We start from the raw sequence: 144,179 nt of genomic DNA, 5'->3' as shown, positions 1-144,179 counted from the left end.
GAGGGAGACAGAAAGAAAGAAACACCATGCTATGGTGTCCCTCAAGGTTTTAATTACAATCTCTTTGTCCAACAAGATAACTGCAGTTCTGCTTTGAGAAGGCAGGAAATGAGAAATATAACAAAGATTGTTATAAATCATTCAAGATCTTTTTGATGACCTTTATGGGTTCAGATGAGGCATCTAGACTGACTTTAAATATTCATACTTAATTTGTAGTACAGATGCCTCGGTGGGTAAACCTCTCATCTCCAACTAAAATTGAGATAGCATTACATGTATTTTGAAATTGAAGAGGGGCAGGGAGAAATACCAATATCCCTCAAATGTCTATATTGTAAATTCATGAGACATTGATGGGACTGATAAATTGGAGGTGTTAGTACCTAGAATATTAATCTTCTTTGTTTACCCTATTTGTGTCCTCAATTTCTTTTAGGATGCTCATAACAACCCTGCAAAATAAGTTAAGCAGCAATAATAACCACTGTCCCAAGGGTATTTACTATGTTCATGACTGAGACTGAGTACATAGTTTAACCCTGATCTCATTAAATCTTGAAAATAATTAAGCCATGACATTCAGTGAAGTTAATTTCATACATTACAGCTCTCTTCTGCTGGCTGAGAATTGTAGCCTACATCTATGGAAAAGGGCCAGATCAGTGGTGAAATCCAAATTTATTTTACTACCGGTTCTGTAGGCGTGGCTTGGTGGGCATGATGTGACTTGATGGGCGTGGCTTGGTGAGCATGGCAGGGGAAGGATACTGTAAAATCTCCATTCCCGCCCCACTCCTGGGGAAGGATACTGTAAAATCTCCATTCCCACCCCACTCTGGGGCCAGCCAGAGGTGGTATTTGCGGGTTCTCCGAACTACTCAAAATTTCCCCTACCGGTTCTCCAAATGGTTCAAAATTTCCCCTACTGGTTCTCCAAACTGTTCCCTACTGGTTCTCCAGAACCTGCTGGATTTCACCCCCGGCCCAGACTAAGCAAAGTTGAGTTATACTTTTTAGGTTATAAATCATTTCAGGGACAAGAAACATATTCCTAGAAACTGTGTTCTACAAACTGAAATGTATTTGTTTATAAAATGTGAAGTTGCTCACTCACTGTGATGCTCTTCTGGTGTCAATTCTTAGCCACCAGGAATGGTTAATGCAAACTGAGCTAGGGCTGACATGTAATTATAGAAATCCTAGTCATACATCAAATTAGTTTTAACCAGTTAATAAAATGGCACTTCTGTTTACATTCAGCTCAAAATACGTCCAACTGAACACAGTAGAACCTACATCTTAGTAGACAAAGGATTATGATATAAATCTGCATAAACGGTAGCTTTATTATTTTTAATATGGTGTACATAACATGCTCTAATAGACTTTGCTCTTATAGTTTCTTCTGTAATAACCTGAAGAGGAAATACTGCTTTTATTATGACACTTTCTAGTAGCTTTAAAAAAAAAAAAAGATTTGCATTTATCTTTTATAAGTCAGTGATGTTTTCTGCTTTCAGTGGGAATACTCTAGATATAGTTTGTTTGTGTGTGTGTGTCTTAAAACCAGGCACAAACAGCCTTCTGAAATCCTCTGCCAAATTGGGTGAGGAATTTCTCCAGAGGAAGGAGAAGCCTTCCAACAACTTCTCAAGGACAGATGGTCACAATAGAGCCTCTTCTGAAAAAACCCTCTGGTCATTATGACTTCACCTGGGAATTAAGGGAATATAGGAAGCTACAGAGGCTTCCGGCTATTACTGGTATTTAGATTGCATAATGAAAGATGAGGCATCTATATCTTTTAGTCATCTCATAATATTTTTTTTTAAATACAAGAAAATTACACTCCATGGTTGAGGACTTCTTCAAAACTCTTGTTTCTTTTACATTCTAAATTCTTTTAATTTCTTTTAAATCTCCTCTGAAGATGTTACCTCGCGTGGCAATGAAACGTTCAGAAACCAATCCACAAAACTCAGAGAACAAACCTTCACTCTCATCCTACACTCGAGCTACAGATATTCGCCGCTATTGCAATGATGCAACTATGTTGTTGAGCAAAACCGATCACAGTAGGAGAGTACTGTAGGAGAATACTTATACAGATTCTGGTAAATAATCATTTTTAGCCCAACTCATAATTGGCTATGCTAGCTTGGATTGCAGGAAATAGAAGTTCAGTCACCTGTTCTGCATCCTAATTATAAGGAGCAAACTATACCTTTGTTATAGGTATAATTGGCTATAAGTCCATTTCTGAGCACAATTCAAAGTGCTGCTTATAAGCTATTAATTCCTACATAATTGGAGATACAATTATTTGAAAGACCACATGACCTCCTATGAGAATTCTGACATCTTAAAAACCATGGAAAAGAATTTGGTCTCTGTCCTGCTAACATTAGTGGCATACTTCATAGTAATTGATGCTCCCAAATTCTGCAAACCTCTTCGCCGGAAAATAATGAATTTCATCTTGATAGTCATTTCACTGGCAAGCTTTTGGCTTGTAACCTGACATAGTGGCTGAAGTTGTTTTTCATAGCTGATGCTATTTATTTTACACTGATAATATACATTCCATTACTGTTAAGTGTTTTGTTTTTCAAAACTGGCCCAAAGTTTTAAATAAACAATTGACAAATTCATATTTTACCCTTATTTTCATCTGGTCTCTTGTTTTAGTGGAGAAATGAAACTCAACAAATAAAAGTGTAGGTAGCATCTAACTAGCATTACTTAAAATGTTCATGTGTTCAGATAAGATGTTTCAAAACTTTATTAATCCATCGTTTTACAATGGTTTATTAAAATTAAGTCAAAATAATTCAAAAAATGACATTTCTTTTCCACTTTTTCCCACATAGCCTTTCTTGACTGTGAAAATGTAATTATTTATATTTTTAAATATAAATTGCTAATCTAACAATTCTATTTTTAAGGTACCTTTGCTTAAATAACTTGTATGAGATTTCTACTTGTCAGGTACCCAAACAATAATTTTCTTTATAAGAAAAAAAAAAGGTTAAGATGTAAATTGTCCTGATTTGTCAAAATAAACACCCTTTGATTAAGACAATCCAAGACCAACAACAGGAGACTCCGTAAGCAAGTATTTGGGGATAGGGTGATTAAAAGAGCCTTGGTGGCGCAGCAGACTAAAGTGCTGTTAAGTAACACCAGCTTCAAGGTAGGTAAAATGAGGACCCGGTTTGTGGGGGCAATAAACTGACTTTGTATAAAAAAGAACATCGCTTGGGGGGTGGGGGGGGCCGAAAGCCGTACTAAGCAGGTATATACAAAAGTATGAAGGCTATTGCTTAACGCATTGTAAGCCCTGAATCTCCAGAGAAGGGTGGCATATAAATCGAACCAATAAATAAATAAATAAATAAATAAATAAATAAAATGCTATTTTTCAGGCTGTCTTAGCTAGACCATCTTTTTTTTACACAGAAATAGATGAAGAGTAGTAAGTCTGATGTTTATCTGCAGTTACAATCAGAACAATGTCCCTTGTATTTCAAGAGCTACTAATGCTCACGCAAAAGACCTAGAGTACCCGAGTGTTAACTGTAAGATTAGTATAAGTAGGTCATCTTTCCAGATGAAACATGAACAAATGTGCCTTGATAAACACAGTGATTTATTCATGATTCAGTCTCTGTATTATAAGTGTATGGATATGTGCTAACTATACGTGCTGTCATATAGTTTGGATTTTGTTCCAGAGTTTGTCTTCCAAAGATCTGGCTTCAGGTTCTCTAGGACCCAAGGGACCTAAATTAGATATGAATCTAGTTTAGAGATCATATTGCAGAAGCCAAAGTTATAGATAGGGGAGGAGGAGAACCAGATCCTGAAGGAAGAATCTGAGAGAAAAGCGTGCAATAATGGCTGTGATTTGCACACAGGAATTACATGTTTAAATGTCTATACAGATTCTCACTCATCCAAGTCATGATTGTCCCAAAGGTGCTTTTTGAAGAGGCATCTGGACTTCCTTGTTTTTTTTCTTTGAAGATATTTCACTTCTCATCCAAGAAGCTTCCCTTCCCTTCCCTTCCCTTCCCTTCCCTCCCCTTCCCAGAAGGAGCAAGGGATTGCAAGATTGTTTGGGAAACTGTCATGGAACATTGAAAATGACAGTCATATGATCGCAGTTGACCATGATGGCATGGAGCAGTGAAGCAGCCACAACTTTGCCCAATTTCAATCCCATGGGAATCATGAGTCCCAGATTTTGGATGCTTTCTGTTAAGTTAACACATTTGCGGTTTGCAACATTTCGCCCAATTAAAGGTTGCAAACAATCACACTAGAGTTTTAGTAGTAGTGTATAGATAAGCAAGTGTAGTGCCCTGCAGAATAAATCACGCATCTCTACAAAGATTTACTGACAATCTCTTTGTGTCCTTTTCAATTTCCCCTAACCTCCCACTTTTGCCTATTTAGATCATGTATGCCCACGGGAAGGGATTTATAATAAGTATTAGGAATATTTTTTTTAAATCCTCCAGAAAATATATCAAATTGGTATATGGAACTGGCTGGTTATGGAGAGAATTTTTTTCAAATGCAGACATGAACATTGGGCGTTATCTAACAAAATGAAATTCAGTGAAAAAAGTAAGGTTCTACATTTAGGCAAGAAAAACAAAATGCACAGGTACAGTATATGTGGTACCTCGCTCAATAGTAGTAACTGTGAGAGGGATCTTGGAGTCCTAGTGGACAATTGCTTAAATATGAGCCAGCAGTGTACAGCAGCTGCCAAAAAAGCCAACACAGTTCTAGGCTGCATAAACAGAGGGATAGAATCAAGATCACTTGAAGTGTTAATACCACTTTATAAGGCCTTGGTAAGGCCACACTTGGAGTATTGCATCCATTTTCGGTCGCCACAATGTAAAAAAGATGTGGAGACTCTAGAAAGAGTGCAGAAAAGAGCAACAAAGAAGATTAGGGGATTGGGGGCTAAAACATATGAAGAACAGTTGCTGGAATTGGTTATGTCTCGTTTAATGAAAAGAAGGACTAGGGGAGACATGATAGCAGTGTTCCAATATCTCAGGGGCTGCCACAAAGAAGAGGGTGTCAAGCTATTCTCCAAAGCAAGGACAAGAAGCAATGGGTGGAAACTAATCAAGGAGAGAAGCAATTTAGAACTAAGGAGAAATTTCTTGACAGTTAGAATAATTTATCAGTGGAACAACTTGCCTCCAGAAGTTATGAATGCTCCAATACTGGAAGTTTTTAAGAAGATGTTGGATAACCATTTGTCTGAAGTGCTGAGAAGCCTAAGCAGGGGGTTGGACTAGAAGACCTCCAAGGTCCCTTCCAACTCCCCTATTCTATTCTGTTCTGTTCTGTTCTGTTCTGTTCTGTTCTGTTCTAATATAGCTCTAATGTCTGCAAAATGTATAGATATGTTTTCTGTGTGTATGAGAGAGAGGGAGAGGGAGGGAGAGAGGGAGAGAGAGAGAGAAAGTATTTTAAATGTATAAAATGGCTCAGAGATTTGAAGATTTAAAACTATCCCTTTTTCCCTAACCATTTTACATCTGAAGTTTATTTCAGGTGATTTTCTTGGGAACTTTATTGTTAAAAACTGAGAATGAAAAAGCATTGGCACAATGTGGCTCGGGTTTTTTGGCATTAACAACAAAGAATTTTTTATTCCCTCTGCACAGAGACATGACAAGTGGGAGAGAAACACTGCCAGAGAACTGGTTACTGTGACCTAGTGTGTTTTCCCTCTTCAATCTCCAATTCTACGCCTAACATTTTCAGCTGCTTACCCTTCTAAATCTTACTTCTCCTCTCAGATACAAGACTTTTCTTCTTCTTAGTGCCTGAATTTAAAAAAAAAAAAAAAGCATTGTTGAAGTCAGGCACAGATTGTCAGGTGGCAAAAGTGCAAAGATTAAACAATCTTCTGGAAGTCTGTTCATATATATTTATATTTTTAAAAAATCAATTCTTTTCATCAGCCACAGTTTCCAAACAGACTGTAGAGACTGCAAAGGCTTATTTAATACTATTTTTAAATCTCATTTTCTGCGGTAGGTAATAAAAGTTCCCATTTGCCGGTAAGAAAAAACAGGACTTGTGCTTTGTGATTTTTTCTAAGCGTGCAAGGTCTTCTTACTTTTGCATGTTATTTCATTATGCCAACCCTCCTTGCTTCTATTAGCACATTTGGCATTGTTCCTTCACTAGGGAGCAAAGGAGCAAGATAAAGACTCTTTAACAAACTCCAAGTACTAAATCATACCTATCAAGAATTATGGGGAAAACATTCCCTTTTTTTACAAGATAGCCTAGCACTGTCTTTATCTCTGAGTAGCAGGATTCTCAAAAGTATTTTAGCAGTTTGTTCACACCGCTCTGGCTCAGCTTACATCAGCATTTTTAAAATATAAATTCCTTCTTGCACACAGGTTTATTTCTCTGCTGGTGGAAGGAGGGGGGGAAATCTAATTTTGGATTAAATCTTGGGGCAAAGATGGATGTAATTCCTGGTCTTATTTTGTTCCCTGGCACTTATCTATGAAAAAGCAAATTGAACTATTGACAGACTAAACAGAATGAATATCCTTCCTTCCTTCCTTCCTTCCTTCCTTCCTTCCTTCCTTCCTTCCTTCCTTTTTTCCTTTTTTCCTTCCTTTTTTCCTTTTTTCCTTCCTTCCTTCCTTCCTTCCTTCCTTCCTTCCTTCCTTCCTTCCTTCCTTCCTTCCTTCCTTTTTTCCTTCCTTCCTATATAACAGGGTTCAAGCCATTGCAGAGGAAAAGAATATTGCAGAACTAACCTATACAGGGAATGTGATGAACACATTCTGTAATGGAAAATTTATACTGTGGGGGAAGAAGAACAATTTGTATTACTGAATTCATATAATATGCTAAGCTGTGGCTGGCTGAACAAGCCTCAGTGACTGGAATCAAGCACTACACCAGATCAAAGATGGATAACTTGCATTTTGTAAAGTAAATGTGGACTCCCAGAATAGCAATAGCAACAGCACTTAGACTTATATACCGCTTTACAGTGCTTTTACAGCCCTCTCTAAGTGGTTTACAGAGTCTGCCTATTGCCCCCAGCAATCTGGGTCCTCATTTTACCCACCTCGGAAGGATGGAAGGCTGAGTCAACCTTGAGCCGGTGAGATTTGAACTGCCAAACTGCAGCTAGCAGTCAGCTGAACTAGCCTGCAGTACTGCACTCTAACCATTGCGGTACCTCGGTTCTTCAATTTATCAATTTATGATCCACCTGATCATCTGCTGAGCCTCCAGTGCGTTATATAATTAAGGAGCAAAATCATTACCGTGTAAGCATTTTACCCTCTAACACTTCGTTTTCTTCAATCAGTTTATTCTGGGGATGGGGGTGTTATTTTATTGGTTTGATTTATTGGTTTGATTTATATTTATTTGCAAAACGGTTGCCTAAAACCAAGGCTTAATATATTTATTTCATCTCTTAAAGTCCTCCAAGCCTTAAAATAAGAGTTTGAACATTTTGGGCCCATCTATTAGTTGTATCCTTGAGATGTCCAAAATGCAACTGTGTTCATTAATCGTGCTTTACAAAGTACAATGGCTGGATTGCCACAACATCAAACAAACTTAAAAGTAAAAATGTACCTACAAACAGTAGTTGCTGCCCTACCAGCAGGACGATTTGCTGAATGTAGAGGTAGACGTTGCATTAACATTATGTCCTGTTGCTATCAATAGAGGAACATACTTCATAGAACTGTGCGGCCCTTTAGAACCAAAAGGAAAAAGGTGTGTCAGAGTGCATGTAGGTGCACAGATAGCACCTGTTGGCAAGTCCTTAAACAAAACATGCCTTTTCCCAGGATTATGCTGCAGCCCCATTATCCTGAGAAAAGGTGTGCCTGATTTCAGGCGTTGCCAACAGGTGTTATATTCATGCCTGCGCATGCTCTAGAGAAGCGTTTCTCAACTTTGGCAACGTTAAGATGGGTGGACTTCAACTGGCTTGGGGAATCCATGATCAGTGGGGAAGTCTGAGAGTTAAAGTCAACATATTTTAGTTGCCAAGTTAGACCCAAAGGTGCTTTTTCCGGAGCCAACTGGACTTTCTTGATTTTTTTGGAAGACGTTTCGCTTCTCATCCAAGAAGCTTCTTCAGCTCTGACAGGATAGTGGGGAATGGAAGGATTTATATTGCTTGCAGACAGGAATATGTGTTGTGGCCCATCAGCGGCCTGTGCAGATTGTAGGTGATTCTGACAGCGAGGAGGCTGGTGTGGTGTTGCGACAGCAGCCTGTGCAGCTGGCACCCAAGTCTGACAATGAGGAGGCTGGAGAAAATGTGGTGCCAGAGGCAGGATTCAGCCAGGGCCTTCAGTACCTCCAGCAGCTCCTTTAAGTGAAGAGGACAAAGAGGAGGAGCCTCTTCTCGATGCACGGGCACGCAGAGCAGCCAAAAGGCAGGAATGGCTCCTCAGGAGGAGGTCTCCTCGAGTGTAAGGCTTGGGGCTAATTGGCCACTCCCTTAGCCTATTTAAGGAGGAATGCCGACTGGAGCAAATTGTAGGGAACAACTTTAGTTCGCTCTACTTCGCGTCTGGATTCTCTGCAAATTGCTTCTGGGCTTTTTGCCAACCTTAGTAAGGTTATCTTTGGTTTCCTGTAGGCTATTAAGAAAGTTTATTAACAGCCTTTGTTTTGAAAAAGACTGAGTTATTTTAGTAAATTCAGTTTTGTATAAACTTTGTGTGTGCTGTGTTCTTTGAGATCCGTAGCTGGGGCAGAACAATATGGAAGGAATATAATCCTTCCATTCCCCACTATCCAGTCAGAGCTGAAGAAGCTTCTTGGATGAGAAGCGAAATGTCTTCAAAAGAAAAAACAAGAGAGTCCAGCTGAGAGTCCAGAAAAAGCACCTTTGGGACAACCATGACCTGAATCACTGAGAATCTCTACAGACCTTTTTGCCAAGTTTGAGAAATATTGAACTACACCAAGGAATAGAAGCGTCTAATCCCAAAAGTTTGTGACTGTTTCATTGACTTGTTGAATTGTTGTGGAGGCCAACAATTGGGGAGCTAATAGAACTGACTGAAATCTTTAAAATAAAGGAGGTCCTTTTGCATAAGAGGTCTCTAGTTATAGGTAGTCCTCAACTTACGACCACAATTGAGCCCCAAATTTCTGTTGTTAAGTGAGACATTTGTTAAGTGAGTTTTGCCCCGTTTTACAGTTTGCCACAATTGTTAAGTGAATCGCTACAGTTGATAAGTTAGTAACCTGGTTGTTAAATGAAACTGGTTTCCCCATTGACTTTGCTTGTCAGAAGGTTGCAAAAGGTGATCACATAACCCGGGACTCTGCAACCATCATAAGTATGAAGCAATTGCCAATCATATGAATTTTGATCATGTGATCATGGGGATGCTGCAAACTGTGAACTGTAACTGTAACTGTGAAAAACAGTCCTAAGCCACTTTTTTCAGTGTCATTGTAACTTTAAATTGTCACTAAATGAACTGTTGTAAATCGAGGACTACCTGTTCTATAATTATTGTCTAGTGAATTGTATTATCTTGTCAGTTGAACCATTCCTAGAAAAGCCCAAATCTTCAGACCTTTTTCAACCCAACTTACCACCACATATCTTATCACCTACCTTATCACCACATATCTACCTTATCACCACATAACCATTTGTCTGAAGTGGTGTAGGGTTTCCTGCCTGGGCAGGGGGCTGGACTAGAAGACCTCCAAGGTCCCTTCCAACTCTTGTTATTCTATTCTATATTCCTGTTGTTGTAACCTAACATAGTTCCTACAGCAAACACCAAGGCTGAGCATACTTGATTGTTTCTGAAATATTTTCTACACATTTTTATATTTGAAAGCGAAGGCTTAAGGTTTTGTGAACATAGGATTGTATTACCCACATTTTATAGACAGAAGCCACAATAATGCATCTTTCCTTTCTTTATCTATGGACAATTTGTTCATCTTGTGGCATGCAAACACATCTGAGAAAAATGTCTGCTCTATAAAAGAATGTTAAACGCATTGATGGTAAGCACCATCCAGATTTTCAAAAGCAGATGCTGAGATTGTTGTTTTGAATGAACAGGCAATGGGGGAATCAGAACTGAACACCTGGGATCCCAGCAAACATGGAAGCAATGATAGAAGAAGAGATTGTGTGCATTCAAAGGCAGTCAACAAAGTCCCAGATTTTTTTTTCAAGTCTCTTGCAATAACTAAGAAATAAGTTATATGAAATTTCCTTCCTAACCCCGGAAAGAAAGGAAAATTATACAAAATGAGATATAAATGGCTCAAAAACAACCCCCACAAAAAGGAAAAATGGGAAACATCTACATTGGCCAGGAAAAATCGGTGAAGAGGTATAAAATACTGTAGAGAAAAAAAAACATTTACAGGACATAGAAGGAGGAAAATATAACCAAGCCTACAAGATAATATAGAGGAACTGTGTCAAGTCTACAGTCTAAAATTCAGAATGGGGTGAAGCTTGAGAGATATACTAAAAGAGCACCAAAAGTTATATGGCTGAGTTAGAAATTTTTAAAAAGCCAAAGGATGTAGGAGCTATTGGAAAAAGAAAATAGGGAAGTGGTAACAAATGAATAAGATGCAACTTCTTAACTCTTATGTATTTATCTTCCCTCTGAAGTACAATGAAACCCTAGTGGGCACTGTTTTGTCTCAGGGGAAATAAGGAAACTGAAATTTAGGATGGAAAAGGATAATTTCTGCAAGTTGACTTCATTTCTTCAAAAGTCATCTAACAATTGTTGTACCAAAATTACAGTAACATGGGCAGACTTGATCTCACCTTGGATGATGCTATGAAGATGCTGCTAGCCACTGCTGCAAAATTAACCAGGACAGAGCAAAATTAACCAGAACAGAGTAAAAGAACACTGCTAATTTAAATGAATTTAAGAGTGCAGGGATAGATGGAGTATATTTGAAGATTCTGAAGAAACCAATGTAAGTCATCTCAGAATCATTCTCAGTAACCTTTGAGAACTCCTTGAAGTCTGGAGCTTCAAAATGTGGAAGGAGGACCAGGAAAATAACAGACCTTGACCTCTATACTGGTCAAGACCTTCCAACAGATTATCAAGCAGCATATTGTGAGCATTTAGGTAGGTGTGCTACACTTGAGTCAACATGATTTTATCACAATGGGTCATGCCAGTTTATCCTGGCTACTGAGTTCTGTATCGGGATAAAAGTTAGGAGAAGAGTCTTCAAATATAAAATAATATAAGGACCCAGATTGTTGAAAGCAATATGCTGACTCTGTAAACCACTTAGAGAGGGCTGTAAAGCACTGTGAAGTGGTATATAAGTGCTGCTATTACTATCTGAAGGGCTGTAGCAAAAGAAAGAGAGAGGAAGGAAGGAAGGAAGGAAGGAAGGAAGGAAGGAAGGAAGGAAGGAAGGAAGGAGGAAGGAAGGAAGGAAGGAAGGAAGGGTCAGGACCCCAGTGGGATGAAACTACAAGGAAGAAAGTTCAAGCTAGCCATCAGGAGGAACTTCCAATGGGACAAACAGCCACACAAAATGGTGAGTTCTCTTTTACCAGTCAAAAAGAGACTGGACAACCATCTTTCAGAAATAGTCTGGTCTGGTAGGTCTTACGGAGCAGGGGAGTTGCGTTAGAGTACCTTTAAAGTCACTTCTAACTATGACTCTATGATTTTAAAAAGCTTGGATGGTGCAGTGGTTAGAATGCAGTATTGCAGGCTAACTCTGCCTACAGTCTGGAGTTCAATCCTGATGGGCTCAAGGTTGACTCATCCTTCCATCCTTCCGAGGTCAGTAAAATGAGGATCCAGATTCTTGAACGCAATATGCTGACATTGTAAACCACCCAGAGAGTTCTGTAAAGCACTATGGGGCAGTATATAAGTCTAAGTCCTATTGCTATTAACTAACATTTCTAACCTTGTAAATTATCTTTGCTGCTAATGACAATACACTGCTTTATACATTGCCTTTTGTTCCTTAAATGCCTTATTCTTCCATTCAGAAAGCCTCATTGGCTCCATCCAACCACTTCCTTGGTCTTCCTCCTCCTCTCAAAGAGATCACTCTTATTTTCATAGTTTTGTTTTAGAATTTAATCCTAATTTATTTTCTCTTTCTGACTAAACTAATACTGGCTGCAAATCATTTGGGTTCTCAGCTAACAGCCACTGCATCATTTGCATACAAAAATATCAATCTCTTCAACTTTCCAACCAACATATCTCTACTGTATCTCTATTCTCACAATAAACATTCCTCATACATTTATCCATAAATATATGAAGCAACCCTCCCTTTCTTACTCATTACTCAATGTTGAATTATTACAGTTATTCTTACTCCTTGCTCAATGTTGAACCATTGTAGTTATTCTCATGCTTTACTTCCATCATATACAGCTTGTATTACATTTAGCAAGCCAACTTCAGCTTCATATTCATGCATTGGACTCATTGCAGAATCCACTGGAAGCAGGTGACTAATACATTGCAAGAAATAAATAAAAACGCAAACCATTCATAAATGAGGTGGCGCAGTGGTTAGAGTGCAGTACTGCAGCTACTTCAGCTGACTGCTAGTTCAGCAGATCAGCGGATCAAATCTCACCGGCTCAAGGTTGACTCAGCCTTCCAACCTTCTGAGGTGGGTAAAATGAGGACCCAGATTGTTGGGGGCAATATGCTATTTCATATACTGTCTTTGGTGTAAGCCGCCCAGAGTCCTTGGAGAGTGGGTGGCATAGAAATATGACTAATAAAATAAAAATAAAATAAAATAAATCGGGCTTATTCACTTTGTTGTGGGCTTTTTCTAAATGAACAAATGTAAACAAATTTTATTTCCTACATTCAGACATTTCTTAATAACCTACTGAAGAAAACAAATAGATGAATTAACAGAGGGATAAAATCAAGTTCATGTGAAGTGTTAATACCACTTTGTAATGCCTTGGTAAGACCACACTTAAAATACTAGATCCAGGTTTGATTGCCATGATGTAAAAAAAGATGTGGAGATTGTAGAAAGAGTGCAGAGAAGAGCAACAAAGATGATTAAGGGACTGGAGGCTAAAACATGTGAAGAACGGTTGCTGGAATTGGGTATGCCTAGTTTAATGAAAAAAAGGACTAGGGGTGACATGATAGCAGTGTTCCAATATCTCAGGGGCTGCCACAAAGAAGAGGGAGTCAAGCTATTTTCCAAAGCACCTAAGGGTATGACAAGAAGCAATGGATGGAAACTCATCAAGGAGAGAAGCAACCTAGAACTAACGAGAAATTTCCTGACAGTTAGAACCAGGGGTGAAATCCAGCAGGTTCTGACAGGTTCTGGAGAACCAGTACCGGAAATTTTGAGTAGTTCAGAGAACCAGCAAATACCACATCTGCCTGGCCCCAGAGTGTGATGGGAATGGAGATTTTGCAATATCCTTCCCTCAGGAGTGGGGTGGGATAGGAGATTTTGCAGTATCCTTCCCCTGCCATGCCCACCAAGCCACGCCCATAGAACCGGTAGTAAAAAAAAAAAATGGATTTCATTACTGGTTAGAACAATTAATGAGTGGAACAACTTGCCTCCAGAAGTTGTGAATGCTCCAACACTGGGAGTTTTTAAGAAGAGAATGTACAACCATTTGTCTAAAATGGTATAAGGTTTCCTGCCTAAGCAGGGGTTGGACTAGAAGACCTCTACGGTCCCTTCCAAGTCTGTTATTCTGATCTACATATATGCCCAGCACAGCAGAGATGCCCATTGTATTTCTCAAATGTTCACTGTCACGTCTGCTACTTTTTCCATCAGAATTCTGACAAATGCTTTCTCAGACACATTTAACAAATTAATCCCCCTCTAGGTTCGACATTCACTCTTGCTATCTTTCCCTTTGAAGAGGGGAACAATAACAGCAGGCACAGATGCAGCCGCCGTTCATATTAACCAAGCTTAGTACGTTGCACAAATCTGCCAGGGTTTTTTTTTTTCTTTTTACCTTACCCATGTTTTGTAAACCTAAATATTCAAGATTGTAGAACAGTGGGGTTCAATATCCTTCATAGAAGCCTTTCTTAGGCACATACTACACACACACACACACACATACACACACCCAAACACACACACACATATTTTCTTCTTGGCAGGCATCCCAGCGAATGTCCTAACAGAAACTTTGAACAGTGACAACTGGCTATGAATTATAAACCCAGCAGTCTCCATTCGGAGAGAGTTGAGTCATTTTTCCATTTCATTTTCCACAACTCTTGCCAGAGGGGGAAACCAAAATTCACTGCAAGAAGGTTATTGGATTGGACATTCATTGTGTGCGTGGATGTCCTGTCCAATATTTTACAATGTCTTGGATGCAGATTTCAGAAAGTTATTCGGGTAACTGGTTCTCAGTGCCCATCCACCTTTCAGAAGTATGGTGGCTGCAAGGCCGCAGACATGCTTTGCATGTAGATGACCTGAGGCTCCATAATACACTTAAAATTCATAGTTAACTGGCAGAGCTAAGGCAAGATTATATAAATTGATTGAATAAATAAATAAACAAGCTGATCCTGGCAGGCCACAGACTAATGAAACAGACTAAACAGTCTAGCTGTTTGACTTTGTATCAGCCAGGTTACATGCATATTCTTCAGACTTCTTCCCCGATGACCTACATTCTTAAATGCGGGAATGGATTAATAACAGGAGAGAATTCTATTAAATGGAATAAATAAACCTTGACATCCCCTTGACATGCTACTGCCTAACTGGGATGTGCTATGACTACAGCTCCCACAATCCTGGTTTTTGATTGTGCTACCAAGTGTTAAGGAATTTGCAGAGTAACCCTTGAATAGCAAGGGTGTGTACATGAAAGTGTTTGAGAGTAGGTATGAATAAACACAGTCAACACAGAGATATACTGAGTTGTGTTTACTTTCAGGAAATAGTAAGGCACAGTCCAATGAACAGTCCAGGTCACACACATATAAAGCAGGAGATAGCAAATTGACAGTCCAGGGATAATCCAATAACAAAGTCTTCTTACCAGTCGTCGTAGTCATTCACAATAAACAGTTCTTCTGGATTTGCAAACAGTAGCATACAGAGATATCCAAGAGCAAGAACAGCAAAGAGAAACAATCCATGTTTCTAGCTCCCTCTTAAAGAGATTGGCTACAGAGCTCACCAATCAGGACACAGTATGATGAAATACAGCAGTCTTAAAGCTATATTGATGGTTTATATATTGCCAATCCAACAAGGTAGGTAATACTCATTTCCTAACACCAAGGAATCTAAGGAATGGAATTGGAACACATGCTCCCCAAATACCAGGTTGAGCAAGGCGTATGTAAAAGATACTCCTGAATGAACAGAGCACAGTAAATGATAATATGCCAGAGACACCCTTGTTGATCTTGGAAAGATCAAAGGGATGAACCTGGCTAATTAGTACTTGGGCAGGAAACCACTAGGAAATCCCAGGTCTGTAATGCTAGACTGAGAAGTCAAATAAAACCACCTGGATGGAGACGATCAGAACTCAATTCCCTTTTGTCACGATGTAGAACTCCAAGGGCAAGTTTGCAGCAATGTTTTCAGGAGCCGACAACTCAACTCAGAGGGTCAAACCTTTGTAGAACTCTAGAGTTTAAAGGGACGTGGTGGTTCAGTGGCTAATATGCTGAGCTTGTCAATCAAAAGGTCAGCAGTTCAGCGGTTCAAATCCCTAGTACCGCATAACGAGGTGAGCTCCTGTTACTTGTCCCAGCTTCTGTCAACCTAACAGTTCAAAAACACATAAAAAATGCAAGTAGAAAAATAGGGACCACCTTTGGTGGGAAGGTAACAGCGTTCTGTGCACCTTTGGTGTTTAGTCATGCCGGCCACATGACCACGGAGACGTCTTCAGACAGCACTGGCTCTTTGGCTTTGAAACGGAGATGAGCACCGCCCCCTTGAGTTGGGAACGACTAGCACATATGTGCGAGGGGAACCTTTACCTTTACCTTTACACTTTAAAAGTCAGACGGTCAGAACTGCTATCTTGTTTCTGCATGCCTGACACTTGCAGGAATACAGCAATAGTACTTAGACTTATCCCAAATGTGCTTTTTCAGGAGGCAACTGGACTTTCTTGTTTTTTCTTTGAAGACGTTTCGCTTCTCATCCAAGAAGCTTCTTCAGCTCTGACAGGATAGTGGGGAATGGAAAGATTTAAGGATTTATCCTGCAAGGAATATAAATCCTTCCAAGGACTGGTCAAAAGTGCGAGGACCGGTCAAAAATAACTTTTTCAGCCTTAGTCCATATGCACATAGGGACTATTCAGAGGCTGAAAAAAGTCTTTTCTGACTGGTCCTCACATTTTTGACCAGTCCTCGCACTTATGACCTTCCTCACATTTATGCCCGTTGCGGCATTCTTAACAACTGTGTCAGTCATTTCACCACTACTTGTCTTCACCACAGTGACAAGACAGGGCGCAAAACATAAAATGTGAGTACAGTCGTAAGTGCGAGGACTGGTCAAAAGTGCGAGGACCGGTCAAAAATAACTTTTTCAGCCCTCTGAGTAATCCATATGCACAAAAGGATACAGCAATAGAGAGGGATGAAGGAAGGAGAAGAGAGATGGAAGAAAGAAGGAGAGACAGGGAAGGAAGAGAAGGGAGGAAGGGAAGGGAAATTAGAGTAAGAGTGAGGGTAAGAGAGGGAGGAAGAGAGGAGGAGAAGAAGAGGGGGGGGGAAGAGAAAGTAAGAAGGAAAGAAAAGAGAGAGGTGGTAGGTTTGAGGAGAAAGATTGCTGTACACTAAAAAACATGAAATGGAAGAAAGGCAACCCCAAACAAATATAAAGATATTAAGATAAAGAATGAATTGTTAAACTTTAAAGAATAAAAGAGAATAAATATGAATAAATAGCAGTAATTAGAAACACACATACAAACATACAATGTATTTTCTTTGAACAGAGTATTTGGCCAGTTCACAAATTTAAACAGTGTTTAGTCATTTCAATTAAATTTACAATTTCCATATTTCCTTTTTGCCATATTTATTCCTTATCTATTTTTTTAAAAAAACAATATTACCCTTCATCCTCATCTCTAATCTTAATCAAATTCAATTTTTCCCTTCTATTCTATATTATACCCCTTCTCATTGTCATCTATTTTTATATCCATCCTCACATTGGTTAATTATGTAATATTACAGTTTTTTAATATAAATTCAACATTTTAATATAAATCAATTAGTTATATAACTATCTTTTTGTATATTAATCAATATGAACATGAATATTCCAATTATTTCCATGCAATCCAATTTCTTACAAATCAATTAATTATATTTACCAATAATAATAAACCAAATAATTTCCCCCATATATTCCTCCAAACCACAATTTAACCATTTCTGCTTTCAACACAATATACAATTAATAGTATCTCAATTATTACAATTCCCTATTTAAATAGAGGTTTTTTTCTTTTGTATTTTAAAATTTTGAACTCTCCTCTTTTTCCCTAAAAAGGAACTACCTCTTTAGGGAAAACTACCTTTCCACTAAAGGTAGTTTGCACCTACCTTTTTTGGTGAGGAAAAAGAAAAGAAATCTGCCTGCCTAATTTTCCAACGATGCAGCAAACGTAAAGCAGGCTTTTACTTTCAGTTTCGTTTTTCAGCATAGATAGGGGAAAAAAATCTGCACTCTTTGCAAGCAAGCAGCAGAGCCCTGAGCAAAACAGCTGAGAGCAAATCAGCTGAGAGTCGGGAGGCCAATAGAATCAAGGGGCTAATTAGCCTATGCTGAAGCTCCGCGGGCCAATAAAATTACAAAAAAACACCGAACCATTTGTTAAATTGCTGGCTCGCCCGCCCTTCGCCCACCACTATTTATTGGCAATAAATAATGGTGCGGAGGGGCGGGGCAAGGGGCGGGGTGAGCCAGCAATTTAACAAAGGGTTCGGCCGAACCGCCTAGAACCGGCAGAATCCCACCACTGTCCTTCCCCCAGGAGTGGGGAGGCAATGGGGATTTTGCAGTATCCTTCCCCTGGAGTGGGGTAGGAATGGAGATTTTACAGTATCCTTCCTCTGCCACACCCACCAAGACACACCACACCCACCAAGCCATGTCCACAGAACCAGTAGTAAAAAAAATTGGATTTCACCACTGGCTTAAAGTTGCCAAGGTTGGAGACCCCTGGTTTACAGAATCAGCATATTGCCCCCAAAGATCTGGGTCCTCATTTTACTGACCTCAGAAGGATGGGAGGCTGAGTCATCCTTGAGCCAGTCTGGATCAAACCCCTAGCAGAGGGCAGAGTCAGCCTCCCATACTACATTCTAACCATGGCTCAGGGCCGGGGTATTTACGAGACCGCCTTCTGCCACCAATAGCCTCCCACCGGCCAGTACGCTCCCACAGAGTGGGCCTCCTCAGGGTGCCGTCCGCCAGACAATGTCGGCTGGCGACCCCCAAGGGGAGAGCCTTCTCTGTGGCGGCGCCCACCCTCTGGAACAACCTCCCCCCAGAGATACGTACAATAACAGACCTCCGGATTTTTCGTTGGGCCCTGAAAACCTATTTATTTCAACTAGCTGGGCTGGCTTGAGTCAAATTTTAAACTGATTTTAAATTGGAATTGTTTTAATTATGGCCAAAATATTTAATTATTTTAAACAGTTTTTAGATTTTGTATGTCTTGTTTTTACTTTGGCTGTTCACCGCCCTGAGTCCTATATTGGAGAAGGGCGGTATAGAAATTTAAACAAATAAATAAATAAAAATAACCACTGTGCCACCATGAGTCTTATCTCCTTCAACAACATTCAACGTAGACTTTAAACCAATTTTCTAAGATAATACAAGCTACATGATTGTTTGCACTCTCAACTGGGAAAATACTTGATGTCACAATTTTTTACTTGGAGAAAAGCTTCTGAATTTTTTGCTTGAGACAGAAAAAAAAATTGGGATTTGCTGATTAGACAAGTTTGTTGTTATAGCAATGGCTAATACATCTTAAGTATGCAAAAGTCAAAAGTTGAAGCTGTAATGTTATTTTATTTATTCTACTGTGCCGAAAAGAATCGGAAGCTCGTGTTTTTCTCCCCACCCCCACTTTATCCTACTCTTCTTTCTCCCACCCCCTTTTTCCCATTACCTTCATTTTCATTTCTTTTTTATATTTTGATAAGTTTAATAAAAATTAAATTTAAAGCAAGATTTGATATCACAATTAATGCTTGATTGCTGGGTCGAGAGCAGTGCTTTTAATCTCTCTCCAGTCCCTGTGCACATACCTTTCCAGTGTAATTATCTACACAAAATTTGAATTATAAATAATTATGCAATAAGGGAAACATTAATTACTACAAATGCATTACTATTTAATAAATACAGGAAACTAAGGATCAATGTTCAAAACACAGCTATGATCAAAGTCTGTTTTCAAGTCTTAAGGCTATTGAAAAATTCTAAGGCTGTAAGGCAGCCTATGATGTGGTTTGGATTTCTTTAACCGCATATCACTGATTTGAAAGACAATATTCACTAATTCATATAACACTAAGTCTTTGGTTTCGCTTTGCCTTAGCACAAGTGTCAGCAACCTGTGGTTCTGGAGCCGCATGTGGCTCTTTCATCCCTCTGCTGCGGCTCCCTGTTGCTGGTCGGCTCCACAATTGATAGGGCTTTTGGTTAGGACAGGTAGAGAAAAAAGGATGCCGCGTTAGAAGGAGACTCAATGGAGGGGGAACCAACTTCCAGTCGGCAGAGGAAAAAGGATGCCGCACTAGGAGGAGACTATGATGGGGGAACCGGACTTCCGGTTGGCTCCAGAATTGAATGGGGGCTTTCGGTTAGGACCTTTGTGGCTCTTTGAGTGTTTAAGGTTGCTGACCCCTGCCTTAGCATATACAAGTAGTCCTTGACTTACAACAGTTCATTTAGTGACTGTTCAAAGTTACAAAGGCACTGAAAAAAGTGACTAATGACCGTTTTTCTCCCTTATGACTGTTGCAGCATCCCCATGGTCACGTGATCCAAATTCAGATGCTTGGCAAGAGGTTCATATTTATGATGGTTGCATAATGTGATCCTGTTTTGCAACCTTCTGACCAGCAAAGTCCATGGGGAAGACAGATTCACCTAACAACCGTGTTACTAATTTAACGACTTCAGTGATTCACTTAACAACTGTGGCAAAAAAAATAATGTCGTAAAATGGGGCAAAACTCACTTAACAACTGTCCCCCTTAACAACAGAAACTGAAGTCGAGGACTACCTGTAGTGTGTAAAACTATGATACAAGTAGTCTTCTACTTACAACTATTTATTTAGTGAACGTTCAAATTTACAACAGCACTGGAAAAAGGGATTTACGACTGTTTTTCACATTTACGACCGTTGCATCATCCTTATGGTCACATGATCAAAATTTGGATACTTGGCAACTGGCATGTATTTATGACAGTTGCACTGTTCCCGGGTCATGTGATCACCATTTGTAACCTTCCCACCTAGCTTCTGACAAACAAAGTCATTGGGGGATGCTGGATTCGCTTAACGACCATGTTACTAACTTAACAAATGCAACGATTCGCTTATCAATTCTGGCAAGAAAAGTCGGAAAAAAGGGGGCACACTCACTAAACAAATTTCAAGTTTCACTTAGCAACATAATTTTGGGGCTCAATTGTGGTCGTAACTTGAGGACTACCTGTAATGGGATCTAAGCAAGCTCTGCTAATCGAGTTTGTAATGAGTGTGATCACAAAACTAGCTATTGTTGAGTATAAATCATAGATCTGTTTAAGTGTGATTTGTGAGCCCAAGCATTAAAAAGTGGTCCAGCTACTATTATGATAATGAGAATAAGAGAAGGAAGGAAGTCTCTGTTGCCAATTGTTCTTTTAAAGAATAACCCTTTTAGAAGAACCAAATCTGAACTTGGTAAGCCTCCAAATTATAGATTTCCACAACACCTTTAATCAGCGTGAAAAGATCGCTGGGCCGTTGCTGAGCCAACATAAATCAGATTCACTCTTTCAAGTAATCCCGTTGTAAGTTTTGCATGCAGATAGGGAGGGATCAGTATCAGTAAAAATCAGGATCAAGGTCAGTAAAAATAATTCACCCTTTTCCAGCACATAGTTAAAATAGGGAAGGTGCTACCATCACAGAAATCAAAGAATAACCGAGTTAGAAGGGACCTTGGAGGTCTTCTAGTCCAACCTCATTTGAGCAGGAAACTGTATATCATTTCAGACAAAGGGCTGTCGAGTCTTTTCTTGAAAGCCTCTAGTGAAAGGGCATCCACAACTTCTGAAGGCAAGCTGCTCCACCGATTAATTGTTCTCACTGTTAAGGAAAATTCTCCTTAGTTCTAGGTTCCTTCTCTCCTTCAGTAGTTTCCATCCATTCGTTCTTGTCTTGCCTTCTGGTGAAAAATAGGTTGACACCCCACCTTTGAAAAATAGGTTGATACCCCATCCCCCTTCTTTATAGCAGCCCCTTAGACCAGTGGTTCTCAACCTGTGGGTCGGGACCCCTTTGGGGGTCGAACGACCCTTTCACAGGGGTCGCCTAAGACCATCGGAAAACACATATTTTCAATGGTTTTAGGAATAATTTTATTGTTGGGGGTCACCACAACATGAGGAATTATATTAAAAGGTCGCAGCATTAGAAAGGTTGAGAAACACTGCCTTAGACATTGGAACACTGCTATCATGTAACCCCTAGTCTGGGGTGGGTTCTACTTACCTTTACTATTGGTTTGCAATGGGGCCGTGCGCGTGCACTTCGCTGAAAAATATTTCAGGTTTTGACACTCTCCTTTCATATGCAATTCTGTGCATAAATGCTTAGAAGTAAATATCCCCGAGTTCAGCAGAATGAGCGTAGCATTGCAACCTTCAAAAGAAAAGAAGAGCCTTCCTTTCTCTTTGATGCACCAATATATTAAATGTGTATGTGTGTAGCTTTGAAAGTATGGCTACCTCTGGCCTTCATAAATGATTACAATCCAGAATTCTAACACTACAGCTCTACAGTCTCCTTTTAAAGAACCTAAAAACTTTGATGAATCCATCCAAGCGTCTGTCGCCTACAGCAGTCAGTGTCTCTCCAGGTGAGTCCAGGGAAGAAAGTTTATAAATGGGAGATAAGGACAAGTTTTTTCTTTCACTATTATACTTAAGCACCTACTACTAAGGGCAAGTAATCAGGGGTGGGATTCAGCCGGTTCGAACCGGTTCGAGTGAACCGGTAGCTCCAACAATCAGCTGAGAGCGAACCGGTTCACTCTGACGATCAGCTGAGCCCACCTACCCGCCCCTGTGGAATACCAACCTATATTTCCTTTGTTTGAAGCCCAGCTGATAGGCGCGGTAAAGCGGATTGCTGCACCTCAGCTGTTTTACTCACCGGGGCTGCAGTAGAAGGTAAGTTATAGAACTGTTTTCAAATGCACTGTGTGTGCATGGAGCGCATGTTTGCAGGAGTGTGAAGCACACACTCAACGAACAGGTTGTTTACATCAGTTGAATCCCACCATTGCAAGTAATCATTGGTTCTGGAATTAATTTACGGCTACTGAGCCTAGCAGCCATGGGTTGCTCCATGAATTTCTCAGGTTTCTTTTTAAAACCATATCAATTAGCAACCATAGGGACGTCTGATAGCAGCAAATTGTTTTCGTTATTGATAGTGGAGAATACTGTAGCTCAGGTTTGAAATGAGAGGGGGGGGTCCCTGGTGCTGTCTGAGCTGTCTGTTTTCTTGCAGATGTTTCATTACCCAAAACTAGGTAGTATCATCAGTGTGATGGCATCCCTGATGAGGCTACCTAGTTGGATAATGAAACATCTGCAAGAAAACGATCAAGCTCAGGGACCCCTCAAATTGTTTATGTGTCATGTAAAAAATATGCTTCCTTTTTTAAGTCCTGAATTTTTTTTATCTTGAGTTTTGCTGGATGGTTTTATGTTCTACTATATAGGGATGAGGTGGCTCAGTGGCTAAGATGCTGAGCTTGTCGATCGAAAGGTCAGCAGTTCAGCAGTTCGAATTCCTAGTGCCGCGTAACGGGGTGAGCTCCCGTTACTTGTCCCAGCTTCTGCCAACCTAGCAGTTCGAAATCACGTAAAAAATGCAAGTCGAAAAAATAGGGACCACTTTTGGTGGGAAGGTAACAGCGTTTCATGCGCCTTTGCCGTTTAGTCATGCCGGCCACATGACCACGGAGACAGCTTCGGACAGCGCTGGCTCTTCAGCTTTGAAACGGAGATGAGCATCGTCCCCTAGAGTCAGGAACGACTAGCACATATGTGCGAGGGGAACCTTTACCTTTACCTTATACAGGAGGAAAAGAAATCCTCCTTTCTTACTGATCAGTTGTTCTGTTCCTGCCTTTATATACCTCTGCTATATTAACTGTCTTTGATCCAAATTTAAAAAGTCACTCTTTATTTGTAAAGGAGTTGCTCTATTCCTCCACAAACACACACATCCTCAATAAATTGGGTTGCACTTGGGGTTCTGCAATATACTTTTTCCAGTATGCTGACTAGTAGGACTCCAGAATGGATGTGCTTAAGGTAGGATCCGGGGTGCAAAAATCCAGATGACATGATGCAGCAAAATGTTTTTCCTGCCTCCTAATAGTCATTTTCCCACACAGTTCTAGTAGCTACACACAAAGACACAATACTTTGCCAGTTTTATTTTCACTTCCTTAAAAGATAATTCATTTACCTTAATGCCATACACAATGTTGGCCTTTTTCCTTAGAAAAAAATGATTCAATTAAAAAAATCCAAAGTAATACTAATGCTCTATAATATTGTTTTCATCAAGAAAGAGCTACACAAATAGTTATTAGCCCTTTTACTAAGAAGCACCTTTTGGTGTGTTAAGAATCATATGAGCTGATGTTATCCATATTAATTGGTAACCCCAATTCATTAAACTATTAATAGTTTAAATTTTCAGCTAGCTCTACCTGTTCAGTTGGCACATCACCGACTAAACTGTATTTGCATTTTGGCAGTAAGACACTGTGCAATAAAATAAGCACACACTTACAACATCCTAATACACAATGCGATCCAAAGTATAAAGAAATATTTACGTAAGTAATTTTTGAATTAAAAGTTTTATGAGAAGATAGGGCATTTCACAAAGTATCTGGTTTATTTATTTGGATAGCATTCACTAACCATACTATAACTCTTGCAAACAATAATTATGTTATATGTCACCGCCCAAAAATATTGTCATGTAGCACTTGATAACTGGGTATGTTTTGGCCTAATTTTTTCAACCTTTTGTTCAGTTTCAAATTATAGATTTTAAAGTCCAGTCTGACAGCCTGTTGCTACGAAGGTAGACTGAGTTTGCACGTCACACTAAACCAAACCACTTAGACACATTTTTTTTTTTGAATTAACCACAATTGGCTGGATTTCCAAAGCACCCTGAATCAAAATCAGTGAAATCTCATGTAAGTTTAATGCACTACAACCAATATATCTTCAAAATTGTAAAAGTCATTGATAGAGATGGGTGGCTATAGAAATTAGCTAGATTAGCTAGCTAGATGATAGATAGATAGATAGATAGATAGATAGATAGATAGATAGATAGATAGATAAGACAGACAGACAGACAGACATCTCTAAATGACAGCAAAGAATTACTCCTTTCTCTATCTCTTTGCTGCTATCTGTCTGAGTGGTTGGAGCTGAGATCTGGCAAATCAAAGTGTGGAATCTTCATCTGATATCCTCCCACTCCGTTTCCCCAAATCCTAGATTATGGTGAAACTTAATCTTAGATTAAGGTGAATTCTTCACCTTCTAACTGGGCAGTCCATAGGAGTTGGGTGGCCAATAAATTCAAATAAACAAAAATTAGTAGGATAGAACAGCAGGGTTCTCTTTGCATATCTGGAGGGGAGGATATAAAGACTTCCCATTAGGTGAAAAGACCCCCTTTCATTGTAGTGGGGGGAGAGGGATAAACGAGTCTTTACCAATGAGAAGGATCCGACCAGTAATAAGATTTCCCCAACCCTGATGACTTCTAGGTGTTCGGGGGCTTCAATTTTCATAATCTCCCCAGTCAAGATCCTTTTAACCGATGGTCGTCTGATTTGGTACAGCGGACTATTTAAAGGCTGCTTCTCTTTCCCTCTCTCCCTCCTTTTCTAACAGCATCCTTTCACTTACCAAGTTCGGTCCTGAGGTAAAGCCGGTTGGACCTCACTTATTCTTCATAACTCGGGGACTGGGGTGATTTAGGAACATTTTATTGACCAAAGGGATGGAGAAAAAGAGAGAGAGAGAGAGAGAAAGTGAGTGAGTGAGAGAGAGAGAGAGAGAGAGAGAGAGAAGGGTCCTTTGCTTTCATACATAAAGAAAAGCAGATTGATGCCCATCACCTCCCACCAAGATATCTCCTTCTCTCGGTCCCTCGGAAACCTGGCAGTCTTCGTCTCCCTCCTCTTTTTCTTTCTTTCTTTCTTTCTTTCTTTCTTTCTTTCTTTCTTTCTTTCTTTCTTTCTTTCTTTCTTTCTTTCTTTTTTTTTTGCAAGGATGCTTCTCTCCCTCCCCCTCCCCCCCCATTCCGGCTGGATTTTTTTTTTTTTGATTTTTTTGATTTTTTTTTTTTTTGTGGCCAGACTCCGAGCACCTTTGTCTTTAAGAGGCAGATCCGACAACCCGAGCGGTGGGAGGGGCCAGCAGGCTCTTCTCACCTGCGATTGGGCAGCGGGGGCCGGTCCTTCCCGAGCCTTCTCCCCCCCCCCCGCGCACTTCATCCTCCGCCTCCCCGTCTACCGCGCCTTCCCCAATAGATTCCTTCCCTCCTCCTCCCTCCACCCCCCCCCACCCGCGCGCGCGCTCCCCCCCTCCCTCCCGAAAGGGCAGTTCCAGTCTAGCGTTGACGTCACCCCGTCTGTCTGCTTCAGTCTCCTCTCTCCCTCCCTCCCTCCCTCTCTCTCTCTCTCTCTCTCTCTCTCTGTCTCTCTCTCTCTCTCCCATCTGAAACTGAATCTCCTTGGACTTGAATGAGGAGCAGAGGACGGAGAGGGGGGGCCGGGGGCGGAGGAGGGGGGAGGAGGAGGGAGGAACTCACATCTTGCCTGGGCAAGGCGAGCGCGAGAGAGGGGAGACGGAGAGAGAGAGAGAAACAAAGTCGCAAGTCTGGTCCGCTCCGTGTGCGAACTTCTAGGTCCGGAGGGGGGGGGAAATGGGGGCCGAGCCGCACCTCGCAGAGCTCCAGCCTTCTCTGACCAGCTTCTGATCCGAAGCTAGAGACCCACACATCTCTCCTTCTCCCCCCCCACCCACCCACCCGCCCCGTGAAACTGAGGAGGGTGCTCTCTTTTTTTTTTTATCTTGAGATTTTTCCCCCTCCCTCCTTCCTCCGCAAAGGTCTCTCTCTCTCTCTCTCTCTCTCTCTCTCTCTCTCTCTCTCTCTCTCTCTCTCTCTCTCTCACTCACTCACTCTCTTTTAAAGTCAGTTACATTTGCCTCGGTTTCCTCTCCCATCTCTCAGCCTTCGCCCCCTCCTCCTGCCAGCGCTCCCGTCTTTATGTCGGGCTTCCCGGAGACCTTTTGAGGTCTCGCCGCTCCTTTTGTTTCTCCGGCTGATTTTTAAATGTATAACTTGATGGGTCTCAACAATACCGGCGGACCTAACCAGCCTAATGTCTCCTGTACTTGTAACTGCAAACGGTCTTTGTTTCAGAGTATGGAGATCAGTAAGTACTTCTTCGATTTATTTATTTTTTATTACACTTACGGTTCCTTCTCTCTCTCTCTCTCTCTCTCTCTGCCTTTCCCTCTATCTTTCTCTCCCTCTCTCCCCCTTTCTGCCTTTCCCCTCCTCTCCCTTTCTGCCTCCCCCCCCTCTCTTTCTGCCTTTTCCTCTCTTTCTCTCTCTCTCATTTTTTTTCTCCCTACTTTGGGGAGGGAGGGAGGGGAGGTGGAATTTGGATCTAGACCGTGACCTGCCCGATCGCCTGGCGTGGTTCCGTCCGGTGGGGGAAATGCGATCCAGACTTTCCAAGCGTGTGAAATGCGATCTAGACTTTCCTCTTCTGCAGCTTCGTCCGAGAGGTGGGGGGGGGGGGAGGGTTCCGATCCTGCGGCTTTTAACCCGCAAAGGGAACCCTCCGGCCGAACAGTTTTTTTGTCCTTCTAACCAAGAGTCTGAGACTTGGGTGGTTTAGTTCCATGGCGTTCCCCCTCTTTTACAACCTTCAGCCCCCCCTTTTTTTCCCCCTCTTGTAACCCACTCCTCTTTTCTCCTACTTCTCCCTTCCCTCCATTTCCTCCCCTTCAAAAGTTGCGTTTCTTGCAATCCGGGGCGCTTCATTTCCTCTCTCTCTTTCTCTCTCTCTCTCTCTCTCTCGGATAGCGTCTTCCTCCGGCAGATAGTTGCGTACCGTATCTGCAGTGGGGTCGCTTGCAATCAAAAGCAGGGAAACCGAGTTGGTTTGGAGCGCGCGGGAGAGGGGGAATTTCAGCTCGAATCAAATCCTCCCCGCTTGGTTGTATGTGTCTGTGTGTGTGTGTGTGTTGCCCTTCAGCTTCGCCGGCGGGGCTGCGGGAGACGGATGGCGGAGGGGGGGGGATGGCGGGAGAGACAGAGAGAGAGAGAGAGAGAGGCGAGCGGAGTCCGATTCCATTGATCGGCGCGTTCCGTTCGCTCTCCGGACACTCAAAGGACCGTGGGAACGCGCCGAAGGAAGGCTCTCCCGGTCTGGCTGGCTTGGCTTGGTTGGGCTGCGCGGCTGGGTCTCAGGAGCCGAAAACGAGGTGGGCTGGGGGTGGAGGGGGTGACGCGATCCTCCCCAGTGAGTTTTGATCGCCCCGGGAACTTTTGTTCCCAAGCCCAGACGGTAAAAACAGCCTGTTCGGGCTATTTAAAGCACACGCTGGATTGGAGGTTCCAACCGGCGAGCCGGGGAGATCTCTTCTTCCAAGGCGAGACACCGTCTTTTGGGGTTTTATGGTCGCTGCCTCTGGCGGTTTTGGATTTTTTTCCCCTCCCTTCCTAAATTGCCTTCCTGCAATCTGCTTGCTCTTCCTGAACTTTGCAGATCGGAGTCCCTTTCCCCTCCAGACCCTTCCCTTCCAGCTGTCCTAAACCGTTTTGTATTAATAACTCTTTCAACCTTCCCAGATATTTATATACAACTCCCGCTCTTCTTTTACAATTATGTCGTGCTTTGCTTTAATGGAAAGAGAAGCCCTTGATTTTATTATTATTATTATTATTATTATTATTATTATTATTATTATTATTATTATTATTATTATTATTATTATTATTAGTTCCTGAAGCTTTAGATTGAATAGGTGACAATTCTATGGAGGTGATCGGTGAAGCCTCCTTGGCTAAAGGCAGTATATCTTTGGTGCCCAAAGATGTACTGCCTTTAGAATAGGGCTGTGAGTTTGTGAGTTGTAGCTGAGCAGGGTTGGGAACAGAGGACTAAGCTTGGCTGATGGTGAGTTTTGAAGGTCTGATCCAATAGGACTTTTTGTGAAGCTTTGCTGGGCTCTGTCACAGTTCTGGCTCCAGAGTTGTGGAGAAAGATACTGACAAGCCAGCCCATCGTGACATGACAGAATAATTGTTTAGCCATTAAGGCATCTCACCAAGGAGTCTGGCGTATGTGTTGAGAATGCAAACTGTTATGTCCGGCAAACCAGAATTTGTGACTATAAATAGTAATCACTCTGTCTGAGAAGTAGATTACAGCTCTGTCTAGCCTGTGGAAAGACTAAGTCAGACAAAGTTAGTCCCCCCTCCCACTCCCCGCCCGGTGTGTCTGTGCCCATAAAGATAGCTAAGCAAATATATTGTCACAGAGGTCCTGATATTTAAAGGAATAACCTCAATTCTCTTTCCTGCCCACATTTGCATTTTATTCTGTTCTGTGGTCATAACAGATCTTTGCTACGGTTCCAAAAGAAAAAAATAATTGAAAAAAGGGGGCAGGGGGAATTGGATCAGAGAAGAGCCTTTTAAACATTTGCTGTTCTGGTGATGGAGAAATTGTTTCAATTTTTAAGGCTTTCCCTCCTATCCATAACTTAGACCTGAGCTGTTGATTACAGTGAGACTTCCTATTTAGTTGGCATGTCTGACTTTGCTTGATAAGCAGAAAACTGTCCTCCAGTTCTTCCTTCCTAGCCTGTAATATTATGGACAAAAATTGCCATTCCCTGCCATTTTTAAATTATCCAACACAGTAAGGCATTGGGGAAATGCCCAGAACTGGAATATTTAAAATACTGCATCGTTGTGATGAATTTGGCTGATTGCCTCTTCTCTCCTTTTTTTCTGGTAAAGGATCTGCTGTTTAAACTCAATCGATGCAAAAAATACACGCAGTACATGGCCATACCCTCCTTATTTATGAGCCTGCCAGTTGCCCTTGATGTATCTACTACATCACAGATTCCCAGACACAGCAGGCTAATAATTATTGTGGAACAGTGTCGTCTTCTCCCCTCTGTCAGAGATGTTAGGGTACAATTATTTCTTCCTTAAAATCAGCTAATTAAAAATCAATGTCCATGGAAAATGTGATTCCTCTAAATATTGCAATGATTAAAATGGATGTTTCTCCCCTTTGCTGCTAGATAGATAGAGTGTCCCCTTTTTGTTGGCTGCAGGTCTTTGACTGTTTACCTACCCAGAGATTCCCAACACCCGACAATATTTTCTTTGCTAATAAAAATACGTATGGAGCTTCTGTCTGCTATGTATTATACCGCCAAATGTTTGCCTCCCTTTTTTTCCAAGGCTTGTCTATATATTTTTCTTTTCCTTTCAAATTCATCACCTTTATTTTCAGTTCCTTCCTCTCAGCTAATCAGCTGTAATGATGTTTTGGCTGACACAAGGCAGTCTCGTTAATTTAGTTGTCTGCTCTTCCAAATAGACTTCATTTCTCACTCCTGATGAAGTGATACTCAGGGGATTTCGACCTGCAAGGTTAGCATTAAGACGAACAACATTCAATATGTAATATACATATAAAATGCATGCATTCTTTAGCTGTCAAGGCAGGCAGGAGTAAAATGGAAGAAGGACTCATTTTTGCAAGCTGATTTTGACATAGTCTTCTTTTTAAAAAAATGCTTTTGAACAAATAAATTTGCCTGAATCTGTTGCAGCTTCTAGATCTATTAATTAGAGTTGGGGAATATGTGCGCTTGTGCTTATGTGTGTTTGTGTGCATTATATTTGAGGTTATTGTAAAATCTACTCCACATGTTGTTGAGGTTTTTTGTTTGTTTGTTTGTTTTTTTGAGAGCAAAACCCATTTCAAATTTCTGGAATCTATTTTCCAAAATTTGCCGTCAAAATGAAAAATGCCCTGAAACAATTTCCCATTGTCTGGGGCCATTCAAATATGTTGAACTATAATGCTTCTTGTAACTTTCCACCTGGGAGGGCTGATTGATATGAATTGTACTCCAAGACATAAGATAGGAATCAGATTTAGAAAGCCTGCATTAAAACACTTTTCACTGCCCAGGTTACAATAAAAGTCACCGTGGAACTACTCCATATTAAATAGGTTCTAATGAATATCACTGGAGTGCTTCACTCTCTGTATACGGATTAATACCCAAATATCAATTCCAGACATAATATGCAAATTAGAATGTACATGACTGTCATCATAATGTTGCACCATAAATATCAAAGCTGAACATGAGTGGCCGTGTCTTATGGCGTTGTTCTCCCTCTGTAACTGAGAAATGAACTTAATTTTTTTAGTTGATAGGTACTGCAAGGTGGGAATAAGAATATCCCAAAATATCAGTCCACCTTCAACCTTCCATTGAAGGACAAAATCTTCTAATAACAGACAGCAGGTGTTTCTTACTGGGAACCATTTGTCCTTTTTTCAATTTTTTGCTTGGAACTTGAATTAGGTTTACAGGATCCTCTCTTAATGTTGGCAGCTAATATGGAAAACTGTTGGAAGTTTGTTTAAGATTGACTTTGGGCAAGAGCACAATACAGTATTATGTGTATTAAGTCTAATGAAAAGCTTTGGATGTTGCATGTTTAGTCTCAGTAGTATTGGCTGCAACTCAAAAGAAATTTAACCGGAAGTAAGTTTCATTAAACTCATTTCTGATTTACCAGATATGCCTATACTTGCTTTGGGTCCAGGCACTAAATCACTGCCTTGTAATTTAAGATGACCCCTATTTGAAATGTTAAGAATTATTTGAAATAAACCCTCCTTAAAATGTTGACCTTGGTGTTTCGGTCTTTATGGTTGAAATAGTAAGCTGATATGGCACTTTTTAAAATATGCAATGAGCTTTAAAGTCTTTTCTTTGTTCTGTTTGATGTTTCAATTTATTTTTTATACTGATTTTCCCCTAGCTTAATTAATTTAGAATTACTTCCACAATAATTCTATCAATAATTGCTAAGGTTATTAAAATAATTGTTCTACCTTTAACAGTGGCAAAAGGTCACTTTAAAGCCACTTATGATTTGTTCAATAAAATGATCTAATGGCTTCAGCAAGTGGCAGGATTGGCTGACCTCATCTGAGCTATGAAGCTAAGCAGAGTTAGGCCTGGCTATTCATTGGATGGGATACTGCCAGAGACCATTCCATCCTGGAAGAAGACAATGGCCATGTTCTTCCATACAGTCCTCATATTGTGGCCAAGGAAAATGGATGGACACATTGATGCAGTCAACCTCTGTTGAAAATGAGACTTTACAATCTAATAGTGGCATTCACAAAATACACTAAACCCAAGTGAGCAAAACATAGTTGCTATGTTGAGATAAATACAGTCCCCGAATTATGGTGCAAGATGACAAATCTGATTCCCACAATATTCTATGATAATGGCAAGTTTCTCACAGCATGTTGTAGCATGAACTGTCCAATCCTTTTCACCACCTGGTCTGTTGTATGAACACAGTTAATATATGTTAAGGGATCATTGAGCCACATCAGCATCATACATATATACATACATAAATACACACACACACACATACATACATACTGTGTTTCCCCGAAAATAAGACCCTGTCTTATATTTTTTTGAACCCCGAAATAAGCGCTTGGCCTTATTTTCAGGGAGATCTTATTTTGGGGCACATGGAGCAAGACGGGGCTCCTCTTGCCATCTTACCTGATGGTTCCAGCTCTGTCTCCCTAACCCTAACCAGAAGAAATGGCGGGGACCAGCTGCACATGCGGTTAAATAATTTTGGGGAGGGCTTATTTTTGGGGAGGGCTTTTTTGGGGGGGCTTATTTCCAAGGGGGCTAATTTTAGAGCATGTACTCAAAAGCCTAATTGGGCTTATTATCAGGGATGTCTTATTTTCAGGGAAACAGGGTACATACATACATACATACATTGAGAGAGGGAGGGAGGGAGAGATAAAGAGAGAGGGAGAGAAACGGGTGGGGAGAGAGACAGGTAGGTGGCACAAATATAGACATGGACACATAGAGAAAGAAGTGGAAATCTCTTTCAGTTTTTGCTGAAATCCTGACTTCAAATCTGGAAGTCAGTGGGGGGGAAAAGAGGATTCTACAATGCTCTAATAAATATCTCCTTTTTAAAGGGTTAACCTCACTGTGTGTGCTTGAATCCACATGTAGGTTAATTGGGAAAAGAGGGGTTCAGAGCGGCTTTCATTTCATTTTAGCACCTGCAGACAGGAATTAGCCAGCTTCCCTTTTGCCTTCTTGAATGAGTCTTAAACAGAGTCTCTTTTTCCACCACCCCCCTCCTCCCTTTCCAAGTTCAAAGTCTTGACTACTGTACAGACCGGCAAGTACTCTGACCCAGTGTAACAACTGTTCATTGTGTGACGCTTTCCTAGGCAGCCAGACATCTCTGATGTGGTCCTAATCAGTCAGACAAAGTGAAATGAGGTCAAGAGAGTGCATGCTATTGGCAGTGTCTGGAAATAACAAATAGTTCACAATGGTAGATTAAGGCCATGTCTTTCTTCCATCCAGCCAGGCTTCTGATGGTTCCTAGGAATAATTAATTTTATGTACTGACTCCATTCCTTTTCTCTGGGGATTTATTTGTGCAAGCTTTCTTAAAACAGGGCAGTGTTTTTGTTTTTTTTTTTCAATTGGATAAAGTTATATTTCAGCAGAGGTACGCGTGCCTGAAAAATAGCTGTTGGTAGATTCTTTTCGTAGAAAAGTTTAATTCATTAACCATTTTGCTTTCCTGCTTATTTCCTTGATGGGTCTGTTCAGTTCATTTTGGTGGTTTTGAAGGTATCGGCCAAATAATTAAGATTCCGTTAACGAAAGATTGTCCTTTTAGAAGATTCATAACAGAGAAGTTAGATGCATGTGTTACATTAAATTATAATTTCTTTAACCATGGGTGGATGAAGAAATCGTAGTAGCTGGTTAATTAGTTGTATGGGTGCAATTACTAGGTTTTCACCTGCTCTATTTAAGAGTCTTGTGCAGAAACAGTTCATTTTACTACTTATTGCTGCCTAAGGTTGTCGAATAGTGGATTCACAATAATATGAGAAGCCACAACTGCCCCAGTTCCTGGCTACACGGATTATGGATACAGATAGTCTTCTGCTATTTTTATCTCACAATCCTAAACTTCCCAGATTTTATTTGCTCTTCCATTGGTCCATGAACCACAGTCCCAATCTCAATTTCTCTTGATTTTCATATTGAACACCATTCAAAGCATAATTTCACACTGTAATATGACTTGTTTATTTTTTTATTTAAACTGATATATAAAAGGTGCCGAAGTTTGTAAACAAAGGATTTGTAGTTTTGGAGTGCATAAACGAGGACATCACCTTGTTACATTGGTATTGCCATATCGGGATTATACCACAGCTTTATCTGCTTCTTCAAATGTTTATCTTTAGCATGTAGTTGTTCTTTCTCTTAGTCACTTATCCTGCCTTCCTAACGTTCTCCTCAATCATCCATGAGACTCTCCCTGATATTAAATTATTTTAATATCTCTTCAGAGACCTCCTTTTTCAAGCCTCCTTCTGCTCAGCTCTTTTGTCCAAATGACTCCTTCTGGTTTTTCTTTCATGTTTTTGGGCTGTTTCTCTTGTAACTCCTTTGTCCAGTTTTTCACTTCATCCCAGAACTTGAGAAGCTGCACCGCATGTAGGTCCATTCTATGAGCAATTAAATCATTCTCTTCAGAGGTGCTATTCAGCAGATTCTGACAGGTCCTGGAGAATCGGTAGCGGAAATTTTGAGTAGTTCGGAGAACCGGCAAATACCACCTCTGGCTGGCCCCAGAGTGGGGTGGGAATGGAGATTTTGCAATCTCCTTCCCCCAGGAGTGGGGAGGGAATGGGGATTTTGCAGTATCCTTCCCCTGGAGTAGGGTTGGAATGAGGCATGGCAGTATCCTTCCCCTGCCACGCCCACCAAGCCATACCACGCCCACTAAGCCATGTCCACAGAACCGGTAGTAAAAAAATTCCATCACTGATTCTGTTCCTCTGTAGCCATGAAACCAATCTATGCTGAAGACAGAACTGAATGCAAGTTGGCCTTTTTTAACTGTAGTAGAAGGAGCTGCCTATTCATCTACCAAGAATTTAAAACAAAGGCCAAAACCCCAAGGAACACATTGTGTTTTAAAGCAATGTGCCAATGAATTCTCTATAAAGGATAGTTCAGACTGGTTTCTTTTTAAAGCTTGGATGGAAGATTCTGGTACTGTTGGGGGAGAAATTGGAATTAAAACTTCCTATCCTTTCCACATGACGGAAAGAAAACCAGCTAACACCAATTCTGTTTGTTTTTGCACCAAGTTGAGTTTGTTTCAAGTCAGGTCTTCACAGTCCAATGACTTTTTATAACTGCGGTTATCTACATAGAGAATCATGTTTGTATTCCTCTAGGGAACATATTTAATCATCAGGTATCTGTCTGGAACAGTTGGAGCTTCCAAATTGGCAGCATTTCTATATAAAAATGTTAATTTCTTCCTCAAAACTTCAAACAGTGTTTTTATACATTGCTACTCTCTGCTTCACGTTGATTAGCAGAAAACAGCCAGTTAGGACGTTGTTAATCTGAGTGATCTGTCTAGATAAATAGGTCCTGAGTGCTTTTTAGAAAGAACATGTACATTAAAAACCCCTTTGTTGATATGTGCAAGATTAGAAATATTCCCTGAATGGAATATTCCCTGAATGGGCTTCTAAATATACGTGAACTAACGATATTGAGTTGGCAGCAATTTAGACTTCCCTGAAATCTATGGGGAATTGCGGAAGATAACAGTTGGGTCAACACTGAATCCCGTTAGAGACACTTACAGCGTGGAAGTCAAAAGATAACTCAGTGTTACTGAAAATAGTTGTGTTCAGGAATTGGAAGGATTCCAACCTGTGCCACAAATTCGCATACAAATACAGATCCTTAATGGGCCTTCAACTTGTAATGTGGATTGATTCCAATATTAAGAGGGTAACTTTCACTTTATATTTTTGTACTTGTTTGAATCTTTCAATGCTAAAATTAGCCACTAGTCTTGGAGTAAGTCTTCATTTGGAAGGAACTGACTTCACACTGTGTTTGAAGGCCAGCTCAAAATAAGCAGGGTTGAATCCCTATTGTTAATTGATCCCCAGAACTGATCATGAGGCCAAGCACAGGAGCAACTGAAAAAGTATTGCAAGACCAAAAAAAATATGTGGTTTCCTTTAGGATTTTAGAAATAGTAGGAACAAGGTCTGCTAATCTTCACTGCCCTGGTAAATCAGCTGCTCGCACTATTGTAAGCATAGCTAATTACCCATTGCCCAGTAAATGGTTGTTTGTATTCTCAACCAAGATGGCATTTTTGATAGGATTATCTCAGAAGGTTAACCCAACAAGGCAGCGTTTGTCTTCCTGAATCCTTCACAAATCCACTCAGGAAATGAAGTGCATTGACTCTAAAACCCACAATTTAGTAACCCATTACTGAGGCTCTCTTTGTTCTCTGTTCATTGTTCGTGTTGGGTTTTCCTTTGCAAAAATCATGATCACATTTTTATGCCCTCAGTTTTCAGCATGGAATATAGGAAGCTGACTTGCATAAGGTCAGGTAACAGGCATAGATTGTCTGGTGCCTTCCATCAGCCTTAGCTAACAAGAATTACACAAAAGTTGCCCATCCAAAAAATCAGGAGAGAAAACTTAAGGTCACAACACCAAGGAAATGTCATTACATTGATCCTGCAATCAAACCTTCTTAGTGATGGCTTTCTACCCTTGGAAAAGCCTATCCCCCAAATATTTAAATCATCCCCTCATTAAGTTTTCAAATAGACATTATCCAGTCTAAGGAATCTTCTTTTTGAATTATCAAGAATTCTTGAACAGAGGATACCTGATCCTTTTTTTCTGAAGATGTTAAGAATTGATCATTGGACCACTGGGTAGAAGATTGGATTCAAAAGCCTTGAATGGGTCTTTTCAGCTCTGATTTTATTCACTTCTACTTTCAGCTTCTAAACTCTACCCAGGGTATTTTCATTGCCAAAATTAAAAGGGAATTAAAGCAATATCCGGGGTTCTTTTTTTCCTTACATCAAAAGCATAAATTGATCTTGAACCTCTAAAATGAAGGATCGTCCTATGTTCATTTATGCTCTTTTTTTTTCCAACAGAAAGCAAAAGTGGCTCCTATATTTATGTAAATCAGATATAATTACTTAAGGTGCTAAAGCTGTATGAGTGTGCTTGAAATTTCTAGCATGCTTCACAAAGAATATTTTTATGTTTTAGAAACATTGAAACTCCTGCTTTGAGGATCCTAAGCATTACGGTTGATTATAAGGATGATTATGGAGGATGATTAAGAGCCTGTGGTGTCACAGTGGTTAGAATGCAGTATTGCAGAGTAACTCTGCGTTCCCACTGCCAGGAGTTTGATCCTGATCAGCTCAAGGTTGAATCATCAAGGTTGATAAAGTGAGGACCCAGATTGTTGGGGACAATATGCTGACTCCGTAAACCACTTAGAGAGGGCTGTAAAGCACTGTGAAGCGGTATATAAGTCCAAGTGCTATTGCTATTGCTATTACATGCCATCAAGTCATTGTTGACTCTTTAGTAACCAACCACATTGGTGGTTTTTCTCCATGATGACCTGCCACTATCTGATCCTACAGCTCTTCCAACAGCACACTTATCACTACTGTTGGGAACTGTATAAAACTTTGACTTCTATTGTCTGTGTTGATAACAATTGCCAATGCAGGTAGTTCTCAATTTACAACTGTTCATTTAGTGATGGTTCAAAGGTACAACGGCACTGGGAAAAAGTGACTTATGATCATTTTTCACACTTACGACCGTTGAATCATGCCTGTGGTCACATGATCAAAATTCAGATGCTTGGCAAATGACTCATATTTATGACAATTGTAGTGTCCGAGGGTGATGTGATTCCCTTTTGGGACCTTCTGACAAGCAAAGTCAATGGGGAAACCAGATTCGCTTAACAACCGTTAACAAATGCAGTGATGCACTTAACAACAATGACAAGAAAAGTCATAAAATGGGGCAAAGCTCACTTAACAAATGCTTCACTTAGCAACGTAAATTTTGGGCTCAATTGTGGTCATAAGTCGAGGACTACCTATATTCCCAGACGTTAAACCAGAATGATAAGAGTTTTATAAGTTAGCTCTGCAAGAAAACAGATCTTCTAGATCCAGATACTCTTAACATTTAAATGTAAACAAGTTTACGTACTAGTTGGGTTTTGTTTTTGTTTTTTTGAAAGAGTGCTTTGGTTTCTCATAAATTGCACTGATCTGTGAAAGCAAAAGCAGACTGTCCAGTGAAGGTTACATTACTAATTTGCTTTGTGTGACAAATTGCCTTAGGTCATACTGTGGCATTACATACAGATCTTTTCTTATTGGATAACGAATCATTGACTAGTGCAGGGGTCTCCAACCTTGGCAACTTTAAGACTTGTGGACTTCAACTCCCAGAATTCCTCAGCCAGCTTTTTTTTTTTTTTTGCTGGCTGAGGAATTCTGGGAGTTGAAGTCCACAAGTCTTAAAGTTGGCAAGGTTGGAGACCTCTGCACTAGTGTGCACTTAGAATGGATTGACTCTGCATTTTCTTTAAGCATCATCATTATTAAACTTAGTTACTTACATGACATGATTTTTGCATGATGACTACAGCTGTGGGGCCTGAGAAAATGAGTCTTTCACAAAGGATGTAATGAAGGTTAGCATCTATAAATTTCTTCTATTTAATTTCAGGTTGTAGTAGCCCAGGAATTCTATGAAATGGATACTTTGGTGGGCAGCATTTGTAAGAAGGGTGACACGTCCCTACTGCATCCCTACTAATTTATTAAGAGTTCTATCTGTTACACTGAATCGGAAGGCCAATTAATATACACCGGTTGGTATTTCAAACTGTAGTCAGCAAGTGACGTGCGAACTGACAATATTTTTACAATGAAAGAGGAGCCGAAATCCTCTGCCTAAAGCATCTTGTTTCTCAGAGCAGCCACCTAGATGTCTTTCAGAAACCCACAAGGAGGATGTGACCCAGGGGTGGGTTCTAAAATTTTTTACTACCATTTCTGTGGGCGTGGCTTATTTTGTGGGCATGGCTTGGTGGTGGGGGTAATGTGACTGGGCAGGTGTGGCCAACCCTTTTTTTTTTTTAACTTTAAAAGCATTTTTTCTACAACCTTAAGGGGTTTCAGAAAAAAATGCTTTTAAAAGCCTCTAGCGATCAGGCAACTCAGCTGGGATCACCAGAGGCTTTTAAAGGCATTTTTTTCCCTACAACCTCTTCGACTGAAGAGGTTGTAGAAAAAATGCTTTTAAAAGCCTCTGAGATCCCAGCTGAGCTGCGCGATCATCAGAGCCTTTTTTTTTACTTTTAAAAGCATTTTTTCAGCCGAAGAGGTTGTAGAAAAAATGCTTTTAAAAGTAAAACAAAAAGGCTCTAATGAGGTGGGCGGGGTAAGCAAGCGGTGATCGGGTCAGGGACCAGTTCGGGGGCGTGGCCAGCCAATGTTATTACCAGTTCTCCAAACTACTACAAATTTTTATTACCGGTTCTTGTGAACCGGTGCGAACCGGGAGCAACCCACCACTGATGTGACCCTAATATTCCCCACTACCCACTTTTTTTCTGCTGTTGCTCAAATACCTGGGAAATTTATACAGCCATTATAGCAGATAACCATTGATAGGTCTCTCCTCCATTAATCTGTGTTTTCTTTTTCCCATCCACCATATATCCTATTGCAATAGATTTTGTAACGCAGAGGTTAATTCTTCCTTTCTTCTTCTTCTTCTTCTTCTTCTTCTTCTTCTTCTTCTTCTTCTTCTTCTTCTTCTTCTTCTTCTTCTTCTTCTTCTTCTTCTTCTTCTTCTTTACCTTCAGTCAACCAGATCAATTTCTTGGCTGGGTCTAGGGTGGCCTTCAAAAATTTTAGCAATGGGTTCTCTGCCCGGTTGCTGGGTGGGCATGGCCTAGTCTGCCTCCTGCACCATGGGGGAGGGCTTTTTGCCCTCTCCGGGCTCCGGAGGCTTTCCTTGAGCTTCCGGAAGGGCGAAAACGGCCTCCCCAGGCTCCAGAGGCCCTCTGAACTTCCAGTAGGCCCATTTTTTGCCCTCTCCGAGCCTCCGTGCACACCCTGCACTTACCTGCATCCAAAATGGGCCGTGAGGGGACTCCTGGGAGGGGCAAAATGGGTTGAGCAGGGCCAGCCAGGAATGGATTTTGGGGGTTCTCCGAACTGTACAGAATTTTGGCTAGAGGTTCTCTCTAACCCCTGTGAACCCTCAGCAGCTCACCCCTGCCTGTGTCCCTTTTTAAGTTTCTGTACACTGTGCAAGATTTATAAAACTCTAACAAAATCTACTTTGGTTGCTCTTCATCCGTTAAGTTTGGGTTTGGGTTTGGATTTGGTTTACTCCAATGTTTAATTCAGCATCTTAAATCATTTTAGTTACTTGCCCCTGGGTGATTTCTTTATTTTCTTTTTTTCTTTTCCTTCAAAAGAAGGATGCTGTACTGTACTCCTCAGCTGCCTATATCTTCCAGATTTCAGGTTTTGTTCTACCGCTTCCTGGCCCAACATACAAAGGACTTCTAGTAATAAATCTGCAGCTCATGAATCAACTTTACTTAGCGTTATGCAAAGGGCATGAGTAATTTCTTTGTTCTCTTCATTTCCCCCTCCCCTGTCAGCTTTGCAATTGGTATCTATAGAAGGCCAAAGGTATAGCTTTATGGAAAGCATGAGTCATCCATCGGGTCTGTCTGTCAACTAGTTATCTTTCAGTCATTCTGCAGAGCTGCCACTAGCCAAGAATGAATCATACATGGCTAAGTGCACAAACAGACAGGATCATGTTCATCTGCAGAAACTTTTCAAATCTATTTATGGTGACGGGAAAAGAGGTGGGTGTATGAAGGGTGGTGGAACGGGTGCCATTCACCATGGTGAATAAACCAGTTGGGTAATGCTAACTGTTATATAAACGCATCTTTCTGGGCATTGCTCAATGCTTTTGTGTCCATTAATCTTTAATCTGTTTTAAAGTAGGCTAAGTCTCTTTGATGTTAAGGTAGCTGAACCTTTTCATTTTGGGATGCTTGTGGTGATGTTGGCTGATTGGAAAAGAAAAAAAAATTCTGTTCCAATTCGGAAATACCTGCTGGCGTCATTTGTGTGTAAAGATGTGTCATTTCCCAAGCAGTAATATACTTGTCTACGTTGGAACCCAAAGACTGATACAGCCAGTGGGTGAAATATATTTTTACTACTGGTTCTGTGGGCGTGGTGTAGCTTGGTGGGCATGGCAGGGGAAGGATATGGCAAAATCTCCATTCCCTCCCCACTCTGGGGGAAGGATACTGCAAAATCTCCATTCCCACCCCACTCTGGGGCCAGCCAGAGGTGGTATTTGCCGGTTTTCCAAACTACTCAAAATTTCCGCTACCAGTTCTCCAGAACCTGTCAGAACTTGCTGAATAGCACCCCTGGATGCAGCCCCTTATACATCTCACCCAAACATCCCGAACATGCTGTGTCCATAGCCGCCATAAACTGGAGGCATGAGAAGAGCATTAGCTGTGTGAAACCATGCATAGATAAGCCTTCTCCTTGCACTCTGAATGTGAGTGCACATTTATTTCCTCTTATTAAGCAACAGAGACATGATCTGGGTGAAATGAAACCGATTTAAAATAAAGCTCTGTTGAAGAATGTCTAGAAATAGATTTCTGGCCCTTCTATAAGGCTGCAAATTTATACTGAAAGTAATGGAGGGTTTTGCTGGGAAAAAAATGGGGAAGTAAGTTTTTTTTCTTGCCGGCATCTTGGTTCACAGCTTCTATCTACAGCCATTGGAGAAGTGGTTGTTTTGGATTGGAGAACTTCCTTGGAATTTGCAAAAAGCATGATGTGAATGCTACCACAACATGGCTTGCTCTAGTAGTTGTGGTGAGTCAAACAATTTAGCAGAAAGCAACCTGAAGAATTTGTTCCCCACAATTTCTCTGAGATGCTATCTATTTCTCCAACTTATTTTTTTCTTCTCTTTTTCTTTTTCTGATCAGTTCAGTCCATTTCTAAAACAAAAGTACTGGGCTGCAATTGTACATCACTTTCCTTTTCGGAGACTGTCTGTGGAAATGTGCATGGGCTCAGAAGCAATCTTGTAGAGAAAGATACTACCATGTTACCCCCAAAATAAGACCAGGTCTTATATTAATGTTTTGCTCCAAAAGGCACATTATGGCTTATTTTCCAGTTAGGTCTTACTTTCGGGGAAATATGGTACTAAATCCGTCCATCTGCTGATGATCTTAACTGTGGCTTATTTTTGGGGTAGGGCTTATATTACAAGCATCCTGAAAAATTATCCTGGGGCTTATTTTCTGGTTGGGTCTTATTTTTGGGGAAACAGGGTAGAGGCTGATGCTTAAGTATTATAAATAATTCTATCTGTCTGTGTGTGTGTATATACATAATATACATATACATACATACATACATACATACATGTATGTATGTATGTATGTATGTATTTCTCTTTAGCCAGGTTCTTCCTATGTAAACCAAGAGCAGGGAGCAGGGAGCTTGCTGGCTGCTGGGGAAAAAAGCCTAGAAACTAGTGGATTGGGATTTCACTGAACTAGTGCTGCAGAAAAATCTTGGTTTACGTAGGAAGAACCTGGTGAAAGAGAAATACACATAAAGACCTACGAAAAGAAAACAAATATATATATATTTTCAGATATAATTATTCCAGATGCCTATTTCTCTCTCTCACTATATGTATATGTATATGTATATGTATATGTATATGTATATGTATATGTATATGTATATGTATATGTATATGTATATGTTTATGTATAATTTTCTATCGAAGCACCTGGTCTACCCCAGTATGTGGGAGGGAGCATATTGCTTCCCTTTCACCTTTGAACTCCAATCCAGGAGCCCTCAAGCAGTCGCATTCATGACAAACCATTTTATACCAAATTTATATTTCGTTGATAAAGAAACAAAGGGAGACTAGTATAGATCTATTTCAAGCTATTTAGCTCTCATCAGCTAGCGATACCCTTACTCAGATTCGAACTTGGGCTGCCTGCATATTAGGCAGTTGTATTCTCCCTTGAGAACATGAGCTTGAGCCAGGGGAGAGATTAAGCCAGGTGAGAGATATATTGTGTTTCCCCGAAAATAAGACCCTGTCTTATATTTTTTTGAACCCTTAGATTAGGGGACTTTGCCACTCACAGACATCATGTTGCCAATTTCTACAGTGGAAGCATAGGAATCAAGACATATGGTCAGGATGATAGCCACAGCACTGTATACTGCCCCATAATGTTTTGCAGCACTCTCTGGACAATTTACAATGTAGAAGCATCAGTCGCATATTGCCCCCAACAATCTAGGTCCTCAAAAGGCGTAAGACCATAAGACCTCCTCTCTGTTCAGCTCACAGAGACCGTTTCTTTCAAATGTGTCCATACATTTTGTAACAATGCTAAAAACACAGACTGGTCCTTGCCTTAAAAGATGGACGATTATGAAAACCCTATTTATGATAAAAAGGACAGCAGGATGCAGGGAGGCAGTAGACGAGGCTGTTCTGCTTTGCAAAGCATATTTGCTTTGTTTTCCAAAGGCCTTTGAAGTATGTTTGTGTCATTATTGCTTTAGGCAGGTCAGGATGTCTACATTTTCCCTGACTATCTGTCTAGGAATTTTTACTGAAGTCTCCTACAAAGTGCATAGTCTATGAACAGAATTCATATCTGAATGCTTCTAAAAGAGAGAGAGATAATTTTGTTCTTTTGATTAAATTATTGTCATTATTCTTCACTTAGGATTGAAATGAAAGTCTTTTTTGGGAAAGAGTGAAAATTTATCCCTTTGAGGGGTGTTGTGTGTGTGTGTTTTTGAGTTTCACTGAAATATGAGTAAACAAGGGGTGAAATCAGCAGGATCTGACAGGTTCTGGAGAACCGGTAGCAGAAATTTTAAGCAGTTCAGAGAACCGGTAGTGGAAATTTTAAGCAGTTCAGAGAACCGGAAGCAGAAATTTTGAGTAGTTTGGAGAACTGGCAAATACCAACTCTGGCTGGCCCCAGAGTGGGGTGGGAATAGAGATTTTGCAATGTCCTTCTCCCAGGAGTGGGAAGGGAATGGAGATTTTGCAGTATCCTTTCCCTGCCACGCCCACCAAGCCACGCCCACAGACCGGTAGTAACAAAATTTGGATATCACCACTGGAGTAAACCCCTCATCACCTGCTTCAAACATATTTTTCTATATTGGGTTTTAAGGTGGTTGCCTAACTTTGGAAAAAGTAAAGAGGAAGTCTGCAAACTGTTGCATCTTTGGAAAGCACCTTTGGGATAACCATGAGCTGGATGACTGAACATTCCTATCTCTGAAAAATCCATATGAAACTTAAGATTAGGTTAGAATATACCATAAGATACTAAATTTTAATTTCACTGTCATTATGTCCCGGTGGTCAATATTTTGTGCTGAAATTTAATTTCTTCATAACAAAAGGTTTCTGTTAGGAAATAACAGAATAATAACTTCTTCCAATTTCTGGCTGTTTTGTTGAGACTTTCCTGGCTGTACAAGTAGCCCTTGACTTACAACAGTTTGTTTAGTGACAGTTCAAACTTACGATGGCCCTGAAAAAAGTGACTTACAATCATTTTTCTCACTTACGACCATTGTCGTAATGAGTTTCTTTGATATGCTGTGCTTTATTTTGACCCAGGCAGGTTATTCAACAAAATACAAGTAGTCTTTGACTTACAACTTTTGTTTAACGACTGCTCAAAATTATAACAGCACTGAAAAAAGTGACCATTTTTCACACTTACGACCATTGCAGCACAATCAAAATTTGGGCACTTGGTAACTGATGTGTATTTATCTTAATTGCAGTGTCTCGGGGTCATGCAATCCCCTTTTGCAACCTTCAGACAAGCAAAGACAATGAGGAAGCCAGACCATGTTACTAACTTAAAAACTTCAGTGATCCACTTAACAAATGTGGCAAGGAAAGTAATTGAATTTTAATTTAATTATTTTAATTTGATTTGTATGCTGTCCTATCTCCATAGGACTCAGGGCGGCTGACAACAATTAAGAAATACAATCCCAATCCAATAAAAACATGTTAAAAATACATATTAAACCCATAAAACACATTAAAAATAATCAAAACCCCATCAGTCCAGGCTCGGCAATTTGAACAGCCATGTTTTTAGTTTGCAGCGGAAAGTGCAAAGGTCAGGGGTCAACGAGAGCCCCAGGGGCAGTTGATTCCAAAGGGTGGATGCGCCCACAGAGAAAGCTCTACCTCTGGGGGTCGCCAGCTGACATTGTCTAGCCGACGGCACCCTGAGTAGGCCCTCCCTGTGAGAACGCACCGGGCGATGGGAAGCTGTTGCTGGTTGCAGATGGCCCGAGAGATATCCTGGGCCTAAGCCATGTAGGGCTTTATAGGTCATCACCAGCACCTTGAATCTCACCCGGAGGGCAACCGGCAGCCAATGTAAGTCGCACAGGAGAGGTGTAATCTGGCAGTATCGGGATCCTTCCATCACAACCCACGCGGCCGCATTCTGTACCAGCTGAAGCCTCCGAGTGGTCCTCAAGGGCAGCCCCAAGTAGAGAGCATTGCAGTAGTCAACATGGGAGGTGACTACACATGAGTAACTGTGCGTAGGCCATCCCGGTCCAAATAGGGGCGCAACTGGCGCACCACGTGAACCTGGGCAAACGCCCCCCTGGTCACAGTTTTATATGATCTTCTAAGCTCAACCGTGAGTCCAGGAGGAGTAAAGTAAAATGTGGCAAAACTTCCGTAACAAATTTCTCACTTAACAACATAAATTTTGGGCTCAATTGTGGTCGTAAATTGAGGACTAGCTGTATTAATATATTTCACTTGGGCGGCCAGATGCTTTTTCTTAGTTTTCCATTAAAATATCATCTGAAGAACATCAATGGCCAGCCAAAATGCCATATTTTTAAATCAAGATGGGGCTCTTTGCGGCTTAGAAATCAGGATACTTTATAGTGTTTATAAGGAAACATTTTCTGATCCAGTTATGGGAAAATAAGTCTTCCTGCTTTAGAATAAATAAAATGGTAAATCATTTGAGTCAAGTGAAGGCTCCAACTTCTTCTAGTACCGTGATGGCGAACCTATGGCACGTATGCTGGAAGTGGCACATGGAGCCATCTCTCCGGGCACACCAGCCATTGCGTGTTGCTCTTCTGGTTTCTGGCACTTGAAACCAGAAGAGCAGCTCCCAGGTGTGCATGCGCGTGCCGGAAAGCTGAGCTTCCAGTTTCTGGCGTGCATGCACACCAGAGACCGGAAGACTAGATGACTGGCACGCATGCACACGCCAGAAACCGGAAGCTCAGCTGCTCTTTTGGTTTCTAGTGCTCCCCTGTGCGCGAAGAACCCAGAAGAGCAACGGGCGATGGCTGGCGTGCCCGGAGAGATGGCTCTGTGTGCCACTTCCAGCACACGTGCCATAGGTTTGCCATCAGAACTGCTCTTCCGGTTTCCGGTGCTCCCACGTGTGCATTGGGGAGCTGCTCTTTTGGTTTCTGGTATTATCCCCCCTGCCCGCACGCTCCCGTTTCGGCACTCGGTGCCAAAAAAGTTTGCCAACACTGTTCTAGTACTTCCAGAAGAACTTGTACATTCATAGCTCTATTGGTCTGGCCCTCTAGGACAATCCCAGTTTCTCATATGACCCCTTGGGAAAATGAATTGCCCATTTCTGTCCCAGAACTGGTTAGGAGTTTCTCATTCTGCTTCACCTGTCTGGGCATTATGAAAACTCACTCCTGGCTAATGGTCCCTCTTCCCTTAAAGCTAAATTAGCTTTTTTAAAAAACCCGCAAACCCTCTCAGTGTCTCGCAAGCCCAAAGAGGACCATGGCTCATAATTTCTTGCCTTGTAGGGTTGTCTGGAGAAGAAAAGCGTTGCTTGAGAAAGGAGAATGCAGTCTGGTTTCTACTTATAATATTCCTGTGAAGAGAGACAGGAGGATACATGCATACAAAAATAAATCAAGCACTGCTGTTAAGTAGACTATAAGTGTAAAATTAAAGGGATTTTTTCCCCCTCCAAAGCAATTTCCATGGGTTCCTTAGGCAGTCTGCCATGCAGCTGTGTTAACAAGGCCACATCTGCTTAACTTTTTAGTTAACACATGGATGCTCTGTGCCACCAGATTTTTTTCTTTTTTCTTTTTTGAACCAAATAAAGGAGTAATCTAACATGAGGTAAATTATTAGATCTTGGATATCTCGGGCTGCTGCAAATTCTGTAGAAGCCAACTTCGCAGTAAAACCCATTGGGATATGCTTTCAACCAAACGTGGAAAACCAGGCTTACTCAATTACCAATCAGCAAAACACAGTATTAAAATAGCTGGAAATTAATTAAATGGCTGTTTAATTATTCAGACTTAAAATGTCTGCAGCCACCATTTAGTAGTTACTAGAGGCATGCAGTCCTTACAAATGTTTTTTTTTCCCCCAGTAGTGGAAGTATACTTTTGACATTAACTTTAAACCAGCTTTAGTCTTTTAATTTCCAACAGTTTGGACATATCTATTAGTTTATCAGTAATTCAGTTGTGGCTTCAATGTCTGTACTCATAATCCTGTATATTCTTTCTTCATTTACTAGGTTTGGCCTCATACAAATATTTTTTGCAAATTTTTCTAATTAGTCATTCTTCTCCCAAAGACACTTACTGTTTGGTTACGAAAGGAACATGTTCATTTGCTTAATTTTCTTTTAATTATTTTCCAAACCCAATTCCAGGCCAGCTAAGTGTCCCACTACAAAAATGTTACATCTTTTTTCATTTTCTGTTATTTCTTTTTGAAAACAATCTAAATCTATTTTAAATAAAATACTGATATCACATCAAACCTCTTTTATGTTCTGGTGGTTTTTCATGACTGAATTTCACCTACAATTGCTGTGTCTTTGTCTCATGGTGACTTATATTTGGGCCTCCTCTGAAGCTGTCCTAGATCTCTGTGGGATGGGGTGATTGAGTTTTGACTTCTTTCTTGACTTATTCAAAAGACTTCACATTTTAAAACAGGCTTTTACTTGTTGCTTTCATCTGTAAACCTCATTAATCAAAAAGTTTAACAAATATGTGGTGTTTAGACTTATTTCCTTATTCCCCACCAAGTTTCATCGCAATTGTCTCAGTTTCATTTCCTAAGAGTTCAGCAGCAGATTGGCCATCATACAGATATTTCAAAATCCATGTTGTATTTCTATTAATGTATTGTACGTTATAGACCAGTGTTTCTTAGCCTTAGCAATTGTAAGATGTTTGGAAGCTGGGGGATTTCTGGGAATAGCAGTCCACACATCTTAAAGTTGCCAAGGTTGAGAAACATAAATAACAGAATTAACTTCCACCGTAAACCTGTGCTCTTAACACACATAGAATTTGGATAAAGAGTTGGTGAGGTACCCATCTTTGCCCTTAATTCAGTTTGCAACTGAATCTGTGTGAGTAACTGTTGCCATTGCAAAGTTTAACAAATTGTTTCTCCTTTGAGGAATAGGTCACCAAGGGCAAGGAATGGTAATACACTTGTTGGCATTGATCTCAGTGATCTGTTTTTCAATTTCCTTTCCTTCCCCGTGATAAATGGTCTGAGATGTTGAATTTAAATAAAGGTTTATCAGATGAGGGCAGGCTAATGTTAACATGGTGACTAGTGGAAAGTTCAGGTGCTGTGACCTCCAAGAGAGCTCCATATGGGGAAATCTTATGTATACAGTTTGTCCCCAAATTGTCAATGCAAACTAGGCTGACTTTAAGATGGCAATTTTTCTGAGAGAGGAAACAAAAAAATAAATTTAAAAAAAATCAACATTTCTGGAGGCCAGGCTTATCCTTCACTGAACACCGATGAACCATTTGTCCAAAAAACAGAGTGCTTGTGTTTTTATATTGTGTTGTTCAAAGTGATCCATCTTTGGAGGCTTTCTCTGTATGCAGCTTGTTTTTACAAGTTGCATGTTTTGTATCGTGGGGTGGGCAAACCTGGCTTTATCCAGGATGGTGTTTCTCTAGAGCAGGGTTTCTTTTTTCTCTCAGGACTTCCTCCTCCTTTTAAAACTTATGGAGAATCCCAACAGGGCTTTCGTTTATGTAGCTTATATTTATGGATATTTACCATATTAAAAATGGACGCATTTGGTGCCGCTACAGCTTCTCATGATCATTTGTGTGGGATTTTAATATTGTATAATTTGTAACGAAGGCTGACCAATAGGTTTTGATTTTGAGGACACCTGTAGTCTTTGGGGGGGGGTCACAGGGTCATATTTTAAGAAACACTGCTCACTAGCAAGCTGTGTATCTCTGCAACGTATAAAAATCAGGAACTGGGAGTTAAGCATTTCAATGTGCTTTTCATAGCATAACACATGATTTGTTGGATCCTGTGGCCCAGGTATATTTTCTCCCTCAAAGGAGAGTCTTCATAGTAGACCAGTCCAATAAAGCATTCTGTCCAATAAAGCATTACCTAGCACTGATGGTGTTACCTAGTGAGGGTAATGAAACTTTGGCAAGAAAACATGCAAGTTTAGAAAGCACCAAGGACAGGGGTGGGCTGCTGGGGGTTCGCAGAGCTTTGGGAGAACCTCTAGCTAAGATTCTGTGCAGTTCGGAGAACCCCCAAATCCCACCCCTGCCCACCCCACCCCTCCCAGGAGTCCCCATGCGGCCCATTTTGGATGCAGGTAAGTGCAGGGCGCACGCGGAGGCTTGGGGAGGGTGAAAAACCGGCCTATCAGAAGTTCAGGCTGAAAATGGGCCCGTTTCCGGCCTCCAGAGGGCCTCCGGAGCCTCCAGAGGGCCTCCGGAGCCTGGGGAAGCCGTTTTCACCCTCCCAGAGGTTCCGGAGCCCAGGGAGGGCAAAAAGCCCCCCCCACTACCGTGGTGCAGGAGGCTGACTAGGCCACACCCACCATGGCCACCCCCACTCAGCAACCAGGCAGAGAACCCCTTGCTAAAATTTTTGAAGCCCACCCCTGACCAAGAATCCCTCAAAGCATTCAGTTGGTGGCTTCTTAATGGCTATCTGAAAAGCAGATAATCTTTTTCTAGTCTTAATTTTGAAAAAAAAAAAAAACTTCTGAAACAACCAAGGGGATGAGTGGCACCCCCTCCCTTTCCTCTGCATGCCTGCACAAAAGTGAGCAAGAGCATCTACTAGAAATGTTCCCCCTTTTCGGAGCCTTTCGGAAGTGTTAGTCCCAAGGTTCAACACAGCTTATGTAAGATTTGCCACCTTTTTGCAAAAGAATGAAGTAATAAACTTGCCACGCAAGATAACAAAGCAATCAGTGGTGTCCAAAGGTCTTCCTGCTTTCATCAGATTGAGAAAAGAAGGGATGTGCTACAAAGTCTACCCCTTTAGGACATATGTGCAATGGCACAGAGCACCCTGAAAAGAAGTAGGAGTGCACCACAAAGTTGTGATGCTACTGTCACTGGCTGAACTCTGCTGCAGATGTTGTCGCAAAGCCACAGATGCTTCTGAAAATGACCTCTGCTTTTTGGCCCTTACGCAGCCATTTCAGAAGGATTGTTTGCTGCAGAAGTGTTGGATGAATTGCTATTTGTGCTGCACAGCTCTGTATATGTCCAGTCATGTGAATCCAGCTCAATTCAAAAAGTCGGCTGCCCAATTTAGAGGGCATAAGGATAATTAGTTTGGAGTGTAGATAATCCTCACTTCACGACCACAATCGAGACTGCCAGCTGTGTTTTGCTAAGCACAAAATCACGCGACTGCGTCGGGCTTACAACATCTCTTCCCATTCAGTCGTTAAGCAAATCACCGCAGTCATTAAATGAGACGTCGCTTGAGCATGTCTTGCAATTTTACTTCTGCATTTTGTAATAACTCTGCTTCTTGGAAGCTAATTGAAGGATGCAGATGATGATCATGATCACTTGATCACGGGATATGATGGTCATAAATGCGAGGACTGTTCACAAAGCTGTCACTGTCATAACTTTGTTACCAAAGAGCTGAGTTAGTCAATTAGAATTACTTGTAGTGCTTAAAGCAGGTGTCTGCAACCGGCGGCTCCGGAGCCGCATGCGGCTCTTGGGGTCCTCTGCTGTGGCTCCCTGTTGGATGATCCCACCACTGGCTAGCCCCACCCCTTGCCTTCCCCTCCCAGTCACTCCTCACCTGGCCTGAGAAGGTAAGGGTGACGGCAGGGGATGGAGAAGTGGTCGGGGCAGAGACAGAGGGGGGGGAGGGAGGGGGGAGGGAGGGAGAGAGAGAGATATGTCAAAGGGATTTTGTGGTTCCCGTTGTTTTTTAACAACCGGTTCTCTACCCTAATGACCAGCTGAGTAGGTGTGGCTGGGGAGGGGGGGTGTCATGTGACTGGTGAAAGTGAGTGATGTCGAGTTGGCCACGCCCACCGAGGTTTTGTGGCTCCCGGTGTTTTCTTTTCTGTGGGAAACGGGTTCAAATGGCTCTTTGAGTGTTTAAGGTTGCAGACCCCTGGGTTAAAGGCACAAGGCTAGCCCAGGGGTCTCCAATCTTGGCAATTTTAAGACTTGTGGACTTCAACTCCCAGAGTTCCTCAACCAGTTGGGAGTTGGAAGTCCACAAGTCTTAAAGTTGCCAAGGTTGGAGACCCCTGGGTTAGACAATGGGAGATTGTGAGTTCTAGTCCTGCCTTGGCAGCCAGCTGGAAAACTTTGCTTTGTTTTAATTTCCTTGCTGAGCGAGACATTTTCTTGAATTGCAATCTATTTTCGACAAGCTTGAGAAAAGACACTTGTTCGCAAGTGATAAGAATCCCAAAAGAACTATATAGTCTTATACGGTAGAAAGTAATGAGTTTCTTTGATATGCTGTGCCTTATTTTGACCCAGGCACGTTATTCAACAAAATACAAGTAGGCCTTGACTTATTTTGTTTAATGACTGTTCAAAATTATAACAGCGCTGGGAAAAAAAAGTGATTTATGACCATTTTTCACACTTATGGCCGTTGCAGCATCCCTGTGGTCACACGATCAAAATTTGGACGCTTGGCAACTGATACGTATTTATGACGGTTGCGGGGTCACGTGATTTCCTTTTGCGACCTTCTGCCAAGCAAAGTCAGCAGGGAAGCCAGATTCACTTAACAACTATGTCGCAGACTTTAACGGCTGCCGTGATTCACTTAACAACTGCGACAAGAAAGGTTGTAAAATGGGACAAAACTCACTTTAACAACTGTCTTTCTTTAGCAGTGCAAATTTTGCGCTCAATTGCGATCGTTAGTTGAGGACTACCTGTATTTTGAAGTAGTAATTCTTTTCTGCACTTGCTTTCAAGACACTGGCAATCAAGGAACAATAGGTGATAATGAACATTTTTGTTATAACACAATAGTTTGTGGCTCTGTCTGTACCTGGCACCTATCACTTGGGATGGAACTTACCCCCTAGTTCCGTGATGGCGAACCTATGGCATGGGTGCCCCAGGTGGCACACAGAGCCATATCTGTGGGCACACAAGCGTTGCCCTACCTCAGTCCAGCATGCATTCCGGGCCCATTGAAAATCAGGAAACGGGCTGTTTCCAGGCCTCCGGAGGGCCTCCAGGAGGGGGGAAAAGGCTGTTTTTGCCTTCCCCAGGCTCCTAGAAAGGCTCTGGAGCCTGGGGAGGGCAAAAAAAATGGACCTACCGGGCCCACCGTGCCATCACGTGCCAAAAGCGGGGGGAGAGCGGGGGGGGGGTCATGTGTGCATGTGTGGGGGGACGGGGCACATTGAATTATGGGTGTGGACACACGTGCATGCAATTCCCCCCCCCACTACCCCCGCTTTTGGCATGCGATAGCAAAAAGGTTAGCCATCACTGCCCTAGCTTATTTGACACTTAATTCTGGGATTTTATTTTTTTTAACGTGAAGAGAAAGAATTCTCCCTTGACTAATTCCAAAGATAGTCTTATGTGCAAAAGAAATCAGTGGTATTCACAGGACAGAAAGTACAATTAGCATGTCAGAAGGCAAAAATGGTTGTCAAAACTGCACTGCTCAGATGTGTGGGAGATCTTAATACCGACTTATAGCAAGGACATTTCTAAGGTGATATACTGCTAATATTTGCAGACACATGCCAAGGTTTATGAACATTTGGATATTTATAACCCTGCCAGGAGATGCAATTTTCAGTTTGGGATTTTATGATGAAAGAAAAAAAAAAATAAAAAAAAAATAAAAAAAAACGGACGAGTGAAGAAAATACCAGCTGCATTGCACTTGGCACTTTATTCATGAGATCATTTCAAGTGTTTATTGAATGGGCTGAAGAGACACAACAATTATGATTTGATGGACTCAGTTCATTTAAACTGCTTGGAAAGGTACTGGATGTCTAGTGTGAAAGTCCTAGCTTGTTAAGAAATGGGACTCTTTCTCCTAGGATCAAGACCCCCACCATTCTAGCATGATTTATAATACAGGTAGTCCTCGACTTACAACAGTTCATTTAGTGACTGTTCAAAGTTACAGCGGCACTGAAAAAAGGAATCGTTTTTCACAGTGATGACCTTTGCAGCCTCCCCATGGTCATGTGACCAAAATTCAGATACTTGGCAACCGGTTCATATTTATTATCCCCGTTGCTGTGTCCCAGTGTTCTGCCCCAGCTACGGACCCCAAAGAACACTGCACACACAAAGTCTGTACCAAACTTAAATTTACTAAAATAACTCAGTCTCTTCCAAACAAAGGCTGTTAATAAACTTTCTTAACAGCCTACAAGAAACCAAAGATAAAGTAATCGCAATCTTACTAAGGTTGGCAGAAAGCCCAGAAGCAATTTTGCAGAGAATCCAGACGTGAAGGAGAATGAACTAAAGTTGTTCCCTACAACTTGCTTCAGTCGGCATTCCTCCTTAAATAGGCTAAGGGAGCGGCCAATTAGCCCCAAGCCTTACTCTCGAGGAGACCTCCTCCTGAGGAGCCACTCCTGCCTTTTGGCAGCTCTGCGCGCCCGCGCATCAAGAAGAGTGTCCTCCTCTTCATCCTCATCACTTAAAGGAGCTTCTGGAGGTTCTGAAGGCCCTGGCTGAATCCCTGCCTCTGGCACCACATCTTCTCCAGCCTCCTCATTGTCTGATTCGAGTGCCAGTTGCACAGGCTGCTGGCGCAGCACCACACCAGCCTCCTCGCTGTCAGAATCAGCTACAATCCTCACAGGCCGCTGACAGGCCACAACACCCAGGGTTTTGCGACCTTCTGACAAGCCAAGTCAGTGGGGAAGCCAGATTCACTTAAAAATCAGAAACGTGCCTTTTAGGTATATTGTCAGAAAGTTATGACAAAGCAACCATTTACTTAACGTTACATATATTGACGGCAGGTAGAATTACATATGCTAAATATTGGAAAAATGGGAAAACCCCATCAGATGATGACATAATTAGGAAAATTTGGGATTGTGTTGAAATGGACAGATTAACTTTAAAAATTAAAGATAAAGAAGACTCGAAATATTATAGGACATGGAATAAATTTTATGAATGGATAGAGACGAGGTAGAAATGAGAGGGAAGTTTATGCATGTCAATAATTGTTAGTGTGGACAACAAAGATGTATAAAACTATGAATATAATATGGAAAAATTTGTAAATAAGCTAATGTAAGTAGAAATTTAGTTGAAGTTTTCTTTTATATTTTTTCCTTTTTTTTGGTTTTATTACTGTAATTACTGTTAACATAGTACAGTTATAGTTATTAGCTTGTATGCTAAGATTTACCATTGATTTCTTTCTGGCTCTGCTTTATTTGCATTGTTATCCTGACATGGCACTGTCTTTTCAATAAAATAAAATAAAAAAAAACAACAACAACAATCAGGTTACTACCCATTGCAGTGATTCACTTAACAAATGAGGCAAGAAGGGTCGGAAAATGAGGCAAAACTCACTGAACAAATGTCTCACTTAACAACAGAAATGTTGGGCTCAATTGTGGTTGTAGGTCAAGGAGGACTATCTGTAAACTTTTTTACTCACCTGCCATGCTGGGACTGCCATTCGCAGAATTTGTAGCTAGATTGATTGAAGGAGTTTATAAGCTCTGTGCCTCTGGAGGGTGCCAGGTTGGAGAAGCAATTTACCGTGAATGACACGTGTGGAGCTACGGATCCATTTTTGCAGTTCCTGAAGCCCTGCTAATTTGCATTCCAAAGTGGCTCTGGCAGCTCTTCTCCAGAGTTGCCACATGTGAAGTTTCTGAGACAGAAAGAATGGGTATGCTGACAGACAAGTTTGTTTGTGGTGGTTTGTTTTCATTCAGATGTCTTCAGGCATTGCATATCTCGCCACCTCCTTTTCCCAGGTAAAGGAACTCTGCTGAGAATCTCAGAAATGTCTAGGTTCTGGCAAGGTTTCCTGCAGAGGGCTATACTGCTGTTACGAAAAGCCTCATAAAAAGAGTTGAAATTCTTTTTCACGTTTTTCATACCATGAGTGTGCATGTACTACTTTTTTTTTTTAGGAAAGCCGATAAGAGCTTGAAACCTATCGCAGACAATAAGTGTTCTTCACGTTTATACAGAGGGTTTCAAGTGTTCGGAGTCTTGGATTTAGTGCATATTGCACATATACTTGAAATTTGGAATTTTCTTTCGTAAGTAGTTGAGGCTCAAGATGCTGCCTTGTTCGACTCGGTATCAAGACAGAGCTTTAGAAAAGAGTGGCTGCTTTAATGAACAATAAAAAGGTGCTGTGCATACACACGATTCAAAGCATGAATCATTTCCAAAATCATTTGTACGTGGCCCTCTTATTGTATAGATTTAAGACTTGCTTGTCCTCAGTTTTATGAGGTGCTAATCATTTTATAGCAAGAGGCGTCTTCCAAAGAGCTCCACCTCCAATGAGAGTCTTGGTTGCCTCATTATTGGATTGTTGCAAGGTGTTGAACTTGGAACTTCCCTTGAAAGCCATCCAGAAGCTGCAATTGGTCCAGAATCTGGCAACATGTGCAGTTCTGGATGCTCCTCAGTTCACCCATGCTATACCATGTTCCTTGAGCTGCACTGCTTTCCACTTTCTTTCCAGGAGCAATTCAAGGTGTTGGCTATCATCTTTAAAGCCCTACATGACATAGGACCAGGTTATTTCTGGGACCACCTCTCCCTGAGGGTATTTGCTTGTCCTACTAGATTAGATAGTGAGTGCGTGTGCTCTAGGTCTCCTTCCTTAAATATTGCCATCTGATGGGACCTTGGAGGTGGGCCTTCTCTGTAGCTACCCCAGTCCTTTGCAATAGATTCCCATAAGCTTTGTTTCCATCACCACCTGTTTAGACTTCAGGAAGATCCCAAAGAACTGGGATCCCAAAGAACTGTTCTCCAAACATTGGGCTACGATGGGATGAGTCAAGAGGTTGACAATATGGGTGGCTCTGATATCTAGGTGGGAAGGTCATGATAAATTTTATGGGTTGTTGTTGCTTTTTACTGGTTTGTTTTGAGCAGCCTAGGATCACTGTGTGACATAGGTGGCCATATTAGCTCTTTTAAATAAATACTCCTGGAAAGAGGTACTGCAAATAGTTGCTCCTTTTTTCTCTGTTTGCTTGTAGTGTCCAGGGTAGACAATGGGAGAGACACATTTCTTTATTTTAGATGGCAGTTCCAGGTTACTTCTGTAGTTGGTTGAAGAGTGGCAGGAGATACTTTCAGATGTAGCTGTACTTTCAGTGCATCTGGAAAAGCAAACAGCTGGCTGGAGAGAAGGTTGATTTACCGGAAGGTTGATTTAACTTCATAAATTTGCAGCATTATTAACAATTTTACTTTAATTTGCCTTAATGCCAGTCTTTATATTGGCTGGAGTAGCATATTATTATTGTTGTTGTTGTTTTGCTTTCTGCAGACCACTAAATACCATTGGGGAAATGAAGCTGTGATAAAGTCACTTATCCAACTTCTAGTCAAACTCAAGCCTGTTTAAATGAGACAAAACCAGCCAGATGCAAACATGGTCAAAATCCGTGCTGGTACAGTACGGAATAATCCTGAGATGAGGCCTACATCTTACTCTCCCATAGGAAATATAATCTAATTGACCTCAAATGCTTTGGCCTTCTTCTTTCTCATAGTTTGTTCCTGCTGCTCATTTAATATGGCACATTTGCTGCCCTAAAATGGGCCCTCATGAAGGGAGTCCATAATACGTGAACCAGAACATCTCCGCTCTCAGCTGATCAGTAGCACCTCCTTCTCTGGGCAACAGGTGAAAAGCATGTCTTGGCATTCGTCCAAATTATGTCTGGAAAGCAGCACTGTAACTAGGGCTCCCTTGGCTCGTGGTCTGCTCCTTCTCAGTGATTACAACCCTAGGAATTCCAGAGCAGGTGGCTGGATGTTAAACTGAAAATATCCCAGGAGAAAGCAATGACAAACCCCCTTCAGACTTTGCCAAAAAAAAAAAAAAAAGCTAGAGGGATGTGTAGTTGAGAAATCAAGCTTAACCCAAGGATATATTTACCTTTTATTTTTTTTGCTCGCTCTTAGGGTCCAATAACAAAGAATTACAGCTATCTACCATTCTTATTATGGGGTCCAGTGGCAAATTTATTTAAAAAGGCAAGGCAAGAAGCTGATGACTTGCTCTGCGGAATGCTAGGTTGCTATTTCTTTATATATATAAAACAAAGAATGAAAAAGAAATTAAAATCATGTGGTGCTGGGAATGTAGCCTGCAGGGGACTGCATTGCTTAATTTGCCATTAGGATAACATCAGGATAGCTGTCTCCAAGGATCTGAAGGACTAGGATGCAAAAGACAGCACAGAATTGTTCAGAAATGGTTCCAGAACTCAGCACAGAACTAATGGTTTTTTTTAAAAAAGCAGATCTTAGTTGGACTTCAGGGGGGAAAAATTGTAATAAACAGAGCTGTAAAACAGTAGAACAGAGAGACTGAGGAAATGGTAGAGTTTCCTTCAATGGAGGTGTTTATGTAGAGCAGTGTTTCTGGGAGTTGAAGTCCACCCATCTTCAAGCTACCAAGGTTGAGAAACACAGATGTAGAGGTTAGAGGGCCATTACAAGAGATCCTGTAGATATCTGAAATGTCAGGGTGTTGAAACTAGGTGGCTTCAAAGTCCCTTCCAGTCCTTTCATTCTATTATGCTAGATCTCATACTTGAAAGACTCAGCTATGGCTTAAAAAGCATGGCCCATTCTTAATTGTAAAGTTCCTGCTGGGAATGAACAAGTATATTTCCATGAGAAGCCATTTCTTTTCCTGGATTGCGTTGTAGAAGTTGTTGCCATCACCTTTCCTCCTAATATTTATTATGTGGCAGAGAAAGCAATTTGATTTCTAAGAATTTGGACAGCCTGGTTTCATCCTTAGCAACTTTTCCCCCCAGTAATGCAATGGGAGCTAAATTGTAGTCCTGATTATGAAAAGAAAAATTGGTCAATGCAAGATCAACACATACACATAAATAAATATGCTCCCTGCAGTGGTGGGTTCCTCCCGGTTCAGCCCGGTTTGCGTGAGCCGGTAGCGGTGACGCTATTACGTCACCGAACTGGTTCTCTGTCTTCGGGAGCTGGGCCCTCCTGCCCGCCCCTGCGGTATACTGACCTTATATGCCTGCTTTTTTCACCCAGCTGAGAGGTGCGGCAGAGCGGATTGCCACACCTCAGGTGGGCAGATTCGCAACGCGCTTGCGCGAAGTGCAAGTTTGGTGTGCCTGTGAGCGAACCGACCATGCACGCGGCTATCACGCACAAAGCGTGCGACCGAAGAGGCGATCGCGCACGAAGCACGCACACAAAGAGAACCGGTAGTAAAGCCAGTTAGAACCCACCCCTGGCTTCCTGTAGAGGGAGAAGCAACTGTTTTGGGTAGGGGTTACATGACACCTAGCATGTATAATATATTTTACCCCCTTCTCCCCCAAAGCATTCCAAAAATATAAAATATTATGGCAAATTACAAAGCAATACCTCTGTTCTCTTTTACTCGTGATGGAGTGGGGCACTTCTTAAGAGGAGTGGGACTTCTTAAGATTAGTAGAGAAACCATTCTGAGAAATATATAGGAAACCTTGAAGTAACTAGTTCCATGTTATAAGATAGGATATTTTTTTTCATCATAGACTTCATAGACATGAGCTGCCAGTTTTTCATCTGGAACTAGACATGGTAGGTCATGTATTGCTAAAAACAGCAGCTGTCCCTTGTCTAAGATATGCTGTGAGAGATGATAGACATCATACTTAATAGCAGAATAGTCCCATTTCAGTCCCAGGTATCTTCAAGTGGGCTGGGAAATCCCTGCCTTAAATCCAGCGCCAGTAATACAAAGCGATAGGGATTAATAGTCCATCTCCAAAGTCTGCCACGGTGAGCTGCTCCAATTCTTTTTCCTTGTACCATTTCGCCTACAATATGTGTAAGCTGACATCACTGTGTTAGATGGCCTCTCCTTTCTGCATTTCATTGGGTTGTCATTTCTACAAGAAGTGATGGAAAAGCACACTGGCATGGTGTCACTGAAAGATATATTTTTCAGCCCTAGGTATCAATCAGAGCCTGAAGGGAAAGCAGGAACCGTGGGACTGTTGCTTCCAGAGGGATCTCGCCAAGTTTTAACCGGCTCTGTCAAAGTCCCAAAGTCTCAGGAACTTGTGGATTATCCCAAAGGCTTAGAAACAGACGAAGAGTCCAAACAATCAGGAAGTCAAGTCCAGCAGCAAACAAGGAGCAATAGGCAATATCTGATGCCAACATGCAAGTTAGTGTGATAGGATATTCAGGTTATTTGTGTCAGATGTAAATGCCTTATTCTCTAATGTGTAAATAGTATATGAATGGGGTATCAGGGGTTAACTTATTCTTCACTTCTTAATGTATTCATAATTCACCACTCCCACTTATAGCTCCACCCATTGTATATATAAGGAGCCACCTACACCCTTTTCCTCGCTTCTATCTGTGAATATTCAGTGAATATAGAATGCCTATTGTAAATAAAAGGAAGTATATTTAAACCTTCAACTCTCACTAATATTATTGAGTCTGATCCTGAAAATATTGCAACAAGCTGGTAGCAGAGGATGGTTAATTGACTCAATAAAAACTTAAAAATGTCTAAGAAAGATAGGCCCAACACCAGGGCCTACAGCAAAGAAATGGAAACAGAACAAGAAATAATCAACGAACCCACAAACGCAATTTCGAGAGAATCCGAAGAATACACCACTGAAGACGAAGAAATAATAGACGAAAATGATGACCAGGAGGAAATTGAAATAGAGAATAACGAACTCAGGTCAGAGATATTAAAACTATTAAAAAGCCAGAAGAATGATGAAAGCCTCATCGCGAACCTCCAAGAAATGCTGAAGAACAGCGGAGCAGCGAGAGAGAAAAACATCACTAATGAGAAGTCTAGAGACCCAAAAATAGTGAGTGATATGACTGCAGAGAAAGTCATTACGAAGAAGAAAAACAGTGATCCCGCGCGAAATTTTGAATGGCAGCCATCTTGGTTTCAACAGGCCTCCAAGGTGAGCGAAGCAGAGCCAATCAAAATGCTCAATTCAAAATTTCTGGCGCGAAAAACGTTATCAGACAACGAAAATGAAAAAGAAGATTCGAACTCCTCAGAAGAATCAGAATCAGAAAGTGAAGATGACTCAACAAAATCTCAAATAAAATCAGCAATGAAAACACTTTTTGCTGCATTTGGGCCAAAACTAAAAATTACCAAAGAGCCACCGAAGAAGCGAGCGAGCAAGCCGATACCTCAAGACCTGCCCGCTCCCATCCTGACTTCGAAAGCGACGACGCCCGAACCCAGAGAGCCTTGTCGATTCCGCCCTACACCACAGACCGAAGCAAGTGCCAACGCCCCCAAAAGAAAAAGAAGAGCAGCCGCCGTCGTCAGTACTCCCAAGGTCGAACCAGAGACTGACTCGTCTGAAGCAGAGCAGAGCGAGCGAGCCGCAACGGAGAGAACCTTCCACGACGACTTCAAAGAAGAAATGGACAACGCGCATGCGCGAAACTACGCAGACGGTCCGGGAAGACATGAACTGGCGAGAGAACCACGCAGACTCGTTGCGAGCATCCCCATGCCGTTTTGCAATTTTCTACACTTGCGAGACCACGGACTACCTCAGGTCGTAAGTAATGGACAAAATAATGTCGGAAATTTACCCAGTGACTTCCCAAAACTAAGGGTTGATGGCATTAACTTGCAAGAATGGTATCAACAGCTACAGGTTGTCTTTATGAAGGAAAATTTACTATTTTTTATCACTAGTCCCCCAAAAAGACCTTGGACTTTAAAAATAGATTGTTTACACCATAGAGCATTTTTCTTAATAATATCTAGTGTGTCTCCTGCAATGTATCATAGCATCAAACCTAATCTGACTGTTTCAGAAATTATACAATGCATGTTTAATTTGTTTCACAGCGATAGTGTGGCTACCACCACAAGAATGTCTAAGGATTTCTTTTCATCTAGAGTGAAACCAGGGGTTTCCATAAGTGAGCATTTAATATCTTTAAACAAAATAAGAGCTGAGCTGCATTTGAGGGGGGAGGTGATTTCAGACCAAACAATGAAAAGTGTTATTATCAACTCACTTGATTCATCATGGGACAGTTTTATGTCACATTTAGACACTATCAATCTAGGATATTTATCCATAGAAAGTCTATCCAATAAATTGATAGCAGAAGACAATTCAAGAAGAAATCGTTCTAGCAATCACACAGAACACAAACCTTATAGGAAAGTAGCTTTCCAAGAAAAATATAATGAAACATTTAAATGTCACAATTGTGGATCCAGGGAACACAATAGAAGAGATTGTCCCAAAATTTCAAAGGAAAGACATAGGTCAGAATATAGGAACAAATACAATTATAGACAGTCTTCCATAGATAGACATAGATATAGAAGCCCACCAAATTACAAAGAGAATAGAGGGGGCAGAGATAATTCAAAGGATAGAAAATCTGGTTCACTAAATGGATTAAATAAACAAGACAACACTAAAATACAGCAAAATGAGAACAATAATTGGCTTATTGATTCTGGAGCAACTAATCACACCACTAATAACAAAAATATATTGTCTTCATTTACAGAAGATAAATTTGTAATAAAGGTAGCTAACCAAGAAAAGGTTCAAGTATTAGGCAGAGGAAATGTAACCTTGCCTGGTCTAGGAAAAATAGAGGGGGTATTGTTAATACCTGAAATACCTCATAACATACTAAGTGCCATAAAACTAAGTAGAGATTCTGACATTAATATAGTTTTCTCAAAGGGAAAAGCGACTTTGGAGAAGAATAAAATAAATATAGGCACTGTGATGATTAAAGGAGGCCTACCTTATCTGATAACAAAGGAAAAATGGTTGCATAACATTGATTCAAATATGGAAGATTGTATTGAAGCAGATGATGAAAATATTAGCAACTGTGACAATGATGAATGTAAAATATCTCATGATCACGCAGATGCACACAATAAAAAAAAACCAAAAATAGGTAAACCAATTCATGATGAGTGTGCTCACATCTTACATAGGAAGTTAGGACATGCCAGTTTTCCTGTAGTACAAAAAATGACTGAACACGCAGAAGGTGTCAAAATAAAAAATTGTGAAAACTATTTGGAATGCTCAGTATGTAAATCTACAAAACTAAAAACTAGTCCCAGGCCAAGAAAATCTACTAGATCAACTAACAAAATTTTTGACTTAGTACACATGGACTTAGTTGGCCCATTAACTCCATCAATCACCTATAGAAAACGTTACTTCCTGACAATAGTAGACGATTATAGCCGTTATGGGTTTGTTTATACATTAAAACACAAAGATGAAACCTTTCAAAAATTTAAGGAATTTTACAAACGCATAGAAACACAACACAATATCAAAATAAAACAAATTATGACAGATAGGGGATGTGAATTCATGTCTAAAGAATTCTCCCAATGGTTAAAGGATAGAGGAATGCTACATTACACGTCTAGTCCATTTTCTGCGTTTCAGAACGGGATTGCAGAGAGAAAGAATTCCACATTACAAACCATGATTAGATGCACATTGGAGGATGCTGGCTTAAGCAAACAATTTTGGTCAGAAGCCTTACATTATTCAAATTACACACAAAATAGAACCTGGTCCAGTATTGTAAATATGACACCATATGAAGTAATGTATAATAGGAAACCGAAATTAGCACACATGCACATATTTGGAGTCACTGCAGACGTACACATACCTAAGCAGTTGAGAAGAAAGGGAGAAAACGTATCCAGAAGACTCAGATTTATGGGATATGAAACTGGCACCAAAGGGTACAGATTCATTGATAATAATAACAAATTTATAGTTTCCAGAACAGCTGTGTTCCATGAACAGGCCAACTGGTCTAAATTACATCTTAATGAAATATTTCCAAATAAATGTAAAGATACAAAATCTCATGAGAAAGGGACCATAGAAAAACAGAATATCAACAAATATAAAAGCAAAACCAAAACTTGGACAAATAGCCAACACAAAATAAAGACAGACACACTAACAAAAAAAGAAGCAAGATATTTGCATGATAACAATAGCAAACCTGAAAGAGTCATTAGAAACAACAGAAATCAAATGCCAAATAAATACAGAGATTACATAATGCATATGGATGGTGAGCCAATAACACCTAATACTTATGAGGAAGTGTTAAAACTCCCTCGTGAAGAAAAAGAAAAATGGGAATTAGCTATGAAAAAAGAGATGGAAAGTTTACAAGGATTAAATGTATTTACACCTGCAATTGCACCTAAAGATAAAACAATTATTGGTACCAGGTGGATATATAAAATTAAGAACTTAGAAGGAGGCAATACTCTATATAAAGCTAGATTAGTTGCACAAGGTTATGCACAGAAATATCCGGAGGACTATACTGACACGTATTCCCCCACTGTAAGAACAGAGAGTGTCAAAACAGCTCTAGTGGTAGCATCAGCACTCAATCTTGATGTATTTCAATATGACATACAGACTGCGTATCTACACGCAAAACTAGATAAGGAAATATACGTAAGAGCACCTCACAGTCAATACACCAACAAAAATGAAATTTGGCTGTTGAACAAGAGTTTATACGGATTAAAACAATCTGGTAAAAGATGGTATGATTGTTTAGTAAAAGTACTTAAGACCATGGATTTCAACGCTACCACTGCTGATAACTGTTTCTTTGTCAAAAAGGGTGATGATTACATTGAATTTGTGTTGATTTATGTAGATGACATTTTATATATAGGAAAACACAAAGAGAGAAGAGAAACTTTTGTAAATAAGTTAAATGAACATTTCTCGTTGAAATCTCTAGGTAAAGTGAACAAATATCTTGGTGTTCAAATTAATAAGACTAGAAGGGGATTCAAACTTACTCAGAGAGATAAGATTATAGAACTTTTAAATAAATGCAATTTAAACAATGCCAAACCCTGTGATACTCCTATGCAAACTGATTTTCTTAGAAATACTGATGAATCTTCCCCTGAATTCAAGGATAACACGTTTTATAGATCAATCATAGGTTCACTTCTTTATATATCTAATTGGACTAGACCAGATATCGCCTTACCACTCAATTTATTATCCAGACACGTCAGCAAACCAACAATGTATCACTGGGAAGCTGTTAAAAGAATTTTAAGATATCTGAAAAGTACATTAGATTTTTGCTTAGTATTAGAACCTAGTGATAATAAAGAACCAAAGCTTGCATGTTATGCAGATGCGGACTGGGCTGGAGACACATCATGCAGAAAAAGTACATCTGGTTATATTTTTCTCTTAAATGACTGTCCAGTTTACTGGTATACTGGTAAACAAGAACTAGTAGCCACTTCAACGACAGAAGCGGAATATGTTTGTTTATCCAAAGCTGCAAATAACCTTGTATGGTTTAATGATTTAATTTCAGATGTTTGGAAAAAACCTGCTTTGCCTTTTGTCATGCATGAAGACAATAAAGCGGCCATTGAAATATCTAGATCTGATGCCATTGGACAAAGGTCCAGGCATATAGATATAAAATTTAAACATGTGAGGCAATTATCTCAGGATGGATTTATTAAAGCAGTGCATTGTGATACTTCAGAACAATTAGCTGACATATTGACAAAGCCTTTACCTTCTAAGCAACACAAATATTTAACATCTAAATTGTATGTCTTGTATTGTCCTGAATCTGAATGTAATTGGTGTTGTATAACGAATCGGCATTTAGAGGGGGATTTGTCAGATGTAAATGCCTTATTCTCTAATGTGTAAATAGTATATGAATGGGGTATCAGGGGTTAACTTATTCTTCACTTCTTAATGTATTCATAATTCACCACTCCCACTTATAGCTCCACCCATTGTATATATAAGGAGCCACCTACACCCTTTTCCTCGCTTCTATCTGTGAATATTCAGTGAATATAGAATGCCTATTGTAAATAAAAGGAAGTATATTTAAACCTTCAACTCTCACTAATATTATTGAGTCTGATCCTGAAAATATTGCAACAATTTGATTGGGTGAGGGCCCCCATGATCAAAGCCATGTTCTTGAGACCATGAAATATGAGATTGGGCTCCTCCAGTGTTTTTCAACTTCAGTAATGTTGAAAATGTGTGGACCTTAACTCCCAGAATTCCCCAGCCAGAAGAAACATTGGATTACTATTGTCCCTCGGTCAGCCTCACCAAATTCATACTGAAATAAAACTGGGGAAAAGAGGACTCAGTATGCTACCTGAGGCATCTGGGGGAAATAAATCAAATATAGGATATAAATCAAAGAAATAAAGTGAGCAAGAACCAGGCAAAGCTAACAGAAACAAATTACCCCAGACCAAAGAACTAGATTTGAGGCTTGGATTTATAGAGCTATAGGTCCTGGGACTGACCTTTGAAGTCAGCTGATGTTGCAGAGTAGACTGGTGGCACAGTTGGTACTCTAAACCATGGGCCTTTCATAACTTGTGGACTTCAACTCCCAGAATGGCTGAGGAGCATGGCTGGCTGAGGAATTCTGAGAGTTGAAGTCCACAAGTCATAAAGGAGCCATGGTTCCCCACCTCTGCCCTAAACTTTGCCTCCTAGCAAGGCTTGGAGAGTTTGAGATTCCATCACCATTGCCCAGATTCTGATTTCCAGCTTTATAAGGACAGAAAGCTTCAGCTTTTGTCATATGCATTTTGACAAATACGAAAATCTCTTTGCCGGAATAAGAATTCTAGAGGTGCCTGACTTCTGTGATCTGTGTACATTTAGCCATCTTGAATGCAATAGAATGCCAGAATTAATATTTTTTTCATATCAGATCCAGGGGAACACAAGTTAATTAGTGGATGTGCGGCCTTTTGCTGTGTCGTGCTGTAGATTTATCAAGTGAGTTTGCTTATTTCACTTCTTTAAAGTCCTGTTCTTACACGAGGGTGCTCAAGATACATGGAGAGCATGTAAAATGGATGGCCTGTAACAACCTGCTTTGAAAGAAACCCAAATTGTTCATTAGAAAAATTCCCAGAGTGTAACAATTCAGGACCCAGCGTGCAAAAGGCAGGGATGGGGAAGGTGGTGGTGTATGTTTCCATCAGATTTCTTTCATTTGGCTGAGTTAGAGAGCAGGCCGAAACTCACCCTCTGTGGACCTAATACAACCTCTTCATGTGTGCTTAGAAATAGATTCCATTGAAATTAATGGGACTTACACCTCTCAAGAAGCATATACATGCTTTCTGCTTTCCTTAGATCAACTTGAAGGGTAAAATTAAAAGGGGGGGGAGAGTCCAAACATTGCACAATTGGAGTGCAAGGAGGCAGATCCAAACAAGCCAAAATTAGAAATGGCCTATTGTTTGGTTTTCTTTCGCTATTGCGTGTTAAATTGGTTCCCCCACTTTCCAATTAGAAAAGATATGTACTCTTATCCTTTACTTCTATCTCTGCGGCAGATTACTTGCAAAGTTGTTTTTTTTTATTTTTATTTTTATTGCAATTTATATGCCGCCCTTCTCCCGAAGGACTCAGGGCGGCTTACAAGATAAAAATTCAACAATATGAATTAAATATAAATTAAAATCCAATTAAAAGTAATTACAATTATTACAATGTAAAAACCTCCCTCAACGGGTCAGTCCATTTGATGAAAAAGCCACGTCTTCAGTTCGCGGCGGAAGGAGAGGAGGTCGGGGGCTGTCCTAAGCCCGGTGGGCAAACCATTCCAGAGGGTCGGCACTCCCACAGAGAATGCTCTCCCCCTGGGGGCCGCCAGCCGACATTGTCTGACTGGTGGCACCCTGAGGAGGCCCTCTCTGTGAGAGCGCACAGGACGATGGGAGGATGGCAGAAGATGGTCCTGCAAGTACCCCGGGCCTAAGCCATGTTTTATTTTTCTCTCTCCCTATCTCCTCAAAACTAGTTCTCTGGAGCAAGTCATGTAGCTCAAGGATACAATACTTGCCTTCTCTTGCATTCAGACTGAAGGTCTAGACATTTTCATTCTCTTTGTTAGCAGAGGTCATAAGGTTATGGTAATGTTGCCAACCAATTTTCTCTCACCTGATTAGTGGATAGTTTCCCATAAGAAGAAGTTAGGAAATAAAATGAGGATTCATCCACAGACAGCAAATCTCACTTCTTAAACAAGATTTTTCCTCCCGTCTTTACCATGGCTTCTCCCAAAGAGAAACATACTTTTGAAATCTAGTCAAAATTACTCCCACTCTAGTTTTTACATGCAACTGATTCTCAGTTGACACTGCCTAAACAGAAACCTTTTAGCCTATGCCAATACATCTCAAGCAAGCTGCCAAATTGTTGTGAGGACCAAGATGAAACATAATTATGACAATAATAATGTTAATTTTAAAAATGGCCACTCTTAAAATTGCTGAACTCAGATTAGAGCAGTGTAAAACTCATGGAAATAGAAGAATGAATGTTCCTCTGTCTATTTTTGTGTTCCACTCACAAGATGTTCAATTTTTTAGAAAGGGGGGTGTTGTTAAAACATATTAACAGAACTTTAAATGCAAAGAATCTCAGCAAATATACTCCCATGGCAACACAGCTGAGCCAATATTGTTGCATGCGTAGATTCTGTCCTTTTATTATTATTATTTTTAAATAGTGAGGCATTTCTCTTATTTTTTGCAAATTTCAAATTTTATTCGGAACTCTGCCAACATTGCAGGCGTGTTGTTGGGATGGGTGATGGAGGGGGACATGGAATCTGGTTCTCTTGATGTGGATTTTGCCGAGAAAATTAAAGTTGCTTTTTAAAGTAATTCCCATAAAATCAGTAGAGTTAACAATCTACTGTCTGGCCCTCTAAATAAATATTTAGGTTTAAAGTTGTGACTACTCAAAGTGCTTGCCAATTCCTCAGCAACAAATCTTTGATTACTACGTACTAGAAGCAAACAGCGTAAGTTACTATTGGCTTCCTTCGTATGAGCTTTTTTATGTAAGTGGGTGAACTCTGTCGTTGACTGATTGGTGAATTAAACACATGTTTGAATTCATTTGGAATATTCTTAACTGTGTTCCAAAACAGTCTTCTATTCTAAGGAAGTTGCAAATGATATAGGAACAATATTAAAGGAAATTCTACAATCTACATAAGGTTTGTAGGTTTGCTACTTATAAACAATATGGATTTTGGAAGAATATAATTTATTGATCCTTGAAAGGGGAGAGGGAAATAATCCAGGTTTATTCTCCACTACTTATTTTAGCAATTTCTTTCAGACAGCTTAATGCATCTGTGTCAGTTCAGGGAAAAGAGAAATTCAGTCTAAATAACAGTTGTAGCCCTTGGGCTATTGTGGGTTGAGCACAAAGTCTTATTAAAATAATAATTAAGAAACAAGCAAGTTATGGAGGGAGGGAAAAGGACTTTCAGTAGAAGTATGGCTGAAATTATTGATGTTGATAGTACAATAAATGATGATAAAGAGAAGCAAATGCAGTTTAGAATTTCCATGACAGGCTGTCTGGTTTCCTTCTATCATTCATACCAGTGCTTGCATCACAAATCCTAGAGATTTTTTTTGTGTTTCTTATTGTTTTCGTGTGGGGAAGAAGAAGGTGTATATACCCTTATACATTCAGTGTAATTGGATTTACTTCCAACTAAGTAATTAAAGGACTTGTTTTAGAGATAAGCTGCATTGAGTTTTGAGCACCCATGCATAGGATTGTACCACATACAACATGATCCAACTTGTACAGTTGGATGCCAACGTGGGTGATTAAACATAATACAATGGAAGTTCAACAGCATATCAAGTCCAGCATTCATGTCACACAATGCCAACCAGATGCATTCAGGCAACTCTCAAGCATGGACAGAAGAGTAATAGCTCCCTTCCATCTTTGCTTGCCATAAACTTCTTTGTGTTGTTATGGTCCAGGTGTTTTCTTATCAGCCAAAGGATTTTACATATTTATTTTTTTGTATACTCAAAAAATGTGCTGGCTTGATATTTAGCTATAGGAAAAGGGTGCTTCCCCCCACCCCCCATTAGATTCTAGGACTTCCCAATAGACGATACTCCATGGATGTATCTTGTAGCGTTTGATAAAATCTAATGTCAGCTGATGCTGGTTTGCAGAAACAGAGGGATTGCTGATGTGAGTTGAGGAAGCACTTTCAAAATCTGACTGGAGATCATGTTGAAGTTGTTGCCCAACAAATCTGGAGCAGAGGTGGGTTTCAGCAGGTTCTGACCAGTTCCGGAGAACTGGTAGTGGAAATTTTGAGTAGTTCGGAGAACCGGTAAATACCACCTCTGACTGGCTCCGCCACCATCTATTTTCTGCCTCCCGAGTCCCAGCTGATTGGGAGGAAATGGGGATTTTGTAGTAACCTTCCCCTGGATTGGGGAGGGAATGGAGATTTTACAGTATCCTTCCCCTGCCACGCCCACCAATACACTCACCAAGCCATGCCACGCCCACCAAGCCACACCCACAGAACCGGTAGTAAAAATTTTTGAAACCCACCACTGATCTGGAGGCTATACTACAGTTGGAGGGACTGGAAATCTTTTTATGGTGCTGATGACGTTAGGACAGATGGCAAGCTGCAGGGTATCTGTTAGGTATCATATGTTTCACATGCTAATCTTTTTACCTTGAAGAGAGGGTCTCAATTCTAGAATTCACTTCTAACATTAAGCTGTTTCCAGTTTATCTCCCTAACAACCTCATTCAGGCTACAAAAATCTGCACAGCCACTAGATGGCAGCAGGAAATTAGATTCCTTTCCACCCCTATCTCTCTGCTGCACTCTACTGATTATGTACATTTTGGAAGCCCAGGAAGAATAATCTTAATATTGCTTCTCTGTTTGAATGTTATGTTACAGATTTCCAAGTCTAATTCCTAAAATGCAAAATTAAAAAAATTGTAATACGTACCCAAAAGAAATGGCTTAATTAGTGACATCCTTCTGTTTGCCTAAGCATATTGCTCTGCCAGGGGTGAAATTCAGCAGGTTCTGACAGGTTCTGGAGAACCGGTAGCGGAAATTTTGAGTAGTTTTGCAAAACCGGCAAATACCACCTCTGGCTCCAGAGTGGGTTGGGAATGGAGATTTTGCAATATCCTTCCCCCAGGAGTGGGATGGGAACAGAGATTTTGCAGTATTTTTCCCCAGCCGCACCCACCACACCACACCACGCTCACCAAGCTACACCCACAGAACAGGTAGTAAAAAAAAATGAATTTTACCACTGAGCTCTGCCCATTTTGCCTGAATGTGTTTTGCAGATACAGTATTAACCAGATGCATTCAGGCAAAGTCACAAGAATGACAGGAGAGTGAGTTGGGCAGTGACCAGAATTTTCCATACTTGGAAAGAAAAGACATAGATGATATTGCTTAGTAGAAACTTATGCATGGATTTAAAAAATATTTTACCTTCCAGTTGCTCAGCACTGGAGAGGTGCAAAAACATTTAAGAAGTGCATCACTAAGAAACAGATCAATCTTCCAAGATGCCTACTTAGAAAGTAACTAGAAAGGAAAGCCTTTGGAAAAAAAGATGGTACCAGTCCATATGTATCTCCTTCTCCTCCTCATCATCCTCATATTTATGAACTGTTGGGAGATTTTGAACAAGACACAGAATCTGGCTTAATCGGAATTAGGTTTAGCATCTTTACAAGAATCTTAATGATGGAATCAGGCATGTGGAATGCTAATTATTGGAAACTGAGTTTTGGTCTAAAGTTATCAGCTGCATCAAAATAGGCTAATAATATGGAAGCCAGACCTGTGTGGTATGTATGAGATATTCGTTGGTACTCTCAGACACCAATACATGCAAAGGCACACTGCTGTGATGACACAGCTGTCATTTGTAACATTAACAACACAGAGCATCAGTCCTGAAGGAGCTGGTAATTTATTGCCAGTAAGCCCTTGTGCACCCAGGGACAACACCTCTTAGCATCTGCTAGACTCGGTGCCCTAATTTTGCTTATTTATTTACTGAACTTTTCATTAGAAAAATGGAAACCCTGTGGTATAAAACCATGCACAAACCTCCAGCCTCAGCTTCAATTCCATGAATGCCTCTTGGCCTCACAAGCATTCTCAGAAAATAAAAACCATTGCTGTCTTTGGAAATGCTCTTCCTTTCCCAGTAGAGTTTGGAAGCTAATCAGCATCAGGACATCATGAAAATCCAAAGCCTTAGAATAGTCTGAAAAATAACAATAAAAACACACTATCCAGAAGATGGAATTGGCAAACCATTTATTTTTGTCAAGGAAATTCCTTATTGGGAGTTGACCTTGTCTTGAAGTAGGCTTCCTGTTATTATATACTCAGTTACCAGTTTAGAAAACATAAAAAACAGTATTTTCATAAATACTGCATGTTCTGCATGGCCAATATATTTTCAGCATAGGAGTCCACAGTTTATGGGAGGGAGATAATTATATCTGAACTGGAATATCACAAAGATTCACCCTTGTGGAGAGGCATCATTTTGTGATGTACTGTCACTTTGGCTCCAATGCGTGATTTATTTTTGTCAAAACCTTTATAAATTACTGATTTTTGGTACAATGATTGTTTTATGGCATGTATATAAATACAAGAATATAAATGGCATGTATATAAACATAAGGGCAGATACTTTAATTAGCATGGTACAAGCTAGGGCAAATTCTAAATCATGTGTCATTAGAAATTCAGAGCCACATTCACAATGAAGGTACAGAATGAAGTTTGAGAAGGAGAAGAAAAAGGCAGTTATTTTAGAGGAGGAATAATGAATGATTCATAGAAAATATAGGATTTTCAGGATATGATAAAAAAGATAGCATTTAAGAGGTTACCATCTTGCTGGCTAGGGAATTCTGGGAGTTGAAGTGCATATCTCTTAAATTTTTCAAGGTCGAAAAATATGGTATAGATGGCTGTTAGCAATCCTTGTAAATGTGTTCTGTAAAGACTGCTTGCTCTACAGCTATCAACAGTTAATGCTAATATGATCCACTTGCTAATTTCTGCACATGCAACTTGCAATAAATAAACAGCATTTCTTGATCTGTTGGCAGTCTTGTTGATAGCAGGTGACAAAGGACAGAAAAGAAAAAAAGAAATGTGTTTGTAAGGCAGAGTGAATAGGCCATGAAGAGCTGTAAATGAATTGTTGCTAGAAGTAATATAATAAAATTATGCAATTATGGAGTGCAAGAGCAATGTATTATTTTTGTTTTAAATTACAGCTCTTTCTAAATTGCAAACTATCTTGGATCCATTAAAAAGGAGTAGAGCAGAATCTATACAAATCTCTCTCTTGTTTAAATTAAATTTTAGTGTCTGTTCATCTGTTTTAAATAAAGTCCAGCAAATGTGGCTCTTTCAGGCAACAGTTTGGGTTCATGGAGTTTTTACATGGAAGGGATGAAAAAATATGATTTTGAACAACAAAGTGCTGATATCCTCTCAAATCAGACAAATGGTGCGCAACTGAGAAACACTGTGCTGTCCCTTTAAATGGCCACTGTGCATCTTGTGGGGGTTAATGCCCATTGTTATGACCGTCTAGACAGGACGCAGGGAGAATATCGGAAACAGTGTAAGGTAGAGGGGGGGAATGGTTAGATGAATGTTACTGCCTTAAATTGGTGCATTTTTTAAAAATTCTACCCCTTTATCTGCTCCCCCCTTTGCTTTTTTTAAAGGGGTTGGGGGAATAAAAACCTAATACTGTATTTGTTTAAAAAAAAAAATCTTCCATTTCTCAGAAGGAGACATTAGCCTACTTCAGTTAGCTTCACTTTAATTGCCCTTTTTATGACTGTCTAGACATCATTCAGATACGTGTTTGCAGTGAAAAGACATTTTCCCCTCTGGTTATATGAGAGTCCGAGTATTTTCATGCCTTCTGTTTGAAATGGTCACCTGATTTTTTAACAAGAATATTTTTAGCTTCAATGCTATCCTGTTTTTTTTTATTTTATCTTACTATAACTTTCCATCCTCTTCCCCCCCACAATACACACACACACACACACACACACACACACACAATTCTTTGTGTTCTCCTTCATGGGATTTTTTTTTCTCCCCCTTGATCTCCACCCCCACCTCTTCCCTCTGAAAGGGAGTCAGGGGAAAACTCTCACTTAAAGTTACTTAAGCAGATCACATTTCTAAACCTACATTTCTAATCTGATATATAGCCACTTCTTTGAAATCTTTCCCCCTTCTCCGATGTGTTTGCATTTTGAGTTGCTGGCAAGAAGAATGCAGCTTCCCTCCGCCAGATTTTAAGAATGGAGACAAGGCTCTCTGAATGGGCTTGGAAAGGTTTTAGTTATGCAAATGAGATGCATTAATTAACCCTGTTGCCATAGTTGCTTCTTTATTGTTAAAAGGGAAAAGGGGGGGGGGGAGAACTCAGGCTCTGCACAGGCTTGTATCCCCTCTGTTCTTCTCCTCCCTTCCCCACCTCCTTCAAGCATGTCTCCTCCTTATTTCCACCTTTCATCACAATAAAGTCACCCAGTCTAAGCATGTTGTGATTTTTCTCCTCCCCTGCCTTGAAATAAGGGTAAAAGAAGAGGCAGAAACTTTTTTTTTTCATTCATATGCAGTCATTAAGAGGAGAAGGAGAGTAACAGGGGAGGGAAAGAGAAGGGGGAGAAATATTAGCAGCTCTGGAAAGCTAAAATTACATCTGTGAAGGCTGATAGGGATTGGGGAGAGATGGAAGATGAGCCAGGCAATAAAAAGAAAGTTCATCTGCTTTGTTTCCTTTCACTCCTTGTGGGCAAGAGAGGGGAAGAGCCATTGTTGGTGTTGACCTTGCTAAAGGGGCCATAAATATTTGCCTCTACACAACACCCCCCCCCCCCCATACTTACTCTTTAGTTCTTGTGCAGATTGAGATCTCAAGTAGTTGGGGATTAAGTCAAGCAATCAAAAAAAACCCAGTGATTTGTACCCTGCACTTGTGTTTAACAAGCACAGATTGTAAGCAGGTTTCTTAATACCTCAACTGAGCCAAAAGTTGGTAATAGAATATTAACATCAGTCCTTCTGCATCGGACATACAGTATCTGTTGGGTGATTGCTCTTAATGCTTTTTTTTTTTTTAATAACCTTTGATCAGCACCTTTCTGCTTCAACCAAGTAGCTTAATTGCCACAGAGGCTCCTGTCAAATGGAAGCTCCCTAAATTGTCATTAAAATAAATGTAAACTGGGCGAGTGTTTCTCAAGGACAATTAACTGTGTTCAGTTCTTTCCAGGTACACAATCTCCTTTTCCTACCCCCGTAGAAACTTGGATTTTGAAAAATGATAATTTTATTAAACATATTTATTGATTTCAAGTTATATGCCACCCGCCTCACCAAGAGGCAACTCTAGATTTAAATCCCTTCTGGATAGACACGACTGTAGAGGGAATATGGGGAAGCAGAAAAAGACTTTAATGGTTTTTTTCCTCTAGGCTTGTGCTTTAGTGCTTGGCATCTCTAAGTGGATGGTCTGGGACAAGTGAGGCAAAAAGAACCGCTGTGCTTCAGAAGACTTGTTCTCCAAGCCTTGTATAATGTGGACAAAGAGGCTTCTGAAACACTGCAAGAATGGAGCCCTCTTGGAGAGTGGCATGAGGTGACCTTGGTAAAAAGGTCATCCCATCCATAGGCTGAGCACACCTGTCAATAGCTGGAGAAAAACAGTGAAGGTAAATTGGGGTGCTTTGTGTCTGGTGGGAGAGGGACCGGTCCTAGGGATGGTGAACCAGAGAAAAATCACAGATTCCTGGGCCTTGTGGGTTGGGGAACAGGCCAAGGATTCCTGAGTTTTATGAGTTGGGGAGCAGGCTGAGGCTCCCAAGGCTTTGTGAGCCAGGGAGCAGGTGAGGCCTCTCAAGCCAAGGCAGGATTGCATTTGCTGGGGACCTGGGGAGCAGGCCAAGGCTTGGATTATTCACTAAGTGACCAGTCATTAAGTGAGGTCTACTTGCATGCCCAAAGCACAAGAATAAATTCATGGAGCAGCTACTGTTAAGTATTTAGTACATAGGGAACCTAGAAAGCTGGCCGAAAGAGGAGAAAAATCATCATGTCAAGAAAGAGATAAAGATACATTTAGCATACCCTCCCCAAGGCTCAAGCTTTACCAAGGAGCTTTTATTATCTTAAATCCTGCATTGGATACCATGGCTTTTCGAATATTTTGATTTACTAATACGAAACCTGAGTTTGAGTTGTACTATTGTATCACAGTGCAGGGAATCACAAATGCCATATAACTGAAAAAGAAAAAAATATTACCAGATACTTTCACTTTGTGTTGAAGGTGATTACATTGATGTAAAAGTCTCCCCCACCCTCCTATAGAGGTCCTCTTTAAAAAAAAGTTGTATGAAGTTTTCACTTTATTTGTTTAAAAAAATTTGTGTCATCCATTTGATTTAACTTTTTGCAACAGGAGCAAAGCTCTCCAAGATATGAATTCGTTTCCTTTTCTTTATTATTTAGGGAACCCGAAGCAGACAGTTTGCTGGCGAGACAGATGTGATTGGGCAACAGCAAACATCTATTTTCATAACTAGAAACAAATTTATTAATTGCCTCTTTCAGTAGTACTTGATCAAGCAGGAAATGAAATTCCTAAATGGTAGTTAGTACAAATATCTACTGCTAATGAATAATGAGGCACAGTTCCGTTCTCTGGGATTCTGAGTGATTTAGAGACAGGGAAAAATATATTCTGAGTCTTTTCTGATTTTTTAAAATATTTTTAATTGAAAGTCTTCACCACACCCCAGTATATAAATATATGATCATGTGCCATCAAGTCATTGTTGACTCCTAGCAACCATGTAGATTTTCTCCATGACAATCTAGCCATAACCTGATTTTTCAGGTATTCCAATAGTATAGAGATAAATGCCTTTCAATTAAATGTCATGTAGTGTCCTTGGTGCTCTCTGATCTTGATTGTTTGCTGGCAGACATTTCATTACTCAACTAGATAATATCAGTTACTAATGATTACTTACAGGCACTGATGATGTTACTTATTTGGATAATGAAACATCTGCAAGCGAACAACCAAACGCAATGAGTACTAAAGATGCCACAGTTCAATTTCTTCTGTTGGAATTAAAAGTCACGTATGTTTCATGCACGAGCCCATATATTGTCTCTATAACTCATGATTGAATTACTACAATTAATTACCATACTTGGTGGCAGTACTAAAATCATTAAGGAGGAAACCAGATCTCACCAAAACTAGCAGGGTAAAGCACTGCCTATAAACAGGGAATAAACCCCACACTCACTAACCCTGATATTACCTAGCTAGGTAATGAAACATCTGCAAGCAAGTAATCAAGCTCGGAGAGCACCAAGGACTCCATTCTACAGTATGCTTTTTTATTGTCTTATTTTTATCACAGAATATTTTATGCAGATTGTTAGGCATCGATTGTTTTGCTGTTCCTATGCATGAGACTCAATTCTCTTGGAAGAAAGAACCCAGCTGAAGACTCAAGCCACTTATTTATTTGTAGAAATAAATAATAAAAAACAGTGCAACATGCAATTGGTTTGTAATTTGTATTGCAGTTTGCCTCTCATCCCTTCTTACTATCAAGATGACTTCTGAAGCAGGTAGCCATTTATTCCCATGGATGTTTCTGAAGTCTTTTAAGCCCTTTAGGATTCTTTTAAATCTCACAGAGTTTCCATGAGATTCATTGCCTCTAGATTTAAGTCCACACAGCAGAGAGAAGAGGTTCTGATTTTTAGGATAGGCATTTAACTTTTGCTGGAGAATTACAAGGAATGGGGAAAGACAAAGCTAATAAGTGTATCTCATCCTTCTGGTGTAACAGATTCAAAGAGCACCTGTCTTGTGCCACTCTGAGTTGCATCTTGTAGCCAGATGATCCACCAAATAGTTGATATAGACTCCAGAAGTTTGGCAATCACCTATTTTACAATCCAAGCAGTTGTGGGTTGCTACCAGTTCACCCTAGATCGGGCAAACTAGTAGCAGCGGGAAGCTCCGCCTGGACGCTTCTGCGTATGCGCAGAAGCATTGCGCACCTACGTGACTGCGTGCCCGCGAGCAAACCGGTAACGACGGGTTTTGAAGCCCATCCCTGAATCCAAAGAAGAAGGACAAACAAGATGCAGGAACTTATGCTATGCTACCATAGATGCTGAGGCAGCGATGACAGGAGATTACACAATCTGCAAGATAAGACTAAAACTCTGAAGTATAAAGTGTTTGTTCCCTAGCAACAAGGCGGAAAAGGCAAATTATTCCAGCATAACTTGGTTAACTCCAACATAACTTAGCTCATTAATTCCAGAAGTTTTTCCTGCTAGGGAAGTGTTCAACAACGTTATAGGTATGCCTGCTATTTGACTTTTTAGAAAATTAAGAGACCTGTTTGCTTAAGCTATAGTATTTGGTTTTAGGAAACTGTTTTGTATTGTTGAACTACACCTCCCAGCAGCCCCAGATAGCACAGCCAATGTTAAGGAATCTGTATGTTATAATAAAATCTATAAGTCTATCTATCTCCCAGTCCTGTTTTAAATAGTTGAAATGGTTCACATCTTTTTTTCCTGACTTTTAAAATCTTGTTAGTTTCAATTGTACTTGATTATATCCCGTGATATTTAAAAGTATTCTCTTTCATTATAAATGTTACATGGCATGAAGGATTGAGAGTCACTATCAATTACAAGTGGCTAATTGTTTTCTCCACTTCCCAGTTCTCTGATTTTGCAGAGAAAGCATTTAGAAGGCTGAATTTGCAGTTTGTGACCTCTTGATATAATAACATTTCTCTCAGTTATGGAGAGTTCAGACTTGTGTGTGTAAAAAATATTAGGTTAAAGCTGAAAATTGTAAGACACAAAATTGGTAGTTTACATCAAAAAGGAGATATGGACTATTTGCAAATCAATTTTATTCAAATAGACAAAATTAAAACATCTACTTGACTTTCAGGTCATGCCAATTTAAAAATGCTTTTCTAATTAGGTTATCCTTAAAAAACAAATGTTTATGCTTTGTAAAATTAATATATTTCTGTAATGTAGACCTTATGATTAAGAAACAAATATGATGTGGGCCATGGGATGTTCATCATTCCTTAAAAACTCCTGGAGGCAGACTTGTATAATTGAGTATATTCTATATACTATTAATGGCAGTGCAGATACATGGATCAAGTAAACAAATATAAAACCATTCTCTTGATGGCAGCATAAATGTTCTATGCACTTCTTTCCTCTGGAGAGAAAAATCCACAATTAGATCATCTTGGATGCTTCAAAGTCAATATTACAAAGATTTGCAAACTCCATTTGAGGTACAAGTATAGAAGCAGGCAATGTTGGAAATACAATATTTTAGCAGTGGGCCAACAAATGGAAGAAGCATCTTTTTCTACCTGCTTTCTATTAGTTTCCTTTTTATAAGGAAGATACAGAAAGCCTGCCTGACAGCCTCTCTTGGTGTTTGCTAGAGTAATTAGATGTTCTGCTAACCTTAATAGTGGAGGCATAAAAATAATGAAATTGGATTGAGTTAGATATAAATTTATGTGCCTTCTGATGGTTTAAATGGTGATAAATTGGCATGGATTATGGAGCATTATTTTTCCATAAAGTTGGATTCAAACCTCTGAGCTCCATTTACAAGATAGAAGATTTCAAATAAAGTTGTTGGAATGTTATTCTTGTAGATTCATGATGTCCAGTGGAACAGCAAAGTGTCTTGGAAAGTGACAAACTCTTTTTCATTAAAGATACTTAAGCAGAGTTCTCCTGGTTGCCTTTCAGCTGTGTTTCAATCTTGCATTTCACTAGGTTGAACTAGGTAATTTTCAAAGAAGTTTTGGGTTTAGTAGTTGATTGGTAATGGGATTATGTGCAACAGCATTGTTACAGAAGGGCTGAGAAGTAATTTAGTTGTGGTTCTTAAAATTAAAGATTGGTGTCTCTAGAAAGGAATTGACATTGGTCAGAAGTGATGGAATGTTTTGTGTTATGGACTGCTACCAGTCTCAACCAGGATGGAGCTTGGTTTGGAAGAACTGATGCACAAGATAATAATTAATAAGTCTTGCAAATGCTATGAGAGCTCAGAATCATTCCAACAACTTATGTATTTGCTACAGAGATAAGATCCAAGTGAGTTTTTCTGTCTTTGCCTTCCCAAAGGAAATTGTTCCTCTAGTTCCTTTAAATTATATTGCTTTAGATCAGAAGAACTACAGGTAGAAAGAAAAAAATTGGCAAACTGGACAGTTTTATAAGAATGGAAGATGTATAAGAATGAAAGTTCCTGAAATAGTAATGCAGTGTAGTTGTTCTGAACTCATTCTTATGTGTCTGCACAAGGAGCTTTGCAAGTAGTGCTAAATTTTGCACCAGTAGAAAAGCATCGTTGGGTCTAATTATATCTCACACTGTAGTCCTGTAGAGCAACCACTTAAAATATATATTAACTTCTGATCCAATCTATTTAGGAGCAATTCTGCCTTTTCACTTTGATTTATTGGGGCTTGGATTTTTGAATGTGTGATCCACAAATAGGATATTGGACCTACATATAAGTAAGTCCTACAAAAATCTAGGTAGACTTAGAATTCCCCTGTTAGGGGCTTCTCATGTGGATTATACTTACATCAGGAACTGGTTGATATCTATGATAGGATAAAGTCAAGGTTGATATGCATTTTAAACGTCATTATTACGTTGGGTGTGCCAAAATGAGAATACGGACTAGATACATACTCAGGTTGTGCCCAAAAGCACCTTTGTGGATCTCCGCACAAGAAGCATTTTATAAATGAAAAATAATATGCAAACCAAATGGCTAACTTATTGCAAGGTACTGGAATTTTGTCAAGGGGAATGTAAAAATAAAATCAAGAGAAGAATTGTTAGCAGTGGGATATAGCTCTCAATGGTTCTCTTATTTACCATTATTAGAAAGATTTAAAGTAGGCAAAAGAATTTACAATTTTGAAGACTCACTTGAAATAGAAGGCCTGCAGGGACTCAGTGGGGGGGAAGAACAGGCCCAAGGCCTGCAGGGACCTAGTGGGGCAAGATGAAGGGAGAGCTGCACTGTAGCATCCTTGCAGTTGATTATAAGAGTGCTGCAGTGGCCATAACTTCAAAACCAGGTTGTAAAAGTAGCTTTTGGAGGTCCCTCATAACTTTGAATGGTTGTAAGTCAAGGACTATCTATAAAGGCATTCTAAATTTACGTTGGAAACGTGAACAGCAAGAAGGAACATTTTATCATGTTTGGTGGACATGTCAAAAACTAGAAAATTCTGGGTTGAGATATACACATTGATTCGGAGGATTTTAAAGATTACACCAAAGGGTTTTCTTTTGGAATTGATGGACAAACAATTGGAAAAAAGTTGTGGAACTTTGCTGTTGTACATGATAACTGTAGTGAGATTGTTATATGGACATAAATAGAAAGATCTGACATTACCCCAAGTGGAGGAATGGTTGGTGAAGATGATGGAAGTTGCTGAGAAGGCTAAATTTAATCACAGAAAAGACAGCATGTGTACTGCCAATTGGAAACCCCTTTTAAACTTTTAGTGAAAAAAAGAAAAAAATGAATTTACGGCTTACAGTAAGTAAATATAATCTATCCTAGACAGAAGAGAGTTATGTTCTAACCATAGAGAAAGAGGTATATTTATAATTGTACTTATAACTGCTATAAAGATTGGAGCTACTTTGCATCTTTTCCCCCCTCCTTTTCTATCTTCCTTTTTTAAAGGCAATATTTAATTAAAAAAATATGCACACTATATGTAAAGGAACTGGCTCTGGTAGACCTCACTGCAAATAATCTTTCAGTACCCTTAAGGTCCATAGAAAAGTTGACTGAGGTGTATGATTCCCATTGCTATTTAACATTTTTGAACCAGAGAAGCTTGTGATCATTATAATCCTCAAAGCATCCTATGCTTTGAAGTGGTCCTATTGATGTAGAGGTGCTCCTGTTAAATAAGGACTTCAAGCATTATAACCTTAGGGACTTGACCTTGAGTCAACTTTAGGGTAGGTAAGGACAATAAAGCAGGGATTCTCAGAAAAGGAAAGGGAAGAAGGCATTTCTGGACTTACAGCTCTTTTTTCCCTTCTTCTGTGGCTTTTCTTATCACTCAATATACAATTGATAGATTTTCCGGCATAAGAAAAGGCTAGAGGGCAAATTCAACAGCTGTTTTATCGTCTACACTCTGTCTGTTATAAGAACAAAATTAGTAAACGGGAAACCAGAATATTAAGAGGCATAAATAATGTGGAACAGAAGTGGTTAGACACAACACTCAGTTGCAAAACCCTTTGAATTTCACTATCGAAGTTGGGGAGGACTGGTAATTTTACCGGTTTTATTTCTTTTCTTCACATTTTGTCAGAAGGTGCTTTGCTTAATTTTTAAAACCCTAGTCTTTGTTGCTTACAACCAACACATGTGCTAGGGTTCAGTGACAAACATTGCCAACAGCTCATCTGAGAGTTTGTTTCATGTGAAGGAGGAGGGTTGGGGGACAAGAATGGACAATGTAGATTAAAATGTGGATTTGGGAATCTGGGACAGTTCTCACTAGTGTTTATTTTCTCTTCCTGGATTACTCTGCGAGTATATCTCTAAGGATAGTGGAGTCGTTAATTTGGGTGGCAGGGTGATAGTAAGCAATTTCTAGAAAAACCAGTTGCAGCTTCCAACTATAGGCGTTTGTTATGGATTTCTGAACTTTGCGCTATCAATTCCAAGACCTGCAAAAATCACACAGCAGGTGGGATGTATCACAAAGAATCTCTTGAATTTTAAAGTACTCTTACTTCAAAGTAGCCTAGAATACTCTTGTTTAGCCTTATGCCACCTTTGGTAATTTTCAATTTTCAAGTAGCATTTTTTCCAGGAACATCCTTCAGGTTCATATTTTCAATTTTATCACCTCATAACTTTACTGTATTACTGTTTGTTTTGCTCATAAAGATCTACCCAAGTTATCTCTAGGCTTGAGATTAGGTATTTAAAATAAACCCAAATAAATCCTAATTCAGAGTTGCAAGTTTATGCAAAACATGAGCTACGATTATAGCAGCTGCCTCGGGAGGTGACTTTTGTTCAGAATTCCTACAATATGAAATAAAATTCTTCAGTAATGGTGTTTTTCATGTAGCTTTAGACAGCAAGGCTTATAATTTCTAATCATCATGGCCAAAGATATTCACATACAATGGTAGACATGGTGGTGTGGTACTAGACATGGAGAGGTTTTCTGGTAGATAATTTATAGACCCATAGAAATAATTCCAATCCTATCTTTTACTGGTGCAGAAAATCTACTGCTTCAGCATCCTTACCATCCAGCTTCTATTTAAAATCTCAAATGAACAAGGGTCCAGCACTTTTTGATGCCGTTTGTTTTACTATTAAACAGCTTCCATTACCAGAAGCATCTTAATACTTAGTTTAACACTACTGTCATTTGTACCTGTTTGCTCGCCGGGCATGACAGGGCTCCTGCCCTTCGCTTAGCCACCCGGCCCCTTTAGGGATGCAATTTGAGGGTGGCAGGTGGGGCAGGTGAGAAGCGGGATGCGCGTCTTACCTTTCCAGCTCTGTCGTGTTCCTCGCCGTTGTGTCCAGGGAAATACGTTGTAAAAAAAAATCCTTCGAGTTTGAGAAGTTTGATTGAACTCGCGAAAAGTTTTCTTTTACAGCGTGTTTTCCTGGACACAACAGCGAGGAAAGTTACGGAACTGGAAAGGTAAGACCTACATCCCGCTTCTCGCCCGCCCCACGTGCCACCCCCAAATTGCATCCCTAAAGGAGGTTGATGGCTAAGCGAGGGGCAGGAGCCCTGCCAGCGAGGGGGGAGAGAAGAGACGGCAAGGGGAGCCACGTCTCGCTCCACGTGTCTTGCTTCTCCTCCGCCCCACTTGCCATCCCTCTGCTGCTGTTGCCATTGGGGTTGGGTGGGACGTGTTGGGCCACTCGGCCAGCGTGAAGAACAGGGAGGGAAGGGCATGCCCGCCTCCCACCCCAGCCTCACCTTGTCACATCATGTTATTTGCGCAGCAAGCAACAAGAGGGAATGGCAGGACCAGCTGCGCATGCGTGTAAGTAGTTGGTGGGGGGCTTATTTGGTGGGGGGGGTTATTTTATTGCATGCGCTGAAAAGCCTGATTGGGCTTATTATCTAGAGAAGTCTTAGTTTCGGGGAAACACGGAGTTTTACTCACCTCCCCCATTTTCCTGCTGGAAAACTGAAGAATGTATTCTCCATGGCATCATTTCTCAACATTAACAACTTTAAGATGTATGAACTTCAATTCCCAGCATTCCAGCTGAGGGATTCTGGAAGTTCAAGTCCATACAAGTTAAAGCTGCTGTGGTTAAGAAACACAGCTTTAGGGAACTTCAGCTGGGTTATCAGTTACTCATCTCCCTAAACTATAGGAAGTTCCCATTTATCTTCCAATTCATGTAGATTTTGTGAATCCTTTGTAATCCTTTTATCCCTCTGCTTTTCTTTCCTAGTCTATCTAGTATAATCTCTGGAATTCCACACAGGTTTTGGTGCTTAACCCAGGAATTGTTCTGCTCAAGCGACAATCCTCCAGTGTTGGAGTGTACTGGAATAATCAACGCTGGTATTGATTTAAAATTGCATTCTATGCGTGCCTATCCATCTAGTGTATTTATTTAGCCGAAAGGCACTGGGTTTCTTCAAGGCCTTTTGTGGGATGTCAGGCAAAATTGTGCAGTTTGGATTGGGATAGCCAGATAAACCATTCCCCTCATTTGTTCTTAATCCCCCCCCCAAAAAAATCTTTTAACTAATGTACATACAGCAGGCACATAATTTCACACCACATCAAATGTTATTGGTTAAAGGAACTCTTTATATGGACAGAGGAGAGCTAGTTTCTGTGGGGAAATGTTAGCATACAGCTCAACCCTCTGTCCATTTAAAGCAGGGTTCCCTGGTCCCTCTAGTCCCATGATGGCAAACCTATGGCACGGGTGCCACAGGTGGCACGCGGAACCATATCTGTGGGCACGCGAGCGTTGCTCTAACTCAACTCCAGCATGCATGCGCGTGCCAGCCATCTGATTTTGGGCCTTCTGGGCCCACCAAAAGTCGGGAAATGGGCTGTTTCCGGCCTCCGGAGGGGTGGGAGAGGCCGTTTTCACCCTCCCCAAGCTCCAAGAAAGCCTCTGGAGCCTGGGGAAGGCCAAAAAAGGGCCTTCTGGGCTGACTGGAAGTCGGGAAACGGACCATTTCTGGCCTCTGGAGGGCCTCGGGATGGTGGTGGGAGCAGCAGTTTTCACCCTCTCCAGGCTCCAAGAAAGCCTCTGGAGCCTGGGGAGGGCAAAAAAACGGGCCTACCGGGCCCACCCGCAACCTTTTTGCTGTTGTGTGCCAAAAGCAGGGGGAGCGTGGGCAGGACATGGGGGGCATTGAATTATGGGTATGGGCACGCATGTGTGTGACACCCCCCCATGCTCCCCCACTTTTGGCACGCGATGGCAAAAAGGTTAGTCATCACTGCTCTAGTCCTTGCTATTTCCATCCTTTTTACTTTTTGGCATCTTTCCTCCTGCACTTTCTTTAACCAATTGTTCTGGTTTGCTGGTTATATAATAATGGAGCAACTTCTGCAATGCAGTTTCCATTCCATGTGCCCAGTTGCTGAGCTATGTCTATCCAAACACAGGGAATTACAACAAATTTCCAAGGTTTAACAGGCAAACACATTCCTTGTTTTAGTGACTCATTTCCTGATTTTTAGGAATGTTTTGCCAGATTAAAAGTAGACTTGCTGTACGTTAGAGGTAAAAAAAAGGAGACTAGCAGAGAATGCACTGTGTAAGAACCACAACACAAACACTTCAGCAAAGTAGGGACACTTTTGAGGCTGCATCACGGGAAGGGAAGACTATACACATCCATCAGATGCCAGCATGGTTAATTAGCAGAGTCAAGGAAACCACAAAAGTAATGAAAGTCTTACACAAATGAGATTAAAAGGAAAGAAGGGGGAAAATCTCCAATGAAACAAATATGAATTAATAATGAAGTAAATAATAGAGCAGGTAGAAGAATGTGAGGAATTCAATGTCAGATATGTAAAAATAAGTAAAGGATTTATTTTCCCCATAGTTTAGAAAGAAAACAACAACATATTACTGGATCTTTCTGAGGTGAGACTTATAAATCAGTGAAACAAACAGCTAGCTAACTGTGAAAGGATTTGTGAAGAGAACAGAGAATTTACAGAAAATTGGAATGATTTTCCTGTATTAGTTCTAGCTATGGATGATAGGAACAGATCTTAATTGTAAACAGTTTATTTAGGGTGGGGGGAAATCATCCAAAGAGCAGCAAGAGATTAAATTTCTCAGGTAACTAATAAATTAAAGATGAACTCATTCCTAAATCAGGCTGTATTCAGTAGTTTTGGGGAAAAGTTGCTATTAAAATTCAGCCTTGGTCTTCAACTGCATGTATCTCACACAGTTTCATTCTTCCAGTGTGAGCACCCAAACTGGGAGAACATTGCTCTTAATTTGGGTGTAGATATTCTCTGGTTCAGTTCTTCCGTTGAAGAACTATGAAACTCCCATCTGACCTGTAAAAACTTCTGACAAATGTTTTGCTTGAATTTGATCCAGCTTAGTAACAAGCAAGAGCTTCATGGAAGCCAACTTTCTGCTCTGAAGACTATCTAGATGTGTTGATCTGAAATTCCCAACGGCCCCCACTGGGTGGGGATGATGAGAGTCACAGGCCAGCATGAGGGTGCCAAATTGGGGAAAGTTCACTCTTGTCTATACAATGGATTATAAAATTAACTGAACTTGCAGAAATGGTGAAGCCGACAAGTTTGGTCAAAGAAAAAAAACAACAACGTTGGAATTTTTTCCCCCTGAAAGGCTGGAAACCTTGTATAGACTATTTTGTTATAAGAAGAAAAGATTGGCTTCTGACTTTGAATATTTTTATACTTTTTAAAGATTTTTTTAACCCCCAGTTTTATAAATGTTTATAAATAGAGCTCTAACTTTATAAGTAACATGGCAAACATATCTAGTACTCCTTCCTCCTCTTATTTTCAATAACAACAACCCTGGGAGATGGTTTGAGCTGAGAGAGAGTGCCTGGCCCAAAGTCACCCAGCCAGTTTTCATGCCTTTCATGGCAGGACTAGAACTCTCAGCCTTCATCACTAAATCAACTTGGCTCTCTTTTGCTCTTATAAGGAGCACATTTTCATCTGAATAGTAAGAAAGGTACTCTTTGATGGGTGGAGAAGCAACAACTGAGTTTACTGTTCACTCTGAAAACAAATAGATACTTTGGAGGGGTAAAAAACAAAACAAATTTTGTCTGTTTTTCTTTCAGCTGCAAATGGTCCCAGGCCTTCATTCCAATTAGGAAGAAACCTTGCTTGGCCGGTGCTTGGAACCGAGATAAATGAAATTGTATGCCCATTGCAAGTCAGTCACATGGGACCTGATGGTGGGAATGACAATGAATCACTCCCGGCTTATCACCCAGATTGCTTTGGGTAACAAGATTAGATTTTCATAAATTTGAGACACTCCCCCGCCCTCATGCCTTCGTGGGCAGCCAGGAGTCCAGACATGACTGGATCTTACACATACTTGGTTGTTAGCCAGAAAATATGTTGTTAGCCTGGGTGAGGAGGAGGAGGAATGATTTAGTAGACCAGTTTTGTATTGATGGAGGAAATAGATTTTGCTCTTCTTATTTAGCAATACAAAGTTGCAGCATCAAAGAATAGACAACGCTGGTTTTGTAATGGTTTCTCGAATTGGCTGGATTTATTTTTCAAAAGTGTAATAGAAACACCGACACAAAACAGAGCAGCTGGATTGGGGACTGAAAACAGAAACATGGCAAAGATTTCCAATTCAATTAGCATCCTGTAGTTTGTTTTTGTTGTCCAGAGGACCAGGAAATGAGCAGCATGGTTCAGTTTAGAGCAAAAGTGGTTAGAAGATACCTTGTGATATGTCAGTTGTTCTGAGTCACTTGCAGTGAATTGATAGGAATTTTGTTTGCAAAGCTTTTAACTGTAGTAAGAGCACATTAGGTCATTCCCATCTGAATTAGCTGCCGAAATGAAGACATCTGGGAAAGAATTTGGAGCTAAGGTTATGTATCATTTTAAATTATAATACCCAATGTTGACTTCAAGTCCAGCCAATTGTAATTTATTTAATAAACCATAGTTAGGTAAAACTTGGTTCAGAAGTATGGATGAATGCAGCCTTTCCATGAAAGGATGGTGAAAATGAAATCCAGGGCTCAGGATGTAATCCCAAAGTATATCCTTACTTCTATTGTAAGTGCATGATTTATTGAAACCATGAGGGCGGTGAAGACAGCCTAGCCATCCAGCCCAACCATTGACACCTTCAAGCATTTTGCAATTGTGCAAGCGAAATTTGACATCAAGAGGCTAAGGTTCTGTGACACAATTTATGTGCATCTCCAATGTCTCTTGCTTTGATTCCCAATCTTGAAACTCACTCCCCAGCCTGAAATTACAGTGGACAAAAGGTTTTGGTGGCTCCGTACTGTTTCTTTTTGGTGTCCTTCAGTCATTCTTGACTCCAATGACTGCCTAGACAAGTCCCTACAGTTTTTTCAACAAAATCTGCTGCAACCTTTTTTTTTTTTTTTTTTTTGGATAGACTCCTGCAGCTCTCTGGAAATCACTAATTAATTGATTAGTTTGTGGATTTTATTATTCTGGGAAGTCGTCAACATAAGCCAGCATTTCTCAACCTTGGCAACTTTAAAATGCGTGGACTTCAACTCTCGGTCTGCACATTTTAAAAGTTGCCAACGTTGCAAAACATTGACATAAATCCTAGGCTTTAATTTAGCATGATATGTGAATCTAGCTACTTGTAGCTTGATGAATGAACCATAGTTACAGAAACCATGACTTGGAATTGTACCTCTGGGGGAAAAATTAATATCCCAGTGTAAGATCATTAATTTTTTTAACACATTGAGCCCAAATACTTCTAAATCATGGGTGTCAAACTTGCTGCATCATGTTGCCGCCACGTGATGTTTTGCGATGTTGCGGTGGGCGTGGCTTGCGTGTGATGCATCCGGCTCGCAGGCTACCAGTTTTGACACCCCGGAGTCTAAATCTAAATCTTTCCCAGACTTTCCAAATATTTCATTATTCTAGAATGATTGGATTCTAAAATTTCACAAAGCGGTAAAAATAGTTTTATTGTAATGGGCTTTTATCCTGGACAATGGACCTAGGTTGCATCTGTAAAGTTATTGCATATTGGATGGTGTTTTATTTTTATTGTGTAAACTGCCTGTGTTATGAGCAATAGGATAGAACAGAATGTATTGCATTTTGGATACATACCACTTTTTGTTTCCATTTTGGAAACCAGTATTTTAGGCTCAGCTAGCCTCCATAACTCCTACTTTAATATGTTCAATCCACCCACTTGGCTATCATTGCCTTAGTGTAAAACTGTTCTGGAGTGTGAACCTCAGACACATGTTCGTTTTCTGTGTTTTCATAGAATCACAGAACTGTAGAGTTACAAAGGAATAAGGCTCATCCAATTCTTCTGCAAAATCAGTTAACTTTAAGTGATAGCTTTCCGGTTCTTAAAAACTTCCAGAGATATAGAACCCACAACTTTCTTTATACTGTATACCTGAGAACATCTGGAATGTCTTCCCTCAGTCTTCTTTTCTAAATACCCCAAGTTCCTTCAGCCTACTCTCATAGACTATCTCCTTAAGATTCATTCCAAATACAACTACTTTCTCCCCTATTATAATATGTACTACATCATTGTACAGTCGCACACACACATAGCTAAGGTAAGTGAGGTTGCCTCCAGATGATCAGGCATGAAAACGTCCATAACAACAGTTCCCTTTTTCCCATCCTTAGATATGCATTTTTATGTCATTTTTCTTCACTAAACCATGATCAGTGCTCATTTACCATGCAGTGAAGATACTAATGCTAGTAAAGTTTAACATTTCAAAACAAGCCATTAACACTTTTATCCAAACACATTCCAAAGCTTAAGTAGAATTTGTACAAATATTTATGACTCCATTTCAGCATTTTACATTGAATCACCATTTGAAGTTGAAAGCAGAAAGTTGTCATCAGATATTTTCATTTCAGCACTTTGTACTTTTCTCCCTCTTCAAGGGATGCTTCCTGATTAATAAAATTGTGTTAAAATGAAGTGTTCAGTACGCTTATAAATCTGCTGGAAGACAAAGAGAAGCTGATTGAAACATGTCAGATACTGTGACATGCCATATTGGCTGTTACTGCAACTCTGCTGATGAGTAGTGTCAAATACTGATTGTTAACCTGTCAGACCCTGTCAAATGTTGACTGCATCTTTGAAACCATCAAATGTTGACTACTATTAAATCATCTTCGGACTTTTGAGTATTGGTTGATAATAATGTCTCAAATGCCGAGAAACCCTACAATATTCAGATATTTACCTTCAGACAATCCAGAAATATATTATTTACAATAACAATAGGGATAGGGATAGGGATAGGGATAGGGATAGGGATAGGGATAGGATAGGATAGAATAGAATAGAATAGAATAGAATAGAATAGAATAGAATAGAATAGAATAGAATAGAATAGAATAGAATAGAATAGAAGGGACCTTGGAGGTCTTCTAGTCCAACCCCCTGCTTAGGCAGGAAACCTTGTACTATTTCAGACAAATGGTTATCCAAACTCTTCTTTAAAACTTCCAGTGTTGGAGCATTTACAACCTCTGGAGGCAAGTTATTTCATTGATTAATTGTTCTAATTGTCAGGAAATTTCTCCTTAGTTCTAGGTTGCTTTTCTCCTTGGTTAGTTTCCACCCATTTCTTCTTGTCCTGCCCTCAGGTGCTTTGAAGAATAGGTTGTCCCCCTCTTCTTTGTGGCAGCCCCTGAGATATTGGAACACTGCTATCTTGTCACCCCCAGTCCTTCTTTTCACTAGACTAGTGAGAAGTTTCATTCCTTTTAAAGCATGGGTGACATGACAACATGCATAGAAAGGGAGTTGAGCTTGCAGGATGCTGGTGATTTTATTGTTTGCCTCCCCCTGCAAAAAAAACTCTTAAAACTATCACAAGCGTTTTGGAAAGCAAATTCATTCCTGCAGAAATTAGTGAACAAGATAAATAGTTTTTGAGGAACTGACCTTTTATTCCCCCTTTCCCAGAGCGGTGATGGCCCCTTGATACAACATACAGCTCGTCTTTTTCAGGCTGTCCGTTGCAGCAGTAAAAAGTTGCAATCAGTGTGGTGTTAAGCAGTAAAGAACCACAATTTCTGTGAAAGCCTCATTATGTCTCACTGGAGCAAAGTGGTTTGAGGTTTACAGCCATAATTGAAGAAAACTGGCTGTTGCACAAGCTCCTGAGACAATTATATCAGTGCTGGCAGCCCCTTAGTGATAGATGAGTGTTTTCATTTGGTTCTTGAAACTGATAACGCTTATAAGAATGTGCGAAAAAAAATATTTATTTACCAAAGCAAATCTATGCATTGCTCCCTTTTCCCCGCTGTCTAGATTCCCAGCGCGTCTGTGTTTGTCTAGACAGAAAATACAAAGAAGCAGGTTGTGTCACTTCCACGCAGTATCTGAACCTGGGTCTGCAATATATTCAGGAGTTAAAAATTATGCTAAATTAAATTAGTGTGACCTTACTTTGCATTTCGAAGCCACATTTGCCTGTCTCATAAAGCTTGTTTCATCTATCATCTTTCCCTGGGGAAAATTGCAGGGGAAAATGGAATGAGGTCTTCTCTAATTGAAAAGTGACAATGATTAGGAACCCAAATACATAATGTGTCTTTTTACAAAAAGGTGTGTGGGTGGTGGGTGTGCATGTGTGCCTATATCTCTTATACATTGCGTGTGTGCACACATACACACGGAAGCACACATAATATGAATGTATTGAATGATAAATTCATGCAGTTTGTTTCACTTCTCAAATATTTGCTTTTTTATAGAGTAAATGTTGCAAAACGCTACTAGGTTGATTTTGGGGGGAGGGCATTATTCTCCCCATTTGTGTTTAACCAGTGATCCACATTAACCGTTCACCAGGTGGATTTGGCCCTTGGTATGCCAAAAACCTTGTGAAAATATAATTAGTGAAAATGAAATGGAACTGTCAAGAAATCAGTTCTGTCTTTTCACTGCCTGTAAATTATAGCCCGAAGGGGTCTTTGTATATGTGTGTTGGGGGTGCTGTTATCTCTCTTGTTGAGAGTTCTTCACTTTTGAAAAAAGATTCACCTATCATTGTAAGATAGAAGATAACAATAAGTTGTTGATTTTTTTAAAATTGAGAGTGAAGCTACCATGATTGTGTAACATGAGACCAATTCCTCATGGAAGAAAACAGTGAAAAGAGGATTGAAGCTAAATAATAACAGGGAAGAGTCTGTGGATATAGTCCCACAACAGTTATCCAGGCATTTGTCATGAAAGAGCAGCAAATTATTAGTTATTACATTATTATTGTATTTACTTACAGGGACAGGATTTTGCGAGATTTTTCTTCCTCAGCTGTCAAAACAAGTTAGCCGGGCTTGAATATAATGCACTTTCCTTGAGGGAAACATTCATTGACTTGGACTGCCCTGCTAAATCTACCTAACTTGGCAAGGAGCCACCAAACTTGACCCTGTGGGATGATTGACATTGTTTGCCCCATGGGCAATCTATATCAATCTTCTTCTCCCAAAGAAGCAAAATTTACAGTGGTGGTCTTAGGGCTTAAGACATTTTCCATGTTCAGCTGAAGGCTATTCATTTGTTCACCAGCCTTGCCCTACGGAATACTCTTCCCCTGGAAATTCAACAGTCCCAATTGTCTTATCCTTCTGGAATACACATAAGACCTGGATCTTCCCCACAGGCGCTGGGATAAAATGAGGTCAGAATGAGATGAGAATGTTCTACATTGCATTAGTGTGACACATCATCAAGTGTGGTGGTTGTGTCAGTTTTTCTCTTTTTGCTTTTATTGTCCTTTCGTTTTACAAATATTTAAAATAAAATATAAAATATTCCAGTAAGAGCTTAAAAGACTAAAACATGTGAGAAGCTACCATGAATCACAGGTCTGATATCATTGATTTGGTTTGATTTTAACAGATCGTTTATATTTCAAAACTAAACTTGGAGTTTGTAATTTCTGGGGTTTTCTTTCTTTAATGTTAGTCTCTTGTACCTCACTTTTTATTCTAGATGAGTGTGCATACAGAAACATAGAAACACATGTATGGAAATATGTTAAAACCAGAAACTAATTGGCAATATTTTACTAAAATAAAATGTTGAAAGAGATTTCATCCAAGGATGCTCATTTACACTCTTAACTCATCACCCTTTTTGTAAACTTAATAATGCATTCAGACGAATACATTTGGATGGTGTCTAAATGGGAAAGTAAAGAAAAGTCTTCTTCAGCATTATGTATGTGTCAGATTACAGTATGGGACAATATCATTGATCTAATGATAATTTAGTTCTAGAAGCACTAGAATTGTTAAAACAAAATATCAGTTATTTTTTAATCAAGTAGTCAATTGGTTATTGGCTTTACATATCTTTATTCTGGAATCCAGTAACTTTTATATCACACTCAGAGTGTAAAATTCCAGAATTTATTTGAAAGTGCAGTTTTTCATTGATGTTTTTTCCTTCTCTGCTTTTCAACCTTTTGGCATTTTGAGTGCAGGATAGCCATTAAAATCAACAATTTGAAAGCAGCATCTCTTTAAAACAATCAGATTATATAACTTCACGTAGCAGCACTATTAAAATCGCTTTACAAAAGATACCAGTAAGCTTAAGTAGTGGCAGAATAATTAATACGCGCATGGGTTAATACCATTTTTAGTTGGAATTCAAACATTTCATTCAGCCTAATGCGAACCTATATGCAGAACAGCACAGTCAATACATAGGGCACCATCACTGGAAAATCACTCCAGTCCAGTGTTTCTCAACCTTGCAAACTTGAAGATGTGTGGGTGTCAGTTCCCAGAATTCCCCACCCAGTAAAGCTGGCTGGGGAATTCTAGGAATTGACATCCACACATCTTCAAGTTGTCAAGGTTGAGAAACACTGCTCTAGTGGGAGTGAAAAGAAGGATGTCATACCCTGCGTGTTTCCTCAAATGCTCTCTCCACCCCTCACAAAAGTGTGCTTCGCATCTGTGATCCTGTGATATTAATTTTTGACACATGAGCCAACTTATTTCTGCTTCAAGCCTGTGGTTGCAAAAACATTGCAAGTTTTTTTTTTCATTTTAAATCCTGGAAGCCTGTTAAGCTTCGGGATAGAGATATTTAAAAGGTTCTTAGGCTAGTGTTTCTCAACCTTGGTAGCTTGAAGTCCACCCATCTTCAAGCTTCCAAGGTTGAGAAACACTGTCTTAGGCTATCCCAGAAGTCGATCTACAGTGCAGTCATATCAGGATGCTATCATTCCACTCAGGTCTTTAATTAAAAGCAGAGGGATAGCGCTCCAACACAGCAATTTTTACAGATCCCAAACCACAGATGTTGTGGTTTAGATCACAGTATTGAAGGAAAAGCGGCACGCCTTTTTATGCATAGTTAGCCAATGCCTCATTTGGGATTTTGAGACTTTTCAGACTTTTAAGAATGGCCGCAATTGTGACAACTGGACACCTGTCTGGAAGTGAAGAGATCTAATATGGGACATAAGTAGTATAAATAATAATTTTAAAAAATCAAACAAGGAAAATGATTATTTACTATGCATGAAATAGGATATACAATGTGTGTGTGTGTGTGTGTGTGTGTGTGTGTGTGTATACACACACATATATATTATACAATAATATATAATTATAATTCTTATAAAAGAATTATACAAAGCTGTATAATTCTTTTAATTGATTTTAAATTTTGTATTGGTATGTTTTTTATCCTTGGCTGTGCACCGCCCTGAGTCCAATAGGAGAAGGGCAGTATATAAATTGAAATAATAATAATAATAATAATAATAATAATAATAATAATAATAATAATAATAATAATAATAATAATAATAATAATAATATATTGCTGCCTTTGCAAAGACTCCTGGAGGTCTGCAATATAAAATGGATAAAAACTGCAAATTCACTGCATAACCTGGTATCCAAATGAGCAGATTCCCCCATTACTTTACATAAATGTTATCCTCTGTAAAAAAATCCTCTGTTTTGACTGCCCTCTGAAGTGCTGTTTGGGTGCCATCCAGCTCTTCAGAGGTAAGCAATAATATAGCAATGGGGCATTCACAGAAAACGAGGTTTCCTAATTCTGCCTCCTGATTTCATGTACCCATTTGAAACAAACAAACTGGATAGGTTGGTTCTGCCTAGAGGAGGTGATCTTGCAGGTTCCCGAGCACCCAGCCTTAAAAACAGATCTTTGCACTGTCCCCAAAGGCTATGGGAAGCCAATGCAATATTGTACAGCAGTGGGGGTGAACAAAATTGATGTCTTTAAACCTTGTACACTTCAACTCTCAGAATTCCTCAGGCAACATGGCTAGCTGAGGAATTCTGGGAGTTGAAGTCCACCGGTCTCAAAGTTGCCCAAATTTGGACATCCATGCTGTACAGCATCTGCGAAACCGGTGTCATGCATTACTGCCAGTTCTCACCCATGCACGAACAGGCCACTGCATTTTACATCAGCTGCAGTCTTTAAAGGGAGCCCCATATAGAGTGTGCTGCAATGACAGAGGTGTACATTTGGAATTTAATTTGTGAGGCATGCCGGCTGTTGATTCTAATGGAAGCTATTTACTTCTACTACTTATTCTGTATATCATTTACTTAATGTAAACCATCCGTGTTTGTTTTCCTTGCAACACGGTGCCGTTCCTTCTGCTAATGCTGACAAATGTTTGGAGGGTACATAATCTAAGTTGTCTAAGAATACCCAGTGGAAATTACGGGTCGTGCTGTCTTTTTCTTTCCTTTCCTTTTTGCATAATGAAAAAAGATGTGATCACAATATTAATCAGGCAACTCTAGACATGCTTTATATATATATAAAAAAGCATGAGCTTTTCCAAATGGGAAAGCGGAGGAAGAATCTCTTGAAAATCGTTCTTGACCGGATATTCTGTATATATAAATAGCAGAATTTGAAGGAGAGAGCAGAGTAGGGTGTATATTTACTCAAGGAGGGAGATACACAAGCATACACACAAACACAAATGGATGTGATTCACCAGACATCTTTCACTCTTTTCCATATTAACTTATTGTTCATTTAACATATTAAATTATTGTTTATATATATCTTCTGCATATAAACAATACTTTGAAATGCCCAAAGGGCTGGATTCGCACATCAAGTTAAGCCACTCCTCTACTGACCAAGATTAACACGTAAGTATGTATAACATGTTAGTATGTAGGGCAATGCAGCTGTTTTAGGTAACCTGGTTTTAAGTGGGTTGGGTGAACGGATCTTAGCCTCTGGGTTATAAAAGGGGTGAGTTGAGAGAAGGGACCCATTCCATGGTCTACTCAGAGAATTTATCCTGCCCCCACCCCCATCTCGGGCACCAGGCAGAGGGTCCCAAGTGTTCTGCAACACCGAGTGCATAGTGTGGCTCTGAAAAGCTGCGGGATAGAAGATGCACTGTTTATCTGCTAAGAGTGTCTAAACCTGTCTAGCACTTAGCCAGCTGGGAAGGGGTGAAAACAGCTAACACAAGGAGATTGTCGTCCCCCCCTCTTGTTGGGTTCCTGTGACCTTTGACCTCCTCCTGGCTGCCCTGAAACAAAAGGCCCAAAGACATCAACCTGGGGTCTTTTGGCAAGGCAGTGCTGCTACTAGGCTGCTTACAAAAGGAACCATTGAGTCCCACCCCACCACCCCCAATCCCTCCTCAAGAGGGTAAACATTTGAATGGAACAACAGCCCTGTGTGTGTGACCCGGCTTTGTTGTCACTCAGCCTAGTCGCGCTGCTCAGTCCTGGATGCCAAACGCAACCACCCTTTTTGGACATATATCTCATTGCAGGACAAAGAGGGAGCCCAACACCCCCTTCCCCACTCTGCCGCACCCCATTTTTGGAGTGGCTCTGTTTATATGCAAACCTTTCAGACAGTCCCCTGTGAGAGTTTGTGTTGTGGATGGAGAAGGTGGGGAACAATGCACACACAGCATGATCCTCGGCTGAAGTGGGAGTGGGGGGGCTAATACCCTCGCTTAAACTTGGGAAGTATCACCGAATGGCAGATTGTTTTATACTGTTGCTGGGTAGATTTCCCTCGTTCCTTGGACCACGGCAAATTAGGCTTCCTTCAGGCTCTCATGGGCACTGGGTGAGTCCCCCGGTACCCCCCATGCAGAGCAGATGGAGAAGAGGAAAGTTTAACTTTTCCCCAATCCACGATATGTCTGCTACATGCCATGTGGGTAGGCTTGTGGTTTGTTCCAAAGCTAGAGATATGAAAGAAAGCAGTGGAATATCTAAGAATTCACAGATGATGTGAATGAGTTGATCTGAGCTACAGGGAGCATTTGTCTGAAATTTTGTTTAAAAAAAATAGAGATGGGAACTAAAGCACAGGAGAATTTGTAGGAGCAACCTACAGTTTAACACCCCACTTCACAAAATATAGCTTGGCTTTCCTCTTTCGGGTACAATATGGAGATGGTTTTCAGTGTCGTTTGTTTGGGTTGCAATTTTTAAAAAACAGATTCACATAACTAGATCATTTAATCCCATGGATTTACATTTATCTGCCATGTGTGTCGTGTGTGTGTATGTGTGTGTGTGTGTGTGTTGTTATAGCGTAAGAGATGTTTTATTGTACAATATCTTATGGGAGGTGATGATTTTTGCATGACGGTCGTTTTATTGTTTTCATGCTGAACTGCTTTGAGGCATATCTCATGATCACAAAAATCTACTTGCTTGCAAAATAAATTGAAACACTGAAAACATCGTAGGTCCCTTTTCATGTTCTGTTTTCAGCTGGTTTGCCAGTGACGTTTGAATCCCGATTAATGAATGCAGTGTTAAATAAAAGTTTTTAGAGAGCTAAGGAGGGGTGTCCAAAAAGTCAAAATGGCTGCCAGTGATTGAAACCTCGCTTCTTTTCCGCATGTATCATGCACATCATGCATTTTTTAAAAAGGGGTGGGGCTTAAATTGCACAGCTGTGCTTGCCATCTTGACGTTTTGTATCCTAAGGCCATAACTGCTGCATATACGGTTCACAATTATTTGGGATGCTTGCTGTAGATCTGTAGGTGCTTTAAACTGGCAGGACTGGCTGCTCCACAGTTACAAGCAGGTGTAGACTATTTGCCCAGCCTCTCCTTTGCTTTTATTGGCCCTGAACCGCTAGGATTTAGGAAGCAATTTTCAACATTGTTTGTTCTTGGAGATAAACTAGGCTGGGAACTAGGGTGGCTGAAAGCAGTTTGTCCGCAGATCAACCCAGTAAACTCCAGTGCAAGTTCTGTGTCATTTTCAGGATAGAGAAATAATTTTGCCCTCTCAGGCCTTGAGGGAAGGCAGTGATGTCACAACATGTTCACAGGCCTTCTAAATGCAGGGGAGTGAAATGTCAGTTGCTCTACCTTGCTAATTGTGGCAGCTGTTGTGAGGAATGCAGCAGCCAGGGGAAACCCTGCACTCAGCCAGGTGATAGGAGGAGAAGTAGCCTGCTGTTTTGTTGATATGAGGAGAGACCACCGGAAAAGGGAGGCCAGCGGGGCTGAAGTCCATGTCCAGTCTTAAAATAGCCAGCCTGCTGATCACAGGGGAGGTCATCGTCCAGGGATATGGGGCTGGAACAAAACAGGCAGGGCTAAAAATTTAAAGACATGCATTGCAGGCACTCACAATCATATGCCAAGTCTGGCTTACCCAGTGCATATGGAAGCGTTTATTTAAGAATAGAGCTATCTGTGCCATGTGTATAGTATGTACTCTCTTGTCTCACTAGCTTTATGTAACATGGATCTGCCCGGGGTGGGCTTCAAAAATTTTAGCAAGGGGTTCTCTGCCCGGTTGCTGGGTGGGCATGGCCATGGTGGGTGTGGCCTAGTAGCCCTCCTGCACCATGGCGGGGGGGGGCATTTTTGCCCTCCCCGGGCTCTGGAGGCTTTACTTGAGCCTCTGGGAGGGCGAAAACATCCTCTCCAGGCTCTGGAGGCTTTCCTCGAGCCTCTGGGAGGGCAAAAACGGCCTCCCCAGGCTCCAGAGGATGTCCCAAACTTCTGGTAGGCCTGTTTTTCGCCCTCCCCAAGCCTCCACACGCACCCTGCACTTACCTGCATCCAAAACAGGCCAGGTGGGGACTCCTGGGAGGGGTGGGGTGGGAGGGGCCAGCCAGGAGTGGGATTTGGGGGTTCTCCGAACTGCACAGAATCTTAGCTAGAGGTTCTCCCAAACCCCTGCAAACCCCCAGCAGCCCACTCCTAGACCTGCCTCTACCGATCTCCAGTACAGAATACGAAGCCGCATGCTGCTCATTGGATAACAACTCTTAAAATGTCATTATTGTTTTAAAGAAACCCAAGTATTCAAAATATGTACAGCTTTCCTATTACACTTCATCTACACCAGTGCTTCTCACATTTGGCAACTTAAGACGTGTGGAGTTGAAGAAATTCCACAGCCAGCCAGCTGGCCTTGTTGCCAATTTTGAGAAATATTGATCTGCACCAAACATGAGGCCAATTAAGATATGGGCCCTTATTAGCTCCCTTCAACCTGCCATCTACAAGGGAAAGAGCAATTGCTCCATTCCACTTGGAGAACCATATAGCATCTGTTGGGCTTCACAGAGTCTTGGTCCTTAGAAGGACAGAGAGCTTGATTGGGGCAGCTCCCTCCCTGGACTAAACCTGCCAGATATGGATATCTCTGGCATCTGTTTTGCTCTTCTGCATTTGTAATGGAAAACTCAGGGACTTATTTCTGCATAAGGCTTGTGTGTCTTCCCTTCTCCCTCAAACTCTGAGTAGCCTGTTGTTGATTGCTCTCGTTTCCTTGACAGCTTTGTACATCTTCCTCTCCTCCTGCCTCCCTTTGCGAGACACTTTTGTGCCAGCTCAGGTCATTCAAGCTGCCTCTGCCAGCTGGCTGAACTGAGCCTTGAATTAAATTACGTCTGGAAGTCTGGCATGCGGAGACCCCTGGGGATCAGCTTGGAAGCGGCGGCTGAAGTTTCAGTGGTGGGCAAACGCCCAGGAGGGGGGGAGAGGGGGAGGGAGGGGGCTTTCCATTGGCCAGGCTGTTGTCACTCAGTAGATTGGTGCCATGTAAATGCTGCAGTTGACTATCTGGAAGGACTCTCTTGAAGCATAGAGAAAAGAAGGTGGGTGCAATAGATTGGCCATGGACAGTTGGGTTAAAAAAGAGTCAAATGCCCATGCATTTTTAAGGCTGTCTTTGAATAAGTGAGAGGATAATACTGTATTTATCCCAAAGGAAGAATGTCAGAATTAAAAAAATCCCCTCCCCTGAATTTTAGATAATCCTGTAATAAATTTGAGAGGGGGGAATTAGCTTCCCTTTCACTTTCAGATTAAACTGTGGGCTTCCCTTTTAGTAATAGATGACAATTTTTGTTTGGTAAATGCAAAAATTCTCACACTTCCAACTTCTAACTTACTCACTTCCACTAGGTTGCCTTGATTTATTCACTGCAAAAGTGACTGTGATATTTTGGGGGGTGGGGTGGGGGAAGGGGAGGTATTTTTTAATTGCCAATTTGAAGTTGATATTCCAGGTAGTACTTTTTAAACACTGTATGTTTAGTGTTACATGTTAGATGTTTTTTTTTTCTGGTTGAGAATCAATGATCAATAATTTCGGTGATGATGTGTCATGTATCATGCACACCCCAGCTCCGTGAAGCGGGGGGGAATCATGATACGTCATGTGATGGCAACGTGACACGGCGAGTTTCACACCCATGATGTATTGAGTCCTTCCCAAAGAGAAATAGGCAGATGTTGCTATTTAATAATATGAAAGGTTTTTAAATCACAGATGTAAGCTGTTCCAAATAAAGGTAGCTTTTGCAATGGCTGATGGCGATTTTGTATTACAAGTAGTCCTCAACTTATGACAGGTTGTTTAATGAGCATTGAGAGTTAGGATGGACTAAAAGAAAAATGTTATTTATGACTCCTCCTTGAAGCGATGACTGCCACTTCAACCCTGTGATCCCATGATGAAGATTTGGCAACTGGCTCCCACTCAGGACTGGTTGCAGCATCTGCAATCATGTTATCATGCTTTCCAATGGCTTTTGCCATTTTCTAGTAAAAGCTGGCAAAAATGTTAATTGGATAAAATGGGTTCACGCTTACAACCATATAGTTCACTTAACAACCATGTGATTTGCTTAATGATCACTATAAAAACAGTGGGGTCATGTGGTGCCTCAACTTAGGACCACAACAATTTATGAAATTTGTTCCCAGCTGTGGTCATAAGTCAAAGACTACTTATAATAATATTAATAATAGCCACATGTTCAGACTGGATTTTGCACTTTTGTCCACTTATCGAGTCCTTCCAATTGACTTGGGATACGGTTTGATTGTGTTACAGATATGATCGCAGGATGTAAGCTGTTCCTAATAAAGCTGCCTTTTGCAATTGACTGGTGGTGAATTTGTCAATGTGGATTATTATTATTATATACACAACATGTGAAATCACACCTGTCAGTTCTTTAGCTGGTATTGGTTTCAAACGCATCAAGTTTTTTCCAAGAATCTAGGTTGTCACGTTTCATCGCTGTAGTATAGTGCAGATCCAAGCAGTGGGGTCTCGTAATTGACGGATGAAAATTTTGTCAATGCACAGATTTTGGAAATGCTGTCCAATTTTGCTTATATGCCATCCAGTTTTCTGATAACTGATAATTTGCTAATAACTGATAACTGGCAATGGACTCCCATGGCCAGTTTATGCCATAATCTTTCAACTTCAATTTTCAGATTTTGTGATCTTTTCTGGTTCTTTGTCTTCTACTATCTTCTCGTATTGCCACATCAATTAGCCACACTTTCAGTTGATTTTAACTACTTTTTAAAATCTGTGTTCCCATCAATTGTTCCTTACTGGCATATGATAGTTTTTACAGCTGTCCTAGTGATTAATTTGGCATTAGTGTTATGTTGCTGTTTGTAATCAGTTTTTCCAATCTTCTTGCGTAAGCTGAGTATATGATTTACTGTTTCTTCTGCTTCTTTACACAATATGCACTTTGAATCATTTGATGATTTTTCAGTTCTGGCCTTGATTGCAATACTTTGCCATAGTTTGCTCTTGAGCAGTCAAAATCAAGCCTTCAGTTTCTTTTTTTAATGTTCCAGTTGTAGGTCATTGCCAGGTTTTATCTTTGTCCACTTTCCCTTCAGTCTTTGCAGAAATTGATTATGCAGTGCTTTTCCTTGCTGGCAATAGGATGATAATGATGAGTCGTCACACAGTCAACCAAGTGTTTAGACTGGATATGGCATTTTTATCCACCTATCGAGTCCTTTGCAAAGATTTAGGTTGGGGGAGGTATGTTGCTGTTTGATGGTATTGTCGTAGGATGTAAGCTTTATTATTATTTGTTATCATTTATTATTAATGTTATTTTCCCAGGAGGAGTTGTCTTACTTGATTAATCTTTCATACTTTGGAAGATTCAAATAATCAGTGTGTGTCTTTGAACATGAATATTGTCTCATGTTCCTTTTGCATAAGATCTCTTAAGTTAAGGGGAGGTAGAGAAAGTTAAGTGTATAAAAGCCATTTTCAAATCCTTTTTGTTCAGTATACTGCAAACCCTTTTTAAGTCATGTGTCTCTCCTTTTGTTTTGTGACAACACAAAGAAATTATTGCTTTGTCCCTTATATAAAGCATCTACCTCTCGCTCTTCACTCAGGTGGCTTCCCTGAATAGTTAATGGACAGTAAAGAGATTTTCCTGATTCTCAAGCTTACACTTGAAAAAAGGCATGCCACACAAAGGGAAAATAATAGTGAGGTGCTAGTTCTTATGACTAATTGTTGTCAACATCTACTGTTGTCCTCAGAATTTTTCCTTTGCTCTTATTTATCTGTTTCTGGTTTGTATTGAGGCCTATTAAAATACAATCTTTCTCTCTTTGTCTCTCTTTTATAGCGGAATTAGAGTTTGTACAGATAATCATAATTGTGGTGGTCATGATGGTTATGGTGGTTGTCATCACGTGCCTGCTGAATCACTACAAACTTTCTGCAAGGTCCTTCATCAATCGGCCCAGCCAAGGACGGAGAAGAGAAGAAAACCTGTCATCGGTAAGGAGGTTGGGGGGAAGGTGGGGAATTCATTTTGTTACCAGTTAACACTTTCCTATTTGTCAATCCATCCAACCAATAGTGTCCATGAGGATGGGATGAAAGAGATGTCCAAAAAGGCAAAACAGCAAGCACAGCATCTTGAAGCTGCATTTGCCATCTTGCCTCTCATCTCCCAGCTCCTCCATTGCATGTTGCAGATCCCGATATCTTTAAAACATTAAAGGTGAAAGATATCATTTTTATACCAATGCTGCACACACACACATACACACATACACACACACACACACACACATATATATATATATTGCAGAGAAGTAGGAAGTGATAGTTCTCCACGTTTCTCCACAGCATCTCGATTTCAGGTGTCTCAGATATTCGAATGCATCCTGCTATCATTGAACTTCCCACTAATGATTGATTGATCGATTGATTGAAGTTTTCTGTGGCCTGCCCCAATTTTGAAACTCTGGACAGTAGAACAAACATATAAAACAACATGAACAACTCCAGTGGATCCAACAAAAACAGGTTAAAAGCCAGGAAGAATCATTGTTTCAACTGCTTTATGAAACATCTGGACCAAAAGGTCTTCACAAACTTCTGCCGGTGGTAAATTCCAGCACTTGAGACCCTCAATGGATAGGCTGCCAACTAGTCTATAGATATTGTTGTGGGGATTACTCTCAGCAGTTCCACTTGAGGTAAACTTCCCAGGTGGATAGATTCAACCTTGATAAGTCATTACTTACCATACTTGTCTCTGGCAGGCCCTGCCCTCTAGCAATAGCGCTTAGATTTATATACTGCCCCATAGTGCTTTTACAACACTCTCTGAACGGTTTACAATGTCAGCATATTGCCCCCAAGAGTCTGGGCCTTCATTTTACTGACCTTGGAAGGATAGAAGGCTGAGTCAATCTTGAGCTGGTCAGGGTCGAATTCCAGGCTGTGGGCAGAGTTTGCCTGCGACACTACTTTCTAATCACTGTGCCCCCAGGGCTTCCTATGCTTGGGGAATTTTAATTCCTCTCCCTGTCCACAGTTCAGCACTCCTCCAAGGCTATGCTTTGAATGATATATAGCCCTGGGAACAACAGTAGAGATTGGTCTCCCATAAATAATGACTCTTGGCAAGAGGAAACTTCACTATGTTCATGTAGGGTGATTTGGATTTGTCTCATCCTCTGATGCTTACTTGGAAGCGGCTTTCATCCGAGGCCTTTCCTGACACTTCCCTTGGAAGTAGGGAGCAATCTTGTTTTGCAAAGCAACCTCCAGGGGGTTCATCATTCAAACATGTGTTGACACAAAGCAGATCCACAGATATTTGCATAGCTCTGTTAAAGAAAAGGAATAAAGGAGCTACTGCTTCAATTCCAAGCTGTTGGTCTCCAGAATGGTTAGGCTGGGTGCATTCTTAGCAAGAACCTGAAAGCACCCCCTGGTGTGGAAAGTCAAGAATGTGCAGCCTGCAGGTTACAATTATAGACTCGTATGTCCCAAAGGTGCTTTATTCAAGAGGCAACTGGACTTTCTGGTTTTTCTTTGAAGACGTTTCGCTTCTCATTCAAGAAGCTTCTTCAGCTTTGAAGATGCTGAAGAAGCTTCTTGGATGAGAAGCAAAATGTCATCAAAAAAACCCCAACCAGTTTCCTCTTGAACAAAGCACCTTTGGGACAATCATGACCTGGATGACTGAGAATCTCCATAGACATTTAGACTCATATATTATAAAGGTGGAGGTCTCAGGTAAAGTACTTAGTTCCATTTCCTGCTGGATCCAGTAAATTTAGAGCTAAAGCCTCCCCAGTAATATAACTTTGGGTTAAAAACCCCAGCAAACAAGTACCATTGCAAACAACTCTTCCTTTTAAGAAGTTTCACCAAATATAATCTACTCTCCACTTTTAGTCTGGCCTCTAGAGCACCAAAGAGCATTGTATCCAACTTGTGTTTGATGATGCTTGTTGTATCATTTCCCCTTTCTCAAGCTAAGAGTATTTTATTCTTCTGGATGCTTTCCATACCACTGACCATCTTCACAGGCCTTTGTAGAAAGTGTTCCAAATTGTTTATTAAAATTCTGGACATAGCAATCCGAAGAGAGTCTGAATAAAGTGGAATGATTATGTTCTGTGGATTGGAAACAGTCCCTTCCTTTTCCGTTCTGTTTTGTTTACTCTATGGTACCTATTTCTTAGCCCAAGGTCACATAACAGGCATCCTTCCTTAACAACCATTAATGGTTGTTGCAATTGCATGATGTCTTATGATCTCGGCGCCTAGCACTGCCAGTTCTAGCAATCCTCAGTTACCATCACTAAGCAAATTTCCACAGATCATTAAGCGAAGACTTCATGTAACCAAAAACTGCTCTTCCTGCCAACTTCCCCATTGATTTTGCTTGTGGGAAAACAGTAGGGAAGGTTGCAAATCACGACCACGTGACCATGGGATCTTGTAATGGTCAAAAATCCAAGCTGGTTGGCAAGTGCCAGGATAGCATTCTGTTAGAGTTTGCAGCAATCCAACCAGCACACAAGTAAATAATTCAGCAGGATTCATGTATAAAAGAAATTTCTTTATATACAGTAATATAAAGCATGATGCATGTATACAATACCCATGCAGTAGAAACCAGAACCAGAACTCAGAATCCAGAAGCACAGAATCTATATAATCATAGAAGCAATAATGCAAGGACAAACAAACTGTTTTATACATAACGGTCAAGTTAAGCCATGCCCAGGCTCCAAACTGTCTGAGTCATCAAACAGTCCCCATTGGCTGACCTGTTACCATGTCTATTCCAATTCATGAACTCTTATACACTGACACATTCACATGACTACCAGGTCCTACGACAGCTGGACCTTGTTCAATGCTGTCATTAATTCGAGCAGTCACTGAATGAGTTTGTCATTAACCAAGGACCCCCTATACTTGATACCGCTAAAGATTTGTTTGGATGTCTAAACAGGGGGAAAAAATGTATTATTTACTCAGTTGTGCCTTTCAGGCAGAATATGCCAGAGCCCCCACTTGTGAATATTTGTTTGGTGGCAAATAGGTTATCTCTGTGGACTGTGTGAATTACTTCTCTGAACAAAGCTTTAGCTTCCTATGTTACATGTCACACACATTGATATGGGTGAGGGAAGAATGAGCAAGAACTGTTATCCCTGGAGCGTTTATAAGGGCACTTATCTTTTAAGCACCCCCAGAAAGCTGCTTTGCAAAACAGCATGGCTCCTTCACTTCTAAGACAGAGGGGTTTTGAATGATAAAATTCTTCTATTGCTTCATTTTGCTCTGTTTTGTTTTCATCAGGAATTTCCCTCTATAGCCCTTTTAATTTTATATTTTCTGTTTTGCGTATTTACATTCAAAGGGGCGTTTTTTGCTTTACAATTTTATAAAGATGACATGTATTAAAAGCTAATTGTAATAATCCCAAATCTTACTATGTTTTTTTTGCTCTTTTAGAATGTTTATTTTTAGTGGGTTTCTTTTGTGGATCATCCCTCCTTCCATATAGATTTCTACAAAAAAAAAAAAAAAACCCTACTAACCAAATAAGTTTCTTAATAATAAATTGAAATAAACCAGGTTAAACTATACAACAGAGCAATGCAGGAATCCATTGGAGCCCAAAGGGTGCTATTCTCCTGTATGTGATTTCTATTTATATTTAATTTTATGTCACAGAGTGGTGTGGCAGCCTAGAAGTGGAGCTCTCACCTCACAATCAGGAGGCTGTGAGTTCAATCCTAGGTAGAGGCAGATAGTTCTCTCTCTGGGCACAATGAGAATATATCTACTGAAAAAATCTCCACATTGGTGACAGGAAGGGCATCCGGCCAGTAAACACTCAGCTCCATTCAGTTGCCCAAGACTCTAGTCTGCAAGGGATTACGGGGTCTTTAAAAGAAGATGATGATGATTTAATTTTATGTCACAATTGAGTGGGACCTATTGTTTTGATGTTGACTCAGGATGTGAACAAGTGTAAGGTTGGTTCTAGAATTTTTAATCTGGATTAATTCATCCAGATTAAAAGCAGTGCAGGCTTCTCGTATGTAGAGGAGGCACAAAGCTCTTAAAAAATGGAAAGGAAAAAGAGAAGCTCAAAAAGTCTCAGCTTGTCAACTCAGTGACAGCCTTTAACTGCCTTCACCACACAAGACGGTCAGCTTGACATCAGCCTAAAGAACTGTAGAAGCAGATGGAATAATGCAATAGCTTTCCTCACTGCTAAATTAAATAGACACCAGGGAGCATAAGGCAATGATATACTCATCACTTAATAAATCTGCCATGGGATGATGAAATATAAACATTTTTATGTTTAACTGTGATTCTGTCCTCTCTGGCTAGTAGGTGTGTGACTGTTATCAGGCAGATCTTTAACCCATGCAACTTGACTTTTATGGGAGAAGGGAGAAACTATCATTCTGAATGCAAAATTGACTGCTTTGAGCATTTGGGAAGAAATTCAAGCACCAAACAGTGTGTTTCACACTAGAAACAGAGCTGTTTCCCATGCAAAAACATAGCCAAAATACTCGAAACAGCCTCTTTTTTTTTCTTTTCTTTTTTCTTTTTTGCATTTGGGCAGTGGTTTGTTCCAAGGGACAGCAAGGTTCATGAATTTATATGCTCGAAAAGATTCAGAACTAAATCTTTTGTTGAATTCCATGTATAGCTTTCCATTTGAGGAAACTCTTTATGGTCCTCCTTACATGCTAATCTTGACCAGTTTGTCTACTTGATATGATGAGAAGACCTAGTCATCAAGGAGAGTTCCTGATGTTTTTTTGTTTTTTTTTTTAATTTGATATATATGCCGCCCTTCTCCGGAGACTCAGGGCGGCTTATAATGCGTTAAGTAATAGCCTTCATACTTTTGTATATTTTTACAAAGTCAGCTTATTGCCCCCTCAAACTGGGTCCTCAATTTACCTACCTTAGAAAGGATGGAAGGCTGAGTCAACCTTGAACCTGGCAAGATTCGAACTTACTAATTGTTTTCAAGGCTAGTAAACCCAGCAAGGTTGTTTTTTTTTTTTTTTGATGTACATCAAAGCAGTGGTGAAATCCAAATATTTTTACTACTGGTTCTGTGGTCATGGCTTGGTGGGCGTGGTGTGGCTTGGTGGGTGTAGCTTGGTGGGCATGGCAGGAGAAGGATACTGCAAAATCCCCATTTTCTCCCCACTCCTGGGGGAAGGATATTGCAAAATCCCCATTCCCACCCCACTCTGGGGCCAGCCAGAGATGGTATTTGCTGGTTCTCCAAACTACTCAAAATTTTCACTATTGGGTCTCCGAACTGCTCAAAATTTCCACTGCCGGTTCTCCAGAACCTGTCAGAACCTGCTGGATTTCATCCCTGCATCAAAGGCCCTTTTCCTCCTTGTGCCTAACCAGGGCACAAACATAGCAAAAGCAATAGGACTTAGACTTATATACCGCTTCACAGTGCTTTACAGCCCCCTCTAAGCATTTTTACAGAGTCAGCATATTGTCCCCCAACAATCTGGGTCCTCATAATCTTGGATCCCTCTTTTTTCATGCCCAGATCTGCATGACGTTGCCTTCATCTCAACCTCAACTCTTGAGTGAGGCAGGTTTAAATTATTCCCCGCTGTACCCTTGCTAAAATAATTGTCTTCCCCTTTAAGGTGGCTGCATCAGATAGCATGTTGGGTGACCAATTGTGACTGAGGTCAATGGGGCATTTATTAGGTGTTTCGGGGGCCTCTGGTCAGCCTCTGATCAGCCCTGTTTGCTGTCATTGTGCTGTTCTAAACACAATAACTCTTTCGATTTTCATAAGGGTGACAGAGCAAACAAATGTTCCCTTCGTATTTCTTTGGCCACCCTCCTGTAGCTTCATGCAAACAGCTCCCTCCAGCAAATCCTTGTCTATCAGCGGTAGTTGAATATGATAGATAGACGTGATGATTTTACATCCCCTGTGGAATGGTGGGAACAATCAGTAGGTAGTAAATTTAAGCGGGAATTGCTCAATAGTGTTAGACAGCTTTGCTGGCTTGGCTCCTTGCTAGTTTAGTGCAAGGCTGAAATAGTGTCACCGTTGAGTGGACCAGTTCAAATCCTACCCCATTGCTTCCAAAATATAACCCCAAAGAATCTGTGAAGTCAGTATAAAGGAAGCCTTTACAGAGAGGGGAAAGGAAGGAGAGGAAAATCTGTACTAGAAATGGTGCCTTTGGTTCAGCTCCCTTTCAATCTATGGTTTAACCTTATTGAAGTATGGTGATGCCAGAATAGATGTAAGATAAAACCCAGATAGAGTTTTGAGATAACAGACATACCTGCAATCAGACTCACTCTATACCTGTTGTAGTACCATGATTGACAGATCTATCAATCCAATTTATATGGCTACCCATCTCACACAAAAGTCGGGGCTGTAAACCATAAAAACTATAAAACATTAATATTAAAAAAAACAAGGAACAGATGTTTGTCCTGTCAGCTAGAGATATGCTGAAGAGGAAGGTTAACAGAGCCAGGTTATTCAACCAATCCTTTTCTGTATTATGCACAGCACACACATAATCAGGATACACATAATCAGCAGCAATTCAGGGAGCAGCGATGAGAAGAACAAATAATCATTTTTTGTCCAATTCAAGGAGAGTGGAGGATCACACTTTTAACTCAGCCTGTGATGTCTCATCCAAACCCAAGATCCAGACCAAAATTGGTCTCGGCATGAAAACCTTTTGAAAGCTACTATTACATATTGTTTGAGACATAATGAGTTTTTATGCCTGTCTTCATGAAAGTGAGTGCCGCATACTTATATTGGACTACTCTTCAGTAAATCTAGAATTGGCTGGAATCTAGAAATCCACTCTAGAATTATAATATAGAACTAACATGAAGTATGGGGCAGAAGGCCCCTGATTCAGTTTGTCTCTCTGATGTGAGTTTCACAAAGTCGCAGTTATCCTAGTTAGGAATTTGAACTAGGACCTGGGAAATCCAAATTGAAGTCTACCCTGAGCTATGAAAGCTTATTGGGTGGTTTTGAGCCAATCCCTGCCTCTCAGTGGAGCCTACCCTATAAGCTTGTTGTTTTGGGAGAAAATTGCAAGAAATGCTACTTAGGCTGCCTTCGGTTTCTGGAAAACAGTCAGGAAAAATTAATAAACAAATGAGACAGTCATCTCTATATAAGTGTAAAATGAGTTCCCTGGAACCCTAACCCGAATAAGAAGTTAATGGAATAATTTTGCTGGAAATTTTCAAATATTAATGCATTGCTTGCTTGCTTTTCTTTTTTTAATGAAATCTTCACCTGGTGAAACAGACACAGTTATTTCTTGCCATCTGGAGGTACATCCGCTAATTTTTGGTACACTGGTTATTGTTTATGTTAAATTAAAAAGAGAAACCAAATTTTGGGTCCCACCTGACTTTGTAATTCCGCAGCGGCTCACAACAGCTTTCTGAAATATGGATTTTTTTATTAGTTACATCAGTCAAATGCTGCAACTGGATTAATATGCCGTATGAAATCCGCGCTGGCAATCCGTTATCTTTCACTTCAAAGGGGTCCCTTATCTTATACAGAGGCATTTTTGTGACAAGATTTGCTATAAAACAGAAGGAAGGGGAAAACATCTGGAGTGGTTCATTTCCATATAAATCACTTCTTTTCCCTTCTTAGAGTAGCAGCACTGCCTTGGGGCTTCTGAGCGCAGAGCAGAGTTTTAAGACACAATGGAACAGAATGCATTCGATAGGCATTTGATGCCTAAATATACTGCAAGACAGGCTGGTACTGTAGCCTGTGTATTTCACGGCATACTTTCACCTTTGAAGCCATCTTAATTTTAACTTATTTTGCCTACACGAGGCACTGAAAACATCACCGAGTGCAAAAATAGAGTATTTTTTTCATCCCTCCAGAGTTGGCATTGGTTTGGTGTGAAGTCATGTAAAACTTCATAGGCAGGAACAGGATAATACATTCTTTTTTTTTTTTTCTACTGATCTGAACAGACTAGTATCCTGTCTCTTGCTACTTATAACTTTGGGAGTTTCTATCCAATTTGCATTCATTATGCAAAGTTTGTATAACTCCCTTATTGCGTGATAATTGCCAATTATCAGGTAGTTTGGTTTAGATGCACACCAATAAATTTGTCACCCCCTCTTCTGGTTTCAACTGGAGGTACAATTTTCATTTTTGCTGATTTTCTTTTAAAAGCATGCATGGCCATGCAATATCTGATTCAATATGCTGTAGATCCTGAAGCCTGAGTGAAGAAGCTGAGAACTCATTGATGAAATAATCCTGGGGAAGTTCAGATTTGGATAAAGGGAAATTTCAAATCTAATGTTTATAATCCCATTATGAAAATTCCAAGCAAATGTCACAGCTTAAAGTAGTATAAATGATTAGATTCCAGTGCCTTTGAGCTTTCCAAGTTCTAAACCTAATTGTCCTTACTGTGATCCACAGCTTCCATTTTAACCAGTTCTTCTGATAAGAGTCACTTTTGTGATTTACAACTTTCTAGACAGTCCTCTTAAATTTAATCACCAATAAATGCATTTGAATTGCAACTCCCAGCTAACAAGGCTCAGCAGGGAAGAACTGTTTTAGACATTCATGTGGCAGCAAGGTGAAACAATATGGATTAAGCTTTTAAATATGCGCTAAGATGCTTGCTTTGTCTTATAAGTTCTTATTTTGCGCGGGGGGGGGGGAGGAGAGAAAAATTGCAGTAGGAATTTCCTAGTCTCTGACAAAAAAACACATTAAGTGCATTTCAGCAAAAGAAGACACAGAAATAATAGGGAAATGGAGAATTTGGAAGGAAATCACACTCTTTCTTTTTGTGTCTTTCTACTGCTAATTAACAAGAGGTTAAGAACAAAGGATACTTGATACTCATTATTCTCAATAAAAGCCATGGATTGAGCTGTCTTGCTGAAATCTGGCTTCCACCAATAAAGAATCATGATAGAAACGTAGCTTACCATAAAGGCCTGATTACTTAACCAATATATTGAAAAAGGCAGCAACATGAATATGGAATTGTGTTGATTTTTTTTGTCTTCAGTGACTATTTGTTTCCCTTTGGCTGAACTTAAATCAACTTTATAGAGTTGCTATGAGGATTGAATAGAGAAAATACAGGGATGTCACCTTGAATTCAGTAACAAAATTAAATACTTAGATATTTCAATAAGTAGTTATTTTCTTATTTTTTTAATAATGCCCTCAAATAGTATGTTGCAGTTCAAAGTGTATTTTGAAAAGGAGTAGTTTTCTAAGAAGGATCCAATAAATAAATAAATAATCACTCACTTTCCTTAATGTCCTCTAAATCAGCATTTGGATTTGAAAACTACACACTATTAATGAAGGCTTATCATTTTTAATACTCTTGTGTTTAAAAATAGGTTGTAGACATTAATGTGATACCCCTCTTTTGCAACTCAGATCTTAAACCTACGAAAAACACAGTTTGAATTTTGTCACATTCAAAACCTTCTGAAATATCATTAGACAAGAATCTGTTCTGCCAGCTTCAACTCTTAAAACAACTGCAGTCTCTTGGCCCATTACAGTCAATATCATTGATTTTACAACAACTTTTTCTTCAGAGTGCAAAATGGGACAGATGTGATCCTCAAACTTCTCCACAATGGGCAGGGCCAAATAATTGTCCCTACGTTTTGCAAAGGAAGGGGAGGGGGAATGTTAAAAGATAAAATTGGTAATTTAAGCCTTGTGTAGTATTGTAATACATGTGAAACCTCTTGATTCCCCCAACAACCTCCACTCACTAATTCCTAGCTCTGCTTTTGAGAGAGGTTCTCAAAATGCCAGTTTAGTGTGGCACTTCTGCTCTACAGGGTTCCAGGCATTACTTGTATCTGCATGCAGCCATGGGGCCCAGGATCTTCAGCATATCCAACAGGTTCTCTGCCACTTAGCTTCCCTAATATGGAGGGCATTCACACCTGGATACCTTCTTTATTGACACATCACCTGCTTGGTGGGTAGATTCCTCAGCCACACAGGAGCAGGTGCTTTCAAACCTCTATACTATCTTAATGTGTTGGGTTTAAGAAAAGGTAGACCATAGATTAAAATGAAATTTCATTGCATACAGCTCTCAAAGAGTCACCACCTCCAATATACACTACATAAACATGACAAAATAAAACAAACAAGCAAACAAACAAACAAATAAATAAATAAATAAAATACAAAATTATATTGGAGGCGGTGACCCTTTGTGAGCTGTATGCATCGAAATTTCATTTTAATGTATGCCGAATAGTGTACATTCAAAATGACAATAATGTTATTATTCTATTCTATTCTATTCTATTCTATTCTATTCTATTCTATTCTATTCTATTCTATTCTATTCTATTCTATTCTATTCTATTCCATTCCATTCCATTCTATTCTATTCTATTCTATTCTATTCTAAAAACGTGCTGTCTTCTTTCCACCTTTTAGGATGGCAGCTTATGGCCTTCGGAAAGCACAGTGTCAGGAAATGGTGTAACAGAGGTAAGGAACGGACATGAAATTGAGGATAAAGCCCAGCTCTTGGTTTGCATGGCAACCTCATGGTTTTTTCTCTTCCTTCTCTCCAGCAGCAAGTCTATACACCAAGGCCTACCGACAGACTAGCCGTCCCATCCTTTTTGCAGAGAGACCGCTTCAACAGATTCCAGCCAACCTACCCTTATATGCAGCACGAAATTGACCTGCCCCCTACCATCTCCCTCTCGGATGGAGAAGAGCCGCCTCCTTATCAGGGGCCCTGCACCCTGCAGCTCCGAGACCCCGAGCAGCAGATGGAACTCAACAGGGAGTCGGTCCGAGCTCCTCCCAACAGAACCATCTTTGACAGTGACCTGATAGATAATTCAGTCTACGGTGGGCCCTGCCCTCCGAGCAGCAACTCGGGCATCAGTGCGACCTGCTACGGAAGCAACAGCCGAATGGAAGGGCCTCCTCCCACGTACAATGAGGTCATTGGCCATTTCCCGGGATCTACGTTTTACCAGCACCAGCAGAACAACAGTGGGGTGCCTTCGTTCCCTTCGCCTTCGCCCATCAGCAATCTTGAGAGCACAACGATGTGGAACAAAGAGAAGGACAAACAGAAAGGGCACCCTTTTTAAAAGAAAAAGAAAAAAAAAGAAAGGAAACACTCTGCACTTCTTGATAAATAGGAGGGGGGTAGTATATGGAGACGGGGACGGGGGGGCAGAACCAAACACCCTTCTCCACCTCTGTGTAGTATAAATATTTACATGTTATGTTTGGTCTGAATGCACAAGCCAACAAAACTTGCAAAAACATTTCTTTGTTGAGCTCTGTTAGGAAGATTTTGATTTTTTTTTTCCTTTCTAAATAAATCTACAGCAGTCCTTTCCCGCCCCTGCCCCCTCCTCCTCCATTTTCCCCTTTCCCCAGTTTTGTATCTCGTCGAATCGCGCGTGTGGATGCTACAACTTCTTTGTTTCATTTTGTTTTATTTCACTTAACTTTAAAGATTGAAAAAAAAAATATTTGCACAAAAACATTTGTTTAAAAATCTGCAATATATATATAAATATATATATTAAAAAAAGTAAGAGAAACTGTATGTGTGTGGGGGTGGGAAGCAGGAGTATTTTTATATTAGAAGAGGCCTATTGAAGGGGAAAAAACGATGTGTTGTGTTTTTTTTTTCTGAACTTAGAATATAAAACATGGCAACTTTTGAGAGCCGACTCAAGAAAGCATGTATGACGTTGTAAAAAAAAGTGAGAAAGAGAAAAACAATAGGAAAAAAAGAAAAAAAAACAAAAGCAGGGGTTTAGAATTATTTATATAAATGTTGAAATTTTGCACTATTTTTTAATATAAATGTGTCAGTGCTTGTGTTGGTTAGAAATCTCTTATCCTGTCTACCATAAATCTGTTGAGGAAAGTACGTTGAGGTCTGAACAGAGTCCTGGGGTGGGTGGGCGGGAGGAGAAAGACTGCATATTGTGCAAAATTTTCTTTTTTTAATTCTTCAGAGTCACATGACCCTCTCTTAGACCTCTGGTAGTTCCTTGAGACCTATCGACAAGTACAGACGGATGCCTAATAAAAGAGACCAGAACCCACCATCTACATGTATTTCATTAACTGTGAAGGGGCCGAGCATGTATAAAAATGGCCCCTTTAAAAGAATTGAACAAGGTAATTGTGCTCATGCCCCACAGTTTCCCCCTCTGTGTGCTTCAAAAGGGGAAGAGGCCATTTCTACACCTGTGAGTACATGTTTCTCCATTGATCTGATGCCTATGTATTTTCTTTGTACTGTTTTTTTTTTTGGTTTTTTTTTTTTTGCACTTGGGTGTTCATTCCCAGGCTTGTCAAGCAGCATAATGCTTACATAATCCTACATTCCCTATGAAATCTTTTTTTTTTTTTTAAGGGAACATTAAACATGTGAAATTGATTTATGGCTATTTGAAAGCATGAAAAAAATAATAATTCAAAAATGAAGAGCTTAATTGTGCAAAACGTTAGTACCGTGTGTTGGGCCCAATTGGAAGGGTCTGTTCATCCTGAACTTGTGTGCAGTTAGAACAGTGTTTCTCAACCTTGGAAGCTTGAAGATGGGTGGACTTCAACTCCCAGAATCCCCCAGCCAGCTCTGCTGGCTGGGGGATTCTGGGAGTTGAAGTCCACCCATCTTCAAGCTACCAAGGTTGAGAAACACTGAGTTAGAACAATGCCTAAGCAAGACTTTTCCCTCTTGATATCTCTACCACTTGTTCTCCTTCCATAAAAGTAGAATTTGTCTCAGAGTTGAAGCTAAAAGCGATCTCTTGCTTAGATAAACTACTTTTCTGCTCCAGAGCTTTGAAGCACCTAGGTGTTTTTATATTTTGCAAAATCCAGACCTCCAAAAAGCAAACTGGAATTGTCTGTCCTATTTTTATTGTCTTGTTAATTTCAGGAAGGCCATAAAAGCATACACGGTCATTAAATTATTTTCTTTTTTAATGACCGGGTGATGGCTTCTAATTGCCATCATTTTTTTTTTAATAACAAAATAATTTGGCGCTCTCTCTGGTTAAGATAATAAAAGGAGTGAAGGAACATCAATATTTAGAAGTTCTGCCTTTGAGATTAATGGCGCTTCTGGCCCCATGGATCAGGCACCCTGCTTTTTATAAGATTTTAAATAAGTTTTATCAGTGAAGGTTGCTCACCTGGCAAAGCCATGATCCCTGTGCTGCTTTAATTTTTTAATTTTAATTTTTAAATAGGAGGAGGGACCAGTGACCAGCATACGCTTGTCCTGTTGGGTCCACAAATGGAGTTTATTCTAAAATTCTTTTCGTTTATCCCACGGTTAAAGGAAGATGATCCTTGTCCTTCTTTACAACTGCTAATCTGAGTCTGCAGATTTTCTCCTGAGAGCCAAATGCAGTTTGCTAGTTCTACCTTGCATCCTGCTAAGTGGAGGAAAGAAACCACACTTGCCCCAAATTTCAGGTTCAAACTAAAAAGCAGGGTTAAAAAAAAAATAGGGAAGCTATATTAATCCCCCCCCCCCCTAAATCAGCATTCCACTTAGCTATTCACAGTAGTGCCAGGCACTTGGGCCAAACACTTGGGTTAAGGAAATTGCAGACAGCCCTATGCTTCATGGTCTGAAGTTCCATCTATCTTTGTGTGTCACTCCATTCTGAAAGAAAAGGACGGGGTCCTGAAGGCCACCCTTGCTGAATTACCTTCCTCTCTTGGCTGCTGCCTTTGATGGTTAACTGTGCTTTATTTATTTCAGTTGGGGAATAGGGGAGATATGTAGATGGAAATATTTCAGCTACTATGATGTATTCAAGGCAAAAGAGTCATGTTCAGGTTTTAGAAGCAAATCCATAACCTCTTAGCAATGTTGGTCTGTGTTTGCCATCTGCGATCAGGATCCTTCTGGATCAAGGGTGTACCTATCGGGTGGATTCCAAATCCTGTCACTACTGGTTCACTCGTGTGCGCGCGCTTGCATCTGGGTGGATGAGCGGAGCCTCCCTCCGCCACCGCTACCATTTTGCCCGATCCGGTGCGAACTGGTAGTAACCCACCACTGGCACCTACCTTCTGGATCATTCTGGATCAAGGGTGCATCTAACCTTCAAACAAACAAATCACCTCATGTCAACTGCTTCTTTAAAGCATTGTCTTGCTCGCTCTTTCTCTCTCCCTCTCTCTCTCTCTCTCTCTCTCTCTCTCTCTCTCTCTCTCTCTTGGATAAACCATTTTGTCTTTTGTTTACACTTTCTTTTAAGGTATAAAGGTCTGCTTGGTTGTTTTCAATCCACATGGTTAATCCATATATGATTTGAGTAACAGAAAGTGAAAGGCATAAATGACAAAAAGGAAGAGGAAGAAAGTGTTTAAACATTTCCAGAGTATCAATCTCTGGATCTCTCTAGACAATGCACAACGTTTTAAGTTTTAGCTAGGAAAGTAGTTGGTTTTTCCGAAAACAAGCCATCCTGGGCAGACAACAGAGCTTTGAACAGAGTGGAGATTAGAAATTTATGATCTCACCATATTTGCACAGACTGAGGAGAACAGGCCAATCGGTGTCTCGAGTTCAGAATTACTATCTCGATCTTTGCTGATCACTGAAAGGTATCAATATTCCTGTTTCTAATTATATCATCAGCCTTTGATCAAAACTATAAAAAAGAGGCAGTTGAGCTCACTGGACATCTTTAGCTGCTGATAAAGGCAGGGGTTCCCAACCTTTTCTATATCCCGCATCCCAGGGGTGAAATTCAAATTCTTTCCCTACCGGTTCTATGGGCGTGGCTTGGTGGGCGTGACAGGGGAAGGATATTGCAAAATCTCCATTCCCACCCTGCTGTGGGGCCAACCAGAGGTGGTATTTGCCAGTTCTCCGAACTACTCAAAATTTCCGCTACCGGTTCTCCAGAACCTGCTGAATTTTACCTCTGCCGCACCCCTAGAATGCTTCTGATATATTCTCACACCCCTTACAAAAGTAGATAATTACATGCATATAATTATGCATATATACTATAATTTTGAAACTTCTAAACCCACGTTTTCATACCCCCTGGAATATCGTTGTGCACCCCCAGTTTGGAACCCCTGTGATAAAGGAACAGCTACCTGGGCCAGTTGAGAAGTTGGCAATCTTTACGGCTACACAGTTCCAGACCTAATTAGCAGAAGGAACTGTATGTGTATACAAGGAGGTGTAATTTGGTTTTTGCCAGATGCTAACTAGGAAAGTAACATAAATGAAAGATATAAAGGCAATAACTCTTGTTTTTATGCGATTTTTGTATTACTTGAAGAAGAAGAAAGTCTTGAGAGCAACCTGACGAGTTTTAAAGTTTTAAATAATTTGGGATGCTATTTATATATATAAATATATATATATATATATATTTTAAAGTGATCGTAATGAAAATATAGAAATGAACATTTAAAAAAAAACACCACCTTTTGTGGGGGACCTAGGAATAGACAACCTCAACCTCCCTCTATAGCTCCTTAATAATAGCTTTACAACGACTCCAATTTGCAGTTTTTTTAAAGATAAAAACAAGGAATAACTCTTATCATCCTGTGAAAGTCAAAGAATTTATAGACTTTTTTAAAATGTATCTTTCCTTTATGTAACATGTCTATTTAGTGCCTTATTAAAAGAAACAGTAAGCCTCCCTTTTTTTTTTCCTTTTGCAAAAATAAATAAAAGAGGGGGAGATTCTATCATTGGTAGTGATAGGAACTTTCATAGTATGGTCACTTTTCTTTTAGATAGATCCTGGGATTTCAAGTTTTCTTTTTTTAAAAAAAAAAAAAGTCTGTACACTTGACTCCTCTACATCCAGTCTAATGTATTTATTTACATGAAGCACTCTTTGCTCATATTTTGCCATGTGCTTGTTAGGTAGCATCAATACCTGCTATGCACATATCCTACCTAGTAGGTAGTAAAATTGTGGTAGAGAATATAATCAAGAGTGTCAACCAAAAGAAACTGAAACATATCTACTGCTCTCTTGAGCCAAAATAAGTAAATAGTCATTTTTGTGGATCTTTTTTTACTTTTTTTCCTCCTTTTTTTTTTCCTTTTTTTGATCTGTTGTTTTTACTAGACACCTGTATACATAAATACAATGCCTAAATTCTCTACCATAATTAAAGGACCATCAGCATGGCTGCAAGATACTAAGTCACGGGAGTGCCTTGTACAAAATGAACCAAAATTTGGAACTGGTGTTGAGTTGGCATCGTTGGGTGCATGTTAAGATCAAGGCCATGCAATGGCATGGGTGGGGGGCATGACAGGTTGCCCAGAGCCTTTCTAAGCCCCCCATAATATGATGGAAGCAAACTTGTCTTGTGAGGTTGTCCAAACGAAACACTACAGTGGAGGAGAAAGAAATTGATCATAGGAACCGTCATGAAGTGGAGGGAGTGGTTTGCACTCAGCTGCCAACTTTGTTCCTGTCTCTTCTCTACGTTTATCAGAAGACTTGATACATAGCAGTAAAGAAAAGAAGTGACTTTTCTGTCATTGGGATGAAGTGGTATGGGGGGGGAGAATATTTAATTCCACTTCTCTGTGTCAGCTTCTATTAACTGGACAAGAGCAGGATCAGAAAAAAAATGATGGTATCTTTTCCAACAAAGAAAATGGATAGGATTTATTACACCAGGACAAAATGAAATGTCCAACTTTGCTTATTTTTTCTGAGCTGCTAATTATCTTCTTCTGTCCCTTTCCTTCTGTCCGTACTTCCCATGGGAATATTTAGTTGACTCAACCAACCGCATTGTTAATATCCATGATTGTTGCAGATCCATCCATTGACTTGCCCGTTTGGGTTTTCAACACCAGTCTTGGGTTAAGAAGGTCCCAGTGTATCTTTATTCCGTGAGATCTCTCTTAAAAATTAGTTTATTTAGGTGGACTTGTTCTCCCCATTCAAGGTATTTTGGCCTCAACCATGAAAGTATCTATTACCCCATTTGTCCTTTCACTTAAAAAACTGGGAAGCTGAGTGTGCATTTTAACATAACACAACTGCAACTTCACTGGTTGTTGTTAAGCCATTGCCTCTTCTGACAAACATTGTTACATGGAAAGCAGACATTCAATAACCAAAAAATAATTGTGTTCCCATGCCAGGTAATTCTGCAATTGTTTGGTTTTTGACCAATCATGAATCAACTCTAGGAATTCTGCTGGGTCCCTCACACTTAATAGAAGTGCGACCATAGGAATTCAGAAACCTGAACTCACTTGAACAAGGAGTCCCTATCTATTGGGCTTCCTTTTTTCACACTTGCTTTAAGGGTTCCCGAATCAGTTCACCTTCCTCTGCCATTTTTTTTATCTCCGCATCTGTTGCAAATAATTTTGTGATGAAGTCCGCAGCACTAATAAGCCGGTAACCTTGCTTTTTAAACTTTTGTATTTTTTTCAGTCCTGCAAATATGATCCCAACACTCTTTCACTCCTGTCAGAAATTATATTAAGAATTCATTTGTATGTACTTTACAGAGTAGACTTTTTCATCAAATAATAATATGAAATTATCTTCTTTCCCATTAAATTGAAAACCAAGCCGGGCAGGGAGAGGGGCTCATTAAGCTATATGAATCTGGCTCTTTCTTGGCCAGCAAGCCAGAACGATAAAGGTAAGATGTTAACCTTTGACTATAGAATGGAGGCTGACAGCTCAGAAAGAGGTCAAATTAGCAAAGTTGAATGGCCGAAAAAATAGGCTTCATTTATATTTAACAACCTGTAGCTACCTGCTTATTTGTTAAAAGGTTTAATGATCAGATCAGGTTGTATTTTAGAAAAAAGATCAATATTTCCTGGTACATAAGAAAGCCAAAAAGCATTATTAAGACCAAATCCAGTGGAAAACAACCCTTGTCATGGAGAATATGGATTGGAAATAATAGTGGCGGGTTTGAGCAGGTTCTTAAAATTATACAAGATTCAGAGTTTCTACATTTGTAAATCTAAGATTTAGAAATTGGATTTATTAAGGTAGGATGTGAAAATTGGTCATAAGTGATGAAAAGAATAAAAATATCACCCTTGAGAATATCTTTTTACTTACAGCTGAATCTTGGGGAAAAACATGCATGAAATGATACCTTTAATGGGGAAAAAATCCACAACTTTCCTTCTTTCAGAATCGATTTAAAAAGCTAGATATGTAGCATAAAATTTCTAGCCAAGATGAGAATCTGTATTCTCGAGTATGATCTGTGCAACACTATACACGCAAACATACATGCACACAATTTCCCCCGTATATGATACACAAACTAAAAGGATTGGGGAAGAAAAACTAAACTTTTCCATAAATTGTGCTTTCAGATTATTTTGCTGTAATATAGAAGCTCATGGAGTACTATGTTAAAAGTCCTGATTTGCCTGCCTTATAGTCACATTTCATTGTATTTTAATATTTTCTTCAATTTCCAGTTGCATTGCTTTTGGCTTTGAAGTTTATTATATGCAGTCCTGTATCCTGAATTTTTGTTCAACTTTAAAAAAAAAACTTATGTAAACAAAAGACAGCACATGCAATGCAGTACTTATCTATACTTAGCTGTTTTTGTATGAATATGTACTCTGATGCCAATTTCCACAACTCTTGTAAAATGCTTCTTGTGTAACAGTAACCAATAGTGGCAATGATATGTCATTCTATCCTTAAAAAGCTGCAATACTTAAAAACAATAAATTTTACAATACTTTGGATTGCTTGCCTTCCCTTTTTTTTTTTTTTTTTTTGGTTTGTTTCACCTAAACCTGTTTTCTCTTCAAAATAACAATAGCACTTAAATTTATATACCGCCTGACAGTGCTTTACAGCCTTCTCTAAGCAGTTTACAGAGTCAGCATATTGCCCCCAACAATCTGGGTCCTCATTTTATAGACCTTGAAAGGATGGAAGACTGAGTCAATCTTGAGCTGGTGAGACTCGAACTGCTGAACTGCTGGCAGGCAGCAGTTCCCATAAGTAGCCTGCAATACTGCATTCTAACCACTGCACCACCACGGCTCATAGATGCACCATTTATGTTTTGAACGAATTAAAAGAAGAACCTGGTTATGATTTTTGCATTAAAAAATAATAATTGAGCATTTCCGTGGATCAAAGCTAGTAATATATTATGGATTACATGATATTTGTCCTCTTCAAATCAACTGTAATCTACTCTCTGGAATATATGCATGCTAGGTTAGGATATGTTGTGGATGCCGGTATATGTGCATTTGAAGGATTGTCTTTTTTGGGGGAAAAAAGCATTCCAGGTTTACATTATGGTATTCATAGAAATGACAATTCTTTTCCCGAGAAGGTAATTTTTGATGGTCAGAAGTTCATAACTTTTGTTCACTGTCAACACTTGTAAGAGAAGAACAGGCAGAGCCGGGGGACGGAGTTAAATACGTCATCAGCTTAGAGTCCTTACATTGCCGCAAACTATCCAAATGCAGCCCCCACCCCATTGAATTCCTTTGATCATTATGTAGCGCCAATTTAGTCCTGAGCCTTAGTTGACTAAATTCTTATGTGTAGGCTTGAATAAATGTTGTATGCTGCAAATTAACAATGGTCCTGATTCTTTGTGCCTGACATACTACCAGTTAGAAACATATAAACACAGAAAAATTGACAGCAAAAAATGACCCGGTATCCACTGAACCTAACCTTTGAGGTTTTTCGTTTGTTTGTTTTTGGTTCCTTTTCAATTAATTGATTTATTCTATTTCTAGTTCATTTGAGGATCTTTAGCTTTCTCCTTCCACTTCCCTGTCTTCTTCCTACTGCGATCAAATCAGAGCGATCACATTAAAGTTATCACTGGAAAATTCAAATGTTTGCAGACTTTTATTGAGGTCTTTGTTTTATTTATTAAAAAGACAAGGTGGGCATTATTTGTTGCCTAGTGACTGATTTAAAAATGGCCAGTTCCACCTTGGCCATTTATTCTCATTTATTATTTATTTCTTCTCATTTATCATTTGAGAATAAAACTGCCAGTAATACAAAGTCTCCATAAAGATTCGTGATGCGACCAGGGGTGGGTTCTAACCAGCTTGCGCTTAGCTCTGCTGCACCTCTCAGATGGGCGAAAAAAGAAGAAATATAAGGTCGGAATAATGCCAGGGCGGGCGGGAGGGTCCAGCTCCCGAAGAAAAAGAACCGGTTCGGTGACGTAATAGCGTCACTTCTAGCGGCTCGGCCGAACCGGGCCGAACCGGGAGCAACCCACCACTGGATGCGACCATGTTTGAAATATGCATAGTTTTCATATCATACTTAAGACATAAAAGGGTTAAATTAATTATTAAATATAATAAGCAGTCTTGAGGAACCTTTAAAGCCAATTCTTACAGGGCATCTAATGAAGACAACTTTAGCCCACAAAATGTCTGTATTAAGAGAGAGGGAGGGGAGAGGGAGACAGAGAATGAGAGGGAGGGAGGGAAAGAGAGGGGGGGTCCTTGGTGCTCTCTGAGCTTTGTTGTTTTCTTGCAGATATTTCATTACCCAAACTAGGTAACAGTTAATTTTTTAAAAAATGTTAGCGTTGCAAAAAATATTTTAAAAATGGCATAACTAGCCAGCCTCAAAGGTTTAAGGGCTGGAACAAGGAAAGACTGAAATATCTGGAATCTATTTGAATTCTGCATTGTCTGGAAAAAGCAGAGAGGAAATCTCATATTCTTATTATTAAAGAATATGGTATGAGATTCAGTACAGAAAATACTTTACAAAAAGCCAACCTGGTGCAGTAATGAAATTCATTAAGACAATCTGCAGCCACTGAGCACAAATGTGAACCATTTTTATCGTACAGCAGTTTCAAAAACAGCTGGCTATGCAAATCCTGCTGGATCAAACTAAACTTAGAGCCTTGGTGGCACGGCAGACTAAAGCACTGTTAAGTAGCACCAGCTGTCTGCAATTACTGCAAGTTCAAATCTCACCAGGCTCAAGGTTGACTCAGCCTGCCATCCTTTCGAGGTAGGTAAAATGAGGACCCGGTTTGTGGGGGCAATAAACTGACTTTGTATAAAAAAGAACACCGCTTAGGGGGGCCCGAAAGCCCTACTAAGCAGGTATATACAAAAGTATGAAGGCTATTGCTTAACACATTGTAAGCCACCCTGAGTCTCCGGAAAAGGGCAGCATATAAATCGAACCAATAAATAAATAAATAAATAAATAAATAAATAAATAAATAAATAAATAAATAAATAAATAAATAAATAAATAATAAATAAATAAACAAACAAACAAACAAACAAACTGGATTCTCCAAATTTGCTATCTGGGCCATCTGTGGCAGAACACAGACAAGAGATCGCAGCCCTTGTCCAATAGTATTTGCAATTATCAGAATAAAAAATATTAGAGGGGCAAATTACAAAGGGTGCTCTTGCTAAAAAATTGCAAGTGGCCCAATAGCCCATCTTCCCAGGGATTTTGTTCCAGTCTCTTCACCTAAATTCTCAGGCTATTCCTTTCCTCACCATTATTTCTACCCATTTCTCAGTGGGCTGGGTTTGCAGGGGGAGTATAGTTTTAGATACAGATACAGATTGAGTTGGAAGGGACCTTGTAGGTCATCTAGTCCAACCCCCTGCCCAAGCAGGAAACCCTACATCATTTCTGACAGATGGCAGTTCAGTCTCTTCTTGAAAGCCTCCAGTGATGAAACTCCCACAACTTCTGAAGGCAACTTCTGTTCCATTGGTTGATTGCTCTCACTGTCAAAAAATTCCTCCTTATTTCCAGATTGAATCTCTCCTTTTTCAGTTTCCATCCATTATTCCTTGTCTGGCCTTCAGGTGCCTTGGAAAATAGCTTGACCCCTTCCTTTCTGTGGCAGCCCCTCAAATATTGGAAGACTGCTATCATGTCTCCCCTGGTCCTTCTCTTCACTAGACTAGCCATGCCCAGTTCCTGCAACCATTCATCATATGTTTTAGCTTCCAGTCCCCTAATCAGCTTGGTTGGTCTTTTCTGAACTCTTTCTAGAGTCTCAACATCTTTTTTATAGTGTGGTGACCAAAACTGGATGCAGTACTGTAGGTGTGGTCTTACTAAGGCTTTATAGAATGGTATTAGTACAATCAAGTATCTTGATTGTATCCCTCTGTTAATGCAATTTAGGATTGCATTGGCTTTTTAAATTAATCTCAGAACATATGTAAATTAATCTCAGAACATATGTGTATATATATTATATGTGTGTGTGTGTTTGTGTGTGTGTGTGTGTGTGTGTGTTTTCTGAGGTTTTCGTGGGTGTTTGTAAGTAGGTCTTTGGTTATTCGGGTTTTCTCCCGCGTAAAATTGGAGGTGTCTTGGCAACGTTTCGATGAAGTCTCATTCGTCATCTTCAGGCTGGTGTTCTCGGCTTCGTGCTTTTAAGAGCTGCGATCACACACATTGCTCCTAGAAGCATGAAGCCGAGAACACCAGCATATATATATATATATATATATATATATATATATATATATATATATATATATATATATATATATATATATATATATATATATATATATATATATATATATCTTTTTTCTTTTTTCATAGGCTTTTATGTGCATATTCTTTCTAGCCAGGTTTTACCTATGTAAACTTAGTTGTTCTTCAGCCCTAGGTTCTGTGAAATCTCATTCACAAGTTCTTGGGCCCTTTTTCTGTTGACAAACTGCAACTCTGTGTTGCTTCCTGGGAGACCCAGATAGCTATTTCTACCTCTTAAGGCGTCTTCAGTGGGCCACACCCACTTCCCAATTATCCTCCCTGTAAAAGGCATAATGTATCTTTTTTCTTTTTTCATAGGCTTTTATGTGCATATTCTTTCTAGCCAGGTTTTACCTATGTAAACTTAGTTGTTCTTCAGCCCTAGGTTCTGTGAAATCTCATTCACAAGTTCTTGGGCCCTTTTTCTGTTGACAAACTGCAACTCTGTGTTGCTTCCTGGGAGACCCAGATAGCTATTTCTACCTCTTAAGGCGTCTTCAGTGGGCCACACCACAGGATAATTGGGAAGTGGGTGTGGCCCACTGAAGACGCCTTAAGAGGTAGAAATAGCTATCTGGGTCTCCCAGGAAGCAACACAGAGTTGCAGTTTGTCAACAGAAAAAGGGCCCAAGAACTTGTGAATGAGATTTCACAGAACCTAGGGCTGAAGAACAACTAAGTTTACATAGGTAAAACCTGGCTAGAAAGAATATGCATATATATATATATATATATATATATATATATATATATATATATATATATGTATGTATGTATGTATGTATGTATGTATGTATGTATGTATATATATATATATATATATATATATATATATATATATATATATATATATATATATATATATAAATTTTCTTACTTCTTCGTAGGGTTTATGTGTGTTTTTCTTCTAGCCAGGTTTTCCCTACGTAGCCAAGGTTTTTTTGTAGCTCCAGCTCAGTAGAATCTCATCTACTCGGTTCTGGGCTTTTTTCTTTTCTAACACCTAGCAACCTCTCACTGCTAGGTGGGAGACCTAAATAGATCCATTTCTAGCTTGTTAGCTGTCATCAGTAGGCCACACCCATATCCTCCCTGTAAAGGCATAGTATCAATTTTCTTACTTCTTCAAAAGCAAACTCAGAGAGCACCAAGGACCGCTCAAACCTAAGAATTTCAATTTCACGCAACCGAGTGAGGAGAAGGAACCCCTCTTCCACCAGTCCACTTGGATTTCACATTACCAAAGGAAGGAAGTAGATATTCATTCATTCATTCATTCATTCATTCATTCATTCATTCATTCATTCTGCTTATCTATAAATGGGTGCCCATTTTACAGTCAACTCTGCATCTATCATTCTACAATCATCATAGTATAAGTGGATGAAAATGGAGACAGTCCCTTTTATCTCTCCTTCAACAATTGGCTGATTGAAATCATTTGTTTTCCTATGAAGGGGATGAGTAAAAGACAATTAGTATAGACTAGAAATTTCCTTCTAAAGCTGTTATAAATGCACACTGCCTTTTCCCAATACCTATCTGGGCTACAAATGCTGGTGTTGTTGTTAATTCAGTTATTTAATAAATATACTCAAATTTGTGAGAGCTTAAAACAAGATTTAGGAAAAGCCCGAAGACAGTTACATTGATTAATACTCTAATTCAGCCTCCAGTTCAATAATCCATATAATCCATAATTCCAGTTCCAGCGAACTGGAAAATTAATTTCAAATTATCAACCTCAAACTGGAAGATTATTTCTTTTCTATTCTCTGTGTGTGTCCTATTTTCTATTATTTTCTATTTTATTTTCCTTTCTTTTACGCAATATTTGCAATTTTGAATTAACATTTTCCATAAAATATCATTAATGGAGCACATTTAAGGATACCATCTTGAAAATCCATCACATCTGGCTAATTACAGCTTTTATGGATTTGGGGCCCCCCTGAGGGTACATAATACTGAAATACTATACTGAATTGTGAACCATGGTGGTGCAGTGGTTAGAATGCAGCATTGCAGGCAAACTCTGCCCACAGCGTGGAGTTCGATCCTGACCAACTCAGGGTTGACTCAGCCTTCCATCCTTCCAAGGTTGGTAAAATGAAGACCCAAATTGTTGGGATTGCTGACATTTCTAACAGTTTAGAGAGTGCTGCAAAGCACTATGAAGCAGTATATAAGTCTAAGTGCTATTGCTGGAGCTATTGCTATTTTACAATTGTAGATGGTACCAAACTAAGTTGTGAAAGCACTATGGAAGTGATAGAGAATAGAGTGTGCAGTATGTGATATTGTCATTATTTTTCTTATATTGCATAAAGGAAAATCGGTTTCCAAACCAATAAGACCTGACCTTTTCATCAATTCCACACAATCATTATTTTCATTTCAGATAATCTGAGCATGGAAGTATTATAATAAGGGGGATTTTTTTTACAAACAGTGAGACCCAGTTGGGTGTAGAGGTTAAAACAACTGGGAGATCATGAATTCTACTCCTGCCTTAGGCACAAAGTCAGCTGGGTGACTTTGGGCCAATCAGTTTCTCTCAGCCCTAGAGAGAAGAAAATGGCAAACTCCTTTTTTTAAAAAAGAAATTTGATTAAACAGTGCAATTACATAATAAAACCTTAAGCAAACTAAAAATAATAACAGAATAAAAAGAAAAGATGGAAGGTGCAGAAAAGGAAGAGCAAAGGGGAAAAACAAGTGGGAAAGAGAAAAAAATAAGAACATAGTAAAGAAAAAGGAAAGAAGCATATATAGAACTAACTTCCCACTTAAACAGAACAAATATAAACAATTTTAATAACTTATCACATTCTCCTAAAATGCCACAAATGATCCCTTCTGCCCATATTTGTTTATCTATAAACAAATCCACAAAACCTAATTATTTTAATCCTGATATCAGCTAAAGTCTTTTAAGGGTTAAAAGAGATAGCATATTTAACTGTGATCAAATAGACCAACTTTACATTCCTTTACTTTACTTTTAACAACCTTGATGTGTAGTCTCTTCAAATAATGTCCTAGAATTTGATTTCTTTTCCATTTTTTCTTTGTTCTTTCTGACAAAATTCTTCAAAACAAGTCTCTTTTGTAAATTCAATATAGGAAAATTACCCAGGTATTTTGGTTTATTATTTGTACATCCCTTTTAATTATTAAAATATCAGATGGTTTATTTAGTATGTGCAGAGTAATAACATGTTTCACATCATTCTTGTAGCTTGAAACTTTTAAATCCACTTTCAAATCAGTCTGAATCTTTCAGGTAGAACTTGTTCCTCTTCCTTAATAACCTTCACTTATAAAACTTATTTAAAATCTTGAAGACACTATTAAAATTAATTTGTGGGTTCATTGTTCAAAACTATGCTTCAGTATCTGCTTCAGTACTGCTTCAGTATCTGCCCAATATTAAAATAAATACTATTAATAATATTAAAATAATTTACTTCATTCTGTCATTGTGAGTCAAGTTTTTGCTTGACTCACAATAAGTCAATGCTTAACGCATTGTAAGCCGCCCTGAGTCTCCGGAGAAGGGCGGCATATAAATCAAATTAAAAAAAAAAAGTTTGGATATTCTTCTTCTTTAATTATAATATTTAATTCTCTCTAGTTTCATTTAGTGTCCAATTTTTAAAGTCTTATTATTATTTTTTATTTTTTTTAAAAATCAAAGCAAAAGCCTTTTCCCATAGGAATGATTCTTTATAGTTAATTCCAAAATCCTATTTCAAATGTATTTGGACCCTTAATCCAGTCTAACTTTCTAAAATCAAAGTTTTAATCACCTTTTTGCTGTTTATTCAAAAAGAAAAAAAAAGTTCTTAAACTTGTAGCCAAAACTTCTTTCACTAAGGATTGAATGAAATTACCCCAGTGCTATAAAACTTCTTATCCAAATCCAAAACTTCTTAATGACTTAAAAGCAGATAACAAGCAATTTCCAAATGTGATTAGAAAAAGAAGTATGCACACTTAATGTTCTTTCAAAGGCACCAACTGTGGTTTGAACAAGATGGCTATTCCCTCATCTCCAAAAGCTCTAAGCCTTCTGAAGAACAGTCTCTTGCCATCTACTTGCAAAGAGCCACTGTCTGGAGCACTTGTGGGCAATCTCAATGCCTCTCCTTATCTAGAGAGGAATTGTCAAAGAGTTAATGCACTCTCTGGCTCTTCATTCCACTCATGGTCATCAACTCCATTTTTCACAGAGGCAACTTCAGTCCACCATTTCTTCCCCAGAAGTCAAAATGGCAAACCACTTCTGGAAACCTTGCCAACTTCAAAGGCTAGTCCAGACAATCACCAGGAATGAAGAACTGACACAGAAGCACAACTTGCAAGGATACTTTATGTCTGTCCAATTTCCATTCTGTCTTGCTCAAGGCATTTCAGAATAATTTCTTTAAGGATACTGTCAGCTGCCGGTTTCAAAGAAGGGAAAAATGCATTTCCCCCCCCCCACCTACAGTATAACAGAGTGTTGTACACCAACTCAATTAAAATGAAATCAATGCATCCAACTATCTGATGGAGAAGGTAGCACTCCATTTCCAGGGAGGATAAAATACGGTTTAATATTCCACCTTCAAAAAAAAAAAAAAAACGGCAGCCCATCAGAAAACAAAAATAGCTGTGCTGAATCCATAAAGTGTTTTAGCAAACTGGCACATCTGAAGAAATCCTATACTGTACTATAACCAATCAAGAAAAGAGCATGCAAGCTTTTGAGGTCCCTGAACTTTTCATCAATCTAAGTGATACAAAGAAAGGAGGGAGGGGAAAAGTCATGTTAAAAAGTCAGAATAAATAAAAAGATGTTATTTCTTGTCTTGTGATCTTGAATGTCTTATTGCCAGGTAGGTACTAGAAGTAAAATATAATATCCAGCCTTATTCAAAGCCATTCCTCATTCCCAGTTCTAGAATTAATTGGTGCGAACAGCGGGGCCTCATTGGAATATGTGCAATTATCCTTGGTGGCAGTTCAAAAGAGTGTGAAGAACACCTCCTTTCTTGAAATGTCATGTACGTGCAATTTCTCTTTCAGGAGACATCATGACAAGTATGTTTAGCGCCCACAATTGGGATCAGCAACTTGGCCGTTAAGTGAAGCAAGTGCTAAGCGAAACCAAAGCTTTCCTTACAATGATACTTCAACTTTCCTTTGCGTTGGAAATACAATGATTGGCCACAAAGTTACTTAGTCATTGTACTGTTGTACCTATGAATATTTCCTAAAAAGGGCAATCATTAAGACAGGACTACTGTACTTGGAGAGGGACATGGTGGCTCAGTGGCTAAGACACTGAGCTTATCGATTGAAAGGTCAGCAGTTCAGCAGTTTGAATCCCTAGTGCCGCGTAACGGGGTGAGCTCCTGTTACTTGTCCCAGCTTCTGCCAACCTAGCAGTTCGAAAACACGGAAAAAATTCAAGTAGAAAAATAGGGACCACCTTTGGTGGGACGGTAACAGCATTCCATGTGCCTTTGGCATTTAGTCATGCTGGCCATATGACCATGGAGACGTCTTCGGACAGCGCTGGCTCTTTGGCTTAGAAACGGAGATGAGCACCACTTCTTAGAGTCGGGAACAACTAGCACCTTTATCTTTTTACCTGTACTTGAATCAAGATAAAATATATCCCTTCTTCTTTTTCCAACAATAAGCATTTCCTTCTCTTCTAAACTCTTGGTCTCCAGTTCACAAATTCTGTCACAGGACAACCCTAGTAGAATATGCCCTGATTTCAATAGGTAGGGAAATTGGACAGCAATTTTGAAAATCAATCTGGATAGCAGGAGCTATCAAGGCGGCATCTGTGACCATGCATAAAATAGGGAGTACAGGCCTTCAATCATGTTTTCGCAGTCCCCTCACCCTCAAATGTTCCTGTTGGACAAATAGATTCTTCTAGAGCAGTCATTCTCAGCAATGTGGTCTGTGGACCCATGGAGGGCCCTGATGTCTTCACAGAGGGGTTTGCGAAGGCTTGACAAAATGTTATGATTTAAATCTTGAGTTAAGGCTTAGTGGTCAGTGGCCATAATCCATGGCCATAAAAGCAGGGGTGAGTTCTAAAGTTTTTTACTACCGTTTCTGTGGACGTGGCTTATTTTGTGGGCGTGGCTTGATGGTCATGTGACAATTCTTTAGGATTTAGCAGAGGTACTGGTCTACCAAGCTTTTAACTGCTTACAGAGCTGTACTGGTCTACCCATTTGTTCTTGGAGGCACCGATCTACCACCACACTGCCATTTAACACTGATCAGCTGTAGGGCGGCCCTTTGAAGCCCCGCGGCAAGAGTTTAAACAGTTTTTTTCCTTCTAGCCATCAGCTGGGACTCGGGAGGCAGTGAATAGATTGGGGGCAGGGCCAAATAAAAGGTAAAAATAGTGCAGGCGGGGCGGGGCGGGAAGGCCCAGCTCCCGAACAAAGAGAACTGGTTCGGTGACGTCATATCGTCACCGCTATCGGCTCAGCGGAACTGGGTCGAACCAGGAGGAACCCACCACTGCATAAAAGGTGTTTAAAATGGGGGTGGGGGGTGGGTTGAAGAAAAGATTGAAAACCATTGTTCTAGAAAACCAGCTATCAGAGAAGATGATATAAAGTGCCATCTAATCAAGATAATCTTTGGAGGGACTCCATGGATTCATCAAAGCTTTGTTGCCAACAATAGGAAGGGCATTTTTTTTCCCAGTTTTCCACTTTAATCTCCAGCTCTGGGATAACCTGGTGTTCAGCTATTCAATGACAGGTGGTCATTGAATGTGGTCCTCGACATAGGACCACATTTCTGTTGCTAAATGAGACAGTTAAGTGATATTTGCCCCATTTTAGAACCTTTCTTGTTACCGTTGTTAAGTGAATCTCTGCAGGTGTTAAGTTAATAAAATGGTTGTTAAGTGAATCTGGCTTTCCCTATTGACTTTGCTTGTCAAAAGGTCGCTAAAAGTGATTGCATGACCTTGGGACACTGCAACGGTCATAAAAATGAGTCAGTTGCCAAGCTTCTGAATTTTGATCATGTGATCATGGGGATGTTGCAATGGTCGTAAGTGTGAAAAACAGTCATAGGTCACTTTTTTCAGTTCTGTTCTAACTTTCAATGTTCACTAATTGAACTGTTATAAATCAAGGACTACCTGTACTCATAAGGCCCAATTTTCAGCTATGATGAACCAAGTGCTACCTTATCTTGTGGCAGAAAAAGTGGTACTTTCTACCAAAAAAGTCTCCACATGTTTAAACACCCACCAGATGAGATAGTCTTGTACACTTCATTGTCGTAGAAAACAGCCAGAAAAGACCGACCAGCTGGCCAGTGTGTGCTAGAGGCTACAAATAAGATGGTATGAAGAAAAATAAAGTTAGCAAAAAGCATTTTGCATAAGATTGGGGAGAAAAAGTAGATTTAGTGTTACTTAAAATGCAGCAAATTATTTATACAGTTTAGGCTAGCAACACAAGACAGGAATAACTTTTGGTACATGTGGTATATATGAGTAAGCTATATTAAAAGGTTGTAGCTACTTGGCTTCTCCCAATATTTTTTATACGTCTCTGGGATTCAGTAGGATGCTTTTTATTGTAAACACTTGATTCATTTGCTACCTCATGGGTATTAATCTTGATGCTTTTATTTGTATTTCTGCTTTATTAAACCTTGGTTTGCCTGGAATGTTCCTTCTTATATTAAATTATTGAGATAATAATTCTCTGTGATAAATAAGAGATCATAATGTTTGCATGGGAAGTCATCTGGAATACAACCAAGGCCAAGATTTTAGCCTCTCAACAATCCACAGCATCTTCATCTCTTCACCTCTTCAGATTATCCTTAATTATTACAGAAACAGAAAACAGGATAGGCAAGACTCACGAGAGCACTTAATGACTGCACATCAAAGGATGAATTTAAGTTTTGACACCCAAAAATATGGACAGGTCATTGGGAGAGGTGTGTTCCACCCAGGGGTGGGCTTCAAAAATTTTAGCAGGGGGTTCTCTGCCCGATTGCTGGGTGGGCATGGCCATGTGGGCGTGCCCTAGTTAGCCTCCTGCACTATGGCGGGGGGGAGCGTTTTTGTCCTCCCTGGGCTCCGGGGGCTTTCCTTGAGCCTCCAGGAGGGCGAAAACAGCCTCCCCAGGCTCCAGAGGCCCTGTGGAAGCTGGAAACAGCCTTCCCAACCTTCTGGTAGACCCATTTTTTGCCCTCCCTGAGCCTTCGCACGCGCTATGCACTTACCTGCATCCAAAACGGGCTGTGTGGGGACTCCTGGGAGGGGAGGGGAGGGGTGGGCGGGGCCAGCCAGGAGAGGAATTTGGGGGTTCTCTGAACTGCACAGAATCTTAGCTAGAGGTTCTCCCAAACCCCTGTGAAACCCCAGCCACCCATCCCTGGTTCCACCCCTTGTCCTCTTGATGTTTCCTGAGCCTGGTTTGTAAACCTGGTTTGTAAACCATGAAGTTATTGAGATATCTCGGTTAATAAACAGCTCTGTAGAAAGTAGAATGCCTCTGTGTTCAAGAATGCCTCTTTCTAAAAAAACCTATTTTGAATCTAAGTGAAAATAGAAAATTATGGGTCAGTCACTTATCTTACATAGACTACGCGATTACAATCCCAATCGTTGGCAGTCCCAGAGGAAGTAAACATTTTGATCTACTTAAAACTGGCTTCAGGGGTTGAGTTTGTTACATTAGGCCTGAAGGATGATCTTTGTTTGGGGATCAACAGAGGCAGCAACTGTATTAGCTTTTTTCAACCTCTTAATGGCATTCAATCCATCTACCTAGAATATTTAGGAATAAGAAGCACTATTTGCAGCAATTCAACTCTATCTCCAGGTAGATTTCAGATGGTGTTGCTTGGAAACAGTTGCTCCTCGAAACAGAAGTCATTACAGGGTGTCTCTTAGGACTCCCTTCTGTCTTTATACATATGTTATAAAGCATTAGAGATGTGGGTAAAATCTCCCATAATGGGGTGGTTCCCATGACAGCAGTCCCATATTTGGTGATGAGCTGGAAAAAGGACAATAAATTGCTGAAGTGGAATTCAATCAAGATAGAGGAGCTCATCTATTAAAATCATAGGCCTTCCAGATCTGGATTAGTTTGTGTTCTCCCCAAAAAAGCAGACACGCATTCTTGGGGTTTTTCTGGATTTTTCTGTGGTTTCTTGTAAAGCAGGAACAAGTCTGGTAACTTCTAGACTTGATTTTTTTGGAAGAAAATGCAATCATTTGCTATATTTTTTTAAAAAAAATCTAGCTCATAAACTTTAATTAGTATAGAATTCAGGTACCAGACTAGTCTCTGAAGAATAAAATAGTCTTTGATTTATGACGATAAGTGAGCACAAAGGTTGTATGTTATTATAGTCATAGGCCAAGGTACCAACATGATTGGAAATAAATTTATGGCTTTTTTACAGAGGTTGTTAAGCAAATACCATAGTCATTAAACAAACCCATTCAATAGAATAGGGCAGGGGTGTCAAACTGGCAGCCCATGGGCCGGATGCATCACATGCAGGCCACGCCCACCCCAGCTCCGCAAAAGCAAAAAAATGTCGCAATATGTCACATGATGTCACGTGACAAGATCGAGTTTGACCCCCATGGAATAAGGTATTTTTTCCAGAAACCAGCAAAAAACATTGCAGTCACATAGTTGTGGAATGCTGCAACAGGTTGTAAAACTGGCCCACCTGACATGCAATCTTGTTAACCTCAGGGGAGGTAACACAATCATTTACGACAGCTGGGAATTGCTTTGCAGGCTATAAACACATACAGGTTGTCCTCAATGTACAACCACAAAAGCCCCAAATTTCCGTTGTTAAGTGAGACATTTGTTATGTGAGTTTTGCCCCATTTTATGAGCTTTCTTGCCACAGTTGTTAAGCGAGTCACAGCAGTTGATAAATTAGTAACCCGGTTGTTAAGTGAATCTGGTTTCCCCATTGACTTGGCTTTTCAGAAGGTCGCAAATGTGATCACATGACCTTGGGATACAGCAAGAGTCATATATATGAACCAGTGGCCAAGCATCCGAATTTGGATCACATGACTATGAAGATGCTCCAAACGTTCTAACTGTGAAAAACGGTCACAAGTCACATTTTGTGCTGTTGTAACTTTGATCAGTCATTAAACGAACTGTTATAAGTCAAGGATTACCTGTGTTCTGTGACTGTCGCAACTTTGAACAGTTGTAAAGTGACTGTTCATTAAGCGAGGACTACCTGTTCTCAAAACATTGCTCTGGCTGCCAACCCAATGAGATACAAAGAAGTTTGGGCCCAGGTTATTGAATCAATGACGATTTATACATGATCCCCTTTTTCTCTCAATGGGACTATCGGGGAAAATTTTGTGAACTTATTTGGTGAGTTCAGAGATTCCTTGATCTCTGAAATGCATTCTTGGTGAAATTGATATCACATCTTTAAAAATTCTTAAAGACACTTCTTTTCCTCACAATTTAGGTTTAACGGTTGATCTTTTTTAGTTTTATTCCTTTGTTATTTTAAGATTCATATCCATTTACCAGTATCAGAAAGGAGGAGGAAGAGGAGGGAGAGGGAGAGGAGGAGGAGGAGGAGGAGGAATATAATGTGTGTGGGGGAGGGGGTTGCTCATATTTGGGGATTATGCGTTTCTGTTTTACACTTGGAACTCTTCCAATTAACCCACAAGTACAGCTTTAAAGTGGGAGAAGAAATATAAGAATTGCTATTCCTGCTGGAGGTGTGTGCTTTTATGTTTCCTACGAAATTATTTTTTAACAGTTCATAACTATTTTTATATTACTTATTTATATAGCCCTCTAGGTTTTCAAAGCACTTTATAGGCAAATGAATGTATTGCCCTGTCGCAGGAGCATATTATAATCTGGATTTATTACGCAAACACACAGACACAATAATGTTGCATCATACAACAGAAACGGAGAACTCTAAATGGATTTGCTTTCACCCTCTCGAAGGCAACCTGGGAAAAGGATGTTTTTTTACAGTTAATGATAAGCAAAGATGCAGCGCATTCAAAATTATGTTATTTCAAGATACAAATGTGTTCTTCTCATAATGCTCGCAGATCCGATGAATAAATAATTTCCTGTAAAATTCCTCAGATTCCTTAAATAAAACCTGCTTGTTGAAGTCTGAAATGTGTACATGTGAGCCATTCTTCAGCACGGGAATCTAATCCGAGCAATGAATAGCAAAGCAAGTTATAAAAGTTATCACAGAAATGAGATTTATTAACAGAAAATGCACCCTACCTGTTTCCTACGGAAAGATCGATGGGAAATATGTCTTACCTACATCCTACCAGAAGAAAGTTAATGAACATTTACTTTGTGTATGTGGGTCTGGAAATAAAGGCAGAAAGAAATCACTTCAGTTTAACAAAGAGTGTTGGGCAAAATGGGATACAGAATAAATTCTTAAGTCACTGCTGGTGGTAGACTTTAGGAGAAACCCTCACATACTACCACCTCTTACCATACTAGACAACACAGTATCAACAGTAGAGACCTTCAAATTTCTAGGTTCTATCATATCTCAAGACCTAAAATGAACACATAACATCAAACACATCATCAAAAAAGCACAACAAAGAATGTTCTTTCTGCGCCAACTCAATAAGCTCAAACTGCCCAAGGAGCTGCTGATTCAGTTCTACAGAGGAATGATTGAGTCTGTCATCTGCAACTCTATAACTGTCTGGTTTGGTTCTGCAACCCAACAAGACAGACACAGACTTCAGAGGATAATTAGAACTGCAGAAAAAACAATTTCTACCAACCTGCCTTCCATTGAGGACCTGTATACTGCACGAGTCAAAAAGAGGGCTGTGAAAATATTTATGTCCAGGACTCATATCCTGGACATAAATTGTTTCAACTCCTACCCTCAAAATGACGCTATAGAGCACTGAACACCAGAATAACTAGACACAAGAACAGTTTTTCCCCAAATGCCATCACCCTGCTAAACAAATAATTCCCTCAACACTGTCAAACTATTCACTAAGTCTGCATTACTATTAAACGTCTCATCGTTCCCACCACCCATCTCCTCCCACTTATGACTGTATGATTGTAACTTTGTTGCTTGTATCCTTACGATTTATATTGATTGTCTCCTAGTATGATTTGATTGCTTATTTGTTCCCTATGACTATTATTAAGCGTTGTAAGTGTTGTACCTTATGATTCTTGATGAATGTATCTTTTCTTTTTATGTACACTGAGAGCATATGCACCAAAGACAAATTCCTTGTGTGTCCAATCACACTTGATCAATAAAGAATTCTCTTCTCTTCTCTTCTCTTCTCTTCTCTTCTCTTCTCTTCTCTTCTCTTCTCTTCTCTTCTCTTCTCTTCCTTGTAGTCAGAAGGTCATAAGGTTTTGAAAGTCAGTGCCATTGGATTTGGACCTCCAACATTGTTTATACAATGAGAACATAAGAAGAGTCTCATTGGATCAGGCTAATAGCCCTTCTAGTCCAGCATTTCATGTCCCATGTTGGTCAACTAGCTAGAAGGATTTAAGGCATGGGTGGGATACTATGACAACTTTATGACCTTTGGACTTCAAATCCCAGAATTCCTGAGCCAGCAAGGAATTAGTTGCCAATAGTTGCTCATCCCTTATCTAAGGCTTCATCCACTATCCTTTATACGGTATTGTGAAAACACTCATAAATCAAGCTTCTGGTAACTTCATGGACACAACCATGCAGTTTCCTTGGTAGCAGTATGAAAGTGCTGGCCATCGGTTTCATCCAAATCTTTGATATTTCATGGCAGTCTCCCATCCCAGTATTAATAATGTCCAACCTGCTTAGCTTCCAAGTCCATGAAAAGGTTGGCCAAGAGTTGCCACTTAGCAGTTATTATTTATTGCAGGTTGCATATAATTCGGATATATAGCCATCAAGAATAATAGCTATATCCTCCATGAATTTGACCAGTCACCTTTTAAGGCCAACTAAATTGGCAGCATTCCCTTCATTTCATTGATCCTACATCTCTCCACCTTTTGTTTTAATGAGTGAGCCCAGTTCCAACATTGTGAAGGAAGCAGAGAAACTTCTCATCTTCTATATTTTTCTGGAAAGAAACATACCCTTGATAATTTTTCCCTTATTTGTCTCCACTTCAAACTAAGACCCATACCCAGTGTAACATTTCTTTAATAGGAGCTACTCTAGCCTTTTACTGATTTTTGAATGACCCTCTTTGTCACTTTTTGACCTCATTATCATTTCTGCAACAGCCAATGCCATAGACAACCTCAGAACCTAGCCCACGGATGGCAAACTTGATTGCGTCGCATGACGTATTGTGATGTATCTTGAATATTGTTTTGCCTTTGCGGAGCTGTGGTGGGCGTGGCCTGCAAGTGATGCATCCGGTCCACGGGCCGCCAGTTTGACAGGCCTGACCTAGCAGCTAAAACTCACCCCAGATACACTGACAAAGGAATTTGGAACAGGTGGTTGGGGACTCCTGTTCCCAATCACTTTTAAAAGGCCAGTGTTTTACAGATGCAAGAAGAAAAGAGAAATACAGACATTTTACTATCCTTAATATCAACTTGAAATGGAGAGCTAATTTGGTGTGATTAAGGATAAATAAAGCCTTGAATGAACTCTTCTTGTGTCCTATCCGATTTGCTCTCCGTCTTCTTCCAGACTGTACAATATTCCAAGTGTTCCCACATCATACCGTATAGCATATTTATCTCAAAACATTAGAATATGGCTGTTTTATTTTCAGCTCCATTCCAAATAATTCCATGGATGACATTTTTCACCAGAGCTACACATTGCCCTTGAAAAAGGCTAATGATCTTTTCATGGTCATTCATTGCCATTTTAGATTCCATTAGCGAAACAAGATGTAGGTCTCAACACAGGAAAATTTGTCCATTCAGACAACCTTTCCTAAGAGGGCACCTTTTTGCTTTGGTGATTGGGTGTTTGAGAAAATCAGCAAATAAACATTGACTCTGCTGTGTCTGCAAGCTGACTTCATAATACCAGGAGAAAAAGCATTTTGGCCAAGTTGATGTACTGTAATGTGGAAACTTATAATGAAAACTAATAACAAGGAAGTCAACAACTGGATTGTATCTGCTTCTTTTGATAACCAAAAAGGGCACCACCACTGTCATGGGTCTATGACAAGTGGTGGGCTGCTGCCAGTTCGGACCAGTACTAGCGAACTGGCAGTTGTGACCATCAGCTGGCCCCACCCACCCACCTCCGCCCTATCCTGTTCTGTATTTCCTTCTCTGCACGGCACAGCTGATTTCTGTGCCTCTGCTGTTCTACTGACCAGGGCTGCCTTAGAAGGTAAGCAGCTGAACTTCAAATTGCTGTATTTTTAATGCTACGTGCAAGCACGTTAGGTGCGTGCGCAAAGTGTGCATGCATGTGCAAAGCGCGCACTCACAAAACCAGTTGTTAAACCAGTTGCAGCCCACCACTGTCTATGACAGTGGTATGCTAAAATGAGCCGAGGTGGCGCAGTGGTTAGAGTGCTGTACTGCAGCTACTTCAGCTGACTGCTAGTTCAGCAGATCAGCAGATCAAATCTCACCGGCTCAAGGTTGACTCAGCCTTCCATCCTTCCAAGGTGGGTAAAATGAGGACCCAGATTGTTGGGAGCAATATGCTATTTAGTATACTGTCTTTGGTGTGAGTCCTCGGAGAGTGGGCGGCATAGAAATACAAATAATAAATAAATAAATAAATAAATAAATAAATAAATAAATAAATAAATAAATAAATAAATAAATAAAAAACAATTTGCCATGGCCAACTCTCCATGGCCAACTCTCCATGGCCAATTCTCTATGGCCAACTCGCCTTGGTCAACTTGCCACAGGACAACTCTCCATGGCCAATTCTCCATGGCCAACTTGCCACAGGACAACTCACTGTAGGACAAGAGTTACACTAATATCAAAGAAATGGTTGAACAGAATTAAAGAAAGAATGCAAAAGGAGGGACAGAATGAGATATGAATGGCAAAAATTAAAATATTTTTATTTATTTTAAATAATTAAATAGAATTGTTAAATTGTCCAGCAGCAAGTTGACCATAGAGAGTTGGCTGCAGTGAGTTGGCCATGGCAAGTTGGCTATGGCAAGTTGGCTGTGACAAGTTGTCCCATTCTGCACTGAGATGGTCTAACAGTTAAATTCTTTAAGTGGTTAAACAGAGAATAAGAATATGCTTTGTTTCTCTTGAGGGCTCATATTGGCTCAGGAGCATTTAAACTTGTGCCTAGATACCTGAAATTATTGATTCATTATTTACTTAATACAATTTGTGCCATCCATAATTTATAATATAGTATCGGAGAAATGTTATAAATGTAACAAACAGATGCACAATCACATATGTTTGTGAGTATACACACACTCATACATATATGGGTGAGCAAATATCCACACACATACAAACACAAGCTTTTCAGGCTACACCAAGGGAAATGAAGAATTTCATAAATGTTGACCTGGCTATCACACAAAATTGTGAGCCCCATTAGTGATTCAAAAAGGGATGCAATGTCACACTTTACAGGGAAGACAAATGGGTTTGGGATTACATCATTTTTTTTTTTCTTTCTTTCAGAAACAGAGCACCCATCAGATACCAATAAATACAGTAACATTTTTATGACTGGCAGCTGCCTAGTGTGGATAATTTTCCTTTTCTGCCTGTTTCTGGTCAGGTGAAGGAAGGGGACTAGCCTGGTGGCCTTCAGAGAGGGAAGAGGGTCAGCATGACAAAAAATACCTGTTCAGGGATTGCAGCTCAAGCCCTTTTCAACACGAATCATTGCACAAATGTAAGCTGGAACTTGCAACGTGATACAGGCATACTACTGGTATTTTTATCCTTCTGATGAAAGCAACAAATTCTGGGCAGCCCTCAAAAGTTTTGCCCTTGAAAGATGGCCAACTCAGTTGCTTCCTTGCAAAATCATAGGCCATTATAAACTTCCTGAAGTTTCAAAGATGCCGAAGGGTTCCTTATAACTGAACAAATTGCACTTGTTCCTACCATTTGGCATTGGCTGGAAGGTGCATTCTTTCACTTGAAAGCAATTACAATTCCGTTTTGATTGTTACTTAGAATTGCCTTTTAGTCCTGTTTTGTTTGTATGTATGTATAGATATAGGTATAGGTATAGGTATAGGTATAGGTACAGGTTCCCCTTGCATATATGTGCTAGTCGTTCCTGACTCTAGGGGGCGGTGCTCTTCGTTTCAAAGCCAAAGAGCCAGCACTGTCTGAAGACGTCTCTGTGGTCATGTGGCCGGCATGACTAAATGCCAAAGGTGCATGGAACGCTGTTACCTTCCCATCAAAGGTGGTCCCTATTTTTCTACTAGCATTTTTATGTGCTTTCGAACTGCTAGGTTGGCAGAAGCTGGGACAAGTAACGGGAGCTCACCCTGTAATGCGGCATTAGGGATTAGAACCGTTGAACTGCCAACCTTTCGATTGACAAGCTCAGCATCTTAGCCACTGAGCCATCGTGCCCTATCTATCTATCTATCTATCTATCTATCTATCTATCTATATCTGCTTCTTCTTTGGTACCCCATCCTTTCCTGTCACTGGGCAGAATTTCCATTTCTGCAGCTTTCTCCATGGGTCTGAGCTTGGTCCTTCTTGTTTCCAAAACCTCTTGACAACATTCTGTGTAACTCTCTCTGTATCTCTCTCTCTACAGCTGTCTGTGTTAGCATTTAATCACTCTTATATTTCAGAATGGTTCCTAGCTTCAGGCATGGAAGAGAAGTATCTCTTATCCAGTTTTAAGAAATGGATAACAGAACTGTGCTCTTGTGGCCTACTTTATGAGTTTGCAAATCAATATTGGTGCTTTTTTTTATTTAAAGGAAGCCATGCCTTTTTCCCCCCTTGCCTTGCTTTATGAAGCTGTCTAAGTTCTTCCTGCATGCTAGACCATGATTTCATTTGAACCTATGTTTTCATTTAGTACAATCTGTGAACCTACATTTTATTCCTCGGCATAATTGGCCTCACAGGATAACTGGTGACTGGAGGCTAAAACATATAAAGAACGGTTGCTGGAATTGGGTATGTCTAGTTTGATGAAAAGAAGGACGTGGTAGCAGTCCTTCCAGTATCTCAGGGGTTGCCACAAAGAAGAGGGAGTCAAGCTACTCTCCAAAGCACCTGAGGGCAGGACAAGAAGCAATGGGTGGAAAGTAACCAAGGAGAGAAGCAACCTAGAACTAAAGAGAAATTTCCTGACAATATAAGTGGAACAACTTGCCTGCAGAAGTTGTGGGTGCTCCAACACTGGAAGTTTTTAAGAAGAGATTGGATAACCTTTTGTCTGAAATGGTTTAGGGTTTCCTGCCTAAGCAGGGGGTTGGTCTAGAAGACCTCTAAGGTCCCTTCCAACTCTGTTATTCTATTCTATTCTATTCTATTCTATTCTATTCTATTCTATTCTATTCTATTCTATTCTATTCTATTCTATTCGAATCGAATCGAATCGAATCCTATCCTATCCTATCCTATCCTATCCTATCCTATCCTATCCTATTCAGAATGAAATGTCAGGGAGGGAGGGAAAAGGGAAGGCCATATATAGTTCTATGTCATTTCTCTTCTAGCAACTTTTTCCCTAACATTTTCTAAGGTAATATAAATTCAAGAAGACCATAAACTGATAGGACAGAAATCATGACAAGTATCTGATATGAGCTACAGGGATGTCAGCTGCATCAGGGCACCATTTCATAAATGTGATCTGAATGTGATGCCAAAATAGATGTAAATTATGTAATTATGTAATCTGCATAATTCATGCATAATTGATGTAAATGGCACAATTTGTGTCATATGCACAATTATGTGACCTCCCTTGACCCCTTCCTTGCCTCCCTAGTATGCCTCTGGATCTAGTGCGTAATTTGATTGCAGAACAGGGGAGCTCAAACTGTAATAAATATAGTAGAGCATCCAAAGTTTTGATTGATCCCCATGTTTGAATGTTTGCAAGAACTACCACTTCACAGCACAAAATTTAGATGAGGCGTGTCAAACTCGTGGCCCGTGGGCTGAATGTGTCATGCGCTAGCCACACCCACGGCCAGTTTAGCGAATGGGAAAAAAGTTGCGATACGTCACATGATGCCGCCATGACAATGTGAGTTTGACACCCCTGATTTAGACATTGTGCTAAGGCAAACATTAGGTGCAGGGTGCATCTCAGTCTTCCAATGTTGCTAGCTTACCAAGTTTTGAAATAAGTGAAATCATATTAATGCTATTTTTTAAAAAAAAATCTGGGAAGTGAGGTTTATCCTCATTAGGCTACTAAATCCAGGGTCCTAATTATTTGGATTAGAAATAATTCAAGTTATTTCTATTTATTTATTTATTTTCATTTGCCTGTTTGAACAATTTATCTGGCTTCCCATTTCACTATTGTCACTCTGGGTAGTGAATGAGAAATTGAAACTAGAAAACAACCGAGCAAATCAATTAAGATGAAATTTAATCCACAGTTGACCAGTAGATCATGTGCCTGAGGTCCAAAAAGACCATTCTGTCCTACAATCAACAAAACAATTGAGCAACCATAAACCAATCCACCAGTATACTTTGGTGCCTTACGAAAGGCCAGCAGAATTGGGGCCATCTGGATTTCTGG

General features: G+C 40.0%; 1 protein-coding gene across 4 annotated transcripts; it reads left to right on the top strand.

Moving 5' to 3' along the window:
* The first annotated feature begins 26,602 nt into the window (after positions 1-26,602).
* Positions 26,603-114,791, top strand: PMEPA1 (prostate transmembrane protein, androgen induced 1). 4 transcript variants are annotated; one of them, XM_070940080.1, is made up of 5 exons: positions 26,756-26,837; positions 59,293-59,514; positions 102,637-102,791; positions 113,320-113,373; positions 113,460-114,791. In XM_070940080.1, exons 3-5 carry the CDS (start codon positions 102,678-102,680, stop codon positions 113,991-113,993), a joined length of 702 nt encoding a protein of 233 aa, XP_070796181.1. In that variant the 5' UTR covers positions 26,756-26,837; positions 59,293-59,514; positions 102,637-102,677; the 3' UTR covers positions 113,994-114,791. The 4 variants fall into 4 exon arrangements, with proteins under 4 accessions (XP_070796180.1, XP_070796179.1, XP_070796181.1 ...); XM_070940079.1 differs by lacking the exon at positions 59,293-59,514 and having other exon boundaries at positions 26,603-26,837; positions 113,463-114,791; XM_070940078.1 differs by lacking the exon at positions 59,293-59,514 and having other exon boundaries at positions 26,603-26,837.
* Positions 114,792-144,179: the final 29,388 nt, after the last annotated feature.

Source organism: Pituophis catenifer, unplaced genomic scaffold, assembly GCF_029215685.1.
Source record: "Pituophis catenifer annectens isolate HBS135680 unplaced genomic scaffold, rPitCat1.0.hap2 SCAF_3, whole genome shotgun sequence".
In the NCBI taxonomy this organism is placed as follows: Eukaryota; Metazoa; Chordata; class Lepidosauria; order Squamata; family Colubridae; genus Pituophis; species Pituophis catenifer.
The sequence above is the reverse complement of the archived record's forward strand: the minus strand, read 5'-3'. Positions and strand labels throughout refer to the sequence as shown.

Excerpts from the sequence above, each read along its gene's own strand:
- PMEPA1 (XM_070940078.1), top strand. The coding sequence starts at position 26,735 with ATGTATAACTTGATGGGTCTCAACAATACCGGCGGACCTAACCAGCCT. Across the intron at positions 26,838-102,636 it reads GTTTCAGAGTATGGAGATCA|CGGAATTAGAGTTTGTACAG; the intron begins GTAAGTACTTCT and ends TCTCTTTTATAG. Across the intron at positions 102,792-113,319 it reads GAGAAGAAAACCTGTCATCG|GATGGCAGCTTATGGCCTTC; the intron begins GTAAGGAGGTTG and ends TCCACCTTTTAG.